Source organism: Vidua chalybeata, chromosome 24, assembly GCF_026979565.1.
Source record: "Vidua chalybeata isolate OUT-0048 chromosome 24, bVidCha1 merged haplotype, whole genome shotgun sequence".
NCBI lineage: Eukaryota > Metazoa > Chordata > Aves > Passeriformes > Viduidae > Vidua > Vidua chalybeata.
The window spans coordinates 6,975,081-7,117,936 of record NC_071553.1 but is presented as its reverse complement, the minus strand read 5'-3'; the positions used below and the strand labels follow the sequence as shown (position 1 = coordinate 7,117,936).

General features: G+C 46.7%; 3 protein-coding genes and 1 long non-coding RNA gene across 7 annotated transcripts in view; 1 reads left to right on the top strand and 3 right to left on the bottom strand.

Moving 5' to 3' along the window:
* Positions 1-41,186, bottom strand: part of MAGI3 (membrane associated guanylate kinase, WW and PDZ domain containing 3) — a 59,394-nt gene extending 18,208 nt beyond the window's left edge. For both annotated transcript variants that reach the window (XM_053963953.1, XM_053963954.1), the window contains exons 1-11: positions 40,863-41,186; positions 12,883-12,999; positions 11,332-11,451; positions 9,678-9,887; positions 8,217-8,391; positions 7,338-7,417; positions 5,915-5,972; positions 4,775-4,869; positions 3,982-4,170; positions 2,019-2,618; positions 535-566 (exon numbers count right to left, since the gene is read on the bottom strand). In XM_053963953.1, the coding sequence (XP_053819928.1) occupies positions 535-566; positions 2,019-2,618; positions 3,982-4,170; positions 4,775-4,869; positions 5,915-5,972; positions 7,338-7,417; positions 8,217-8,391; positions 9,678-9,887; positions 11,332-11,451; positions 12,883-12,999; positions 40,863-41,184 (1,998 nt within the window). In that variant the 5' untranslated portion in view covers positions 41,185-41,186. The remainder of the gene's footprint in view (positions 1-534; positions 567-2,018; positions 2,619-3,981; positions 4,171-4,774; positions 4,870-5,914; positions 5,973-7,337; positions 7,418-8,216; positions 8,392-9,677; positions 9,888-11,331; positions 11,452-12,882; positions 13,000-40,862) is intronic.
* LOC128799489 (uncharacterized) lies at positions 26,305-30,435 on the bottom strand. Its single transcript, XR_008434738.1, has 3 exons — positions 30,305-30,435; positions 29,975-30,062; positions 26,305-26,484 (listed from the first exon to the last, which is right to left on the bottom strand). It is a non-coding gene; the product is annotated as an uncharacterized LOC128799489 (long non-coding RNA).
* A 27,960-nt stretch (positions 41,187-69,146) lies between the features above and the next one.
* Positions 69,147-93,718, bottom strand: LRIG2 (leucine rich repeats and immunoglobulin like domains 2). Of its 2 annotated transcripts, XM_053963766.1 has the most exons (18): positions 93,597-93,718; positions 88,461-88,532; positions 87,898-87,972; positions 87,266-87,400; positions 86,590-86,733; positions 86,316-86,459; positions 85,404-85,547; positions 85,027-85,170; positions 82,353-82,433; positions 81,423-81,494; positions 81,215-81,283; positions 79,564-79,727; positions 77,973-78,293; positions 76,626-76,907; positions 74,915-75,364; positions 74,276-74,425; positions 73,112-73,393; positions 69,147-72,204 (listed from the first exon to the last, which is right to left on the bottom strand). In XM_053963766.1, exons 3-18 carry the CDS (start codon positions 87,966-87,968, stop codon positions 71,978-71,980), a joined length of 2,880 nt encoding a protein of 959 aa, XP_053819741.1. In that variant the 5' UTR covers positions 87,969-87,972; positions 88,461-88,532; positions 93,597-93,718; the 3' UTR covers positions 69,147-71,977. The 2 variants fall into 2 exon arrangements, 1 of the variants encoding a protein (XP_053819741.1); XR_008434718.1 differs by lacking the exons at positions 69,147-72,204; positions 93,597-93,718 and adding an exon at positions 74,058-74,154 and having other exon boundaries at positions 73,323-73,393.
* A 17,761-nt stretch (positions 93,719-111,479) lies between these two features.
* Positions 111,480-127,217, top strand: SLC16A1 (solute carrier family 16 member 1). 2 transcript variants are annotated; one of them, XM_053964106.1, is made up of 5 exons: positions 111,480-111,568; positions 120,171-120,428; positions 123,843-123,986; positions 124,451-125,311; positions 125,711-127,217. In XM_053964106.1, the coding sequence occupies exons 2-5, from the start codon at positions 120,212-120,214 to the stop codon at positions 125,974-125,976; spliced, it is 1,488 nt and encodes a 495-aa protein (XP_053820081.1). In that variant the 5' UTR covers positions 111,480-111,568; positions 120,171-120,211; the 3' UTR covers positions 125,977-127,217. The 2 variants fall into 2 exon arrangements, with proteins under 2 accessions (XP_053820081.1, XP_053820082.1); XM_053964107.1 differs by lacking the exon at positions 111,480-111,568 and adding an exon at positions 111,775-111,795.
* The last annotated feature ends 15,639 nt before the right edge of the window (positions 127,218-142,856 follow it).

Genomic DNA, 142,856 nt, shown 5'->3' with positions numbered 1-142,856 from the left:
GTACAAGAAGCATTTTTAAAGAAGTATCTGTGTTCGACCAGCCTAATTTATAACAGAAACCTTCATAATAAACATAAGCATTAATATCAGCATTATTAAATCAGAGGTTGTTCTATTAAGACCAAGGATTCTTTACTGAGCTAATATATATTAAAGATGCCCTGACAGACCAAACTTCCAAGAGCAATGAGTATCGAGCTAGGAATGTACAGCTCCATAGAGACTTGCTGAAAATATGGATCCAAAGATAAACATTTCCAGAAGGGAGCACTAACCAGTCTATTAATTCTATGCAAGGATTGAGAAGAATCAAAGGATCATAAACTTCCTTTAGGAATGAAAAAAATAGATACTGTATTTTGTTTCCCTTTTAATGGGTACTCTAACAGCAGGTACTTAGACAAAGAATTTATGCCTACCAATCAGGTGTGGTTTTGCTAAACCATCTTGCAGGTTATCACAGGGACTAAAAACCAGAGGAAATGAGATTACAAAGCATGCCAGAAACAAGTTAAATACATCATCAATACTCACTCCTTTGGCAGCTTTAGTAGGAGAGGGTGGACCTGAAGAAAATATAAAATAACTTTAATAGAAGGTTACAAAAAGTTTCAACAACATTTCAGCAATATAATCTGTGGCAAGCACATTTCTCTCTCAGGATTTTTTATTGAGGTGCACAGAGAGAAATGAAAGAGAAAACAATTTCTATTTCTGCTCCTTGTTTTTCTCTTGTGGAATGTGTTTGGAGAATTGTTTACCCAGAGTGAGCGCTTGGTTGGACCATGGTGGATTGTTTGGGCCTGATGGCCAATCGGATCCACCTGTGTCTGGGCTCTGGAGAACAGGGTCACGAGTTGTGGGTTAGTGAGATATGATAGTTAGAGAAAGTAGCATCTAGTATTTAGTATCCTCTTTTATATAGCATATTAATGTATTATAACATAATTATAATAAAGAAATCATTCAGCCTCCTGAAATGGAGTTAGACATCATCATTCTTCCCATTGGGTTCGCCGACATCTACAACAATAATCAGCTGCTCCTGGGGTGAAAATAATAGCAGCTGATTCACTGTGCTTTTAAATGGCAAAGTGATCAAAACCATCACTTTAGAGAAGTCTCAATTAGAACTGAAAGCTGTACAACAATGAAAAATATCTATTTCTCTTTCTGCTAGAAGCTGGTAAACCAAGTCACCCCTCAGTTCACGGGATAAGGAGACTTATGAATTTGTCTGAAGGAATTTCACTTGCCACAAAGAAATCTAATTATCTCCTTAGCTGACTAAGGAATAGTAGTATTTATACAGAAAAAAATCCGGAGATTTTTGCAAATGCCAGTAGCTGAAGTCAGGGTTACAATAAAGCCTGAAGGGACACTGAGCAGCCACGAGCTGCCTCATAATCCATTCAGATTCAGCTTCCTTTGAAAGACACACACTATCTACTACAGTTTTTGGGGAGAAGATGCTTTCTGGTCTGTGACTGACAATCAAGGAAGAGGTATGAATATGCAAAGGAAAAATCTGAATTTTTTCTGCTATTCCCAGTGATCAGCCCCACTTCTTTGCTAATGCTTCTTCCCATCTCCTGCAATCCCCTGTTCATTACAGACACAGTTACTGGAATATTTGGAATATATTTGGAGAACCTCACAAAACTCAGTCCATCACATGCTTTGCATTATACTGGAGACCAGGCGTTTGCTTTAGCACTCCCCAGAGACTTGGAAGAGACAGTGCATAAATATATCACCATATAATTGCTGAGAAAAAAAAAAAAAAAAACGCAAAGAAAAACCTAACTAAAACTTTGAACAAAACCCCAGCAACATGCTCTCACCCTAAATCAAACTTGTAACATATAAGGGGGTATTAATCAAACTTAGAACATAATGGCTCAGAGATATAATTAACTGCTGCTTAGCTGTCAAGAATGGAAACGATTTAGATATCACACTAAAATTGGACTTTTAAAAGCTTATAACCAATATGACAACTGCAATTTTGTCTGTACCTCCTCTTAAGATAAGCAGGGGCACCTCTGCTCCTACTGGAAACTGCTTGAGCACCTCCACCACCTGCAAGTGGGTCAAGCTCTGCACATTCTGATGGCAAATCTCCTTGATGACATCCCCCTTCTGTAGGCCTTGGCACCACTGGCTGTCCAAAATCATCTTCACCTTCTGGCCTGTGGGACTGTCTGCAATGGCAAACCCAAAGCCTTTAGGCCCTTTGACCAGAGGGATGGTGACCAGCTCTGGCTGAGAGCCTCCTGAGGAGGCAAAGGAGACCCTCTGCTCGGCTGAATCCACGGAAGGGCCGTTCAGGCGACCGTTGACCAACACTTTCCCATTCTGGTCCAACCCAACTGTTGCTGCTACTAAATCTTGGCTGGACATGGAAGCATCTCCCTTGGCCACCGGCAGACCATTAATGACAGGTGTGGCTGTCACGATATCCACCACGGGGTCTTCATTGTCATCAGGAAGAGGGTATCCACGACACAAAGTCATGTTCACATACTGATTAATGGGAATGAGCTGAAACATCTGGACAACATCTGCATGGGTATGGCCAAGGACACAGCTTCCATTTATGTCCACGATGACGTCGCCTGTTACAAAAGAAATTTTGACGGTGTCAAAAACAGAAGTGAAACCTCCAATAAAAGCCTACCTTGAGGAAATCACAGTGCTGTCTTCAAATTAATAACTAGCATTGGGGATATTATCTCATGGCTAATATTGCCAAAAAGCATAAAGGATTTCCTCTTTGCATTTATTCTATTTCATCTCAGGACACAGTGCACTAAATATATAAAATTTAATCTGCAGCAGATTTAAAAAAATGATACTGTACAGCCACAGGAGATGAAGCAGAGCATGCACACTACAGCAAGCAGATATCTTCTACTTTAATTCATATTGCATAGTATCCTAAACCCAATGCAGAATAAATCTGATTTTTTGGCCCCATGTTTATTTTAGGACTGGCTGACCTTAAGCTATGACTGCACACACACATGCTCCATACTCTTACACTGCTGCCACACGTGGCTAAGAAACTTTCATTTTCAAAATGAAGTTACGTGGGCTTCAGATCCCAAAACCTTGTTTCATGTTTTCATAATTTTGATGTGAAACTTTGCATGTGTGGTACTATATGCCCTGCAAACTGTCCAATCCCTTTAATGTCAGGCATCAGTAAAACAGGATTGCTCTTATTCCATGAACTACAGTCGGAATAGCTGCACATCTTTTCATTCCAACAGCTCTGCAGGATTGTTTTCATTTTTGCAGAGGTGGAAAATGAACCACATACAAACAAGTTCAAACAATACATCAGCAACAAAAGAGGAAATGTTTCCATTTCATAAGTAAATAGTATTTATCATTCAAAGTATGAATTCTTTTATTCATTTGAAGAGTAAGAGTTTATGTTACATGTAAAGAAGCATTTTGCCCTTTCTAATATGCAAACCAGAGGTTACGGTAAGGTTACAGGTAACTTAATGACACATATAATAACCACGAAAGAAAGCGCAAGTCCTCATGGATTGCTGATCCCTCATCTCTCCTCACTTGTCCAGCTCACACAACTTTGCCTCCTCACTCCTGCTGTGGGCTTCTTGCAGTTCTAATAATTGGTGTCATGGTTTTTGGCAACAACAAGGCAAAACAGATCAGGATTCAAACACACTATTTTTTACTTCACTTACAGAGAGGGAAACCATTCTATGAATAAACATGAAGACAAGTGTCTTTGCTAAAGCAGAAGTTCTGAAACCTTCAGAAGTGCCCTTAAAGTAAATTTTTATCTAGAATGCTGCTTCTTTTCCTTTTCAGCCCCTGCTCCACACAGTTATGAAAATATTTAATTTAGTGAGGATGTGGATGGAGTCGTCCAACCTCCTGTGGCTCAAGCTGTGTTCTCCAAAGTACCCCAGGAAATGGAAGTTTACAGAAATAATACTTGACCTGGAGCAATTCTGCCATCTTGTGCAGCGGGTCCATCTTTTAACACATTCTTCACCTGGAGAAACTCGTCAGGCCTGTCCCCTCCGATGATTGTGAAACCAAATCCCATGGTACTTTTTTTCAGGGATGTCCTTATAAGCGCTCCAGTAAGCTGGGATGGATCTCGAGTGAAGATAGACCTCCCTGGTCCTTTGGAATTATGGAATACAGAGACAGGAGGGCAGGAAACCAGGGTTAATTCCGGTAAGTTTTTTGTTTATTTTTAAGGTGTCACAAAGGTTAATGATTTGTTTATTGTTGGTCAGCTTCTGAAGCACTTTTAAAAGATAAACAAGCAGACAGGAAAGTGCTGCACTCATTTTCCAGCTGAATTCAGTGAATGGAAAAGAGTTTTTCTGAACAGATTGCAACAGAGCTGTATGCGAACCTCCCACCTTGAATTCCAAATTTTTATCCTTGAATATCAAGCTTAAAGTAGATCAAAAGCATAAAAACTCCAGGTGTGGCTTTACCTGCACTTCCAGATGGCTCTTCTAACCCTCCCTACGTTCCAAAGCGGTTTATGACAACCAGCTTCAGAACAACCAAAATTATTTAAAAGCAGTCTTAGTGCTTCAATTCAATTTTAACATTAAAAAATCCTTCAAAAAACCCAAAATATCTTGGAAGGTAACACTGTAATGGCAAGCAAAAAGACAAGGCTGATGCCTTGATGAATTCCAGAATTGGGTTTTTATAAAGCATACTTGCAAATAACGATATATATGACAAAGAACACAATATTCAGTGATACCTGATTTGGAAGGGCCAGCATCAGTCTGTCCTAACTGTTTTTTCCTTTTGGCTTCCAATACTGGATTTTCAAACTGAGTTTTCTGGTTAATATGACTGCAGGCATACAAAAGGTGGGTCAGGATTTCAACAGAAAACATTCTGACTACTTCCCAAAAATGACAATCCCAAAAAAATACATCTACAAACACTATTTTTTATTATGTCAGATGAATGCTCTGTAGAAATTAACAAAAAACTCTCATAACCAATACTGAAAGTATGCTCATTCTTTCAGCACCTTACTTACTTTGAGGCAAATAAAATTTTACTCCCTTTAATCACCAGGTTGAGTTGTAATAGTTCAGATCTGAGCAAACCTGCTTTTTCTCTTGACCCATCTACCTATACTGTTTCCAAACTCAGGCACCACCTTTTCCCTAGTAGATGATAGAGAAGTACAGCATAGGAAGAGAAAACCAACAAATTTGAGCATAATTCAAATACCTTGGCTTTGCAAAGTGAAAAACGTTTGCTTGCTCTCTCAAGCTACATTTTCAATTCAACCATTTTTCTTCTCCATGGTTAAGGAGAGATTTAATTTCCTCTGGCCTGAAGGAGATTCAAAAGAGCTCCTGCAGCAGTTTAGTGGTTATTGACTTGGCTCTTTGAAGACAGCAATGATCTACAAGTTATTTTTATTCTTTTAAAGTTATCAGATGCCACTCTTAAGTCAAGTGACTCTGTTTTTGTTAAGCTAAGAAAAATGACATCAGCTCATTTCCATCTATAAATTACTTTGGTTGCAACTTGCTTTCCTTCCCCAAATGAAAAACAGTCCTTAAGTCTTTACGGTCACACTGTGGATTTTCCCACATGCCAGTGCTACCAGAAGTTTGTGCCATAAGTTTGTGACCCTAGAACTGTTTTTCTTGGATATATTTAATAGTTTCACAGAATCACAGAATGGTTGGGACTGGAAGGAACCTTAAAGCCCATCCAGTTCCACCCCCTGCCATGAGCATGGATACTAGACCAGGTTGCTCCAAGCCTTATCCAACCTGGCCTTTCACTGCATTACAATCTCTACTTACTGGGGATCAAGGACTTCAGAATTTCATGCTCAATTTTTATGTCTGCCAAATCAATAATCAGCACTTACTCAACGTAGTATGTCCCATATTGAGGGTCTTCTATTTTCTCCCATCCATAAGGAAGTTCTGCAATCAGAAAGACCAAATTCTCCATTACAGGGGAAAACGATCCACAAATATCAGAGTTTTCATTAAAGAACACCTAGGCTCATGAAAAATATGAGGAAAATACAGGTCCCATTTTCTTCCCTGATGAAAGGTACAAGCCTGTTCCAGGGAATCTGAAGCCCTGCAACTCTTCTTTCTTGCACTAAATGGTGAGCCTTGTATTCAATGAAATCACACCACTTTAAAAATATGATAAAGACCTGTTTATACTGAAAATTACATGCAAAAGGCTCCTTTTTATGGCAAATTCAGCATCTGGTAGAGAGGGTGCCAGCAGCTCATGACTGACTGAAAGTAATAAGCAGTTACCACAGAGGTCAGCTTATCAAGTTCATTGTTCTAGTTATCTTGACCATGGAAATTTAAATATTAGAATAATGAATATAGTCAGCCAGACACTTTAAGGATAAATTTGTCCAGCAATCTTGTTTGAATCTGCCCTAAGTTTGACAATAACAGGATTTTCCCTAGCATGTTACCAATTACTAATACCAGTATTGCTCCACAGGTTCTGACTAAAGACACAATGGGTCTATTAATTTAAGTATTGTTCATTTGGATATCCTGCATCTCTGTTTAAAGAGCTGCATGTATGTTTACTAAGCAGTGGCATGCCATTGCTCCAGCTGGCTTCATTATGGATACATGGCTGTTAGGCTGGGCAATTTTGGAGAATGACAGGTCATTCCGAGCCTGCTTCAGCTTTTGGAACATGTCAGGCATTTGCTGAAGACAGACCTATCTGATACTCTTTTCTAGCAGACTAAATTGCCCAACTGTGTAGGAAATGGTTGCAGAAATTGCCTGGAGGCTACTGACCTGGAAGTCTTGAAGAAATTTAGATCAGTCAGATTGTTCCCTTAGCTTCTGCATTCAAATACTGTATCATATGCAATAGTTATCATTAGCAATATGTATTTTGCTATACCTTCTTTGTTATCCCTATATTCTGTTACTTATGGACTTTCTTCTTCTGGCATATTCCACCTATATAACAGTTTCCAGTGAGATCATCACTCATGTGCAGCTTTCTCCTTAAGAATGACACTTACTGGAACGAAACATCTCATATTCTGCTCAGGAATGCAGATAAACCTAAGTTTGGCCTGATTCTACTACTCCAGGGAAAATACACCATGGACTTTCCCAGTATTATGTAAATTCCTACTGCCACCAAACGGGACACTCAGCACTACACTGCCAGCTCCAGAATCACATATACGAGAGAGAAGCTTCTACCACAGAAGTAATGGACTGTATCCAGCTGGGATAAACTCATACATTTATCAGTGACAGGTAACAAATGCATTCTGAACATCTCACCTCCATCTTCACAATCTTCAGGAGCTTTGGCCTTCTTACAGAGCCGGGGATCAAGCCATGTGGTTGTCTTGGTGTTGTGACTGTGGAGCAGAATGCATGCCAGTAAGAGAACTCCCTCACACTGAAGAAACTTTCCTTTTTTATTTATTTTTATTTACTATTGTAGGAAACTGTAGACTTCAGATAATACAACCTTTATTTGTGCCTCAGTCACATCATAAAATACTAAAAAGAAAAGGCACCAACACACTGGAGATTCTCCAGGGCACACAGGAAGTGTTAGAGGCACAAATCCTCCCCCCAGCCCCTAAAAGCTCATATAGGAACAGCAGCTGTTTCTACCTGATAGGAAAAAAAAATATTTTTAGTCTCCTCATATGCTAAACTGCCAGGAAGGTTTCTGTTTCATTTTGGCCTTAGAACTCATAAATGAGGCAGGTTTGCATGTGCACACATGAGCTACTTTCTTAACCTGGGCTTTCATCTGGGCTATTTGTATTTTGAAACATCCATTCCCAGCCAAGGAACACAAGCAGAGAAGAAAAAGCTAAACAAGGTCTCAAATTTCAAAGAAATTTGACATAGAGAAGGTTTCCATGTCACATTTCACTTAGCAATACCCAGCCAGCTTTGTATTTGTGAGATACAAAATTTAGAACTAACAAACTGACTTTGCAGGTGGAACCATAAGGTCTTCCTGCACAATGGCAATTATAGCGAGCGTGCAACATTGAGGACTATGAGTAAGGAATGTAACAGTAGGAAAATAGTAAATTTCATAAAGAAACAGAAGCAGTAAGAGAAGAAGAGAGGTGAAAGAGCAAGCTTTCCAGACTGCAACCACCAGCAGTTCTCTCCTCCAAGGAGCAAGTTACTCACTCGATGAAGTAGATCATGCCAGTGTCCGTGTAGGCCATTTCCCAGTTCTTGGGTAGTGGTTCCAGGGTCTCATCCCTCAACAAATAATTTCTGAAGTCCATGTTGCTGCTTGTCTGGTTGTAGCTGGGAACAGGTTTCATCCAGTCAGGAGAATCTGAATGTTTTTCTTTGTTTTCTGCAGTTGTTCAGGGAAAGTGTTTGTCAGATGCTTTATGTTGTTTCTCACAAAGAACCACCCTCTTAATCTGGCTACAAGTGGATGTCAAATATGGCCCTGTATGTGATGTGCATTTTTTCACTTTTTTTTTCAGCTGTGAACTTTGAAAAGCTGACATGAAAAGACTGAACTCTGCTCTTCCCCTGCCAAACAGAATTAACCTTGTATTATGTGTCTGAGCCTACTCTGAAAAATCAACATTGGCAGAAATCCAAGTTGACTATGCTCTGTTGCCATTTCTAAAGAGAGAACAGTGTTTGTAATGCCATAAAATAATCCCAAAAAATCCTACTAATATTCCTCAAAGAATCAGAAGGAAATGTAGAGAAGACCCAAACTGCTAGTAAAGTAAACAACACCTTCCTACAAGCCACAACTAGAAAAAAGATCCCAAAAATTTCTGCAGGAAACTTTAAATAGAAGCCTCTACCCTTCAGAACCGAGGTTATGCTTGATGTACCCTCCGTGACATGATGATGTCCGTGACCTTCACCCAACCACCAGCCTGACCATTGGCCCTTCTGTGGTGTTGCTAGCACTGAAGATGACAAGATTAAGTCAGGTCTGGTCAGTATAGCTCTGTCCTAAACAGTCACACACAGGATCAGCTGCAAATGCAATGTGACAGTTCCTCTCCACCATCAATTCTCCCCCCTCCAGATGAGTAACCATGACAGCAAAAGGAAAAGGCCATCTTGCCAATCCCAGAAAGGTCCTGCTGGACACCACTCCAGCCTCAACATGCTTGGCTTTATTTCTCTCCACAAGCTCCCCGTTGGGTGGTTTCAGGTTGTGTGGTAGCTCCCCTATGCAAAATCATCTGAAAAATTTACAGTACGAGCCAACATTTCCCCTCTCACCAATAACTTCCTTAAAATCTCCTGTGTACAAATTCAGTAATTGCCTCAAAATTCAACAGTAACATTTGCAGGGTATGAATTCTACTCTGTGAAGGATTCTGTTATTTCAAGAATGGACAAATTTTTCCTTCCCGCTCATGTAACTGGCCCATATCCAGCATCACATGTTCTTGACCAAGCAGTGCATTTTATGATGCAACTGCACATCTGGCTGGGACAACAGCTGGTTCTTTTTAAAAGGTCATCTCAAAATCAAGTAGAAGCACCAACCTGAACAGAAAGTGCCTTCATACTTTACCAAAACTAAGGAACCACGAATGTTATTTGTATAGTCCTTATCCATTCATACAATACTCTAGGGAATTTCTCCCCTTGTCAACCAACCTATCCCTCCACTGCCATTAACTGCTTCCTTTTCCTCCTCTTCCTCCTCTTCAGGGAGAGAACTTTCCATCCTTTGCATTTTGCTGACGGATGTGGTTCTTTTCCTCTGTGATTCAGTATCAAAATCATTGTCAAAAAGAACTTGATCCACTGGATCAGGCTGAAAGGGGCTGGGCTCTGCTGGAGGCTTTGGAGTACCATAAAAATTACCTGAAAATGAGACAGAAATCAAGATCACTGAAGTACTGGTACTGCTGAAGGCACTAGCAGTGGCTGTTACCAGTTTAGTGCCCACGCAAATGTATTTTGGTGAAATTTTAAAGCCTCAAAGAAGACATCAGCACTACCAAAACCCAACCAACAGTCAAAGCCTGCTTATTCATACACTGACTTCTTGCTAATGTAGCACTAGTTGTCAGAAAACAAGAGGTTACCTGTAAACTTTTATCCTGCTAGAAGTTTTCTAAAGAAAAATATTGATTTGGAGCAACAGAAATACTGAAGTCAAAAAACAAATTAATTTTATGCAGAAACGAGTTATTTATTTCCATAAAACCAGTTAACAACTAATTGATTTTTAACACTTTCAATTTTCTACTGACAATACACTTGCAAAATAAAGATGTTGATATGGCTTCATATCAACATCTTCATATCAATATGCTGTTATTTTCACTTCAGAAAAAGGAACAGATTTTTTCTTCAATATTTTAATCTAAAGCACCAAGGAATCATCTGCTGTTTTCTGGAAAAGAATTTCAGCCACTGACCTCTCTCCTGACTGCTCATATGATTTTTATTAGGGAATTGAGTACAAAGCAAGGAAGCTTCCCAGAATTCCTGCTGGGGTAACTTTTGGGGCATGGATATGACTTTGACCATGTAAATACATATAGAAAGAAGACCTTTCTACCAATATCAAACAAGAGCAAGGCTCAGAGAGGCAACAGCCAGATAAAGTGAAGTGCAGCTCAGGAAGAAAACAAACAAACAAACAAACAACCCTACTAGTTTAACCTAAATTTGGTTAGATTTCCAGAGATGGGACAATATTAACAGATAGTGTAGGATACGGAAAACAGGAGGCACAGAGTCTTTCACAGGATTGTTTACTTTTGACATCTTCTTTTCTTTTTTCACCATCTTCATTACAATATTTTTCCTCACCACATTTACCAAACCAAACTTTCCTACAGATTTGGACAATCTGGTCTAGTGCTGTTCAACTTTTCATTGAAAAATGCTTTTGTTTCCCTGCTGGGTCAGAATTTCTCTTGCCTTCTGTCCTTTTGAGGCACACCTGAGAGGAGAACATGGCTCTGTTCTCTGAGGTGTACACAAAATTGACTAAATTCTCTTAAATTTGTACCGGGCACAGACAAACCTTTTCAGAATGCTTCCCAAAAATGCAATGGTGAAAATAATTTGGTAGGATTAAGAGCGGTTGAAAGGACAATCTGTGGACTATCAGAAAGCTTTAAAACAAGATCGCTCCTCCTCTTCACAAAAATAGACTAACTATTGTCTCTCTACTACTGTTATGACCATCAAGTGAGGCAGGAAAACCGGTACCACAAGGAGCAACACTTGGACTAAGATCCTGGACACAAGTACTGGGTCCTTATTCCCATTCTATTAAACATCACTGACATACCATCATATGTTCCACTTTCTAGTAAGGCTCCACTTTCTTCCAATGCTTTAAACTGCTCAACAGGAATGAAATTATAGTCTACCCCAGGGACCTCCCCATCTCTGGGAGCCCTTGTAGTGCCTGCAAAGACAAAGAAAATATTCTTGTAAGACACTTAAGTGCTGCTTGTTAACAAATGCTGCCTACAGTACAGTTCAGTAAAAACAATATCTTTTCAAATCTTTATACAATCATGATGTCACTCCGGTGAAACAACTGGTGAGCAAGTGAACAATAATGCATAAAAACTGAGCCAGTAAATTACATAGGAACAACAGTTCTGATACTGGGGGAGGAGGAGAGAAGCAGCTGGGTGAGGTGGCAATTAAGAGAGAATTCTTTCTTATGGTCAGTGAACCAAAAGCAACTTTTGTGGCAGCTGATGACACCTGGGCCATGCAATCGCAGTCTGGGATTCTTGGAACAGCTGCAATATTTTATTTTAACTCAGCTGTGAGGGTGCTGCATCTTTCCCTATTTCCACCAGCACCAATTCTCTAATTTGCAATGAGGTCATCATGACTAAGCACATTTGATTTTTGGGCCACCAAATCCATAACTCGGCACAGAATTTATTTTTTAACCTATAATTCAGAGTGTAATTCAGCCACACTCCAACCCCTGGCTGTAGGTTAGCTTTGTCAGTAAATTGCTGTGTTAATGCAGAGGTTCTCAAAGTGTTTTGTCTATGAAAACAGGCCTCCTATAGTTACAACACTTAATTAAAGCTCTCCTGAAAGGACTTCACTGATTCATTACTATTCATAACTGCCTACAACCTAATAGTATTTCAAAAGCATGTATCATTTTTTCAGGCAGCAGCATGAACAAGAGCTGGTAAATAAAAGCTAGTAATAGTGAAATGGAGTTTAAGAAAGCCACAAACTCTCAGGTGTGCTCAGAGAGAAGAGAGCAGAATTCCTGTAGATACAAAAACGTTACTTGACAAAGTAAGTTTTTAGTGCAATGAATATTTAAATAGTCAACGATCAGCCTTTTTAATCAGTCTTCTCAGGATGAGCAAACAGTCTGCCTGTACATTCTGCCACTGCCACCTCTTCTGCACCCAACCCCTCCTCCCACCCTCCTTCCAGCTGCCCTGCTCTGCCGAATGCACTTGACACTCAAGGTCTCAGTTTGCTCTTTGTGAAGAAAAAAACCCCAGCACAGTGACAAAATTCAGGATGTTTTGGCACTGCTTGATCATGCTGAGAAAGATTTATTTCTTGTGGTGGCTGGGGTCATTCTAACAACTACTGACAAACTTGTGAAGAGCAACACACAGATATTACTGAAACAATCTGAACTTTGAATTCTCAAGTTTTTGCTGGTCTTCAGTCCATACTGGCTGCACCAATTCATGGCAACTTCAGATGTGAAACCACTGTAGCAAAGCCGGAAGTCTCTCCTACAAGGTAAAACTCTAAACCAGATTATGAGAGAAGGCATTTCAAGCTCACAAACTACGTGGGAGTTAGCAGGAACAGATGAGGCTGATCTTTACATACTTACAAGGGATGGTTCTCAAGTAGAGATTGTCTCTGATCACTTGCTGGAGTTTGTGGTCTATTGAGCCCTTCTGGAACTGAAGGCTCAGGTAGTGGCGCAAGTCCTTGTTGATCACTTTTCCTTAGAAAGAAAAAAAAATAAATTAGAATAATTTGTAAAGCAGGATCTCACAACAAGAATTGTGTTTCACTGCTATAGAAGTTTCAGAAAAAGCATACAGTTGGAAGAGTTGGGTTGTTTTAAATACAACAACCTTGATGGAAAATACAATTTTGTGCTGTCAAATGACAGAATCCCAGAATGGTTTGTGTCAGAAAGGAACCCTAAAGCTCATCTTGTTTCACCCCTTGCCATGGGCAGGGACACCTTCCACTATCCCAGGTTGCTCCAAGCTTTATCCAGCCTGGCCTTGAATGTTGCCAGAGATGGGGCAGCCACAGCTTCTCTGGGCATCCTGTGCCAGGGCCTCACCACTGTCACAGGGAAGAATTTCTTCTGGCACAGTGGTTTGAAGCAGAGCTGACTAACAACCATCTCCCAAACAAGACAGTGACAATATTCTGGAACTGTTTGAAAATCAATATAAAGTATTAAAATACAAGACCTATTACCAAAATTCAAAGTCTCTACAGACAAGAAACTATTTCACTGTATTTTGAAGTAGTTTCCATTCAATTTACACCTACTCACTAGTCACCTGAGTTCAATATTTTGTCACATGGGAACTTGCATTCTTCAAATTATAAAAAGAAAATACTTCCTTCTTAAAAAAATTGCGTAATAGAAGGGAGTTGGGTTTTTTTACAATTACTCCTTTGCAATACTTCTGTCAGGTATCATTAGTGAATCTGTCACATCACTGGAGAACCACAGCCCCTTCAGCAGACAAATAACTGAGTTCTTGTATTACTGCCTCATCCTTCAGACAGGAGGGTACAAAGCAATCTTTTGTACTCTGTCAGCTTCCCAGAAAACACAGTAAATAGGGTTCAGTGACCTTGGTAAATTTAAGTTACATACTGCAGCAGAACACTCAGGGCTTTAGGGAAAAAGCTCAGCCTCTGTCTCCAAACCTAGAACAGGAGATGGGCAGCAGCAGATGGATGCTGGTGTAGCACAACAGCAGAGAAAAAGGCTGAACAGACAACTGCTCCTGTTAAATTACATCACCAACAGGTTATGAAATGCATAAACCTGCCCCAGAAGTGTTTCTGACAGGAGCCTTTGAAGCCTGTGAGCTCAAAGTTGCTGAGGAGATCACCTCAAACAGATCACAGACCCCACAGCAGTCCTCATACAAGGCCCATTCATCTACATCTTCAACCAATTACTGTACTTACATATATGTCAAGTTTGGAAAAAATCCCAAACCATCAAAACCCTCCCACCACTAACCAAGTTTTCCCAACCATGTGTCACTTCTGCAAAGCTGGCTGCATGTTTTGGTTGTGGCAAGTTTATACTTTCCCTTACCTTTCAGCCAAGGTGAGGGCATTCCACACCTTGTTCTCAACTTTCAAACGTGACCTCAGCAACCACCACTCACCAACAGCAAACTGAATTTCAATCTGCACCCTCTTCCCTCCAAAAAAAAACATGCCAAGATGAGCACTTTGAAGTGGAACCAAGATTACCTATCAGTCCTTCAGAGAGGCCAGTGATGTCTACAGATTAAGCAAAACACACACAAAATCACCTTAAACCCTCAGGCAAGGAGAGAAGAAGCCCAGCACACCCTCTGAACAAGCAGCACGTCCTGTGCCGAACACAAGTCCTGAGCTCCAAACGAAGTAAACTTCTCACCTCCTTTAACATTTATTTAAAAATTACTTCCAAACACACACAAAGCATTTTGCAGTATTAGGACAACACCTGAGCATTGTCCTCGTGGCTGTCCAGCAGTTACACAAGCAACAGCAATTCCCAGTAATGCAGTTCTCCATCCAACCCATTCCCAGGAATGCACAGCAACTCTGCAGCCCCCACCTCAATTCCCTATTTTACCAGCATGAACTGTTCCTCATAAAACTTTGGATTTGCTTCCTGCAGCATAACGAGCACAAGATGTCATGGAATATGGAAACAAATGGGGTAATCTCCAGCAAGAAAAATATTTTCCATTTGTTACTACAAATTACTTCATTCTTTGTAGACAAGATAGTTCCTCAACATTAAAGAAATGTTTTGCTGCTAAAATGGTGCATCCATCTCCTTGTCAAAGCCAGATATGCACTTCAGCAATCCCAGAATATTTCACTTAGGCAGATCAATACACATATCTCATTGAGGCAGATGGATCTGTTCATCAGCTACTTTCAGAGTACTGCACATTGGAAAAACCAGGCAATATGTGAGAATTTATTCTGGATGTAGAATTACAGACTTTATTTACTCATTGATCTTTCCCTCTTCGTGTTTAAAATTCTAAAAGCTTAAAAACCTTTTTCAATAAATATCAACTCAGTTTAAAGACAAAATAAAGACAAAACTGCTACTAAGGATATGCCAATATTGAGGGGTTAGTCTTAATATTAAAAGCTTAGAGACTACAGTATACTGTGAAACCAAGATGACTGAATTGAAGATTGACAGGATTGCCTAGGGAAAACAGAGAAAAATCAAACAAAATAGTGGGCAGAGGAAAAATTGCAGAAATTCGCATAGAGAATGGTGTGCATTAGAAAGCAGAAAAATAAAGTAATAGTAAGGCTGCTTTAGACAACCTCTGGCAAAAATCAGATTATTTTCCCACCAGGAGCTGAACATGCTTCTTTTACATTGTTTCACACAGGCTTTTAGGAAAACCTCATGTATTAGCCTCTCCAAGAGGACCTGCTAAATGTTGGGTTGGTGTATGCTGTGCTGCTGAGCCGCTTCTAAAGGATGACACTGGCAACACAGGGACCAGTCAAGAGGAATAATATTCTTTATAGCACTCGGGTTCTGCCAGATGAACAGGCACAAGCCTCTTGTTTTCAGTTTTAATTTAAATTAATCACAACGAACTGTTTAGATGTTTAGGTCAGGATATGCACACTGGAGTTGGGAGAGGAGAATTAAGTGACTGCAGGAAAAAAAAAAAAAAAAAAAGCTCAAGTGCCACTGCAGTGAAACACAGCATTGTGAATTAGGGACACAAATTAAGGGGAGAAAGGGGATTGGGGGTAGGGTTGGTTTCTGGGTCCCAGTGCATGTAGCCAGGGCATGTCCAGCCTCTCATCTACCAAGAAACAGCCCCCACAATTTGAGGACTGGGCAGGGAGGAGCTCTCCCAGCCCAGCCCACAGTGATCTGCTGCCATCCCCTGCTGATCCCCTTAATTCCACCCCCCAAGTCTCCTCACTCCCCTCCCCAGCGGAGTTTGAACAGCACAGGGTGAAAATTGCAGATTACATACTGCAATGCAATTTTGTTTTCTCACTTAGAACACAGCAGAGGAGAAATGTAACCATTGTATCATCACATACATTCAGAATTCCACACATGTGAACAGAATCCCAGAGTATCCAATGGCTCTGCTCAGCTATATGTGTTACATAAGCTGTGGCTGCCATAGGCCACCGACTATGAAAATTCCAGTGAAACACACATTATGAGCTATAAAACAGCTCCATGACTTCACTCACAGTCTAACTAAAACAGGAATTTTCAGGGCTCATCAAGTGGAAAACAGTTACTGTTCAATTAAACTGGGCTGTCAATACACCCACTGAGATTAAGTGATTTTTGATGTTGACTAAGCAAAAGCCGTTTAAAGAAACGTTCAGCTCCACAAATCAGGGATGCAGGGTTAGGAAACCCAAGCTAGAATTAGTGTGTAACACATTAGCTTTATTACATTCCCCAGCAACTATTAACATACAATGATTTCACATAAGTTCCAGATCTGAACACGTGCATTCACTGAGGACAATGAAGGATTTCCAAGCATGCGAGAGAATCACTGCATTCATGAAATGTGGAGAGGCTGGAAAGACCCAGTGGTGATGCAGCCGTCAGTACCTGCCAACCTTCACCTGAAAGTACTTCACTGTGACCTGGCAAATACACACCACCTATGCTCTCAGCACAAGGAGAAAATGGGAGGTTCAAATTATTACAACTAATACAGAAAAGAGACTAGATCATTTTGAGAATGTCCAACCCAGTCAGCAGGTGCTTCCTCATTTTGTGGGTTAGAAGCATAGGTGGATTCCTGTGCAGAAGCCTGCTTTTGCTTCAGGGAAGGGGGCCCACAGCCCTGGGATTTCTGAGGAGAAAGGCTGAGACTAGCAGCAATGCTTGGCAGCTTGTGTCCCAGGTCACCAAGGGCTCCATGGCATGCTCACACTCAACACCTCCCTGTCGTCCTTCCAGGTAACGATGGTAGGAATCCAAGTTGGGCCTCAGCCTGTGGAAGAGAGGAGCTCCCTAAGAAAATCCAGGCCACTTCAGGAGGTGAGGTGACAACCATGCCTGGACCAGTGACCCATGTGGGAAAAGCAATCCTGGCCCCATTATAGACTCAGGGTAACTTCTGCTCATTCCCTGAAAAACTGCAGCTTCTTCAAAATGCAGGCAAGCTCCCTGTCAGGTGAAGCATTGCATTTCAAGGCTCTTCACAGCCACAATAATCCATTAAACCAAACTCATTTACTACCTGAAAGCTGAGAAATAATAGACAGGGTTATGCCGAAAGGCTTGTTTAGCCATAGTTTGCTATATGCCATCCAATAAATTCTTGGCAATATAGTCTGACTTACAGAAATTATGGTAGAGATAAGCATTACAGTATTAATAAATCATTTACCAGACTGCTCAAAATACTGACAGGGTGTTTACAGTACTAGTGAAAGAAATGAAAACCTGTTTATCCAGATTCACAAAATAAGGTTACCACAAACTCCATTACAGAATGTACATCCCAGATGACTTTGGGGATTTTCTTACTTTTGTCAGTAACACAAAATCGACTCCAGAACACCAATAACTACAAATTTTGACTTTTTAAGCCTCCAGATTTAGATCACTCATTACTAAAAACTAAGAGGTGTTCAACACCAGCCTTCACAGGATAATGCCTTCAGATCCCTGGTCAAGGTGGTGACCGATTCAGAGAGACAAAGCTTCTCATTCCACATTTTTGAATATCCCAGCATTCTGTGCTGTTTCCTTGAAATCCTTCAGGGTTGGAAAGATTCTCTCAATAAACCTGGCCACTGTAAGTAAACCAGTGGAAAACTAAGTATGACTGTGTTTGCTCATGAAATTCCATCATTAAAGCATTTCAAGTTCTAAGATAACTACAATATCCCTTGAAAGGCACGTCACCAAAACATACTTGAGAAACACAAAAAGGAGTGGCAAATCATGCACTGTTGATTCCAAAATATACTTGGAGCTGAGAGGGACAATATGTGAAATGTAAACAGTGGAAGCTTGGATGCAATCCGCCTGAATTGTTGTTCTGTCTTGTATAGAAATGGAAAAGTCAACTGTACCAGAAAGCTCTAGTGTGAGTATCTATGGGTGGGCTCCTGATCTGCCATGAAAAAAAAAAAAAAAAAAAACAAAAAAACAAAAAAAAAAACAAAAAAAAAACAAAACAAAACAAAACAAAAATCTAGCTAGAGCTGTCTGTGCCGTTTGGGCGGTGTATGAAAATAACACTTGGTACTCAGTCAACACTTGCCATTGTTCACAGATGTACCAGAACCACTGAAGCTCCAAAGTGAAGAATAAAGCTGGAGTGAAGGACAAGGGCAAATGGCTTCCCACTGCCAGAGGCAAGGAATTCCGCCCCGTGAGGGTGCTGAGGCCTTAGCACGGGTTCTCCAGAGAAGCTCTGGCTGCCCTGTCCCTGAAAGTGTTCAAGGCCAAGTTAGACTGGGCATGGAGCAACCTGGTCTAGTGGAAGGTGTCCCTGCCTATGTAATCAGACAATCCTTAAGGTCCCTTTCAACCTGAACCATTCTGGGATTCTGTGATCCAGCGCTGCGAAAACAAGAGGTTCTTAACCTTTTGCCACCTACCCTGAGCTCATTTCCCTGCCTGCTCCAGCATATCCATGGACAGGGTGGGGGGACACTCTCCTGCACCCAGAGGGCAGCCCTGGTCTAAGCACAACCAGCAACAAACAGGTTTTTTTTAAAACCACCTAAACATACAAGCACTCAGCTCACATGCCAGAACACATTCTGAGCAGGGAGAGCATCAGCAGAGCTCTGGGCAGATGCCTGCCCCTTCCCTTCCATCTGCTCCTGGGACATGGCCATGCCTTCACAGGGCATCCCCAGCCAGCACATGGCAGGGCAGGGTCATGCACCACTTCAGAACTAAGGAAAAAGTAGGAAATTGAGATCAGCTGCATTGAGAATTGCTACCCGTATGTAGGGCAGCAATACTTCTCAGTTACATGGCTCTAACACAGGTCTCTACTTTTCTTCTCTGCATGATTTCCCCAGAAACACAGCATTTTAGGTTGGTTTTATGCCCTGCAGTGGCAGTAAAAAAAAATGCGTAGCCTAATGAATTGCCTACAACCTTAAGGATTTTTAAAATGAAATTTTTTTTGAGTAAAGTAGTTCCAACTTTCAGAATCCAGCTTCACACACACCAGTATCAGATATGGTTACAGTAATACATTGTGTGCACACAAAAATCCATTAACCATGGGAATACAGTCAGGAGAATTGCCAGTGACCAGGGTTTACCCTGATAATGCAAAATATTTTAATACTCTGTTATTAAACAGGAGAACAGCAAGGTTCAAAGGTCTATACAGCTCTTTCTGATAGAAGATCAGACACTGAAGGAGATATATGCAGAACTCAAATAATTTAAAATAATGAAAGGGTTTCAAATAAAATGGAAACATAACCATTTCCTTCAACTCAACACTGGGGAATAAAAACGCAAAAGAACTTTACACAAGAGAAGTTTGACCTTTTTTATTACATATGGAGACTTTCTTCCCTTTAAAGTGATATCTTCTTGAGAAGTGAAAAAAACACTGAACAGATTAACAATGTTTTGCCTATTTATAAAGATTTGCTGTATTTTCAGAAATGAGGTAAACTGGCCCATGATTTCCATTTCAAATCAGATGCATTGACAGTGATGGTAAAGAACAAGAATCCAGACAAACTGCACCCTGTGAGTCTCTGCCACTGTCAGGTTTGAGACAGAGAAAAGGATTTACAGGGATGCATGGAAAAATCACTGAGCCCAGCCTGGGAGCTTGAAACACCTCACAAAAACCAAAGGTGATTCACAAGATCTAATTATGACTCTCAAAATGACAAAGGGACGTAAAGCACAAGAGCATATATCTCCTTAGGCTGGGTGGGGGAGGGGAAGCCACGCGGCCTTGTCCAGGAAGGCCGAGGGCCCAAAGGTCTGGAACCAAGCCAGCTCCTGGAGGAAGGGTGGAGAGAAGCGGAGATGCCTTTGTTTCCCCCCCACCCCCCCCACCCCCGCCCCCGCCTCCAGAGGGAAAGTGACAGAGAGCCTGACGGCACCTGGAAATTTGCCGGCAGAGGAGAAGGAGAAAGGGGGGGGGATGATGCCCAGCGTGGGAGACGGGATGCTGGACAGAGATTTCAGCCGTCCAGGGAGTCTGAACTTTTAACCCTTTCCGGGAAATGAGGGCTTTGTAAAATATTACTCCTCCTTGATTTGTAGTGGAAGAGAGACAGTCCGGGAACTGAGATGTTAGAAGAAGAAATATTTAGGTGGGAGGAGATGATGAAGTAGCTTTTGGCTGGACTTTTCTTGTTAGCCATGGACTGAACCAAAATCTCCTGCAATAGAGACTGCATTTTAGGGGGATGCAGTGGTGACCCAAGGAGACCTGCTTCAGCTTCTAACAGCACAGGAATGGCAAGAACAGAAGAAAGCTGAGGAGGGAATGGTGATGCCCTCTGTCTTCGGGAAGAAGATGATCTCTGTTCTTGGACCCTTGGCCCCAGGGGAAAATGGGGGGGACTGTAGTACCAGGATGAGAAGCTGAACTGTTGTATCTTTGGGTCCGTGGCAAAGCATCCTTAAAAGAAACCCTATGAGCAGTCTGTCCATGCACGGTGGTGAGAGCACTGTGCCATGGAAAGGAGAGTGTCACACTGGCAGATTTTCTCCGGGCGGTTGCCATGTGTGACAGGGAAACACAGGAGGTGGCAACTGTGTTTCCTGGGGGGCCTGTGGTGCAAGAGAGACTTCTCTCTCCCTTGATAGCTTGAGTATCGATTATCTGAAGGGTGGTAATTTGATCAGGAATCCCGGGTGATGTTTCATGGTGGGTGTTTTAGGAATTGGGAGGAGGAGGGGTGTTTTAAAAGGTCTTCATCCTGGATTTAGTTCATGTGTTTTTTGTAGTAGTAGTAGTTTAATAAAGTTTTTTTTTCCCTTTGTTATTAAGCTTGGGCCTGCTCTGCTCTGTCCCTGATAACATCTCAAAGCATTTATTTGGGAAGGTGTATTTTCATGGGGGCGCTGGCATTGCGCCAGTGTCAAACCATGACAACCTGTAATACAGAGAGACATTAAAAAAAAAAAAACAACATTTTTTTAACAATAGCACTTTATTAAAACTTTTTAATTATGCACTCAAGGCCTTGCTGAGTTTTAATCTCTGTGCAGTTCAATACACTGCAGAGGCTATTCTGGGTAAGTTGTATCTGTCGCTGCAACACTTGCACTGTGAAGTCGAATACAGACGCTTACAGCCATGAAATAAGAGTCCTCTGTAGCTGCCACAGGTTGCCAGACACGATTCCTGTGAGGGTTCAGCAGAGCCTCCCGTGTTCAGCCTCGGCTGCAAACTCAGCTGGATCCATTAGGATCCTGTTTCTTCAGCCTAGGCTGCACCCAATTTAATACATAAATCATTTAGTCTGCTCTTAATTGAAAAATGGAGCACCAAAACAAAGACAAGTAACCTGAACAACGGAGATGATTTTCCTACGGCTTGTTTTTTCCAATTTATAAATAATCTTCCATTCATTCCCTTAAATGTACAATGTGAGGTTTTAATTTATTCACACTAGAGAAAATGCTTTACCGAGACAGCAAAAAAATCCATTTGGTCTGGAAAGCACAATTAACATATCCAGCTGAACAAAATGTTACTTGAATTCCCAGATTGTTCTAATATTAATGCTTCCCTTTGGAAATCTCCAGCTTATGTGCAAATTCAAACTTACTGACATTTAATATTACTCCATGTCACACTGCAACAAGGGACCGCACAGAGGGCACCTGTGCAGGTTAACCTGTCATAGCGTTTGGCAGAAACTGCCAATCCTTCTGTCTGTCCAGAGAGCGCGTGTTTCAGATGTAACATATGTCCAACATACCGTACCTCATTGCTTAAGCAGCATGCAGCTCTACAGAATGACACACTTCAATCACATCCCCAAAGAAGAATGTCCTTGCATCTGCTCTCGGTTACACAAGCCATTTAATCTACTTGGGACTTGGCACTGCTTTCCCAACAGAAGGGTACGTGTTCACATTCCAAGACCTTTTTTGAGTGTTCAGATCAGAATAGAACTTATGCAAATCACAGACAGGTTTATTTTGAGCCTGCTTTCCGTAGGAAGCAAGATATGCAATTACACTCTGCATAATTTCTAGGCCCACTAACCTATTTCAGTATGGCGTTTGGCAGGGCAGGAGTCTGAAAAAGATACTCTATTGACAAAGATACTGCATGCCTGTTCTCCTTTGAGCAGACAAACCTGTGGGGTGACCATCCACTATGGAAAACAGAAAATGTTCTCAGCAGAGGTGTCCTCTAGCTGTGTCAGCGAGCAGCAGTGCGTCGACTGTCGCAGCTGGACCTATAAACTAATTTACACAACAGCAAACTGGGCTTTTAAATATCAGCCCCATCCTGAACATCGCTGCTTTGCACTGCCTGCAAGTATAGTACCTCTTAGATCATTCCCATATAGGAATGTCACCCAAGGGCATTTTAGTGGCTCCTCAATGCCACTTTCCCATGAGACCCCCCCCCAAGGTCCCACCACCAGAGAGGCCCCCTGAGCACAAGGGTAAAGGAGCAATTCCTGCTCCGACAAACACGAGTCATTATGCAACCTTTATAAAGGAATTAAGAGCTTCCTGAAACGGGCTTTCCAAGGAGCCTGGGAAATCCCAGCAGTGCTGCAGAGTGGGCTGCAGCATTCCCAAGGGACAGCTGATGCTTCAGGCTGCAGACTGCACTGCTGTGACTCACCACACTCTGAAGGACTCTCAGGAACCCGGAATCACCAAGATCTACGCGCCAGGTCAGCACTCCTCTGATCAAACCCATAGAAGTGCTGTGTCACAGCAGTATTGATTAGAGACATCTCACAGTTCAATTGGAAAACAACCCCCCCACAGTGCTCACTGCACAACATGGGCAGTCAGTGAAATCACTGGAACTCCAGATGTGCACCAGCCATGACTAATGTCAGTGCCTGACTCACACAGTTCACACGGCAATTCTACACCAAGGGATGCTTTACTCAGCCTGCTGCAACAGCCAAGTGCCAGGGGCACACCAGTGTGCAGTGCAGCATCCCACAGAGAGCAGAGACGTTGATCCACTATGATCTATCACACCCATGAATCCCTCTGGTGTCACTGCATGAACTCCAATTCTATTATAATCCAATTTTTCAGGGAAGCTTCTGTTTACAATCTTTATCACAGGCTGTTGTTGAAGTAAGAGAAGACCATTTCCCTACATGTTCAGTTAATCATCACATAATTAAAAATTAAGGGAATTTCTCTTTCTGCTTGCACAAGATACCCTATTATTTCATCACTATTCATTTAATTAGACTTATTTTTAGTTATGGAGCTCAGGATTTTCAATTAACTATGAAAGAGTGCTTTCTCCAAGGAGTACACATGTGAGGAGCTGAATGCCAGCAACAGAGGCACTGCTCAGCCTCTGAGATCCAGCTGCTTTCTAGTGAAGTACTGTGGTAATCACATATCCTCTGAACAGAGAGAGAGATAGCTCTCCCAGGATTTTCCTGGGAAGCTGTGAGAAGCTGTGAGAAAGCTCAGAGAAAAGAATGAGAAACAATTTTTATCTTAATTTGCTGCATCTGTTGTTTGGTACATGTGGAATGTGTTATGGAGATTGTTTATCGAAGAAGGATTTCTTAATTGGACTCTGATGATGGTGTTTTGATTTTATTTGACCAACTGGAGCCACACTGTGTCGGGACTGTCTGTAAGGGTCACGGGTTTTTATATGGTATAGTAGTAGTATAGTTTTTAGTATAGTGTAATATAGTATAGTACAATAAAGCGATTGATCAGCCTTCTGCAATCATGGAGTCAATGCTAATTATTACCCAACGGGAACCCCTGCTATGATAAAGTACAAGCATGCTGGACTTACCCAGGCAGTGTCGGCACATCCCATCACAGCCCCTCCCTGCAGGAACCCAGGTCACAGCAGCCAACCTGGCACAAATGCACCAGAGGCGCTGACTGATGAGCTCCAAAACATGTCTGGGAGTGGTGCAGGATCCTACTGACAGCCACAGCTCATTCACTACTCTGCCAGAGGTGCTCACCTCACTGTTTGGCACAGTCATTGGAATTCCTAACAAACCCAGCCAGCTGAAGCCAACAGACTCCTCCTCATTACTGATGCAGCATTTAAGTTGAAAATCCATGCACTTCCCCATCACCAGTTTGCAGAAAAACATGTCTAAAACCAGTTCTAAAATCAGCTAGACTGACCTTGGTGTGACTTACCACAATACAGTCACCTCTTCAGGAACACAGGTGGTTGAACTGATGCTGCCAGTGTTTAATGTTCAGAAATTTGTTCTTTTTTTTCCCTAAATTAATATTATTATTTCCGCATGCTGTGTTTACTGTTTTACATATGCCTCTGCCAAGGAACTGTTAACTAATCACCATGAGATTCATTTTGTTAGCACACAGCTGGGTACTTGGTCTTGCAATATCTGTTTCTCAGCATTTCTTTTTCTTACCTATCTGTAGTTAGCAACAGAAGTGTCTCAACAGAGGATGTCAGTATGTGGAAAAAGAAGCTGGTAACCAACAGCTATTAAAACATAAACCTTCATATTAATAACCAACTCACAGAATCATAGATTATCCTGAGCTGGAAAAGACCAACAAGGATCATGAAGTCCAGCTCCTGGCCATGCACACAACCACCCCAATATAACAGCAATATGATGATCTTCTTCCAAGAAATACTTCTGCAATCAAGTGTTCAGAACACCTGCATTCAAGAGATTGGCAGATTAAAAATGAGCAAATAGCCTATTCATTAAAGGGATAAATTTGATTTTCATAATTGGAATTTACTGAACATTAAAAGAAACCTTGCTCTTTCAGTAGTCAATTGTATAACGGATTCAGCTCTAGCTGGCATGTGTTAGTATTTCCTCACCTATGGAGAGGTCATTCCACATGGGGAACACCACAGCTGTATTTCCAATTATTTTTAACTTCAGAGCAAACCTCTTCCACTACACTATACAATAAACTAGAACTACTCAAAGCAAAGAAAAAGAGCATGGGCAACAAATCCTCAGTAACCTCATTTTCACTCTATGATTTTCAGCATAAGCCATGTACAAACATACTTCAAAAACCTAAACCATCTGATTTTAGAAAATCTGGCAGGGCCATGGCTATGGTCAGGGTACAAATAGTACAATCACTCGTGGCCAGCTTCAAAGATAACTACTAGCCCTTCTCCAAGTACAATAAATGACAAAATAAACATTTCAGCAGTGAACAAGAATCAAAGTCTAGAGAACAGGGCAGCAAACAATTGCTCCCCAGCAGATGTCTGCGAACAACTGTCTGGTTGATATGCCATTAAATTCAGTGATTAATTTGCACCAGTTATGTTGTTTCAATTAAGACTGTCCAGGGAACTGCTGAACAGCCCTGGAGGTGTTTAAAAAACACGTTGATTTAGCACTTGAGGACATGGTTTTGTGGTGCTGGTTGATGGCTGCACTTGGTGACCTTAAAGGTCTTTTCCACCCTTAACAATTCTGCAATTCTATAACTTAATGTTTGCACAACCATGTTTGGCACAAGGTGAATGTTGTAAGCAAAATAATAATGTTGTCTAGGTCATGAGACAGAAGGAGTCCTCAGTTACAATAACAGAAGTTTCAATGCATTCAGACTGCAGTGCATTCCACTAGGGAAACTCACCAACCAGTGTCTGTATGGAGCTGTCTCCAAAGGCTGGAGTAATTTATATTTCCTTAAAGAGCTCACAAAATTCAAGACCGACACAGAAATGGAATCCTTGTAAGAAAGCACTTCAAATAAAGAGACAGCTTCGAAGGCAAAGCCAAATCCAATTTCTGTTCACAGTTTGCAATCAACCAGAAGGCAGCTATGGCTGTGCACCCCAAAAGGAACACCCAAACTAACAGCACAGACTTTGTTCCTATATTTATTGCATCATTCCTTTCCTATCATCCTTATCTGACCATGTAGGTTCTGCAGTAATCTCTCTCAAATGCTCCACGATCACTAGAGCACAGAGCTTGTTACCCACAGTAGATGGTTCTTTTCAAAACACTCCTTTTTCTCCTCACTTCCAGGACACACATGAACCTGAAGGCAAGAGTTTTAAAAGGTTACATTTTTGTCTGAATACCAGTATATGTTATATATCAACTGACCAATGTAATAAAACATTCAGCTAGGTGATGAAAACCCATCCTGCACCTATAAGCGTAAGAATTACATTGGGCAAATCTGACAGCAGGCACCTGTCCTAACCACATTAATCACCTCACAAAACTGCGACTGGAACGTAGTCAAGATCCTTCCCAATTTTACTCTTCACATCGAGTCAGAATCAGTCAGCAATTACATAGCGAGCACTTGATTGTTACTAAATAAATCCATTTAAATTCCCAAATTCATTGTTCAGTCCCCATTGTCAGCTCTACGGCAACAGCAAAGAAAAGGAAACAGACATCTTGCTGTTCAAATAAATTATGGGATGAAACAGAGATTAGCTTGTCTTTACCTGCCAGTTTAAATTCTTATTAAGAGACTTAATGAGGCTTTCCCAGAGACACTGTCAGAGCAATCAGGTGAAGCCAAGGCTGTGCTGTGTGTGCAGCACATCCTCACCTGCCCAGCACAGGGCACCCGGGAGGTTTAGGGTGCCAGCTGGTTGTGACTGAAGAGGGCCAACTGCATCATTTGTTACTCTAAAAAATAACAGTGCAAGTCCCACATGCAGGTTAAGAATAGTCTTTGCACAGCAAAATTCCAAATATCCTCTGCTCCTCAACATAATTTGCCACAGCACTGAGGTCCAGCTAAGTTTGCAGGCATTGCTCAAATTTTCTTCTTTTGAACCAGATGTACATTGTTACATCAAAAAGCAGATTTTATTTTTATCTCCGCTTATTCATTAAATAAGAAAAGCCTTGCACTTTGCATTTAGAATTTGAGAAAAGCCTTGCATTCGGCATTTAAAACAGACTGCCAGGTAACAACGAATGCCGAATCTTTTCAGATCACTGCAGTCTGAAGTGAGCACACAGTTCTTGTGTTCCAATTTCAAATTCTTTAGATAACACCAAGTTCTGCCAAAGAACTGGGTGGTTTTTTTGAAAACACTGTTTCTGTCTTTGCCGTTTCCTTAATATCCAGCATCTCTGCAGCCCCACACCAGGAAGAGCAGCAGACCTCTTAAGAACATAGTTCAAATAGAAAAAAATCTTACGTATTTGCCAAAAGGCAATAAATAAGTATTTCAAACAAATTTTCTCCCACACAAAGGTAATTCAATAAAGCAGAAAGTGACTCGAGTCCTTTTTCTTTTTGCTGCATTTCACTCACTGTAAGAAACAGCTCACAGAAAGAACTTCCTCATGTAAAAGCTTTTTTACTATTCCTACAGCATGACACTTCACATTAGAGATCGGGTTTGATGTCTGAATGGAAGACTATCCTATTTTTAGTATACTTTTCACTGAGAGAACAATTGGTAGTTCTGAATACTTTGCAACTTCCCTGTGGACACGCTACCTGCACTTGTGTACAAATACAGGCAGATGAAAAGGTTAATGAATACCCCGAAGATCCCATCCTCCACTGCCCCCGACCGGCTGCCAATGTCTGATAAAAATAACTCCATTTTAAGCAGTGTCTAACACCACAGTTTAAATAGGGGCTCATCTACACAACAGTTTTCATGCTCCCTCATTTCAGGTTCCCTCCCTCTGCAAAGGCCAGAGAAAGTAAATAACCTCCTGCTTCGTACCAGATACACCTGTCTCACCTGTATTTTGTTACATAATTTGTGCTAAAATCTGACTGTTGCAAAATCTATTAAAGCTATGCATATCACAGCATGGTAACAGTTTTCCAGTATCCACAGAGTTCCAATTCTCAGTATTTCAGATAAGGAATTGCTGGAGCAACATGAATGCTTCCAAGGCTTCTTTACGAGGCAGGTGCCAGCTCCAGTGTCAGAGAGCTAACAGCTGGAAATGAAGAGCTGTGCAAATAACTTAAGTTTTAAAAAATGTGCTAAGAACATTGTTTCAGCAATAAAAATACCTCTGATTTACAAACAGTTGTAGCTTCAGGTTCAAACCACAACTTGAGTTTAAATAAACCCAGGGCAGACCCTGAACCCACCAGATCTGACCAACATCCACCAATGGGGAGACACCAAAGGCCAACCTGAGCTGTGGCCACAGGGCATCTCACCTGCTCTCTGGGCTGCTCTGGGAGGGAAGTTCAAGGTTATTTCCAACTCAAGACACCCAAACCTGCACGTCAGCTTACAGGTGATGTTATTTCTGCACTCCTGTTGGCACTACAGAGGGGCCCTGGGGCACAAAACAAGTTGTCACTACACTCTCAAACACCTTCTGCAAGCTATTTACTATGGCGGAAAGATAACATGAACTATTTAAATGAATAAGGCCATTCAGTCATCCAAATGAAGTCACAGTAACGCATTCCCGGTGTGGTACCTTACGGCTGAGCCAACATATGTAACTTTTCTGCTAAATTCCTCAATTCCATACCAACAAAGTGACAGGAGATTTAAGAGATTTATGCTATAAACCCAAACTTCATTTTGAATCTGGACACTTTAAAGGGGTTAAAAGACATCCTTGGGTATGGAGGACCCACATATTCTGAAACATTTTGCAGAACAGAAAAATATACCACACAGTACAGTGTAAATAACATTCATTTCACTGCATTTATTTGCTATTCTGATGAACATTACGAGTCCTGCCCTAATGAATTCCTTTAGGTACTTCTCCTAATGAGCATTAATTAAACTTTTCCAGCATCTCTACCTTCACCACAGAAAAGTAATTACTCACTGCTGCCCTACAGAGAGGGAAATAAAATCCACAGGATTAGTTTTTTTTCCAGTGAGTAACTAGGGCAGAGAGGAAAGCCTGCAACTTGACTCTAAGTTGCGTAGTCCATAATTCCACAACACGACCAATACTTCAGGCCCTGGATTGAGTAAAACTGCTTTCCTGCTGCCTGTAAATAAACCACTAAAGAGGGTTTAATAATAGTACCCAGGTGTGTCAGGGACATAACTATTTGCCTTTTTCAAAATGTATAAGAAGACACAGCACAAGCTATTACCTCAGCTGTTCTGCATGGTTTAAACCCCAGCTGCACACACCCATCCACAGTTCATACCTTATCTAGCAGGGAATACATTTAAAAAATACTTTAGTTGTATATATGGCATATTATTGCCATGTAAAACAAAAAGTACACGCATAAGTGGCATCTGAATATGTCAGATCTTAAGTCATAGAATCATAGAATCATCACAGCATAGTCTGGGTTAGAACAATTTTTTTTTTTTTTTTTTTTTTTTTTTAAACAGGGACCAACATTCATTATGAAAGAAAAGCACAGCAATTTTGCTGTCAAACTTATGTAATGAGTATTTTTTTTAATATGCCAAATACAACTCATTGAAGTTCACGTTCCAAACATCATCTTCCAAGGAAGCATTTTCAACTAGAAGGCAAGCCAAGTCACTACATCTCGCAATACATTCCTTAGCACTGGAATGCCACATTTGATTACTTACTGGTACTTTCCCTCGATGGCACCCACAGCACCAAGCAATTTTCACAAACAAGTCCTCCCTGCACCAAAGCATTTCCAATCTAATCTCACTGAAAAGAAGATTAGTGAAATTACTGGGAGATAATAGTTGCAGCAAACACAGGTAAAAATACTTCCCTGCTACTTTTGGTCAGATGATTTTTGAGGAATTCTTTAGAGCAATAAAGGATGAAACAAGCCATTAAACATAATTCCCAGGACTCTGCCTCTCTTTTACATAACAGGATTGTGAAATTCCTCCACTGCCCCCCACCCCAAGTACATGCATTAGGAGGAAATAATTTCTACAAACCTAAAACTTTAAGGCTTAGTTATTTCCTGATAGTTCTGTGGTTTTAGAGGAAATAAACTGGATGTTAATCCTCTTGCATTTAATGACTAGTACCAGCACACTCTGCTGCTTTTTGCTGCAACAAGGTCATGGCAAACCTGGTGTATAAACAAAGCAAAGTTGCATCTCCAGGCAATGACATCTCAAAGAGGGGGATGGCTTAAGTGGTTTGGGTGTTATTGTTGTCAATTTGGGAAAAAAATTGTGTCAAAATAATTTTTAAATCCATAGAATTAAAATCATAGAAACATTTCATAGATTTTTCATAGAAATCACTTAGAGGAGGGAAGTACTTAATCAGCATATCGACTTACACCAAGTTCAAATAATTTATCAATGGGTTTATGCTTTGGTTTTTAATAACGTCAGCAAAAGAAGAAGTAAGTTACATACATGCACCTCTATACTCAGCTGCAGGACAAAGCTAGTAGGCAAAACCAGCTGCACAAACACCAGAAACGTGCCAGACACAGCACATGGCCCTCACTTCTGCTTCAGTTACACTTTTGCTGTGATCTTCCAAAAACTCCTGCAGGGAAAAGGAAATCTTATATGAAAACAGGCACTTCTGCTTTGTGCTTCAATTAGTTTTTAAGAGAGTGATTTTCCTGCCCAGACTCACTAAGCTGTAATGCTGAACATCCCTCCCCAATAGATGTTGCGTGTCCAGAACCCACAGCGCACACCCAAAACATGCATGCTTTTTCCTAAAGTTTGACTAACTACAGCAACTACTGAAGAGACACGATACTTTTACAGGGATTACTAAACTAGACAGCAAACCACCCGGTCATCTAAAGATCACATCATAGAATCCCAAAAGTGTTTGGGTCAGAAGGGACCTTAAAGCTTATCCAGCTCCACCCCCTGCCATGGGCAGGGACACCTTCCACTAGACCATGCTCAAATATATACTTCATCTTCTTATCTTTAAGTTAACTTTGTGAAAAACATCACACAAAGAAAAGCACAAAGTTGCCTATCTGCTGCTTTGTCTATTTCTTTATAACTTTTACTAACAGTCTTAAGCACCACAGGAATTTAATTCTCAGTGACTTACAAGACTATGTTCCTTATACTTAAAACCAAATCAGGTAATTTTTTTTCTTTGAATGCCAAGAATTAAAACTCATTTAATTATTTGGATTCACCCAGTTGCCTGATTTCATGAACTAAGATAGAGATATTTGCAAATAATCTAAGACCTACTTAAATACCTTAAACCCCATATTTTAAATTTCTTTCTGACCAATGTTTTTGGTCATTCCACTGAAGCCGCAAGCACTGTCAGACACCCTGCAGCAGTGGGTCCCAGCTTGAGGCCACTGAAGACTGAGATGCCCCAAGTGACGCCCACGGTGTTAATGAAGCAGACCGATTTCAAGCAGGCTTAGGTTTGCCACACAAAACTTGGTGACACTGGAAAATTCAGACAAACAAGTTGAAAGTTACTGCTCCAGAGGAAAAAACACTTTCTAGCCTAACAGTACTTCCACTAACAACTTAATTTAATAAACTACCTCACTGTATCCAACAGTAATTAAGCAGTTGCCTCAGAGAGAATTTTTTCTCTCATCTGTTCTTTCATCAACATGAAAGAGAAATTTTTTCATGTTTCTTCCACCTAAACACAACACTGGTGTTTATGCCACTGTGCCCTGCTCCCACCTTGGCTGGAGGACGGCTGAGAGGGCCGTGATGGTTCCAGCTTCTCCCACCAGTGCCAGAGACAGTCCTGGATAGTCCCAGCCTTACCAAACCAACACAGTTTTGTACTACTACAACTGTGGCTGTAGTCAGATTTTGTTAGGCTCTCACATCAGAGCAAACTAGTCTGGATTTCATCTTCACTAGCTCCGATTGCACTGGATGTAAGAAGAGAAATACTAACTGACAATTCACACAATCACATTAACCTTGTTAATTGCCTCTACCATCTTTTCGAAAGAATACCTCATTACCATTTTGATGGAAAATGCATTTCCAGACTCCAAAATCCAGAATACTGCTGATATTTATACAGCACTCCCAATCCATATTCATCAGTCACTGGCTGCCAGGCTGATTGCATTTATTACCAAAGGTAATAATGAAACAGCACTTTAGTAGAACACAGTAAAAACCACCATTCAAGTGCACCATGATCTGACAGAACTACAATTCAAGCTTTACTTTTTTTTTTTTTTTTACAAGTAACTGAAGAGACACAACAATCCAGAACTCAAATTATTTCACTTTTTAACGGTATCTCAAGAAAATAACTTACAATGGATCAAGTTATATGAACTACACTATTCAGCAAGCGAAGAATGATATAGGATGGATAGTAAACACACTAGGGATTTTCAATTTGAAGAAGTTGCATTCAACTGAGAACAATCATCAATTCATAAAAAATTACAGGCTTGAGAATCATACATATTAAAAAGTAGCTTTAAGCAAGCTTTTTTAAACGTAGCCCTGAGAACATACTTTAAGAGCTTCCTCTCAGAGTTACAACTAACAACCTGGCTGTGCTTTGCAAACAGAAACACATTTCCACACAAAACCATTACTTTAACAGATTGCGTAAGCACAGTGATATAAGCCTGAACAAAACCTTGCTGTGATTGAGTTTCATATTGAAAGCTGCACCTGGACTAATGGCAGAACATGGCTGTGTGTAACTACTTGTATCTGCACCTTAAACGACTGGGGACAGCTTTACACAGGTTTTACAACCCTCTTGTTACCATTAGCGCCTTTAGTGTCTCCTAGACAAACACTCTTCCTAAGACACTGCCCTTTCCACCTAAAGTACTTGCTCCTGCTTTTAAAGCTAATCAGACTGGAAGCCATGTTACCCAGCTTCTGCTGAAATAGCACCTGGGAGAAGATCCCATTTCCATTGTGACCCACAGAGGGCCTAAAAAAGATCAATTTAACACAAATTCAAACACCAATTAACGTCAGAGATGACAAATGGCTAGTAATTCTTATTTTTGTGATGATGTAGCAGATCAACACAAGTCTGCAATCTTCCTATTGCATTTTTCCTCTCACCTGTTCAGCAGAACTACATAAGGAATTGACTCATAAATACAAAGAGCTCCTATTTTTTTTAATTCAAATCTAATATTCTCAAGAATATGGTTGCTTTGAAGAAGAAAATTGTTCCCATTCAGGAAACAAGAAGCAATTTAACTAACAGCCCATGAACACAAGAAGATATTTCTTAAAAGGAAGCATTGTGAATTAAAAACAAGAACCAGAAGAATGAATTTAAAGATCTTCAAATACAGCAATAATGAAAACTAGAGTAATTTTTTTCACCTGTGAATTTGAATGTACAATCCTCGTCACATTTTAAGATTCTTTAAGTTTTGCAGCTGAAAAATAACTAAAAGCACATGCTTCAATAATAAAAGAGCATAGTGCAGAGCAAGTTATATGAGCATCACTTGCTTACTTTAGGAAGTTTTCAAGAAGACAGTTTAGTTTCAAAGTGACTTTGTTTTATCAAAGCAAAATGAAACTTCCTTGAAAAAATTAAGGATATTGTATCTTCTGAGATAAACCACGGCCATTTTCTACAACTGAGTAGCACTTCATTAAATCCAGACAAGAACTGAAGAGTCATACCTAGACAAAAGTCATTGAGATGAAATCTGCTGTTGAAATCATGACTTCTAATAAAGGTTCATCTTTAGTTCATTCTTGACTTCATTCACAGATTAAAAAAAAAAAAAACCTCCTGCCATTGCAGAGCAGCAGCAAAATTACTCTTGAGGGATTTTATGCAAGATCTCTGCTGGCATGAACACCTAAGGTTGGTGGGGGCTAGTAAAAACCCAACATAAACATATGTGGAAGAATTTCAATTGAAACTGTCTACCCACACAAGGAAAGTTCTTTCCAGGAATATCTGGAATACAAGTGCTTGACTGTACAGTCCCAGTGAAAATCTGATTCCCCTAAAACAGGGGACTGGAAGAGGTGGGTTTAGAGAACACAGACAGCACCCTGTGCCCCACCACCAGTTCCAGATAAATAAACTATCCTACAGGGTCTCTCCTAAGAGACATCAAGGATTGAAACAGAGAAGAAAACTGTTCTCCTGAAGGGAACAAAAAAGCATAAATTAGTCGCAAAAGCCACATGAGGCCTCCTTATCATCTGAAATGACCACACCAAGAAAGAGCAGAATCATTAGAGGGCATCGCTGGTGCAATCATTACCACAGCACTCATCGCAGTAAAATTTAAACAAGGAAGTATGTGAAAGGGAAAGGCAATAAGGTCTTGGTCAAGAGTACATTTATATAAAGAGGAATATTAGAAGCAAGATTATAAATTACATGAACGTCCAAATACCCAGTGGTATTAGAGCTTAACAGTCCTCTGCATCCATACATTTAAGGTGCAAGCTTTTTGTGCAGGGCAGCGCCAAAACTGATAGAGGACAGTTTTAGAGAGACAGCCTCCAGCAGAAAGCACTTCCCCTTCAGTTTTCTTTTTCAAGACAGCATCATTTGATGAAACTGGGATACCTCCATTCATTACAGCAGACCTATATGCTTTGGGCTTCTCGTAGCATGATCAAATGGTTCAACCTTTCCTCTGCAGTCCAGAACGGGTCGGTTCCTCTCAAGCAGGGAGGGCAGTTTCCCACAGCAGCACTCAGTAGCCTCTACTCAACACCCACCAAGGGCTGTGGGACCTGAGCTGAATGCACAGCTCCTCAGGCTTCCTGAGTAACACATTCCTCTCTTCCATCGTAGAGCTAGACCACTGCCAGCTTCCACAGAAACACAGAATTAGGGTAATGCCTTTCCTCTGAGAGACAAAATTATCCTAGTCTATGTACTCTGATCTCTGTTTCAACATGGCACCTTTAGAATTCATCCAATTTTGTGAAAACCGTCAGGGAGTGTGGCTCGCCCTCCTCTCTGCCTTAATTGCTACACATGCAAATGTTTACCCCCACATGGAGGCTTTGTGCCTACCTCAAGCACAAGAGGAAATGTAAATGAACCTCAGATACTTGGCTTCAAATATTGTGTCTCAAGGGCTGAATCCTGCTCTAAGTCGCTGGATTTATCACCAATTTCATTCATTCTGCTTCAGCAAAAGGACCCCCCACCATGCACAAACCAAGTCATAACATTCCCATTAATTCCTGCTAGTAATAGAGGCATTAGGGATCCAGGCATTAGGGATTCATCATAGTCATGTGAAAAAATGGATCCAGCACTAAGTTGTCTTCTTGTAAGCGTCAGGAAAGCTCTTTGGGAAGGTAAGGCCTGAGACTTAAAAAAAAAAATCAGTTTGGTATGAGTACATCCACCTCTCAATCCTCTCATCCTCTGCACTAATGTTCTGTAATTCAAATAAAGCAATAGATCTGAGGCACTTAGAGGTGTCACATCACAAAACTGCAGACAACGGTTGAGTGCACGCAGAGCAGCAACACACATCTGCTTTGGACTGGGGTGTACTGAACCTATTGGAAACTGCATTAAGGACTGGAAAAAGATCACATCAGTTCTGTCAGTATGAGCTGGGATGTCCTCCACGTGTTCTACTGGGGGGGGGAAAAAAAAAAAAAATTCAAAGCACAAACTGACACTCACCAGAGGCCAGGCAATCCTGACTGGAGACACAAAATAAATAAACCAGCTGGAGGAAGAGCTCCAGCCACAATTGAACAGAGACCCTGAAACAAATCTATAGGAAATCACAGTTTAACAGCTTCAGAAGCACTGAAAAAAAAGTCCGAAGAACACTTTTCATCCTTTTACATCTCGCTGCATTTTTTGATTAAAGATCAGTTTCGACACAATGGAGCCAACGTGCATTCACTCCAAAACCAAGGGACCAAACTATGTGCTCTGGAAATATTTCTCAAGTGGAAGAGCCGTAAGACTCTGTCCATTTCCTCCCACATCCTCTTAGCGTCCATGAAACGATAGTAATTGACACAGAGTAGCCGAATTCATCAAAGCTCCTTAATCTGGAAGGAGAACACATTCCTTCCTACATAGTATCTGGTAATTCAGCCTGCAGAAAGAGGAACTTGTAGATACCAGTAGTTTTTCTTACTTTAAGTCTCCAGTCTAGTTTTGGTGTATGTTGGTTACCATGCTGCTGTGAAGAAAGAAGGCACTCGGGGTTGTACTGATGAGTATTTTAGCAATCCCATTTGCACATACAAACATCTTTCTGCCCAATTCTGAATCATCACAGAATCACCATCCTAAAATGGTTTTAGGTTTTAAGGGACCTTAAAGACCATTCAGCTTCAATCCTGCCACCATGGCCAGCGATACCACCCCTGGATCAGGTTGCTCAGGGTCCTTGAATATGCATGCAACCATAGATTTTATGCAATCACAGAATCACAGGCTGGTTTGGGTTGGAAGGGACCTTAAAGACCATCAAAGTTCTATGCCTAAACCACATTTCTCCAAGCTCTGTCCAACCTGGCCTTAAACACTTCCAGGGATGGGACAGCCACAGTGTCTCTGGACAACTTGTTTCAATGCCTCACCAGCTTCACAGTAAAGAATTTTTTCCTGATATCTGATCTAAACCTATTCTCTTACAGTTTGAATCCATTCCCTTTTGTCTTATCACGACTTGTGCTTCCAAAAACATCCATCTTTCTTGTAGGTTCCTTTCAGGTACTGGAAGGAAAGTAGTTTATCCTACAGAGGATGAACTTAGCACTCAAATACCATGGATATGACAAGAACATTCTATTTCTCTAATGGAAATAGAAGATCCTGCAGCAGCACTAGCCAGTTACAAGGCTAATGCCCTAATCCAAATAACGCCAGACAGGGAAGGTCCTTGAGCACACAACAGCCGTTGTTTGAATGCATGTAAGCAGGCAATTAGCTGAAAACCAGCACTACCCAAGCATGGCTAAAATACAAACGGACTCATTAGGATGAGCTGGCCCCTGGCAGCTTGTGTGCACATCCATACAGATATCCCACTGGACAAGCTGCCCTAGCTCTCTGTATGGCTGCCTTGCTCATCTAAACAAGATGATGATGATGAACTACACATAAACAGAGGTACGGTTATCATCTCAAAGTTCATCTAGAACTTAAGTTTTATTTAGACAGCTTAGATCCCAGCATCAGTCCCAAGTGCCACTGGCAGAATACGCAACACTGGCCTTCCACAGACTATGCTGAGTCAATCCCTATCGATAATGGACCTGTGGATTTTCTGGCTAGTCTGCACACACCTGAGACCATCCTCACGTGGAACACGATATTCAGCCCTGGCACAGTGGTCTTGTTCTTCTTCCTCAGCTAATCAGGTAGGACATTAGGAAGAACTTCACAGAACAGGTGATTGGGCACTGGAATGGGCTGCCCAAGGAGGTGGTGGAGTCACTGTCCCTGGAGGTGTATAAAGAAAGACTGGAAGTGGCACTTGGTGCCATGGCATTGGTTGACAAGATGCTGTTAGGTCATAGGTTGGACTTGACGATCTCAAAGGTCTTTTCCAACCTAGTTGATTTTGTAATTCTGTAATAAAGACAGGACAAGAATGGGAAGGACAAATTTCTTAATCAACAAAATGGTCCATCGTTTGTGATGTGCAGTTAACAGATGGCATTCAAATTAACATTCATATCCTTCAAGCGTCTTATTAAACAAGCCTAAACAGCATTTTGAAGTTTCCATTTTAAATTTTCTATGAGCTTGCAAGAAGTATCACAGATTTTACTGCTGTCAACTAAAGTTGTTACTGCCTTTAATCAGGGAGTGACTATATTATGACTTGAACTAAAGCAGTTCAGATCCTGCTGCTCAAGGTCACTAGACCACCTGCACAGACTTCACCTGGAAGATGGAGCACCAAACGCATCCTTTAAAATGCACAGACAGACTGTGAGCATCAAGACCTTAAAAACACCCTACAATTCAGATTCAAGGAGACAAATCCCTCACTGTCAGCCCCTGACACTGGATTCCCTCAGACTTCTGTCCCAGTAGCATCCAAGCCTGAAGAGCCATGGGGCACAGAAAAGGTCTGCTGGCAGAACACTCCATGCCTTTCAAATGATGGTTTCAATTTTGACTGTGGAAAATCATGAAACACAGGACCTTGAAATGCAGTAACACAATTACAGGTCTTTGAGAATTCAGACATATTATGTGCCTACCAGGGACTACCAGCTCCCTTCACCTCAACCACCCACATGGTCCCACGTACCTTCCCAGATGCCTTCCAAAACTTGGCAGGTTTGGATAGCTCTGGATCAAAAGGAAAGCCAAATTCAAAGTCACAGGTCTTCACAGAGAATGCCTTGTCAACAACTTTCCTAATTACATATACCCTGACTGGAAAACTGCCACTGAGCAGCTGTGGCAGCCTTGCAAAAAACAACCAAAAACCAGCATGCTTTAAAATACTGTATTCAAGGACACTAAATCTAACAGAGAAAATGACTACAAAAATCATCTGATGTGGTACATCTGTTCCAGTATGGGAAAAATTGCTGGTTCTGAAGATTCGGTTTGATCTGTTCCAAAAGTTACATAAAATCAGCACAAAAATGCTACTTCTCTTTGTACAATTCACCAGCACTGGGTTTACAAGCTCTGGATGACTATGCTAAACAGCACAGGTCCTTACAAGACTCCAGCAGCAGTTTTCTTCTGTTGAGAAAAACATTCCTCTGTTTTAACCAGTTACTAAGCCACAGGAGAATTCCGCTCTTGTATTTTGGCAGCTATACTGCCACACCATGCTCACTCAGCAAGAGCCTCATCCAAGTCAGTGATACCTTACTGAAAGCCTACTTGAAAATCCACCTCACCAAAATACTCGGATTTGATTAAACCAGCCAGTGAAAGCAGCCCACTCTCCTCATTAAGTGGTATTGCCAATATTCTCCTTCTCTTCTAAAACTCAAATTTTAATCAACTTGCTGGAATCACCAACCAGCCTCCGTTGATCTTCTGGACCCTTTTCTTATCAGTACTCTATATTCCCCACTCCTATCCCTTCCACACCACCGAGAATTTAAGGAACAGATAACACACTACTGTTGATACCTGGAAGTCCTCATGAACATCATCTAGCTCTTGCCATTTTCTACTGCTAATTGCAACAGTTTCTTCTAAATATTTTCTGCCGGTTTTGACAGTTTGACATTGCTGTTATAGAAATTCCCAGCACAAGAATATTCCTATTTCCCTCCATAGGAAATACAAGAAATCCCTATGAACTATAGTTTCATCTTCCAAAAGCTTTCTCTTTTAAAAAGAGATTATCTTCTGTCTTAAACAATTTGTCCCTCTTTTTAAAATCCTCTTAGTCCACATCTAACTTGCAGCTGTTTGCTCTTTTCCATTTTCTCCCTTCAGAAAGGACTTCCAATTTTGTAAATTAAGATAAAACCTTTTTCAAAACCTACCAGGCTTCTGTAGGTGCTTTTAAGATGTGCGTCTGTTTCTTTTTTTTTGATTGTTGCTTTAATTTAGCAAGTTATATGAATCAGGACGAACAGCACAGTCTCTATATGGAAGACGACTTTCCATTAGTGGTCAAACAGGGTAAACCCGACTTAAAATACATATTACATGAAGTCAAATAGCCCCCAGCAGTTACCAAAGAAGAACAAGACAAGTGTTCAGCAAAGAAGCACTATGAGAAATATTATAGACCCTAATCATAGAAATACTGATATCCATTGGGATTCAGAGAAAGATAGTTTTTCCCAAGACACCTTCTTATAAGGCAGCGGGTTCACATCTGGGTTGCCTGACCAAGAAAGCAATAGGTACCTCTAGAGCCGCATGAATTAACTCATGCAGCTACAAGTGCCACTATTCAGCATTAATTTGACATTTAACAGGCACGTTGATAAATATGATTTTACCACAAGCATTAGTTAATTGAAATGTACTCAAAAATAATACAAATCTGTGGAAAAAAGAATAGCCGGAGTTTGTGCTCAGGGTATTTATCTCTGCCAAGTGGGAAACCAAGAGGATGAAGCGATGGCACTCCGGCGCTCCATCCCGGCCATTCCCCACCCACCCTCGACCTCTGCAAGCAGCGGATTATATAAACACCACGGAAAGCACCTCCTGCGCCTCCGAGAGGAGGACGCAGGCACCAGACCCTCCGGGGGCCACCGAGTCACCCGGAGCCCCGCGAGGGTCACACCCGCACAAACACCGCATCGCGGCGGCGCGAAGCCGGGCATTCCGGGCGGGGAGAGGCCACCGGGACGGGACTGGGGAGAGAGCACCGTCCCGGGGCCGCCCCGACACTGCGAGACCGCCTCCCGCCTTGCATCACCCCCCTCGGCAGTGGCGCCTTCCCGAACCCGCGGAAACTTTCCCAGCGGGGCACCCGCGCCCCGGATTCCGCCCGGTTGCCTCCGGGCGCCGCTTCCCGCCGCGGCCCTCCCGCCGCCCCGCAGGGCGCCGGCGCGTCCGGGCCTACGCGCGGCCGGCTGGGCGGCGGCGGGAGGGCCTCGGTCCAGCTCGGCGGCGGAGGGCGCTCACCTGGGCGCACGGTCTTGAGGCGCACGGGTTCTCTGAAGTGCCGCACCACGGCTAGCGTGTCGCGGTGCGTGAGGCCGCTCACCGGGGTACCGTTCACCTCCAGCAGCACGTCCCCCGGCGCCGGCGCCTTGCCCGAGAGCAGCGCGGGGCCCGGCGAGCCCTCGCCGCCCGCGGGCAGCCGGCCCGCCAGATACGGGAACTCGCCGCGCTCGGCGCCGCCGCGCAGCAGATCGGGGTCGGGGCCCGCTGGGCCGCCCCAGGACACCACGCACTCCTGCACCTTGCTCAGCCAGTGCCGCTTCTTCCGCAGCGTCTTGGACATGCCGCAACACGGGGCGACGCTACCCACCCCGCGCTGCCGCCGCTCCCGCCCCGGCCGCGGCTGCCGCCCGACTGCCGCCCCAGCCCCGCCTCGCAGGCCCACCCCTCCAGGCTCCGCTCTTCCCGTCTCCGCCGCGCCCTGCCTGCCTCACTGGCCGCGCCCCTCCCGGCCTGACACGCCCCCGCCGCCCCTGGACACGGCCCTGGCGCGGCGCCGCCGGTCACAGGCCGTGCGGGTGCTGGGCCAGGCTGAGCCGAGCCATGTAGGGGGCTTAGACCCGGCCCCGCCGGGACCCCCTAGGAGCTATGGCACGTTCCGGATGTGGCCCCCTCGCCCGGAAAGAGCCCCTCAGGCAATGCCCGCCTAGGCCGGGGTATCCCCTCAGCCAGGAGTTCCCCAGCCAGCGCCGGTTGCAGCGGGGCTTGCGTCGTGCAGGATCTCTCCTCAGCCAGAAGCTCCTCAGTCAGTGCCCATCCCAGGCAGGGTCTCCTGTCACCCAGCATCTGTGTCAGGATCTCTCCTCAGACAGGAGCTTCCCTCAGCCAGGGCCTTACTCAGCTAAGAGCCCCCAGTCAGCTCCCACCTAAGGAAGAGTTTACCTTCAGCCAGGGTCACCCCTTAGCCAGGAGACCCCCTTGGCAGCTGGGTTTGAGATAGGTGTGAGAGCTGAGGTGGGGTGTCCATAATCCGCTCTCATGTTTGCACTTAGTGCCTGCACAACCTGACAGGGGGAGACACCACTCCTCTGTATTCCCAGCATTCCCATGGCTACTGCCACTGGAACCAGTTGGTTCAAAGTAGCTTGACAACCTCAGGCCAAAGCAGAGCTCAGAACAATTTAAATATAAACATACAGATACTTTTTCAACTGTAAAACACAAATCCAGTGGGTTTTCTCTTCCCATGAGCCTGTTTATTTAGCTGTGAGTCAAGGATCTCAGCATAGCAATTAACTCATGCCAGGTGCAGATTACACGCCAGGTATGCGACATGTACATCCCAGAATTTGGGAGCACAGCGCAGTTGCCGAACAAAGGAAACACTAAAAAGTATGAACCACGGGAAAGTTCATTCAAAATCAGTGTCACTGCTATAAAAGCTGGAATTTAATTATTTGAAAGCTTTCTGGTTCAAATTGCAAATTTCACTGCCCAGTCCTCAAATTTTTTTTTTCTCTTAATCAGAGGCTGAATTTTCACTGCAAATCTCTTGTGATGTCTACAATGTTTTAGGAGTGTCTTGAAGGCTCCAGCTGTGCCCAGTGAGCTGAATTCCATAAGGAGCAGCAGGGCTGCAAAAAAACCCCTGAGTCCTGAGAAAGTATAACCTTGCCATTGTTTGCAAATAAAGAGGTATGACTGAAGTACTGCTTTCCTTTCTGTAGGAGGAAGTGAAGAAGCTGATGCCTGCAGAGCCTAAAGAATATTTGCTGAGTTGTAAAACAATGGATTTTTGTTCCCATTGCTGTGTCCCTGTGTTCACCTCAGCCTAGACAACATAGTGTGTTAGAAGTATCAGATTTCAATACTGAATTTTGCAACGATAAATAGCAGCAAGTGAAACCACTAAGAAACCTGCTCATAACAAAAACCAGTAACTTCTGCAACCAGAAATTTTCCAGTTCTTAGAGACTTGTTTACCATTAAGGCCTATTAGTCTATGGCTTTTACAAAAAAAAAAAAAAAAAAAAGGCAAGAATGTTTGAATGTTTCCAAAGTCAGAAGAACACCAATCTTATAAATAAAACTATGCTTGCTGGGGTAAAACAATGTAATCCACACTTGTTTTGGGGGCATTAACCAAATGCTACAAGCACAGGTTCAGCTCATCGTGTTCGCTGCTGTTTGAGCACATTGGGCCGCCTGCCAACAGGCACGGAAAAAATCACCAGAGATAAATTTTATTTCACGCTTGCAGAATGGAAGCAAGAAGGGCGAAAGCTTTGTGGTGCTTGTGAACTGGACATTAAAAGGGACACTGTCAAATTGTTTAAAACCAGTCTTCAATTTTTCACATGGGAATTGTGACATCAGGCATGAGCTGTAATTTATGAGCTGCTGTCGGTAGCTTTTGCCAGATGTTCCAGAGAATACAGAGTCCTGTGTAGACAGTGTGAACATCTCAAGGAATAGATGAGTGTCCTATTGGCTCAAGGGTTGGAAGTTTGCCCCTCCCCCTAAGCAGAAGGTTTGTCCTACCCTCACCTTAAGAAATTGCAGCTCAGTCTTTTCACTGGCCAAGACTTCAAACCTTGGATTGAAATGTACACTGCATTTGCACACCTGAAATGGGGGGCAGCTCCAAAAATGCTGAGATATGCCAGTTAATAAAAATAGTAAAAAAGCCAATGAAACTGCTGTTCTGCAATGAAAGTACTGTTGTCTTTAAGAGTATGCTTCCATATAAACTTAAAAGCCAAAACAAGCTGGCTAATTGTTGCAAATTTTATGATGCCAGTAAGTTGGGCAGGTTCATTGTACATTACATGAACGATAATTCTCTTCTGGAGCTGCACGTCTACCTGCCAGTCTCACTGTGTTCTGAGAGAGAGAAAACAGTGTTGCCAAATGTATTTTCTCTGCACTACTTGTTGATCCCCCATCTCCTCTTCAGCACCTGGCATGTGGATGCTTTGGTGCCACAGACTGATCCAGATGTGTGGCACTGCTCTCAGATAATGACCACAGCCTGTCGGGATCTGTGATATTTAGATGATCTCGAGATTGTAAAGTCTCTGTCTTTCAGCCCCACTGCCAAAGAAGGAGTCGTAATTCGTCTGTGCTGGTTTTCAAGGTTGTTTATTTCTTCTTATCTAAAATATTTTTTCTCTGACCTGCAGCAGGTCTGTCTTGCAGGACAACGTGTGGGGCTCTGCCCCTTAGTGGGATGTTACAAACATTATATACTAGAAACTACGTGTGCTATATTTACAATAACATGGCGATGTGTATCACCCATGTTGAACAGTGTGTCCCCAGCCTAAACCAATAGAAAATGCCAACACCACAGTGAAACATGGAGGGCATGAAGAAAAAGGACAAGGCACGCCCAGTTTCCCCCATCTTGCCTCCTTTGAACCCCTTACCTAGAATCCTAAAATTCTACTTTTGCACCCGTGCCACACTAATTACTACTTATATCAAACACTCAGAGCTTGTAATTCATCCTGTAAGATTGAAAACTCTTTTCCATGGACAGAGATCAGAGACAGTGTCTCTCAGGGCTCTGTACAAGGGCGCTCCTGACCCCCTGCCAGGGTCCCAGACCTTCCAGGGCAGCCACAGATTGCCCTGGATTCCCACAACAGCCTGTAGGGCTTCTTGGAGCCCCGGCATCCCCACTGTCACCTCTGCTGGGCTGAACACTGCTGGAGGATGGGGCAACCCCCCTAGGGCACACAGTGGTTTTGGGATAGCCCACCCCACAAAGTACATCTCACCCCATGGGACCTGCTCTACTGCTCTCCATGAACAAACTTTGAAACATGTACAGGCTGCCTGGGAACTGGCTGACGGTTTCAGTCCGTTTGTCCTGCTTTCATTCCTTGTTCCATATTACTCATCACAGATCCCAGACACATGAAGTGTCTGCACAGCCTTGGACAAGATCAGAAAGGAACGTGCCCTGCACCCCCACCAGTGGTGACCTGCTGAGGGCTGAGAAATCATTAATGTTTGGAGCTCTCAGTGAGCTAAAAGGGGCCATCAAAGAAACATCAGAGCTCCAGCATCCCTGGTTCATTACCCATCACACTGTGGTAGCTGTCAGTCCACTCTGCTGTTGGCATCAGCGCACATAGAATGCCACAAGAAGAGGATGCTAAGATCTGCCACATCAGAATGAAGGACATAAACTGTTTCAAGGCAGCACAGCTTTTGGTAGGAAAGGAAGTAAAGCTTGTTTATCACACTGCCAAAGTTCAAAGGCAATCAAAACAGCAAAAACATGTCAAACTGCTGTTTAATTAGAGCATGAAGACACACTTTCTCAGAGTGGTTAGAAAAGGAATTGTGGTGTTGTGTTTGGACTCCTCTGAAGCCCTTTTCCTCATGCCCAGTGCTTGCCATGCAAATCTTGGTGTGACGTGTAGGTCAGCAATGCTGTGCCACAGAGGCAAAATACTCACACAACATGCACAAACACAAAATAAGAACATCTTCATCCTCAGCAAGGATGACATGAAAGCCAGTTGCACTGATACAGACCTGGCATTTGTTCATGCAGAAGGGTGTTATTTCCTATTTTCCTGGTGACTGGGCACACAGGAGCGCTGTCTGTCTCATAACACCACTACCCGACCACAATGTTGTTACAGCTTTTGGGAGAACCAACAAGTGATGGTTAACTCCACTGCATTAACTGAAAACAAAACCAGTTGTCAGGAAGCAGCAGTGGGCATAGTGGTCTTCCCTAACAGAGCCCTCATCTCAAACACAGGGTAACAAATTATTCAGGAACTCCCATGCCTCTGAGGAAGCACAAACAAATCACAGTTGAGTAAGAGCGGTTCAAAGCCAGGCACTTGCTGTTCTGTTCTGTTGACAGACATATCCAGGACTGTCTATTTAAAAATTGTGTGACCCTAAGAGACAAGCTTTGAAACATGTCATAAATTAACTTGTACAGGAGCAGAAGCTGCCATGGAACCAGACCTTACCAGGGAATTTTGTAAAGCTTAGACAATAAACCCAAGCCTCAAGAGAAGTCTTTGTCACCCTGGGCAGACTAATCCCTGGTGTCTGTGCTCCTCACCTCGGAAAGGAGAATGTATCAGCCCAGCAGGTTGTAGATGGGGATCAATGCATGCTTCACCGATGCAAAGCTGCACCATAAATCTGCCTGTATTTCATAAACACATCAGCACAGCAGGTAAATGAGAGGCAGTACCAGCAGGAATAGCAGGAATACCTTCTTTGCTCCTCTTTCACAAATAAATAACCATTCTTGAGCAATGCAGAACTACTGATCATTGCATATGATAGAATCAGAGAGTCATAGAATATGATCATCAAGTCCAACTCCTGACCCTGCACAGGACAACCCCAAAATCCTACCATGTGCCTGAGAATGTTGTCCAAACACTCCTTGAGCTCTGGCAGCCTTGGGGCATGACAACTGCCCTGCCCTGAGGAACCTTTTCAGTGCCCATCCACCCTCTGGGGAGAAGAACTGTTTCCCAATATCCAAATTAAACCTCCTCTGACACAGTTCCATGTTGTGCCTTCAGTACTACTATCACTGGTCACCAGAGAGCAGAGATCAGTGTTGAATGTTTCCTCAGTAATCCTGTAAACAGCAAGAGTGCTGGACTGGGAATTTTAGATGTTTCAACCAAGATTTTACAGTAAATCAGACAGTAAATACAGATCCTCTGTATGCCTCAATTTTCCAGCTGCCTATTCAACATCATTTTGCACCTGAAACGTCACAAATCCTTTTAAACTAACACTCATGAAATGAAAGACACCTCAGTTGAAGGAAGCTCTGTAACCCTGCAACAGAGAATATGGGAAAAACTGACAGAAAATGGTTGGTTTGTTTGCTTAACACAAACAACTGCCAACAGGTTAAAAGTTTGGGCAAGGGATGAGTCTGCCCCTGACCTGTGTTGTACCGCTTTGTACAATGACAGCAGTGTTCAGTTATCCTCAAGCTGGCCAAAAAAAAAAAAAAAAAAAAAAAAAAAAAAAAAGGAGGGGGGGAGGAGAACAACAAATAAGGCACTTCTGAAACAAGGGGAATAATTTCTGAGAGCAGGTGTCATGCAGGGATCTACAGGACATACAGTCATATACTCTCAAGCACTTTTCATCTTCTTTGCTGTTTCCTCTGTGCCTCACCCACAGGAATCAAAACTTCCAGAGTAAATTTAAAAAGTAACTACAGAGATTGCTCCACGTATGCCTGCTCCAACTGTGGTTGGATGCTGCGGTAGAGTTAACAAGATGAACTAAAAGCACTTGTCAATGTGAATAAAGATGCAACCTACACAAATACCCCTCTGCTACTTGCTCTGGGATGCAGATGATATGATCAAGCACTGCTGATGCCAATGAATGCAAAGAGGGGATAAAGGCCCAGTCAAACACTGGGAGAAGGAGGAGAAGGGAGAGTCACGCAGTCACGTTGTACAGAATTACAGCATGGGTTTGAAGTCTACATTTTGGATTTAGAACCTAAATGTGGTAATGGAGTGTTTAAGTCTAGATCTAGAACTTAATGCTTTGAAGAATAAGCAAGGCTGGAGAAATGCAGTAAAGTGCATGACTGAAAGAGGCAAGCAGGACTGAGTTATTTGGGAAGTGAGGACCAAATCTGACAGGACCAGGAGACCGCTGGCAGGGAGCTGCAGTGGCAGAGCCACTGCTACTGAATTACAGAATCAAAGATCACAGAATGGGTTAGGTTGAAAGGGACCACAGTGGGTCATCTGGTCCTACCTCTCTGCTTCCGGGGTCATACCAGATCACATGGCACTGGATTGTGTACAGACCATTCATCATCTCCAGTGAGAGAGACTCCACACCCTCTCTGGACAATCTGTTCCAGTGCTGCACCACTCACATATAAAGAACTTCTTCTTCATATTCAGGTGGAACTTCCTGTGCATCAGTTTCTGCCCATTGCCTCTTGTCCTCTTGTTGGGCACCACCAAGCAGAGCCTGGTCCATCTTCTTGGCAGCCCTCCTTTAAACATTTATAGACATGGATGAGCTCCCCTCTTTGTTGCCCCTTCTTGAGGATGAACAGGCCCGGCTCTCTCAGCCTTTCCTCATAAGAGAGATGCTCCAGTCTCTTGATCAGCTTTGTAGCTCTAAATGTAATGACTGGGAATGGTCTGTGCTGGGATAAAACCCTGGCTAAGGTGTCACAGGCCAGCTCTCCTCTGCATGTAGAACTGACTGGCAAAGTACGCTATTCCTCCATTTATTAGGAATGGCAGAAGCTGTTGGTTTGGTGATGTTCTACAGTTTTTACCATGCATTCAGCCATTTCTCCCCACTTGGGTGTGTTTCTGATCATCACCCACTAAAATCCTTTGTTTGACCTTCCCTTTGCTGTCAGCCTCCTTCACCAGCAGTGAGTTAGCATCTGTAAGCAGTTCATCTCTGTCAGTGGTTTTACATCTTTAATAGGATATGAAATATCTGCAGCAGCCTTGTCAAGTTTTATAACGCTGTTCACAGGGATTTGGGATAGCTGGCATGTTCCAAAAGCCTGTCCCAGTCTGTCTCATAAAAGTAATCCCCAGATCCTCTCTGATTCCTGCTCCTTTTCAGCAGATACTTTGTCTCTCTTCACTGAATATCAGCTGCTTGAGCAGCCTGGGGAAACAAGGAGGACCAGTCAAAGCTTACAGAGCAGCACTACCAGCCCTCTGTGTCTGTGCACAAACTTTTCAGGAGAATGCAACAGGAAACTTAATTTTCTTGAGATTTGATGCCCACTCCTGTCAGCCATCGCCTCCCAGCCTGAGTCATGCACATGAGGTCTGGGCTTGTCTTTCATAGACACCTTGAAATATCTGAGTAGACTGGAACCAGTGACAGAGGATTGAGGTGTTGTCCTGCCCTCTCCGGTTCCACTAGCCCTACTGACAGAGGAGAGTGGGTCTGAGCTGCAACAGCACACTAACAATTCTCTTGACTTCTAGAAGAGAGGATGAAGGAGGAACAGTGGAGTGTTAGGAAGTGAAAAACAATTCTCCTTCCCCGCCCCTACACTTGGACAGAACACTAGGGTTACCTGTGTGTGTGTCAACCTTCTCCTGGGATTGCTCCCTGTTCTTTGAGGTGTGATTTCAGACTGACACAGCCAACCTTTCTTTGACTGCTGTTGACAGCACTGACTTCATCACTTTGTCAGTCTTCCAACTGCTTGAACCTTCCAGAAAGCCTCATTTGAGCAGATCAGCCTTGCCTAGCATAAGGACAACTGCCTTCGTTATTCTGAGCAACAGCTCATGCAGATCTGGTTACATTACTTGTACAAATCCATATGATGAATACATTCCTTGTCTTTCCATGATTATTGTTTAAGCAGCAGCATGTGAGGGTTTACACAGAGTTATTTAGAAAAGACTGTCCCCATTCTTCTTTTTGAATGTTAATAATGTAGCTAGAGTCTCAGTAGATCTGTCATAAAAAATATTATCAAAGGAACCAAGATAAGTGCAGAATTATTTGCTGTTTGGAAAATCCAGACACATCACAGAAAGCAATAATAACACAAAATAACTTTGATAAAAGTTTTACTGAGAGCATTTTTTACAGCCCCAGCTGAAATTACAGCTCATATTGAATAAGCTGCTTACAAAGGCTTTAAATTAATTTACATTTTCGTACAGGAAGTAGAATAACACACTTTGACAGAAAAAAAGTTCACCTCAAGGCAGAGGTTACCCAGCTGTGGCTACAATAGAGGCAGAACTTTGGAAAAAATATATACCTGGGGTTCAGAGTTCCCTTGGCTTGGGCCTGTACATGGCAACTCACCCAGAGCTCCCCATGCTTGAGATGTAAAAGTCTCCTTATTTTCTGTGACTTCCACAACACTCTTGCTGAGAGGTGCCACGGCTGAGCATCCACTGAAAAATAAATTGTCTTCCCACTGCACTGTGTCCAGTTCTAGATTGGGTTCCTCCCTTTCAGCATGGTTTTCAGCATATTGCAGAGGTAGTCTCAGAACCAGAGCTTATGTACCAATGTCACTGTTCCTCTGAGAACACAGGTAACACACCTTTCTCTATGTTATTTTTTTGTTATTTTTTCCTCCTGTATCAGCCAGAGAAAAATCCTCCCACTACATTATACATCCATAATTCTGGATCTCTTGTCCTATTATAATTCAGTTATTCAATTATTGCTCTAAATACAGGGAAAGAATTTTTCTAGATTCTTTTTTCTCCAGGCAGTGTTTGTACAGCAACACATGTCACTGCAGCCAAAACCTGATTATTATTCCTGGGTTTTGTTAATAAGTTATTTGCAAAGAACCGTTTGGGAGTAAATGGGATCTAATAGAAGCTTCATAGGTTTACCATTATACCCCACTGTTATCATTTAGAGGCAGCTTCTTTTGTAGTCATTAATGAATAATGACAATATGACAATCTTCAAAGCTCACCATTCCAGCACCAGCCTTTCCTCTGACTTATAACGAAGATGTTAATTTCTCTCTCACAAAGCACGGACTTTTCTTTCTTTGCTGATGCATCTGTTTTACAGATATCACTTCTCAACTCCCGCTGCTGGGCTCAACCTCACTGAAGGATGAGGGGAGGGAGTACACAGTACTTCATCTTTCACTGTCAGCCCTCAAAACCAGTTTCAAAAAAAGGAAAATAGAGCGTGTCCTGTTGTTAAATGGCTCCTGTGGGTTGGGACGCTATCTGTTATTGACATAAGGGTCAGGAATCATAAAATCATGTAATCATTTAGGTCAGAAAAAACTTTATGACCGTCAAGTCCAACCATTAACCCAGGACTGCCAAGGCCACCACTAATCCTTGTCCTCAAGTGCCACATCTACATATCTTTTCAATTCCTCCAAGGATGGTTATTCCACCACTTCTCTGAGCAGCCTGTTCCAATGATGGACAACCCTTTTGATGAAGAAATTTTCCCAAGTAAACCTTGGGAAAAATGTTCTCAGGTAAACCTCCTCTGGTGCAACTTGAAGCCATTTCCTCTCATCCTGCTGCTTTACTTGGAAGAAGAGAGAATCATTTAAGTTGGAAAAGACTTTTGAGATCCTTGAGTCCAATGTCAGGATCTTTCACTGGTCTCCAGAGTATGGTGTGATGCTTTTCATTTTTAGGTGAATGAAATAAGATCCCTGAGGCAAAGCTGTGCTCCCTGCATGTTAGACATACTGGAATGCTTCCATACAGCAGCCTTTTGATATGTCTGACACCCAGACTCACACTGGGCCTGCTTAAGTGTCATCCTCAAGAATGTCCTCATCCCTTTAAACATTCATGTGTTCTTGCTTCTGCTCATGTGTTTTTATTACTAACAGGTTTCCCAGCTGATAACACAGCAGTGAATACATTATTCAGTCTGGATTGCTGACTTTACTGCTGGCTGTCTCCATTACAGCAACATCCTCCAACGCTTATGAGTAGGGATCCCAAGATTCATCTGAGTGTCCTGGCAGAACGTGGCTGATGCTGCAGGACTTAATTGGGAAAGTCAGTGGGATGGGACCAGAGCCAGGGATCTCTGTCCAGACTCCACTCACAACACCGGAGCACACCAGCCCAGCTCCTCCAGTCCCTTGTGAGCCCCAGGAGATGCAGGGGAGGCAGGAGAAGCTTCTTGGGGCTGAAGTGCCTCTTGTGCTTCTTCTATTACATTACAGAGCTGCTACCACTGTGCCACATTCCTTTCCCTCTTCTCCCACATGAACCATGAACTGAGCAATTCCCTCTGAATTGCACAGGGGGGCTTTCACCTTAATTTGTGGTTTTCAGTTCTTTCTGCTCTCAAAACTCAGTGTGTTTAATTCCTTTATTACTTCCCAGTTCTTAGCATTATTTATTTGAGTCAGGGCAGTCCCCACCAAGCCTGTGTGATGGTGGGTTCCCGATTCCACATGATATGCTGGGCAGGCACAGACTCCCTGTCCTCCCTAACACTAACTAAACCAGGAAACAATTAGGTTAAGTATAATGAAGTAGTTCTTCCCTGGGAGGGTGCTGAGGCCCTGGCACAGGTGGCCCAGAGAAGCTGTGGCTCCCCCATCCCTGGAAGTGTCCAAGGCCAGGTTGTACATGGCTTAGAACAACCTGGGATAGTGATAGAGTTTCCTACCCATGGCAGGGGGTTTGGAACGAGCTTTTAGGTCCCTTCCAACTCAAACCATTCCAGGAGTCTGTGATCACCCACCAGTGGGTCTGGGGAGGCCCTCCCCAGGTGGGTTTGTGTCCATGCATAGCTGTAGGTTGGGGAAAAGACACAGGAGCACGGCCATACCTGCATGCACTGTCATCTATGTGGAAGAGGAATCCATGTCAGTGAGTGGGGTGATACAAGAGGAAGCTGAATTGCAGGCAGCCTTCATGTCCACCTGCTTACAAAGACCAAGCAAGACAAAAATTAAACAGGCCATTAAGCAGCACTCCAGTGGATTAGCATTTGTCTGTCTCGCTTACGCTGCAGGATTTCAAAATTCCTTTGAAGTTTGCATATTAGAAAATCACTTTCCAAGCCACATAACTTTGAGGAACAGTTGACTAATCCTTTAGGATTTAATGAGGTTAGCTAACATGCACAGTTTTGTAGGGAGCTATTGTTTGTATTTTGGCAGCAAACATGAAAAACAGTAATGTTCTGTAAAGACCCATAATGAAAGCATGGCATCATTTTGGTAACTTTTGTAGAAGCTTCCATTTTCTTAATAGAGCACATGTTGGGCTTCTGATCTTGTTCAATTATAACAATTAATAGTTAACAGAACTGTTTGCTTTTAACTCTCACTGAATAAGATTACACTTTTCTGTTCTCCAGGTTAATTTATGGTTTTGTAGTTTCTTCTCTGACTCTTCAGGAACCCCTTCCATGGACTGGCAGAACAGTGCTTTCCAACAGCTGGGGCTGGTGGTAAGAGGGGCGCCCAGCACTGGTCTGGCACATTCCACTGTTTGCCCAGCAGAGTCCAGCTCTGTCCCTGGCAGGGTCTGGCACTGAGCCCTCCCCTGTCTAAGTTCCTGGAATAACTATAGAATAGAATCATAGAATTATTACATTTGGAAAAGACCTCCAAGATAATAAAGTCCAGCCTTCTCCATTTGAGAGATTGGTTGTGGGCTACCTGTGCCTCAAGGTGCCTCAAGACTGAACAATGAACTTAATTTGATATTTACAGAACACCATGCATGCAACAAGCTGACACATAAATTCTTTAGGATGCACTTACAGCGATCAGAATGAAGGCTACTCAACTATTTTAGGAAGAACGCATAATTAACTGCAGGTTCATGTTGAATGCTGCCTGGTGCCATGAAGCAGGTTCCAAGGATTGGCTTGCATGGGTAAACACAGCAGCAGGGCTTTTCCCAGAGCACAGCCTCTGGCTGAGATGCAGACTGATGGAAAACAGCAGTGGCTGGATTGGTGGGAGACAAGCCTGAGCAAGACAAGAGGAGCAGAGCATCTTGCCCATCACCTAGCAGCCCAGCTGACAGAGCTGGAACCTCTAGGGAGGTAAGCTCAGTGCATGAAAACTCATTGGGTATTATCACTGCTGCGCTGTTGCTGCCTCATGATTAAACATCATGAATATGAATGTGTTCTTATAGCTTCTTTGGGAAGATCTGCCTGCTATGGCTTATAGATCATAGTGGTGCTGGAAGAAAATAAAACTATGTCAAACTGTTTGCCTGTTGCTTATTTGTAACTCTCTCCTTCAGTTCATGGGAGCCTGGACACTATTCTGGAGAAGTAGTTACCTCAGCATCTCTTCCACTTCTGAATTATTTCATGGGAAGATTTGTCCTAGTAATGAGTGGAAAATTCAGTGTGCAATTAATATTTGTCACCCTCGGGCCTTCACGATCCTTGTCAAAATATACATTACACCAGTAAAAATTCCATACAGAGCAGCAGGCAGAGAGGTGGCTGTTCAGGGGCTGTGCATGGAGAGAAGGAAGAGAAAAAAAGACAGGAAATCTCTCAGGATTTACGACATACATAAAGCAGGAGAGCATGGTGTGCGTGAGTGGCACAACAGGACTTGGGAGCTGTGGCACAGAATCCTGTGTGGTGAGGAGAAACCTGGCCTGGGGAAGGAGCCCCTGCCCATGGTAGGGGTGAGGGAATGAGCTTTAAGGGCCCTTGCAGTCCAAACCATGTCATGATTCTATGGAGTTAATTTTGTTAATTGCTGTCCCTCATTCCCAGGGCCATGGGGTGCATGAGTTCCATGTCCCTGGTCCTTTCCAAATGGAATTTAACAGACCCCCGTCTGCCAAATAATAAATAAGAAAATTTACATGCAACACTCTGTTGGTTAAGCAGAGCTGTAAACAAAGCCTAAATAGCAGCTGATTTAGGGAACAAGGTCGGGAAGACAATGCTGCCATAGCTGCAGCACATGGGTGGGATGAACCACCCAACGCCCTATAGTCAGGTCCCCAAAAACCAAACCTACTTAAAGACTTAAAGCCACCATTAAGAGCTTTCGCCTGTGGCAGTGAAGGGAAGGCTCTGAAAGATTACAGAAAATGTCTTATTACAGCAAATAATGTGTCTCTGGTTTTCACTATCACCACTCCGTGGGGAAAGCCCGATGTGGTGAAGCTGGTGGCACAGCAAGGGCAGGACCATCACTGGCAGCTGCGTCGTTCCCAGGGAGGGCAGAGCCAGACATGCTCACAGACTTCCCAGGCCAGCCTGGGAACTGGCATGCACCAAGCCGGGACAGGAGCCTGTGCACCGACTTGCCGACAGCCGGAATGGGGCTGGCAGAGAGAGGAGAACCGCAGGGCTCGTGGCACCTCCACACAGTGGATCCGTGGGCTGCTCTGAGCTCTTTACACACTACTAACTCATGTATTTCCCTGCTGCATAATTCATACCTTTTTAGCAGAAGATAAAAACTTCATAACTGTTAATGTGCAACTGTTTATTAACATGAGTCTGCCAGACAGCCCTTGGATTTGGAAGGAGCTCTTGAGAAAGAGCCAAAGTCTGTCCTCTGTAAGCAGATTTTTTGAAAGCTCAGAGGCTGGTGGGTACCAGTCTCCAAACAATTCTCCAGTGGCTGCTGAGCTGCTGCTTCGTCCTGGTTCCCCTGAAGAACTTGGAGCATCACAGAAGCAGAAATAAATAAATAGATAATTTCCTTTACACAGGGCGAGGTGCTGGTTGTGCTGTATTGTTCATGTCTCTCTCCTGCACAGAGCAGTCAACCAAGCACAGAAAGGCGATAAGAGCATTTGTTCCCACAAGGAACACAGAGAGGATGAAAAACAAGGTTTCTATTGTGTTCTGTGCAAGGTTGTTTATAACGCCTGTGACTATTTTTAAGCCTGAGAAATGAAGGGCTGCCAGCTGCAGCCTGCTCTTGAGGGAAGGTGCATTGTGTTCTGGAGCACTGTCAGGTGAACCAGAGCAGACACTTGTTACCTGGCAGCCAGCACGGGGACATTGGTTACACCATCCTCCCCATCCCTGACCTTGGCAGGAGCTTGGCTGCAGGCACTGTCCTGGCAGGTGGCACCACACACCTGCTACTGGGGTGACACCAACATCCACAGGGACAACATAATTTCAAAAAATCTTCCCAATGATATTGCTGGGGGGAAAAGGCAGTCTCTAGGTCTAGAGGAGGATCAAGGTCTGCTGTTGCTGCTGCCTGTTCTGTAAGACCATGTCTGGTGGTATGGAGATGTGGGCAGGATGAAGGCATGGGCAGGATAGAGGCGCAGATGGAACGGAGGCACGAGCAGGGAGGAGTATCCTGCACCTGCTGGAGCAGGGCAAGGATAGCTGCCTGTGAGGCTGCCCCAGGGGCCAGGGATGGAGAGCAAAGCAGAGAACATAGGACATACTCCAGCTCCTTTGGCAAGGTGAGCAGCCAGCTTCTTCCAACCTCTCGCCCCACTGCTGGCACACAAGAACTCTTGGATGCTGACAGCAGCTATTTTCAACAGCCTTTGACACTGTGAAGTGAGAAATCATTTCCAGAGTCAGAATCTCTCTCGAGTGTTTTGGAGAGATCTGAGGCCGCCCAAACTCATGCTGTAGAATATCATGGGCACTGGAACAGGCTCCATGGGGAATGGGTCGGAGCCTGAAGCCTGACAGAACTCATTGAGCATTTGGACAATGCTCTCAAACAGATGGTGGGATTTTGGGGTTGTCCTGTGCAGGGCCAGGAGTTGAATTTGATGATTCTTGTGGATCCCTTCCAGTTCAGTATTGTATGATTCCAGGATTGCTGCAGTGCCTCAACCAAGCTGTAGCTCTGTAAAGAGCCTCCCCATGGCAATCCAAGCCACCACCAACACAGCTCTGCCTGACTTCCCTGAGGAACTACTCTGTCATTTCCTGGAGGTTTGGTGTGTGTTCATCAAACTAAAAGGGATTAAAAAGAAATGAGTATCATAAATACCCTAAGCAAGTCAGATCTATATAGGATACTGTCAGTAAAGATAATATTATTTAAATAATAAGTTCAGAACTTTCACCTGTAAATTAAAATATCTTATTGAAATATATGCTGATTACAAGGCTTTGTTCTAATTATCTTAATTATGGGCTTTCAATGTCAAGAATCTATAGAAATGAAAACACTCATAAATGGCAGCATGCAACAGCAATAGCTGCATCTGCTGGCACTTGGACTGGGCTGTCAGGTTGAGGAATGAACTGATTCCTGGGGAGGGCATGGTGGGTGGTGGGTGTGCAGGGAGGCTGTAGGGCTGCAAATGGTGTCTGCACACACCTGTCACATGAAGTGATGGTGGCAGCTTGGACAAACTGCATTCATCATCCCCATTTGTACAGCTCCCACCCTGGAAGCAGCCACAGTGGCTCTGGGCAACCTGTGCCAGGGCCTTAGCACCCTCACAGCCAAGAATTCCTTCCCAATATCCCATCTATCCCTGCCCTCTAGCAGTGGGAAGCCATTCCCCCTTGTTCTATCCCTCTGGGTCCTTGTCCAAAGTCCCTCCCCAGCTCTTTTGGAAGCCCTTTAGGCACTGAAAAGGGCTCTAAAGTCTCCCTGGAGCCTTGGAGCTGCTCCCTTGGAGCCCTTTTTTTTTCTCCAGGCTGAACACCCTCAGCTGTCCCAGCCTGGATCCAGAGCTGAGGGGTTCCAGCCCTTGGAGCATCTCAGTGGCCTCCTCTGGTCTTGCTCCAGCAGCTCCACATCTTTCTGGTGTTGGTTCCCAGAGCTGGAAGCAGCTCTGCAGATGGGATCTCACCTGAGCAGGGCAGAATTCCCCCTCCCCTGCTGCCCACACTGTGCGATCAGCCCAGGGCTCAGGGGGGTTTCTGGGTCCCAGCACATGTGGCTAGTGCATGTCCAGGGCCCCCAGGTCCTTTTTTCCATGGCTACTCCATGATATTTTGCAGTGACACTCATTGGGATGGTGTGTCATTGGAGTGTCCTACCTGATCCTCAGTACACCGTGTGCTCAGCTGTCCCATTGCCTTTAAAAATGCCTCTGGAGAGGCTCTCTTCTATGCTGCCAGCCTTGCAACCCATTTTGGAGAAAAGCAGTGAGCTGAAGCGTAGACAGGCAGGCAGATTCAAGTTGTTTTTCTTTTCTAGCTGGACATACGGATACAGGAAATCTTTAGAGACCTTGAAAAGGAAAAGTACCTCCCTTTGCATTGCTAAACCAATGGCGTGGCTAAGAATAGTCTCTGAAGGGAGAGGGAAGATGAATGACATGAGGCATTCAGCACCTTTTCTTACTGCGCAATAGTCTTGAAATTTAAAAAGTAAAATATCAAGGCATGTGCAAGTGAAGGGGAATGGCTAGTCACGCCGAGGACATTTGGAGGAGTGTGTTATTATATAAAGCAAACTGCGGAAAGGTTAGCAAATACCACTGCTTCCCTGGGGAGCCCTTCTCTTGCCAGAGTCATTAGTGCACTGGCAGGATAACAGATCCTCTCTGCTAATTCTCTAGGTCATAAGCAAATTAAGACAGAAAAGCTGATCTGCTATCAATCTACATTAGGCACAGGAGTCCAGCTCACCTGTCCAGCAGCTGCTGGTTTACAGAAAGTTTAAGCCTGGAATATTAAAGTCTTGTCATTAAACTGAGCCCATTTTCCTCTCAGCTCAGGCAGGCTGGGCATGGAGCTCTGGGACGGGGCTGCACAGTTCTGGCACCCCTTGGGTGACAGCATGGCACAGGCAGAGCAATTTCACAGAGGGTGCCCCAGGACCTCCACCAGTGCTGCTTCATCCCTTCAGGGAAATCCATGGCCATGGTGTTGCAGCTATGGTCCATGTCCAGGGGCTCTGGGGTTGCAGCCTCACAGGAAAGGCTTGGATTCAGCCAGTTCGTGCTCACCTCAGAGTCTTGATGTCAGCTTGCAGTAGTGCAGCTTGTGATTTGGAAAGGGACAGACCAGGGAAATGTTGCTCATGGGATGTGGGAAACTCCTTCCCTAGGCAGGAAGGGGGTGAATGAGGGTAGGAGGAGGCAGAGTTTTTGCTAGAAGCAGCCCAAGTATCTCCCAGCATGGGCCAAAAGACCTTTTGATATCCTCGATATAAACTGCTTGGTGAGATTAAAACAACCCTCTCCCAGGGAGGATTCAGCCCAGGTCTGGAGCTGCTCCCTCCGTGGACACACCACTCTGTGGACGAGTACCCTGGGCATGGCAGGTGCTGGGAGAGTGGTCTTTTCTGCCAGGGCCATTCCATGGGTGCTGAGAGGTTTAGGCTGGATATTTAGGTAAAGATTTTTCCCCAGAGGGTGGTTGAGCACTGGAGCAGGCTCCCCAGTGAATGGTCACAGGCCCAAGGCTGCCAGTGGTCAAGAAGCATTTGGACAACGCTCTCAGGCACAGGGTGGATTTTGGGGTTCTCCTCTGCAGGGCCAGGAGCTGATCCATGCAGGTCCCTTCCAGCTCAGGATATTCTGTGTTTCCATGATTTCAAACAGAAATGGTGCCAGCAAAACCTCCAGAGTCACATTTGCAGTGAACAAAAACACCCACCTGCACACAACACAGCATTTCAAATCCTGCCTTTAATCTCAGGTTCCAGTAACAACCTTCTCGCCATCCAATTACTTGTCTTACAATTGACATGGAAATATTAAATTCCTAAGAACTAAAGCGCTTTGAAAGTATAACCTACTTTTAAAGCAGACAAGATTTATAGTGGAAGCATTTAGTTTCTAGTCCTTGACATTATCAAAGTCACTGATGCTTCATCAGCAACTCCATAAATGAGGCCTCCAAACACAATGTCTGGTTGCCATTTGCTGGGCACTGTTTGCTGACTGTGCGGCAGGTGATAGCCCTGTCACCATTCCCTGTGACTCTGAAACCACGTGTGACCATGGTGTACCCTTGGCATCCTTCTGCTGTCACACAACTGCCTGGTGCAATCAGGTCTGTCCTGCACCCCTCTGGCCATTGCTGAGTAGCAGAGGCAGCTGCTGGCACTGTGGGTTCACTGCTGCCAACCACAGCATCCAGAAAACAGCTCAAATGGAAACTGGGTAATCTGCACTGAAGCAAGCACCAGGCTTCTGGCAGCAGCAGCAGCAGTGGCAATGGTGCCCCTGGTCCCCACCTCTGCCTGGCCCCAGCCCTCACCATAAATTGCTGCACTAACCTACATGGAGAGGCATTAACTTTCACTCCTGAAGCAAGGTGCAATGAGTTGGGCATATAAGGACACCAAGTGATGCCAATTACCCTCTAAAATATGAATAGAATTAAGCCAGAGAAGCAGAAAATTACCTTTGTGGGAGATCTGTTGAAGAGTTTAACTGAACAAGGATGGTAGCTGCATTGGTGATGAAGAATTTGTCTTTTAACATCAGTTCACAAGCACCTTGACTATCACCCTGGAAATCATCCAGAGTTTTAATTAGCCATTAACTCTTCCCTACACATTCAGCAGTGTTCAAGGAGGCCATTGTACTTATTTCACACCCCTCCCTCCCGCAGGCTTAGCAGGCTGCCTCAAGGCACTTTGTTGATCAGTAATTGCTTCCAATAGCACATAATTAATCACTGACCAACTCTGCTCCTTGCAGCCTGCCCAAAGATCATATAATCACAGGGCAGTTTGCGTTGGAAGCACCTTCAAGCTCATCCCATTCCACCCCTTGACACGAGAAGGGACACCTTCCCCTAGACCAGGTTGCTCCAAGCCCTGTCCAACTTGGCCTTGAGCACTTCCAGGGATGGGGCAACTACAGCTGCTCTGAGCAGCCTGTGCCACTCACTGCCTGTTCCAGGGATGGCCAGCAGCCTTCCTGGGAAGTCAAGGCTCCTGGAGCTTTGACACCAAACCAAGCTCCAGCCCCACTCCTGGGGTGTTTGCAATAGTGCTACTCTGTGCCAGTGCTCCTGCTTTGCAGAAGGTCCCAGGTCCCCACCAGATGTGATGGTGACAGGACTCACAAAACGAACTGGGATCTGCCCCAGGTTTACTCCCCTGCAGCCCTGAGGAAACCAGTTCATCAGGACGCGCTCCAGCTGCTACGCAGTCCAAGTGCTTTCTGACTCCAAATCCTTCCCTTGCACAGATCTGTTCTCTGGCTGCTGCACCCAAAGAAACCTGAAACATCTGTGAAGGATGTTTTGTGGGAGGATGTTTTGGGGCTCTGTATGGCTAGCACGTGCACAGGGATGTGCCACAAGCAGCCAGTGACAGCCCTCAGCACAAGTGATTTTCAAGACTGATCAGCCATGGTGATTTGAAGTTCTCCCCCTTCAGATCACAGCACTGAGCTCAGGGCTGCACCCAGGACAGATACCTCCCCCCCCCCCCCCCCCGCCCCCAGCACAGCCCACTCAGGACTGGGCTTCCCCATGAAAAGCTCTCGGAGGTAACAGGGAGTTTTATCCAGTGCAAAGCCACATGTATCCAAGACCTCAGAGAGTTTCTGCCCAATCTGTTCCAGGCAGGTAGGAAGCACAGAGTACTGTGCAGCTCCTGGGACTTTTAATAGTAATTAACAATCTGTTCTACTTAAGTACTGGTGGTAAGAGGCTAGGAAAAGCTGTCTGTCAGAATCTGGAGCAAGAAGACCACCAGAATGGCTCTGATGTGGCTGCAAATGCTCCTGAAATCAAAAAGATCCATGTCTCCCAAGGGCTGTTGCCTCAAGAGCCTCCTGCTTTCCCTATTGCTCTCTGAAGTTCATATATATAAAACCTTTTTGTTCCCATCAATGCTACTCCTGGATTTATGCTTATGTGAAAAGCTCATGGAATGTGCTGTGGGAACTGAAGACTTTTAAAAGCAATTTGAGAAGCAGTGCAGGGAATGTGCTCCCAAGAACTGCTGCCACTGCTCTCCCTGCTGTGCAGGACTTGCTGTATCTGCAGCACCAGCTGCTTGTTCCAGTCTGGTTCCAGCTCTCTTAATTTACGAGATGGATTATTTACCAGCCTGACATGCAACTCATTTAAAAATCAGATTTATCAGCAAAATAGTAGTGCTTGCTATGGTGGCTTCCACCAAGAGTATTTTGCTGGGCTTGTGTTGACTCGGCAATTTTCTGCCCAATTCATCACCAAAGGGCGCTAGCACAGCACCCTCAGCCCCTTCCCAGCCTGGGCGCTCTGCTCACAGCACCACTGGGATATGGACCGCCTTGGACTTTGGACTTCCACCAGCAAGCCAAGCAGGAGGAAGCCCACACCAAGGGAATGACCTTCATGGAAGCACAATGAACTCAGTGCTGCAAAGAGCCTGGATCCACAACTGGATCCTGTTTGGGCATCTGGATGCTGTGCTCAAGGGACCATCAGTCTGTCCTGCCCCACAGCACCCACAAAGCAGGGTTAACACAGCTTGTGGCATGTAACAGTGGTGGCAGCAGGTCCTGGTGGAGGCTGCCAAGATGCAACACGGGCACCAGTGGTGTCATCCCTGTGCCCACTGTTGACAGATCCCTGTGTGGCTGCCTGGGAGAGAGGCCAAAGGAACAGCTGTGCATTGGCCACACTCCTATGCAGCACAGGAGGGTTTAAACATGTATGGGAAGATCCAGGCAGTTCTTTTAAAGCTGCATCCTGGAATGCACCACCTGCCTGTGCCTCATGGATCTCCGAGCTGCCACTTCCCACACCTAGGAGCAGGGTCTGCCCTGCTCCTCTTGTTCTGCAGCAGTCCAGCAGTATCTGGTCTGTTTGCAGGGATAGGAACAGCTCACACCAGCTGAACCATGCTGCAGGAACTGTTCTGGTCCCAAGGACCTATTAGCACATCATGGGAAGTGTCAAAGGTGGGACTGTTCGTGAAGTGTAACTAGAGCCCTCAGCAGCTCAAGATCCACCTTGGAAAGGGGATACTAGTGCTCAGAGCAGTGTCCTTCCCCTGTGTGCTGCCTTCCCAGCCAGCACCCTCTACCCTTTTCCTCCAGCTCCTGGGACCAGGTACCCCACTGGGCCATTAGCCAGTGCCAGTCTCAAGTGGGAACAAACCAAGGCCCTCCAAGAGCAGCAGCAGAGCCATGGGCACAGGAGTCAGAGCCAGGTCCAGGGCCAGCCATGGCTGCCTCACCCATGGCCAAGGGTCCCATGGCCACCTTGTCGCACCTACGCCTTCTCTCTGCATCACGTGTGTGGACACTCACTGCTCCGAGCACTGCAGCTCCTCCTATGCAGCCAGGAGCAGGAACACACTGTAAGCACACATAAAGATTTATTCTTCAGAGAGAGAGTTTTTGCCATGACCCAGATTTCTTTCTCCCTGATGCCCCACCAGGACCCAAGGGGATTGAACGAAATGGAAGCTTGGGCATGGACATGCACAGCTCACCTCTGTGCACAGCAGCCCCCAGCCCAAATCAGCCAGGATGGCACATTTTCCCTGCCTACTGTCCTGTCCTCACAGGGCTTGTCTTTGAGCCATGCCTCCAGGTGCCACACTACTCACCTGCAATGGGGACAAGCACAAAGTGGGAAAGTGGATGCCTTGCTCCCTGTGAGGTGCAGGAGGAGAAGCTGGGATACTCCAAGCAGGATCAGCCTCTTTCCTGCAGTAGGCTTCTCCAGGACAGGTGCCAGCCTCAGACCCACCTTGCTGCAGCATTGCTTGGTTCTTTTCGTCATCTGCTCAGGCCAGGGGCAAGTTGACTTCCCTGGGAGCTCCCACAGGCAGTGGCAGGGCCGAGCATTGCTCCCCAGCTTCTGCTCCAGCTCACAGGCAGAGTTGTGTCCTCCAAAGGCAGTGCTGCCTTATCAATAATAAAAGGCAATTTCCCCAGACAGAGCCAGGAGATTACTCAGCCCTGCGTGCGCTTCATCTGCAGCTGACAGGATGGGAAGGACTTTAGGAAGATGCAATTTGACAGTAAAACAAAACAACAACAACATTAAGGGAAGAATAATGGCAAAGGCATCTGTCAAAAAACTTGTGTTCCTTAACCAGGAGCAAGAAATCAGAACAGTCAGACCCAAGCAGAAGCTGAAAGGGAGGGCAGGAGTGCAGCAAGGAGCCACGTTCCATTGCCCATGGGGCATCCCGTCCACCGTAGGATCTCAGCTTTGGGATGTGGTCACAGGGAGGATGAGAGGACCCTGGTGTCACCTCAGCCAGCTCAGCAACTTGCCAGCTCCATGGCCACAGAGCCCAGGGAAGGGAAAAGCACCACTGTGCATGATGCAAGTAACGTTCCACATTCATCAGGGCAGGACCTGGTGCCATGAGCCCACAGCAGACACAGGGCATAGGGGGAGCCAGGCATCAGGGTCACACGTGGCATGGCTGCTGCAGGCTCGCTGCAGAGGGAGATGGAGCCAGGCAAGGTGCTGCAGCTTCAGTCTCTACAAAAACAAGCCAGAGGATGTCTGATGGTATTAGAGAGATGAAAGGTATCCAGAGGAGCTGGGCTCCATGAGGTTGTGCCAGCTCAACAAACAGGGGTCTGCAGCCCAGGAGCCCACAGCAAGGATTCAGATGCCAAGAGGAGACTACCATCCCCATGGGGACAGCTCTGGTGACACTGGGGGAAGAGGGAACATGTTTTAGCAACAGCACTGGCAGCCCTTGGACCTCAGCACAGTCATGAGAGCTGAGCAGAGTGCAGCAGCCAGGACTGGTAGGCAATCTCCAGAGCCCCCTTTCCCCCCAAATCCAGGAGCAGGGGGACATGCCATTACTGATACTGCAGTACAGCAGGGCTCAAGCAACTGAGAGACCTGTCTGGATGAGGCTGGCCTGATCCTCCCTTAACAAGGGCACTGCAATTATGGGTGTTTATGTGCCCTCCACATGTAATTTGAGCCCCTGATCAGTAATTCATCAAAGTTCAAATCCCATCAATGGAGCTGGAGACCTGCCCAGCACAGCCAAAGCTCCCAGGTCCTGCCCAGAGAGTAGCCAAGCAGCACCTCTCCAGTCCGTGGGAATGCTGTTGTCAAGCATATGGGATGACCCAGACAGTATCTCATTAAGAGTCTGTTATGCCTCAATACTTAAAATTTAAAAAATGGGGGTGTGAAAGAGAGAACTCCCAGTGAGTGAGGATCTGATCTGATATACTTTTGAATATGGGCTGTGTGTCATGAACCACATGAATATATGAATACATGAATACAAGAACCAGAACCATGACTCTAAGTGTGGTTGAGAGGACTTGGGAGAGAGGCAGTGCTGCAGGAGTGTTTCAATGAGCTATTGGGCTCTGCTGAGTGAGGGCTTCCCACTAGAAATGCTTCCCACTAGAAATTCCCCAGAAATGCTTCCATCCCCTCATACAGACCTTCTCCTCTAGAGAGGGTGTCCCTGACTCTCACTAAGGACTTTGGCGATCCCCCAGTGTTGGAATGAGGGTCTGACTGACCCTCAGCATGGTGGATCCTGCAGGCAGACGCTTAGTGTGAGGGACTGGGGGGACCCCACATGAAGACTGTAGTCCCCAGCATGAAGGCACACAGGGACAACATATCCTGCTGTCTGTCTGAGGTTCCCCCCTCCACATGGAGTCAACAACTGTGCAAACCCCTGTCCCCTCTGGAGCCAGACCCCTGCAGAGCCTGACACTCATTTCTCCCAGGCTGGATGCTCCTGCTTCCTCCAGGCACTTGGCTTAGCATAAGTCACTGTGGGGTCATGACACCCATTATACAACCCACTCATGAACATTGCAGCTGCTTTGGGCAGCCTGACTGGCCTGGGCAGGTACTGCATTGGGAAGTAGCAGAGGGAAAACCGCTCCAGAATGTCACTGGCATGGCCCCAGCACCACCAAGGAGCTGCAGACCTCTGCAGCTGTGGGCAGTGGCAACACAGGACAGAAAAACACCAGATGCAAAAATGACATCCCACTTGGAAGGACATCGAGAGCCCCTCACTGTCAGAAGCAGTGTCCTGAGGTTTTACAGCCTGGACAGAGATACCAGAGCTCTGAAAGCAGAGGCTCAGCCAAAACTTCTCTGGATCTGGCCATGTCGGAGCATCTGAGGGAGAGAGGACGCCTCCTGTGTTATCCAGGCTCCTAGAGCTGCTGCCAGTCAATAAAAACCAGTGAAGTGTTTGATAATGTGTATACCTGGACAGACAGACTAACAGGACTTAACAAAACCTTTATTTTAAAAATATAATTTTTAATTTAAATGCGAATTGGGTGCTGCATTAGCTGTGGGTCACTTGCACTGACACACTGCTTAATTAGCAGGGATGAGGCTCAGGAAGCAACAGCACAAATAGTTGGCCCTTTCCTGGGCATTTATTTTAATTAAAATTTTTCAGGATGGGATCATTCCTGTTCTACAGAACAGCTCCTCGCCAAGTTCAGCCAGACCTTTCCCAAGCCACACATGCTGCCAGGGATACTCTCAGCAGGCTGTTAGCTATTAATGAAGCAGGGCACATTTATTTCTCCACCTCAAAATCCCCTTTGGCAAATCACACATCACAGCACTCTGCTCAAGAGATGCTCCTGCAGCATCCAGCATCAGGCAAATGGTGTCAGTGATAAATCTGTGCAAGGACAGAAGAAATGTTTCCAACTGCTGGGGCGAATTACATGGATAAGTCTTCAGAAGATACATTAAACCTAATGTGAAATCAAACCTTCCAAGTGGTGAGCAGAGCAGTTATCCTGTGTTACATGCAAGTTATGTGCAAGAGGATCTTGTTCAAAGAAGATCTGCCTTTGCCAAGAGAGATGAGCTGGAATGAGAGCCCTGATTCAAGAGGGAGGATGCTCTTATCTCTGGTCAGGGCTCCTGGCATGGAGCTTTAACCATTCCCTCAGCCCAGCTCTGCCTCATGTGAGAGAAATTCTGATGTGAAACATCACCAGGAGATGGAGAGGGCAGAGCAGGAGTGACCCTGCGGCTGTGCCTGTCAGTAACCACTCAGAGTTCAATCAGTGCCATGTCCCTCACAGAGCAGATAAATGGCAACTCACTGGGAGAAAATGAGATAAACAGTGGCCTTAATAGCGCTCTATTGCCCTCCAAATAGCAACCCCAGCCAGGACTGCCTCTGGGCACAGCAGGAAAAGGCCCTTGGATTAAAGGACATGCTCTGAGGTTGTCCCTTCTCTGCTGTGCTGTGTTTCAGCCCATTTCCATCCTGGTCAGCTCAGAGCAGATCCAGAACCAGCCGAGTCAGACACACAAAGAAGCACTGGGTGGAAGCCCAGGGCCTGGTGCATGCCAGTTCTCCAGAGGGCTGTTCCCTTCCTCCCTCGGTGTCCATAACCTGGAGGGGACAAGCTCACCCATCCTCCTAAAGGGGGTTGGAAATCTCATCTCCAATGCACCACGAGAGCTAACCACCCCTTTTCTCACCTGGGGAAGCCCAGGTGAACATTCCTGGCATGTTCACATGCCCATCACTGCCTGCAACAGCAGACATCCCTCTGTGATCTCTGCCATCATCTGCTCAATGTTGTTGGGACTTAGTGCTCCAGCCGCCGATGTCTGGCTGGAGGCAGCTGATGCTCTCCAGGGTGGTGATCCCCACTCTTGGTGCTCCCAGTGAGCCACTTCAGGGCCAAAGCCATAAAAATTAGGATTTGGAGTTTATTTGTTCCCTGTACTCCTGTCTGCCTATGAATATGTGGGTTCATTCTGAAACAGGACCCTGTGTATCTTCCAGCTTCCTATGTGTAGGGAACAGCAATCTGGAGTTCATGGGCTCCCAATGCAGGTGACAGCCATGGCTGCCTTCGGATTGGAGTCCAAAGCCCCCAAGGCTGGGGATCCCATGGACCCAAGGACTGTCTTCTCCTTCCAACTCAGCTCTTTGCTTATTCCCTTGCTAAGCCCAGACCTGAGGGACTTGGGGCTCAATTTAGCAGAAGGTGAAGACATCAACCCACAAATGAGGGGGTAACTTTTCCAAGTGGATGTCTGGAGGTACCCCAGGGACACATGGGGTTGCTCCCAGAGGGGGCTTCACACAGCCCCCTGCCCCTGCTCACCTCCCATGTCACACACCCCTGCCCACCACACTGTGCTCATCAGCTCCTTCACTCCACGGTGCCCAGGCTCATGCTCATGGCACCAACCATCACACCTGAGCCTGGAGACACATTCAAAGGGGCCACAAACTTCTGCGGGAGGGAAGGAGGGGAGGAGAACCTGGCAGGCAAAAGGGAAGGTGCTTTAATGAAGCATCCAGTATTAAACCACTGAAGGATTAAAGAGAGGAAGGACTAGGATCCTCCACAAAAACCCAGTCATTAGTGAAGCCCAAGGGTAAATGCAATTGTTTTCTGTTTTTTTCCTGTCTTTGATGACCCAGTTTTTCACTCTCATCAGCATCAGGCTTGTGTTAATTTTTAAATATGCTTGGATAACTGAGAACATTAACTATTCATGATCTTATCTGCAATAGCTGTCGGCTCTGACACTGTGCTAGGGAGAGTTGATCTTGCCTGGGAAGGCAGTAGCTGGTTTTTCCTGAGCATCGTGTTGAAATGATCACAGGGGTGGGGTTCCACAACACTCCTGGATAAATCAGGCCTTGTGGGGCTGGTTAGGATCATTGAGGCCATTCTCCTGCAATTGAGGTGGCTTGAAAGTACTTAAGAGGACACTAAAAGCTGGGATCTGGGGAATGCTGTGGACACTCAGAATGCTTCAGCTCCAGGGAAACCCCAATATGGTTTATAAATATAAGGGGGTCCTCCTGAGAGGGCAGGTGACTCTGCTGTCCCCTGCCCAGCCAGGTAGTGTCCTAGTCCAGGCAGAGGCTGAAGGAATCCCTGATTATCAAGAATGTTAGCTGATAAATCACAGAATCGCTGAATGTTTTAGGTTGGAAGGGACCTAAAATCATCTCATTCCACCCCTGCCCATGAGCAGGGACACCTTCCAGTAGACCAGGCTGCTCCAAGCCCTGCCCAACCCGGCCTTGGACATTTCAAGGGATAGGGCAGCCACAGCTGCTCTGGAAAATCTGTGCCAAGGCCTCAGCACCTGTAGAAGGAAGAATTTCTTCCTAATATCTAATCTAAGCCTTCCCTCATTAGCTTGAGGCCTTTCCCCCTTGTCCTGACACTGCATGCCCTTGTGCAAAGTCCTTCTCCAGAATAAGCATGGAGGTCAGTGTGTCTAGGGTGGGGGGAACAAGGCACATGCAGCTCTTGGGAGCCCTTTCCCTGGGTGTAAACATCTCTGTCAGCAAGAGTAGGGGATGAAGCAGCTGCAGAAGCTCAAGTTAACCTGGGAAAAGGTAAATGGTGCTGAGATCTGGGAACAGGTACAAGAGTGAAGAACACAGGACAGAGCACAGGAAGACAAAGGTGATTAATTATCAGAGCATGAACCTGCAGAAGAATGCAGGGAGAGAGAGAGGGAGTTATTCAAAGGAATAAAAAGCTCATGCTGGTTTTCAGGAGGGATTGGGCTAGCAGCACTTCCTGCAGCTGGCATGTAGGAGATGCTTGTGCTGACAGTTCATTCCTGGAAAGAAAAATCTCCTTTTCAGAGGATCCAAAGTGCAGAAGGGCAGCATTGGAAAAGCAGGAGAAAAGTGTGAGGAGCACAGTGAACTGCAAGGCTCCTGGCCCAGAGTTAACACGACCATGGAAGAACCACCCCTCCCCCATTTTCCAAAAAGGGGTACAGGTACTTCCTGCAGGAAAAGTGAAATGAGAATCACAGAATCAGAGAATGGTTGAGATGGAAACACCCTCTGGAGGTCATCACCTTGTCCAAATCTCAGAGTCCCAGGACCATGTCCAGTTGGCAAAGTTTGCTCTATTTTTTCCCCCCATGAAAATTAAATACCATAGGACAAAATATAATTATTCAATTTGCAAACTAACAGAGTTACACTGAATACTCAATGTATACAGCATTTTATTGTTTGAACATATGTTACAATGGACAAACATATATTACATATGCTATACAAAATATACATTCTGCTGTGAAAAAAATATAAATAGACAATAGGAAATAGCAAGAGGGAACAGAAGCAGCTTTGCTCTTGCTGCTTCTGATCCCCCTCAGTTTCTGTACTGGTAGTGCTTTGGCATTGATTGAGGCAATTGCTTGTTTTTACTGAAAAAAGAAAGGCCACTCTGTCCCTCTGCAAAGGGGAAACAAGACACACATGATTTTCTCCTCCAAGTCTACCAAAGAAGTTTTTCCACAGTGCAGCAAAGTGTCACCTACTTACAAGCATCAGCTATTTACAACCAGCTTATGGACTTTAAATGCTCACGGAAGGATGTAAATGTCTTAATTCAGGATTCAGCTTTTATAGGCCACTCTCTCACAGAAATCAGAGCAGCTTTAGCTGCACTCTCTGACAGCCAGCATAGTCCTGGCGCAGACAGCAGTGATTTTAAAGCCCTGGCCCAGGCCAAGCAGGTCTCACCTACCTAAAGGGAATTCCCTTGCTCCAGGGCCTTGTACCCCAAGTACTTTCAGGGTCTGGACAATGCCAGCTGCACTGTGACAGATCTGTGTGAGCTCAGCTCCTACGAAGCAAGAGAGGAATGAAAGAAATAGGAACAAGCATTTGCCAAGTGGCAACGAGAGAGCAGCAGCAGCAGGGATGTGGTTTTCCCACTGCTGGGAATCACAGATGCCAGCAGCACCTTGAACCAGTAGCCTGAGCGACAACTGGCTGAGAGCAGCCCAAAATAAGGCTTTGCTGCTGCTGTAGTTTCATGGCATGACCTTTTTCATCTGGATTTAAACTGACAGTGCTGGGTCCCTGCAGCAGGGACCACTTTGGATTCAGAATAAGCACTGTGCCTTAAATGCCATCTGGGAAGGAAAAGTCTGGAGGAAATAAAACCAGAAAGAAACAAACTTATGATTTTTTTTTTTTTTTTTTTTTAAGCTTTCACCTGTCAGAATCCCAAAATTTACACATCTGTGTTTCTCTCTATTTACCCATAGGTCAAGGACAATTGCATCCCCTTCCCACTAAAGCTGCTGTCTACCAAAGCAGCCATGCTGGCTTTGAGAGCATGGGAAGAGGACTTAAAAATATTTACTCATTTGCAATGATTTGACTATTATTCCTATCCAAAGAGTCATGGGGAAAGCATCATTAGTCCCAGTGTTTCCCCACTCATTTACTCAAATACTTCACCACAGTCTCTAAATTCAGCTGTAATTCTGCACAACTAGACCTGACAATTGAGTCGCAAACCCTTCTCTCCAGGAATGGATCAATGGGAATTCTCACACACCTACAACTGAGCTGGGCCAAAAAGGGGTTTCTGTCTTTATAAAAGTATCACACAGATGGTTTCATTTGGGTACAAATCCTACAGCTGCAAAGCAGGCAGCAGTGCCCAGGAAGGAAGCACCTCACTCTAAAGGCCTGACCACAGAGCACAGTGTACCCGCTGAAAACCCATCCCTGAGGAGTCTTTTAACACCTTCTACAAAAAGGGGCATTTTCCCCCAAACAGAACAACTTTCCAGGAAGCCTTTATAATGTCATTGTTCTTCCTCATTTTCTCAGGCACATCTCACTGAAACTATGGAGTCTGAGCTTCCTCTGTGTCAGCAAGATTTTTCAGTAGTGAGGGGTTCCCTGCATTGTATCATTTCTCACCTGTCAAATATTTAAACATTTTGATCACACTTAAGATTTAAGGGAACTATTAGTTCAACAATGTAGCCTGATATTTTACAACAGAAAAGGAACAGTGTTTTAAACTCCATATGCCTTTGGCTATGCAGAAGAAGTAAGTATTTATCACGTGCTCTCTCAATTTACCTCATGCTTTTCATCACCACATTATTTTTAAAAGTTCACTTAACTGTCAGCTAGGAAACATATGGAGACCCTTTCAGCAGATAAAATACAAAGGGGTTTTTTATAGATAAAAGCTTAGATAAACCTTGAAATTCTGCTACTATCATGAAATGGATCAGCTTGCAGCCAGGTCAGCCAGGCACACAGTTGTAGGCAACAATGAAATTCATCAATATCACAGTTCTACCACATATCTATATGTAAATGCACTTTTCAAAACAAAGACAGCTCTATTCCCTCACAAACAAGCTTTCAGTCCCCCCAAGCTCCCCATATGGCTTGATATGCAGCTGTCAAGACTAACAGTATGACACATACTTTGGCATAATAAAAATAATTTACATTACAGTCAACACATTTATATGCTTAGTGTATACAAAATATTTATAAATGCGAGTTTATTTACAACTAGAGTCCATTATTCATAGAAGAAAACAAGCTCCAAATTTAGACTGCCAACAGACACCTGCCAACAGTCTAAGGAAGGAAAAGCTGGCCAAGAGTTTTATGCTTACAGTTCTGGGGGAATTCTGTGAGGAGGCCCTGATGGTTTGTTTCCAGGCAGACAAAGCACTGTGAAATAGCTACACGTGTTCTTGAGAGCTTTCCAAAACATGCACCACCACAAAGACTGCGTCCAGCATCACACAATCCATGTTTAAATGCTATTTTTGTAGATGGCACTAATTTTCCATGTGTTCTCTGGTGCACATTGCCATTTTCCAATGGAAAAAATGCAGAAAAAAGGGCATGTGCCATCTCCTTCAAGAGAGTCTGACTCTTTAGTACTTGCAGACACATACACAAGCATCTTTGGCCTTGGGGTTAGTACTGAGGTAGTAAATACAGTCAGTCAACGTGGATTTGCTTTCAAGGCTTTGTAAGTGCTTTATGTGGTTTCACTGTGGTCATGAATGTTCCGTGTCCTGTTAAAATCAAAGTTCTCCTCCTGTAGCCTATGGCAGGGTCTGGGTGATGCCCGGTCCCGGTCATGGTTGGCTATACCGTCGCTCCGGAGTGGCTGCGGGGCCTCGCGGGCCAACGGATGGTGCAGGAATTGCGGGTGAGAGCAAGACAGGTCTTTGCTGCCTCCCCACAGAGGAACCTGGAAGGGCTCTGAGGGAGAAAAATCAGAAGATGAACAGAAGCAAGTTCATAGAATCAAGGAATATCCTAAGTTGGAAGGAAGCCTCAAGGATCATTGAGTCCAACTCCTGGCCTGGCACAGACACCCCAACAAATCCCACCCTGTGCCTGAGAGTGTTATCCAAACGCTCTTTGGGCTCTGGCAGCCTTGAGGCCATGACCATTCCCTGAGCAGCCTATTCAGTGCCCAACCACCCACTGGAGGAATGACCTTTTCCTTACACCCAACCCAAGCCATCCCTGACACAGCTCCAGCTGTTCCCTCAGGTGCTGTCACTGCTCACAAAGAGCAGAGATCAATCACACTCAGATTTTAAAAAGATCTGAGCTCTGTGACTTGGCAATTACAATCCTTCTGGACTGATTTTCTCTGGTTTTGAGAGTATATTTTACTAGATGCGCTCCTTTTCCAGCAATCTCTTATAGTAACCACAAACACACCGAGCTTCAGTGTGAATTTTTAAAAAGGTGATCTGGAAGAAAGTCAACAGAAAAATAACCAATTTAGTGAGTTCTTTGAACTTAAGGCCAGCTCAAACAGAAAGGCTATTTGAATTTCTTATGTGAAGTTCCAATTTTTGGTTAATATATGTCCTTGAAGTATAAGCAAAGGCTCACATTCCACAAACTTAAACCTTCACATTCCACAAACTTAAACCTTAAATTAAGAAATTCTATCTTTTTAACATCACCCTCTTCAATCTCAGGTACTGGATGCAAGCTGTTGCTTGCTGATGCAACATTTGGAGAACAAGTGGTTAATAAGTGTGAGTTATTCCACAAACTACTGGCACTTGTGTCAATAGTGAAGGGCAGCATAACAAAAGCCGAAGTTATCAGGAAATACAAAGCAACAAAAGGAAAAGTGGACACGCACCAATAATCTGCTGGGAAGAGATTTTCTTATCACTTTTTTTGTCACGGTTGGTAAGGAAGACAGGCACATCTCTGTCTGCTAAGAGATTACCCAGAGCACTGGTTTCATTCTGGGCGCGTGCTGTGTATGTTTCCTTGGGCATCTGCACCATGAGATTCGGAAGTGTTTGATCCAGGGAGTCCTCCTCGGTGACGAAGGCATAGGGACAGTACTCTCGAGTCCGGGAGTAGATGTTGGCATTGTCATAGCAATCTGAGCAGATCACTAATGGTGCTGCACTACCTGATGAACACAATAGAAAAATAAAATACTCTCAAAATGAGGATGCCAGATTTCCATAGGCTTTATGTCCTGGTATGATCATTTATTACAGCAGCACAGATTGAAGGGTCTTTTTACAGTTAAGGGAGTAACAGAGTACTCAGCTTGAGAGGTCACATGAGAAACCCCCCGGGTTCCCCCATGCAAATTCTCCACAGCAGTCCCCTTCTGAAGCTGACCAGGGGAACCGTAGACATGTTCCCCTAGTGCATGGGCAAAAAAGTTCAATGCAGGTCCAGCCAGCTTGTGCACCAGGGTGAAACAGCCTAGGGATTCAACCAGGATACATGCCCACATCCTTCTTGGACCTGACTTGCCCCTGCATGCCCACCCACATCAGAGCTGATGATAAACCTGTCACTTAGATGAGCTGCTTCTCAACTCCTTCCCGATACAGACCCTAGTGCAGTGGGACTGGGCTGGAGGGATCATGGACAGATGTGAAAAACTTACACTGAGGATCAATTTTCAAGCCAGCCTATATAAGGAATGATGAGTCCTCAGCATTTTGATGGCAAAGAAAGCATCTCTGTAAGCTCAATGACATGAACATCCAGAAAATTGTCCAAACAAGGTAGGGAAATAGTGTAGACCCATTAGTTATGATTGTAACAAGCCAACCAACCTTAAAACAAACTAACCAGCCAACCTTATACCAAGGATAGGAGTCACAGCTAGTCATCTTCCAAGCAAAATCTATTTCCACCTCTTCTGCCTGGGCTCTTGAGATGCCAAAGGAAAGAAACAGGATAAAGATCTATCTTGACGCTTAAGCTGTGAGGATGAGACTGTGCATTGGCATCCTGATGAGGCACTGGCAACACACCTGAGGCCTTTGCTTACCATCTGTGCCTTTGTGCATGTAGCTGCCAGCTGGAGGCATCAGCTGCTGATGGCTCCCTGCCTCCAAGTTACTGTAGCCTTCCTGAGACTCAGACAGTGTTCCTTGGGAGGACAGGTAGCTGGGAATGTCAGCAGGTAGGTTCATCTCCTCTGCAAGGCAGAATTAACACTGGCAACATTAAACAGTGTGAACATTTCAAGGTATTACCCTTGAAAGCACTACCCAAGCACTATTCCCCACATTAACAAGAATATCCAGAATTTCAACTTGCATATAGGTATCTTTTTTCTACCCAGTAATTACAAATCCAGACAGCCAGTTCAAAGCTGACAGGGCCAGAAAGAAACTTTACACCTATTGTTCCAGGCCCTGAAAACATTTCTAAGTTTATTCAAACATCTACTTCCAAACTTTAGTGTTTTCCCTCAATGTAGGGCAAACCTACTGTATAAGGAACAGAATTAGTACACTTCTGGTATTTAAAAGAACTTCTAAAATGGAGGAATTTGAGCAAAACCCTGAAGGGATTTTAGAAGGAAATCTTCAGTTTTTTAATCTTATCAATTTGTAACAAATCCAGAAATTTCAAGTGTTTTGGATTAAAAATAGGACCAGAAACTGTTGATTTTACACTTAACCTGTGTTAGTGATGCTGTAGTCTTCATTCTTTCTCCTCATGTGGTAGATGACGATAACCCACACCAAGGACGTTCCCACCACACAACACACAACGACGATAATCACGATCCCTACTGTTGTCCAGCCATCCTCTTCATGGACAATGGCATTCTGGGAAGAATCACAGTTGGGGGAAGCCAGGACATTTAGGTAAATATGGCCACGCTCAGTGCCTAGTGTGTTGGACATGATGCACGTGTACTTCCCTGCATCTTCCAGTCCTGCATCCACTATGATGAGGAGCTGATTTGCTGCAGCAAAGAAATGCCGCTCGGTGACTGTCAAGGGACCATCGTCCTTGGTCCAGTTGAGGCGAGGGGCAGGACTGCCACCAGCTATGCACTGCAGGACAGCAGTTTCACCTCGGGTCACTGTCCTGTCCTCCAGGGGCCTCATGAAGGAAGGGGTTTCTGGGACAAAAAGTGAAATTGTAAGATAACTTCAAAGAATCGTGGAATCCTATAATTGTTTGGGTTGGAAGGGACCTCAAAGATCATCCTGTCCCATCCCCTGCCATAGACAGGGACACCTTCCACTAGACCAAGTTGCTCCAAGCCCCATCCAAGCATCTCGGGCACTTCCAGGGATGGGGCAGCCACAGTTGCTTTAGGAAACCTGTGCCAGTCCAATTCTAAATTTGGCCATAATATTTAGAGTCAGTGTCTTCAAAAAATGCTGCACTCCAGAAGGAATTGACCTTCCATTATTACTCAGCATAGTTCACAGGATGGGTCAGCTTAGAAGGGACCATAGTGGGTCATCTGGTCCTACCTCCCTGCTCAAGCAGGGTTATTCCAGAGTACACAGGACAGGATTGCATCCAGACGGTTCTGGAACATCTCCAATACAGGAGACTCCACTCTGGGCAGCCTGTTCCTGCACAGTAAAGAAGTTCTTCCTCACATTCATGCAGAACTTGCTGTGCATCAGTTTCTGCCCATGGCTTCTTGTCCCATTGCTGAGCACCACTAAGCACAGCCAGATCTATCCTCTGACCCCTCCCTACAGACATGGACACACATTGATGAGAGGTCCTCTCAGCCATCTTTCCTCAAGGTTGAACAAGTCCAGTTCCCTAAGCCTTTCACATAATCATGAAATCATTTAGCTTGGAAAAGGCCTCTTAAGATTATCAAGTCCAACCATTCACCATCTCTTTGTAAGAGTGATGCTCCAGTCCCTTCATCATCTCCGTAGCCTCTGCTGGACTTGCTCCAGGGATTCTGCATCCCTCTTGTCCTGAGGAGCTCAGAACTGGACACAGCACTCCAGATGTCCCTCACTAGGGCTGAGCAGAGGGGCAGGATCACCTCCTTGACCTACTGGCAATGCTCTTTCTCACATATCCCAAGATCCCACTGGTCTTCTTCGTGGCAAGTTTGTTACCTGTGACAAAATTTGCTATAAGGTAACACAAATTACTTGCTTGATCTACACTGCTGGACTAAGATATGGCCCTCAGCTCACTGCAAAGATCACACTAACTCCAACTCCACCAGGTAGCTCTGCAACTCAGCTTCTAAAGCTTCACTGTGTAAACATCACACGAAGTGCTGCTCTTTGTCTTTTAACTTCATTCTCCACCATTTCAACTTGCTACTTATAGCTAAGCTACATTTCTACTGCAGCTGAGCAGGGATCCATCTGCCAGCACAGGCCAGTCACACTTACCCAGCACAGTCAGCGTAGCATTGGCTGAGAGTCCCCCAGCAATGTTCTGGGCCATGCAGCTGTAGATCCCCATGTCTTCCATCTTGACATTTGCAATGAAGAACACATCGTCCTCAGGCATGACGTGCATCCTCCTCTCTCTTGCAGCAGGGAAGTCCGTGCCACCATCTTTCTGCCAGGAGATCTGTGGCGGGGGGTGGCCCTCGGCAGCACACTCCAACCGGGCCATTGCCCCGGTGCGGATAGTGAGATCCATGGGAGTTTTCAGGAAAGAAGGGAGCTCTGGATCAAAGAGGATTCAGCATTTTCATTATCAGGTAAAATGCAGCAAAAGCTCCACAGCAGAGAGGAAATTTGAAAACATATCTGAAACACTCCATAAGAGAGAGAAACAGATTCTTCTGAAGAACTGCACAAATTTTCAGTGGTTATTTCTAAGAGCCTTTCTCCCAAAACTTAAATACATTATCTACAATGTTCATAGAGTCACAGAATGCTTTGGGTTGGAAGACACCCTTAAGACAATACATGCCCAAGGGCAAGGACACCTTCCACCCTCCCCTGCTCCAAGCCCTGTCCAGCCTGGCCTTGAACACTTAAGAGGGATGGGGCAGCCACACTTCTCTGGGCAACCTGTGCCACAGCCTTGCCAACCTCACAGGGACAAATTTCTTCCTAATATCCAATGCAAACATACTCTATTTCAGTTTAAAGCCATTAAGTTCCTGATGTGAAGAAGATGATTTCTCATGGGAAGAATCCAGGGAAAAGTCTTTGCCCCTATTTTTCTTCTCTGCTAACAGGGAAGGTAAGCTTCCATCTCATCACCTCTAGGTACTGTGGGGATCAGTAGTCTGCTGACTGATGTGAACATTGTCTTCTTACCTCCCCTTCCCTCAAAATAAACAGAATCATGATAGCTAAAAAAAAAAAAAAAAAACAAAAAACCCTTGCTTTTGACTTTTCAGAGTTTTTACTACTTATTTTCTGATGAGTCTTCCCCAGTTTTACAAACATGTGAGAAAGGTGTTGAGTTCTGAGGAGACAGTAGAGGGAGCTTTTAGTTTGAAGAATTCCACCTCCAATTAACGAGATGAACAACTAATTGTGTTCTAATAAAGTACGGGAGATAAATGCCACTTTCAAAAAGTGAATAGAGGCTTTTCATCCACCAAAAAAAAAAAAAAATCACTTCTTTCCAGCTTTTTAAAATGATGTGTGATATGTCTAAATCCCATTGATATTTGCAAGAGTATTTTGGGCCAGCTTTAGTGAAAAATAGACTTGTAGCTACTTAATGGAATTTTAGGTTCAGAGTGTTTCTCCTTTTTTACCATTATCACTTACCATTGACAGTCAGCTTGGCTTTGTTGGAATAATTGGAGCCAAAGTGATTGGTGACAATGCACTGGTATTTCCCTTCATCAGTGAAATTCACATTCAAGAGGCGCAGGACAGTGGTGTATTCCAGCACCTCCCCACTTTGCTGCTGGTACCTGGCAAAATTCTCAACGTCAGCATCATAGAGGACCTCACTGTCTTTGCGCCAGGCTGTGGCCATGGGTGAATCACTGCTGCTCACAGCAGTGCACATCAGGGTCACGTTTGTGCCTCGCAAGGCCACCGTGCTCTCTGGGTGGACTCTGATCTGTGGTTTAGGGAAATTATCTGAAAAGAAAAGCGCCAAGATTAGCTACTTTCCTCTTGAACTTGAATTAATATTGCAAGAAAACTCACTCAAAAGACAATGCAAGCAAAACCAAAACTTTGGGAAAAGATGTCCTGCTTGAGGGGCACAAATTCAGCTGTTTTGAGCTGGAAATCAAGCTGTGAAGGAGGCAGAAGAATCAGCATTGAAAACAATCAGTGTGGAAGTGTGGTGCTGAGCAGCCCTGCCTTTTGTCCAACTTGTCTGAAACTTGCTTTATTTAGATCACACTCAAAAATCCCACTCAGCTGAAGAGCCAGGCCATTTTATGAAGGACTGAGACTTACTTTCAGATAGTTTAAATATCCTGAAGAGCCTTGAAGTTCTACAAGCACAAAGCATAACAAGCTGGAACTTCACTAACTCATCCCACTTGATGGAACTGATTTCCATATCCATAAATTCAGCAAAGACACTCTCACAGACACATGCAGAGCTCTGTCAGACCCCACTGTGGTGGTACTGGAGTGGAGAAGTGGGTGTGTGCACCTACACGATTATTATTGTAGCCTTTCCCACCAAAGCAATGAAAGAATTGCATATACACAAATAACTGTTATAAAAATTGCTCACCAGGAAAAGGAAACATCAGGCCTGCCACAGGCTTCACACAGACTCTGGGCAAAGAGTTTGAGGCCACCATAAACATCACAGTTATGGAGCACCAGGAAATGTGCCAGAGCCTTAGAACTACTGTTAGAACTACTCTAATTTTTGCCCAGAGCTGTGGCTGGAAGAGCTGGAAGAGCTCATGGCCAGGTTGGGCAGGGCTTGGAGCAACCTGTTCTCATGGAAGGTGTCCCTATCTATGACAGGGGTTGGAACTGGATGATCTTTAAGGTTCCTTCCAACCCAAACTATTTTATGATTCTGTGATATTCTGACATATGGGCAAGAAGCAGGAAGAAAGTGTCAAACAGACCTTACAAAGCTAAAGGTAGTCACATAAGCAGGGAGAATGAAAGCATAATCCATTCCTACTAGTAAGCTAAATAAAAAACAATGCCCAACAGCACTACTCCTTCGAGTTAACTTCAGTGCTCAAACACCACTAAACAGAGCAAAGAGATGCAGAATTAAACCCCAAACTCACAGCAGACTCAGGGATGTACATGGGCCCACATGGGCACCATGACCAGGACCAAGTACCTCCCCAGCACTACAGCTTGATTTCAGCAACAAGACTTGTGTTACTGTGCTTTTGTGTCAAAAGTCACTAAAAATACAAACCACAAACAAAGTCATCAGGGTCCACACTGAGAAGGCTTTGTCCTGCCAACCACTCAGGGTGAGCACAGCTGACACTGACAGCCTGCAGCAAATGGCTCTCGCTGAGCCACTGGGGCAGCCATTTCAACTGGCAATCACAAAGCAAACTGCTTGTGTTTAACACTCTGCAGAAACAGGGCAAAACAAAAGGGTGAGTGAAGTTTATTTCACATGCATACGTGTGATTTCACACAGCAAAGCAACGTAAAGCATACACATACTGACACATCAGATCTACAGTATTATTTTATACCTATAGGTATTTTTTATAAAATCTTGGGTATTTATGCTAGAATCAGTCCCTCTATGTCAGCATTAAAACCTAACATTTCATTTTAATCCTGGAGAATATAAACTCAGTTTCAGCTTCTAAAAAAACAATCCCAAAACCACTAGGCCTGTCTTTAAAATTATCTCATCCCTCTTTAAAGCAATTAAAAGAACATAACATTGCAGCGCAGCTCCATGTTTCAAACTAAGCACAACTGCCATTATGAAATGAGCAGAAGCCTCAATTCTCATTTTAATGCCAGCTGATAAATATTTAAGGCCAAAAGTTATTTGTTTCATACAAAACTCCATGTTTGTTTCAAACAAACTCCATGTTTTCTGCTCCACAGAAAACCTACCAACAGAAAACAATGATGGGTCTCTTCTTTCCTACCATCCGCTTTCAAAGTTTCTTAAGTATTATTACTCATTTGCTGGAGTGCCAGACGCCACCTCTGAACTGACTTCAAGACACTGGGGGGCTGAGTTTTGTTTGCCATACTCCAAGTATGAGTTTGACTGACTTGAGACAGTCCAGCATTTAGCAAGAAGTGATCTGTCCTAAGATGCAGCCAGTCATGGGAGAAAAGAGGCACCAAACAAGCCAGAATTCCATCCTGCTCTTTGTCTGTACATATCAATGACTCATCATTTTTAAATACATCAGAGAAGGCAACTTTAAAACCTGAAATTGTCTCCTCACAGCAGCAGATCTTGTTAAATCCATCTGGCCAAGGTTAACTAATGGAGTAACAATTTTAGACCAGATTACAAGAGTCAGAGACTTTACCTCACAGAAAGTAGTGCACTACAGTAGTATTAGTCTTGGGTGTGAAGGTCATTTCACATTATATTACTTCAGATGTCTGAAGACCATAAGAGACCTTATCAGCTTAAACATCTGCTGAGCACATACAAAATCTTGTCTAGCTGTGAATTTTAAAGCCCTTCCCTAGCCCCAAAAAACAGGAAGAAAAACACAGGATTTGCTAATCCCCCTGAGAGATTCCTGATGAATTATTTGTTTTGTTCACTGCCTACATGCAGTGCTGAGACTGCTGCAAAATCATAGGATAGGAAAAGCTTAATGGTTCAGTACTGCAAGAAAAAGTTAATTCCTCCTAATTGCAACTAAGGAAATGCAGTTGAAGATTTTATCAAACCTTAAATCTAAATATTCTGCTACCAACTTTTTGAGTTGATACTTTACCAGCATTGCTGCAAATATTTCATGATGAAAGCAGGCACATTTCAGACAACTTCAAACAACTCTACAATGGCTGAAGAATTCTTTCCAAGGTAGGGCTTGGAAAAAATCTCTAAATAATTGTTATGAACTTACAGCTCCTTCAGCTGAGCCTGGGCAAAGGGATTTTCTTGGATGGACATTATTGCATTGTTGCTTAAATCTCTGTAAGTTAAGCAAAGAGCACAATGAGGAGTCAGTGTCATTTCATATGCTGCCTTCAGTTAAATACTTGAAAATCTCACAGAGAACACAAGACTGAAGTTGACACATAATTAGGAGTTCTACAAATTAAAATACTTACAGATGTTCAAGTCCTTCAAGACCAGAGAATGCTTTTTTGGTAATTGACTTAATTTGGTTTCCTTGCAAGATTCTGAAAATAAAGGCCCAGAAACCAGTCTGAATGTCAATATGAGCTCACAAACAAGACCCAAAAGAAATACCCTATGATGCTTAACTACATTTTTTTTTCTAATTCTTAACTACTTTTTTTTTTCTAATTCTAGCTGAGATACAGGATTTAATACTATTCTTTTTAGCTTAAAGGCTCAACTAATTTTCCCGAGAACAGGGCTTCTTTCCTATTTTCAACTTAGAGATTTGGGTTAGAAATGTGTCAGAAGATAATTTAAGTCAGGAGGATGAAACAGCAATAAGTAGAACTTGGGAATGAAGCAATAACTTCTTAATACCAACCTGCTACCACCACACAACTTCCTGGACTGCACCCTCACACCAGGCTATTTCTTATAAACAAGGTTTGTAACTACACAGGATGGAGCTTCCTACAAAACACGTGGCACTGGATGAAAAGTGCACAGTCTAAGTATCAAGTAGTTTGTTAATGCAATAGTGTTTCAAATTTGCTCAAAAATACTTTGTATTTTGGGGTTGTTTTTTTGATAAGTATAAACTTTTACCCAAACCAAAGAAGCACAAAAAATGACACTCATCACACAGAGGGAGTAATTTATTCAATAATAAATGCAGTCAAACACTTATGCTTAATCTCATCAAATTGGTGCCGTAAGGAAATGCAGTGCTACATGGATCCGATGCTCTTGAACAAGGAACCCAGGACTACATCAAGTGGTAGTTACACGCAAGTGGAAACACTGTGAGAAGGGCTTTCTGCCTCATGTCATTGACTGACAATTACTTAATATTTTGCACTCTCTCTCTCTCTGCATGCCTGGGAAGTGCTGTTGTTCCCCTAATTTGTAATACATACAGTTTATCCAGCCTGCTGAGTCCCACAAAAGCTTCATTTGCATCTTCTATGGCCCAGGAGATCTCATTGTTCCGCAAGTCCCTGCAGGAGAAGACATTTCTCAGAAAGAAGACTTGGAACATCATCATGACCAGGGCTACTGGTGAGCTGGGGAAGACAGGCCAGGTATGCAGCTCTGGCACACCTGGAAGGTCTCTTTCACAAAACTAAACTTGTCAGGAGATTAATTTCTCACTTCAGAGGGGCAAAAGGGAAAACTTCATGATAAGCGCTGCAGTAAGCACCACAAACAAATTCTGCAGCACAACTTCTTGATGTGGCATTTAAGGAGAGCCCTGGTCTGACTAGCACTTTTCATGTGATGGACTATTTGCCAGGAGCTGGGAGAGGCTCCTGAAGCAAGTTGGTTCATGTAAGGGAATTAACCAATACACCAGCAGCATTAATCTTCACAAGTAACAGGCTTACACCAGCATTAGCATATTAAGGAATTACACCCAGGCTACAGTGTAGGCCTGCCAGGCACACCTTGGTGGCTTCTCAAAATGAAGTTGATATTCTGTTCACAAATCTTGTTATCATCTAATGGTATTTCTGACTGACATCAGCACAGCACTTCAGCCCCTCACAGAGAAGAGAGGTCTGAACAGCAAAAGCAATAGAGCAATACAGTTTGGAGAGGATTAAATGCTCTTCAGAAAGAAAATGAAATAAATTCACATGCATTTTTAGCCTGAATGGCATGGACTGAGCCAAAAGCATCTGTTTTGATACCACCATGCACAGAGAGGAGTGCATTTAAAGGAAATCACGCTAATAAAAAATAGTCCACCCTGTGTTTTACCTAGTATTCTATGCAACAGCTGGAAGAAGCTTCCAAACGAGTCAACTGACACAAAACTAGCTGCATACACAGGCAACTGTATATATCACTCATATAAACACCTCTTTCCCTGTGCTAATGAGGGGAAAATGAAGTATCTAGTTTCCCATTATTGAGACTGTAACTGTGTAGAACACCATCGCGGAAGAGACTGAGATCAACCTCCAGGATACCATCAGTGGTAACACACAATTTTCTTATTTTTTTTATTTTGAAATACAGAAGTCTTGTTAAAACCACACAGAGCAGTCACTTTCACAACTTGTATTTATACACTTCCAAGTTTAGGACAAAAAGAAAATAATTTCATATTTCACGCATCACAAGGTCTGAACAAATAAGGCCTTGAAACTTGCTCACATTACATCTTTTCCTCTTTGAAAATTATTCAAGCTACAGTACCCAATATGGAACTGAGCTAATAATGGCTATATGAATAATATGCCAAATTTATTTCCAAGATGCTAGTTCTTGTGATTTAAAGCATTTCTAGAATTATCTCAAAGTCTGCTTCAGAATGCTATATTGTGAGTGCTGGAGACTACAAATGCCAAACTGCTCACAGTATTATGAAGCAAATAATGTGACAATACATAAAACTTCAATGCTGCTCTTAGATACATCTGTAACCCTAACTTGCAGTTAATGTACAGTTCTACAGTTTATTCTCCTATACCACAGAGTGTCAGGAGCTGAACATACAGAAATATGTACACCAGCTGTAGCACCAAGCAACCAGCACACAACCAACAATGGAACTAAAACCACATGGTATCTCCTGGTTTTTGAGGTATTTTTACACTCCACTACTCAGACCACTCAGCAAAATGACTGAGCAGCCCAAAAGAAAAGCCCCTCATTGTGTGAGAGAGGAGTTGGCTCCTCATGCCTGGCTGGGCACTAATGCTTGGAGCCTTGTTAATTGCCACTGCTCTCCATTCTGCAGATTCCAGTCCCAAAGCAAAGGGCCGGGCCCTCACTGTTGACACCCCTGAGAGCCCAGGACAACCTGCTAATTAATCTGCTCTTATTCTTTTTCATGCTACTCCAAATCTAAGAAATTAAATTTAATTATTTCATTAAAAGGTTGTATTAAGGTTAACAGAGTATGACTTCTTACATGAATCTCTCTGGTGAGTTTGCTTATTTAAGCATTTATTTAATGAAGCGACAGAGGGGTTATAGATTTTTACTCCTTTCTCAAGCACTGTTGTTTAGGATAATTACAACTGTTCAGACCTACATGGGACAGGACTGGGTCTCTTCAGAAATATCCCAGATCTGCCAAAAATGGTCCTAGCAAGTGCAAAGCTGTGCCTTCAACAGCAAGAAGCAACTCTACACCCCGTTATGTTTGTGAGCTCAGCACATGAGCAAGACGGGCTAAACTTCACCTTCTACAACGCAAAAGGGTTCAGTCCTCGGTTTCTGAGGTTCCAAACCTAAGGAAACCCTCTAGAATAAAGAGCTCCAGGCTATTTGCTCCACAACTGTATTCACAAGGTACCCACACATCTCAGAAACGGCAGGACACACATCTGAGCACTCAAGGTCACCAAGTCATTGTTTCTTACTACCTCTACAATTGGTCAGCTTGTTTTAGCTGGGCTGGAATGCTATCATCTTGGCAAGCCAAAAGATTACCACCCCTACCACACCTGCAGTCAGGACAGCACCAACAATGATCTCAGGCTCCCACAGTGCAATATCCATTGTCTCTACTTCCAAAAGCACCACTTAAACTACAACTACATTAAACTGAAACTTCTGTTTGAAGTTTTCTGTACTTACAAGGTTTGAAGATTTGTCAGACCTCTAAAAACACCATCAGCAATGTGATTAATGTGATTGTCACCCAGGTTTAGCTTCTCCAATAAACCAAGTCCCGCAAAGGCAGATTCCTTGAGGCGAGTGAGCTGATTGTATGACAAGTCTCTGAAAACATTCAACACACACTTTAAAAGCAAGCAGGGGGATTAATTATTAAGATACTTTCTGTCTCAATTAACTATTGTGTTCTAATTTCTCTAACAGAATACTTATAATTAAAATACATCATTACCATGGGCCTAGCAAGGAAATGGAGTACTTCCTTTGCTAATTCATTCTTGCCAATCAATAACTGCAACATTTCAAAAATCCCCAATGAATAGCAGCCCAGGACTTACAGCTCAGCAAGTCTTTGGCAGAATTCCCACGCATCTGGGCTGATCCTGGTGATGGCATTCTGGCTAACATAGAGTTGTTGTAATGTCCGCAGCCCATACAGCCAGCCCTTGTTTACTTCTGTTAAGTTATTATGTTCCAGTTCTCTAATGAATTAGATGGAAAAAACATTTGCCAAATAGATAATCAACGTAACATCTACTTATAAAATTTCACCTTGTGGATCTCAAAATTATTTACTAACTTTAAGCCTTAGACAACAAAAAATGCATGATTCTTTCAATCCCATTGAATTAAAAAAAAATGAACTAAAGTATATGAAGAACTGAGTAACTAAACGCCAGCTTCAGGGATCGAGTGGCAGAAACAAAACTATATTCTCAAAAATAACTTATTTTTTAAAAAGAAGTCTTTTGCTAACATTGCATCATACATTCTTGTATACACACTGTTAAAGTCACAGAGGAAAGAACAACCCCATGTTATGGGGACTGCAAATGAAAACCAGCAAAAAGCAACTACAGAGGCAACCATTCTTGATCACCATGCAGGAAGAAGCTGGAAAGAGGACCAATACAATGGAATCACAAGACTGGTTTGTGTTGGAAGGGACATCAAAGATCTTCCAATTCCAACTCCCTGCCATGGGCAGGGACACCTTCCACTAGACCAGGTTGCTCTATTCAACCTATTCAGCCCTATTCTACCTGGCCTTGAACACTTCCAGGAATGGGGAAGTGTATCTTTCCACTCCTGAAGTAACCAGACATGACATGAAAATAATGGGAAAATTATACTCTTTTCCTATGATTTCATCACTATCTCAGCACAGCCTTGATGTAAGGGAACCAGGACACAACTCCCCAGAGCCATTTTCTTTTTGCGAAAGAAATTCCACAACCAGGCATACTCACAATTCCTGTATATTACCCAGGCCAAAGAATGCTCCATCCATTAGTCTGCTAATCCCATTGCGCTGCATCTTCAAGGACTTTAAGGATTCCAATCCTTGGAATGTAAGACTTTCCACTATTTTAATCCGGTTCCTTTTCAGTTCCCTTTCATAAAGATGACAGTAAAATATTAAGACACCTTGCAACAAGCACCACTGTGTGACAGTCAAGAACACGCTGAGATTAACAGCTCAGCTGTAAATGCTGTTTTGATGGTTTCAAGACTGTTACTTACAGAAACTGCACATGAGGCAATCTGAAGATCTTTGGTGGAATCATACTAATCCTATTTCTGTTCAGTTTTATCACCATTAGTGAGCTAGATAAGTTATCAAGGCAACCTGCTTCTAGAGTAGTTATTCTGTTGTTACTCAGATTCCTAAGGAAGGAAGGAAGAAGGAAAGAGGTCTTTCAGAACACAGAGAATTTGATGAACACAATGGCGCACGTACCTCAGAGCAACCACTGATTAATAGAACCCAAGACCTTTGTTGTGAAGTCACATGAAAAATTTAAATCACCAAACTAAATTCTTTTTCCCAAAGGAATTGGTGTGAGGAGCTGATTTTTACTGCATGTCCATGTTTCAGTTAGAAGTGGTTAACACAATGTCCACTCAATAAATGATCTACTCAAACAGGGCAGAAATTATTCCCTGTTCCTGATAGCTTATGTACCTGCATTCTGACAACAGCAATTGCTGTTTTCCATGTTATTTGGGAAAATACAATACAGATTGGTATGAAAGCTATTTTATTTCAAGGACATCTGTAGCTCCATTAAGCACTGCTACCAGTTCAAAGCTGTGTAAGGATGCCAACTTTAAGACACTAATTTAAGAGTAAATGAGGTCTCCAACATTATCATTGCAGAGCCAGGAATCCCAGAGACAGTAGATCACTCATACTTACAGGTACTTCAGTTGCATTCGTGGAAAGGAAGAGGCTTTAATTTCTGAGATAAGATTAGAACTAAGATCTAGATTTTCCAATGAAAGGTAGACCTGGAGCTGCTCAGCATTTATTTCAGGAATGGTATTGTGTACCCTGAAAAAGATCAGCAATAAATATGATTATCACAGCATTTCATCCTTCTGGATGCACGGCTGGAACAGCAACAGGATTCTGTATATCAACAGTACTAGTGAGCTTCATGAATGAGACATGCATAACATGCTTCCAAAAGTGTTAACTCCTAAAGCAATACCGCAAATCCAAGAGCTATTTGCCACCATGGCATATGAACAGATTCAAATTCTGAGGCCTATAGATGAGCTGGTCCTTGTGGGAAGTGTCATTCCTGACTGAATCCCACCCCTTCAAACTGCCTGCCTTGGTTGACTGCATTTTATTGGTAATTTAGGGTGACTTGTTTGTCTAAATAATTTGTATTTCTTTAAAGAGTGCTTACATATTCCCTGATGCTCTTTACATGAGCAGTATTTCAAGAAAAAAAATTATGTTTTCCTACAACGTCATAACAGAACTCTAACCTGGTTCTCCCATTTGTTAAACAAGAAAAAGGCAGATGAGCTATTACTTACAATGAGAGAACAGTTATATTGGAAGTTGTTTCTCCAAAATATGGAATTTCACTTAGCTCATTGTAATTCATTTTCCTTAAATAGAGGGGAAAAAAAAAAATTACTGACACGTCAAAGAGGAGAAAAATCCTTCTGTACACAGCAGAAACAATTCATATCAATGCATTTCAAATTTTTACTGTATTAACAATACTTAGTAGTTGACAAAAAATATCGCCCAAGAGCTTAAATACCAATAATTTGAACAATTTGAACAGCAAAACATGCTAGCTTTTTTCATTTTCATGGATACTATTACTTCTCTTTCATTTAAAATCAGCTATAGCCAAGACAAATATTCCTCATTTCTCTTTAAAAATACTGGTCTTCTGATCTTTCATGGGAAAGATTTCTGCTCACAACACAAGAGTTTTATACATAAAACGTGCTGCCAACATGGAGCATTATTAACTTACTCTGAATATTTCTGCAAGACAGACCAGGTATCTTGACAGGCAATAAAACATTCTAATTAGAATTAGGTAGGATATCTTAAGACTTTATCCTCATAAAAAACAACTTACACTTCTTGGAGAGTAGGGACAGATAAATCAATGCTCCAATTGGATGATAATAAATGATTATGACTTAAATCCCTAGAGAACAGAGTAAAAAGTTATTTAGTTCCTGGAATAATAATTAAAAAACCTAAACAAACCCAAAACAAGGATACTTTATGCAATCTCAAGTTCGAAACTGCATTTAAGTATTTTATACAGCTGCTCCTTCACTAAAGAAAAGAACTTGTTTTAGTGGTCACTCACAATTAAAAGTCTAAACAGTTTTATTTCTCTGTTTGAATAAAAAAACTTTTGTTAAAGCTTCTTGATAGGAAGATTGTACCTGACCAGAGAATTTTGGCTTTAATCCAGAGCTTTATAACTCTTTAATAACACTTGTCCACTGTAAGAAGGAAAAACTTTGCAGAGACATGAGAATAATTTCTTACAAAACGCCCGTTATTGAACTGCTTCCTGCAGCGCAATCCCCATTTTCTCAGCTTTCCAAAGATGCCGACTAGCCAAGGCAGGCTTATTTTAAAGGAACAATATACACAAAATTCCCAAACAATCTGGAGCGGAGAGAACCCTGAGGCTGGGCATCTTACAGACAGATGCTTTAGCACCAGTTGGTTTTACTTATAGGAATCAAATGCAGGAGTTGGACTCTTTCAATGGGCAAGAATCATTAAATCCAGCTTTAATGCTCACACTGGGTGTTGGTGCTATTCTGATTGCTGTAACTTTACACAGTATTTTACTTTTGCCTTGGACTTGGTGCATAAATGCAACAGATACATCCATTTCTGAGCACAGGCTGCCTCTAGTCATGACGTGAGTTAAAGATGGACCAAAAAAATCAGGTTTGTGATGGAAACATGGTCCCAGCCTTTCTGACACCAGAAAGGACAGGTAAATGTCAGCCCAAAAGGTGAAACCAACTCATCAATGTCACATTTTGCTGGTACAAGTCCAGCACAGAGGTGAATCTCCCAAAGCTCACGCCAAGATCCAGAGTCATTGTGTCTGAACAGACCTGACACTGCCACTACGCTTGCAGAATAAGACTGGTGCCCTCACCACAGTCGGAAATCTGTTGGCAAGTGCAGGAATAACTGGACACAGCTTATGTCTCTGAGCTATGAAGATGGTGAAGGGTCTAAAGGGGCCATACAAGAAGTGGCTGAGGTCACTCAGCTTGTTTAGCCTGGAGAAGAACAGACTGAGGTCAGGACTCACCAGGGTCTGCAGCTTCCTCCCAAAGGGCAGCTCTGATCTCTGCTCTCTCTGAGCAATGACAAGACCCAGGGGAACAGCTGGAGCTGTGTCAGAGGAGGGTTAGGTCGGCTATCAGGAAAAGGTTCTTCCCCCAGAGACTGGTCAGGCACTGAACAGGCTCCCCAGGGTAGTGGTCAGGGCCCCAAGGCTGCCAGAGTGCAAGGAGCATTTGGACAATGCTCTTGGGCAGAGGGTGGGATTTTGGGGTGTCCTACACAGGGCCAGGAGTTGGACTCAATGATTCTTTTGCGTTTCTTCTAGCTCAGAATGTTCTATGCCAGCTAGTTGTTCTAGCCTAGCAGCAAGGCATCATGCTTCCCTCCCCATTTCCAACTGAGAGAGAGCTATGACAAGCTGTTTTCAGCAAAGCTGTTCCCTTCCCTGTGAGCTTCTCTGGTAAGGTCCTGTATCACTGATCCTTTCATCATTGCTGTAGTAGCATTGTATGTATTTATTACAGTTAGTTTTAAGATTATCAGGCAGGCAGCAGCTATGCTGACGCAGGAGACAAAATCACACTTTGCAACCAAAACTGTATTTCTCTGTTAAAATTAATATTAAAATGTAAATGAGTATAATTCAAAATATTTCCATTGACAACCAGGTTTGGACAAGCCACAGCATCCACACACTCCTCTGTTCCTGCAATAGCTTTGGGCCTGTGCTTGACTCCAAATACACCGAGGGTCAAACCTGATCCTACAAAAATCATCAAGTCCAATTCCTGGCCCAGAACAGGTCAACCCCAAAATTCCACCACGTGGCTGAGAGCATTGTCCAAACACTCCTTGAGCTCTGACAGACTATTTTTGATCTGTAACAACACAATCTACTAAAAGACAACATGAACTGAGAATTGATAGACTACAGTATAGCTGTAGCCATTAACTTTCACTCAGGTTCAGTGTAAAGATTCGGCTGAATTATTAAAATACTGGGTGTCATGGCAAGTCAGACAGTTGTTAATGTATTCTTTTAATTACACCAAGATGCAAATTATACAAACAGAGCAGTGTGGGCTTGGAAACAATTAAAAAAAAAATCAAGAGAACCTGGAGAGAAGAACTGCAGCCAGTTGCAGAACTATTCTGCAGCTCTGCTTCCTCAGTACATGTGGTAATTCAACCAGCCCTAAACACTAGGAAAAACACAAAAACAACCAAGCATGAGCTGCTCCTCAGCAGGCTTCCCACCTCAGGGGGTTGAATATTCAAGACACTCTCTCCAGCTGCCCACATTCCCCTGAACCCCGCTCAGCCCCAGCCTCTGGGCATCCACAGGAGGCTGGCACAGACAGGTGGAGGGAGATATGATCCCAAATCCCAGCAGTAGACTTTCCTGAATTTTTCAAACATGCAGGCACCCAGCCAGTGCTGGCAGTCTAATCTTGGAGCAGTGTGTTTAACCAGAGCAGGAAGTACTAAGCCATGCTGTTTCCAAAGAACTGGTGCACAACAGATGGAGGAAGGAGACAATGGACATGGAAGATAACAACGTACCCCTCAAGGTGTGTAGATACTCCACTAATGAGCAAAACCAGGCCATGGGTTCTGAGCCAGACCAACCTGTGTGTAAGGCACAGCTAGCAGGCACTAACACAGATCTTGGAAGCAAGATTAATACACATAGAAAACTGAAACTTGATTTTTCTAAGGCTTTCAGGAAGACTGTGATAGAATATGTTAGCTGGGTAAGGAACCTTCAACAACCTTCTAGTCCACCTGCCTGACTACTTCAGGACTATCCAAAAGTTAAAATTATTCAGGACACTGAATTCCTCCAAATTCCTCCTAAACACTGACAGCCATGGGGCCTGGGTGATGAGGATGGGCTAATATCCAGCTATCCCTCCCAGAAGCCCTACTGTCTAATTACTGAGTTAGAAATTAAGATTTTAATTCAGAAAACACAGGGAAGTATTTTTCTATTATTACTCAGATTTGGACTACAACAAATAAGTCCGCTTTCAAGAAGTTGGGTAGGGTTGATATTTAAAGTGATTCTGACATTATTTATATCTACGTTCTGCTACTGATGCTTTTCTTTTTCAAACAGACCAACTGATTACAAAATACAGAATGAAACACATTGGCTGATTTTCTGTGTTTAGGGGTCATTTAATCACACAGCTAAGATTCCTGCTATTCTGGAGAACCAGATGCAATTCCCTTGTTCTAGAAAAGCCAAAACCAAAGAACCTATCTTTAAGCAGCCTTTGTAACTGGGAGGCCCAAGCTGTGCAGAATACAGAGCAAACATGCAAAATTTGTATTTTAGAGATTCATCTGGTATTGTATATAACATCATCCAAACAGTCATTTTGAGTTTAAGTGGTACTCATCTCTTAAGTAAATAGAACAGAACACATACCAAACCGATTATGGATGATGAAGAATGATCTTAATTCAGCCAAGCTGACAATACTGTGGCACTGTAGAGGTGTTGATGCAGAATGCGGGCAGCCAGTTGAGCTCACCCAAGAAATCTCTTGTGAACGGAACTTGCTGAATTAATTAACTGATACCTGAACTACTTCTATTCATTGTCTCTCTGGCTACCAGGACATATAAACACACCTACCACTATGGGACTAGAGGCAGCGACCACCAGCATTGTGCTTCTCTCTGTCCCTACACACAGGGTTGCCATTCCTTGCTCTAAAGAAACTAACGTTAAGAGGCAGACATAAAAAAAAACATTCCTAACTCCCTAACTTCGTAATGCTTTTCATCACCCACCAGGTTAACCACAAAATAGATATAACTTCAGAGGAAAAATGAAGTTAGTTGCCTGAGAACTTCCATCATGAAAACCAAGTTCTGCTCTGCTGGCTTTATTAAAAACAAAAAGGGAAAATAAAACCAACCTGCACACACACACACACACACTGGAAGCACCACCTGCAAGTAATTTGAGAATTAGGAAAAAGAATTTTTAGTCCTCAGTGCCACTTGAACTAATAGAGAAAAGCACATCAGGGACTTGATCATGTGAAAAAAATTAGGCTTTGATTAATTTAAAACAGCTGGTGTACATTATAGCTCATTTAGATTCAGAACTGCTAGAGTAGTCCTAGTGAAGAAAAAACCTCACCCATGCTTCATGTGCCAAAATCCTGAAAGCCACAACAGAGGATAGACAGAATGGATTGAGAGCAGTTCTGGGGAGGACTTAGGGATGTTGGTGGATGAGAAGCTCAACAGAAACGTGCATCTGCAGCCCAGAATACCGCCCCCCTGAGCCCTGGGCTGATCCCCCAGCATGAGCAGCAAAGGAGGGGACGATTCTGCCCCGCTCAAGTGAGACCCCACCTGCAGAGCTGCCTCCCCCCCGGGGCACCACTGCCGGGGCCGCTCTGCCCGCAGCGCTCCGGGCCTCGTGAGAACATCCCGCGGACAAAATCACGGAATCAATTAGGTTGGAAAAGACCTCCGAGATCATTGAGTCCAACCTATGACCAAACAAGACCTTGTCAATCACACCATAGCACTGAGTGCCACGTCCAGTCGTTCCTTGAACGCCGCCAGGGAATCCAGCACCTCCCTAGGCAGCCCCTTCCAATGTCTAATCACTCTTTCTGCGAAGAAATTCCTCCAGATGTCGAACCTGAACCTCCCCTGGCACAGCTTAAGACTATATCCGCTTGTCTTATCGCTTGTTATCTGGGAAGAGAGCCCGACCCCCACCTGGCGGCACCCTCCTGTCAGGGAGTTACAGAGAGATAAGGAGGACACCGAGCCCCGAGCCCTGCCAGCCGTTCAGCCCGGGCCTCGCACCGCTCCCGCCGCCGGGCCTCGGGCCCGCACCTCCCGCCCCCGCCAGGCCGAGGCCTGCGCACAGCCCATGCCCGTCCGGCCCCGCAGCCCCGCCGCGCTCACTCACAGTCCCGTGGTGCCGGCGGGCAGCGGCGGAATCCTCCGCGGGCCCGGCCCGCTGGGCAGGCGCTGCCGGCTGCAGTCCAGCAGGCCGCGGCGGCACGAGCAGGGCGCGGCGCAGGGCTCGGCGGCGCCCGCCCGCGCACACAGCGCTGCCGCCGCTAGCAGCAACAGCAGAGGCCGGCCCCGCGGCAGCGCCCCGCGGGCGGCCCGCACGGCCGGCCCCGCTCCCCGCATCCCCCGGCCCGGCCCGGCCCGGCCCGGCCGCGCCGCCCCGCCCGGAGCCACCGCAACGCGCAGGCGGCGGGGGGCGGGGCCACAAGCCCCGCCCCTGACGTATTCCGGCCGATTTCGCGACCCGCGCTGGGCGGGGCCAGGAGAGCGAGGCACCACCTCAAGCCCCACCCAGCGCGCGCGGCGGCGCGCGGCTCTCGGGGCGGAGCACGCAGGCGCGCGGGCGCCGCCTCAGCCCGGGTGGCCCAGCGGCCTGAGGGCAGGGTGCGGGCGGCGCCGCCGCCGCAAGGCGCTCCCCACCACCTTCCGTTAGAAGGTGTAAGGGGAAGGGCCAGAGAGTCCCGATAACAACCTCGGCTTGCAGACGCGGAGGGTGGGTGTTTTCAGGAGCTTCGTTTCAACCGTTTGCAACGTCAGCTTGTTCTGTCGATGGGTGTCGGTGTCTGCAGGGAGGGTCAGATGACCCACTGTTGTCCCTTCCGAGCGGACCCATTCTGTGTCCCCACGAACTAGGTGCTGCCGCGAGGGTGTCATCCTCTCCCCGGGCTGTGGGTGCAGTGCACCTTTGCTGAGGTGTCCCCTCACAGACACCTCACAGGTCTCCCCAAGGCTGTGCGGCTCCACTGGCACCACGGCCTGGGTCTGTGCTCCAATAGCCAGCATGAGGGCAAACAGACCTGCAGGGCTTCACCTGGATCACACCAGCATCGCCAGCGCTGGTCATCGCCAGCGCCCAGCCTGGCTGCCAACACCTGGGCACAGACCAAACCATTGGCTGCATGCCCAGTACTGGGCTCTCTGCAGCCCCTCCATGCCATTCACATCCTGACAGGGGTCTCAGGCTGCTCCCATACCCCACTGCCATGGCCATGGCCTCCAGGTTGGCCAAGGTCACAGGTTTGGAGTGTCCTGTTTGGGGCTAGGAGTTGGACACAATGATCCTTGTGAGTCCCTTCCAACTCGGGATATTCTTTATGATCTGTGAAAAAGGGCTGAGCAAGGACAGGCAAGATGCCAGGTGGGAATCTGCTGCCTGCATCAGGGTGGCCACTGGCAGTGCTGCCCCTGGCTGTCCAGGGCCACAGGCTCAGGAGAGCTCAATTAGGAGAATCCACTTAGACAAAGTCCAGGGCCCAGCACAGGTCTCTCCAACAATAGTTTCCAGTGCAATTTGAATTTATAAGATTATTGCCATGGCAGCAGAAATGTGCATATTAATAGAAGCCAGTCTTAATTGCTGAGCTGCTCCTAACATTTTGGAGCATAAAGGAGCCTGCTGTGATTCACCAAGCTACAGCTGCCACTGCTGGGGGCCCTGTCTTCTCAGGCAATTCCCTTAAAACTCTCTCTCCTGCTCCCTCTGCCAGTCCTAGTCCATCACGGCTCCAACATCTGTGCAGCTGCCCACAGTATCCATTTAGATTTGACACCCCTCTGAGGGTCCTCTGGGACGATGCCTCTGGAATCCATTTGCCCATGCAGGGCTAGTGCTATACACAGAACACCTCCTGTGTGCCCAGGTTTGCCCACAGGTGTTTCAAAGCCCAGTCCTGGTCACTGTGCTAAAGTGGGCATAAGCCCTTGCAGAGCAGGTAGCAGTGGCACACCCGAGGGTACAGCTGAAACAACCCTGCTGGAGGTAATTCCAGCCCAGCCATCAGTGTCAGTGTGGTTTAAAATGGAGGAGGCACTCGATCCCTTTCCTGTTCCTGGCTGGGACAAGACAGATGGAGTGGTCAGGGACTTGCCATGGAAGGACTTGAACGTCTCCCTGAGATGAGGAGTCTCCCCACTCCCCAGCACAGGTCGATCCTGGATCCCTAGGGTAGGTGCAGGAGGCTTTGCTGCAGCCCAGCCCGGCTCATCCCCCTCGGGCCGCTTTCCTGTCCCAGCATCTGGACTGCTTCCCTGAGCATTTCGAGGGGAAGCCTGGGGTCCTGCTACAGCAGCAGGAGGCCCCCCGCCCCTGCCAGGAGCATCGTTGGCCTGGGCATGCCTCCCGACTGGGTGGCAATGGAGACTCAGCGCATCCCACTGCTGTCTGCAGCTTCTACGGTGAGATGTTTTCCAGACTCCAGCCCAGCATGGTTCTCTCCTTCGCGGCGCTGAGCTGCAGCGTGGGAAGACTCAGACTGTGCTGGAGCTGAGCCTTCGCCACTGGATGGCACACGAGCCCCAGCAGAGGAGCCTGGGTGGCCTTGGGGTGCTGAGCCGAGCGCTGCCGGCTGTGGGCTGGGGGTGCCGGAGGGTGCCGAGAGGTGCGGGGGCTGCCAGAGGTGCTGGCAGGTGCTGGGCTCCCAGCCCATCACGTCTGCTAACTCCACACCGCCCTCGGGACTGTCGGTGGCTGTGTCAGAGCGGGACTCTGACCTTGGCTGAACAGTATCTGCCGCACCTCCGGCTGGGCGTCCAGCTGCTCCTCAGGAGCACACAGTTTTCTTCCTGACCAGCACTCCCTCCAGATAAGGCTGAGCTTACCTCCCTGCTCCTCGCAGGCTGGAAACTCAGGGAGGTTTTTAAACCTGCTGGCCTTGACGAGCACGGCCTGAAATGAGCTCTTTATTTAATATCGTTCTTTGTGCCAATGACACTGCTGGAGGGCAGAGGATGCCAGCCTGGCCAATAACTCACAATAAAAACTCTTCTCTCCCCCAAATCCGTGACCAGCCACTCTTCTACCTGCCCCTGTTGCCCTCTCAGCCCTGTTCTCATCAGCACAGACGTAGCTCTGCATCCCTTTCCTCACTGGGACATCTCCACCAGCATCCAGGCAGTGCAGGGTGGCCTTATGCTGTGGGATGCCCAGTGCTGCAGTGCTGGGATGGGGCAGTGCCAGACTCCTCAGGCTGTGGCCCTCCTGTGGGGTCACCCTGCCCCAGCTTCTCTCTGGTGCTGCCACCTCATCAGCTGTGCCGCAGGTCCCTGTGGCCCAGCTGTGCCCAGGAAAGTGAGAGGACAGCCAGAAGAACAGACAGGTTGTCTCTCTGCTGCCCTTGCCCCCATTGTTCTCCCACGGCCACTGAGTCAACAGGAACTGTAAGAGGAAACAGGGGTTAAGGAGATGCCAAGACCCCTGCTGCTCAGGGAAAGATAAGGAGGGAGGGAGAATTTATGGACTGTCCAAGGGTGGCAGATGCAGGAGGTTCCCCTGTGGTGCAGGAGAGGGACAGCACTGTGTCCCCAGACAGCTTTCCACGTACCATGCTGAGTGTGGGCAGTGACTGGGGATGCATGGGATGCTTGGGTGGTGGTTTAAGCCAAACATTTAAAAACATTGAAGTGATTTGCCTGTGAAGCTTTGGAGAGGGCTGGCACCATGGGGAGAACTCCATCATTCACAGACCCTCCTCATGGCACAGAGATGTCTGAGCTCTGTCTGGGGTTCTTGGAATGTTCCTGTCTCCTCCAGTCCATTCTCAGGGTGTCTGCACCATCCCAGAGCCCTGAGGGATGAGATGCAAATTGGCGATCCTGGCTGTGTCTGCCCATGGCCCCAGTATCCAGGCCACTGGATATCCTGGGAGGAAGGGATGAGTGCCAGGGGGCTGGTGGCACTGCTGCCTCCCTCAGACACCCCCAGAATGCAGCAGTCTGCTGTGCATCTGCTCCAGGAGCAGGACACTAACCTTCTTACATCCACTCTGCCAACAGACCAGGAGAGAACTTTGAACTTTGCCCTTGTAAGGGGTGACAAAGCCCAAAGAGCAGTAGCCATGGGCCTCCAGGGCTCACAGGTCTTGCTTGGAGCACACACGAGACACCCCCGTTGCCACAATCTCCTTCCTGGTTCCCAGTCTATGGGTTTGGTGGCCAATGGACCACCAATCTGCAGCTGCTGATGGGCAGCAGCCGAGGAGCTGCTGTGTCTGTGTCCTGGACCTCTCCAAGACACCTGCATGTCTTTGCAGACACCCGCTGTCTGTCTGGGAACCAGAGCTGAGCCTTGGCACTTCCAGCCATGTGTGCTGGAGCTGGGCACTGGTGCCTTGTCCAGTCCTGTAGGTTTGTAGTCATGCCTGCTCAGGGTCACATTCACAACGTTGTCAAAAGCCCCCAACACCCCCACAGCCTTCCAGGTGCCCCAAATCCACACCCTCCCGGTCATCAAGTGCTTCCCAGGAGCAGTAAGGAGATCTCCAGGCCTGTTTTTCCAGGGAAATCACTGCAACACAATAGCATCTTCAGCTGGAGTGTGGCTTGGTTCCACTGACATGTGGCCAACACCTACAGCCCTTCCTCTCCCTCCCAGCAGTTTGTTTTGTTTCCTTCAACAGTTATAGGTTAGCTGAAGTCAAGAGAGCTAATGACTGGGAGCATGGCCCCAGGAACTTCCCAGGCTCTTATGGACTAGGAACAGGGTGGGATGGAGATGGGGCATGCTTCAACCGCACACAGCTGATTTGGGAATCCCTGCATTTCAAGGGTGGTGCAGGTCCAGTTCAAAGATGATAGAACTGACTTGCGGTGAAAGGTGCAGGTCTTCATAGACAAGGTCTATGAAAAGAAAATTATGAACAGTTTAATATTTATCACATCAGAGAGACTAAACACTGTTTTATATTAAACAATAAAACAGAATGGTTATTTTGTAACCTTTAAGCTATATTCATGTTCTCACTGTCAGACCAGATCAAAGGATTTCCTGAGGAATTTATTTGAGGAAGGGTTTTGGGACATACACTAGTAGTGCTGCTATATTGGGGCACTCAGACTATGACACCAGTCACAACTCTTCCTTGTTGTCACTCAGCATTATTTCCAGTGCAGGAACCAACCCGCACATCCCCTTCTCTGGTGTGGAAAAGCATCGGATCAAGGCAAGGAGACTGTGACCGCTCCAGCATCTCTGGTAGGCCACTGGGTGTGCCCACTTCACGGAGAGGTGAAATGTAAAAGCCACCTCCTCATTCCTTGCTGCTGGTAGGTCTCACTCAGAGGACACAGGGCAGGCTCAGGAGCCACAGCCACACTGGTGCAGCAAATGAGCACCAGTGTGAGCACAAGGCCTTCGCCTGCCACTCATGTGCCCTGCAGCTGCAGCACCTCCCAGCTCTGCTGTGGCAGGAGCTCCTGGAGCCAGCATGGGATCCAAAGAGCACACCGACGTCAGAGCCAGGACAAAGTCTGGCAGGACACAGAGAGGTGTGAAAGGCAAAGCGCTGTCACATGTGCCTGATGCACATGACTGCCAGTGCAGAACGTCGCCCACGCTGTCTGCCCAGTGCTCCGCACTGGCAACACACATTGGGCCAAGATGGGCATGTCTCCCACCATGCATGTCTCCTGGAGCAAGCACAGGAGCAGGGAGAATCATCCATTCCTGTGACTACTGAGTACCTGGGACATGCCGGGTGGTGTCCCAAGACAATCCCAGTCCCCTGGCATGACCGCACCAGTCCCTGGTGGGGTGCAGTGGTTGAGTGCGTGTGAGGTGCCCGTACACCCCAGCCAGGGCATTGCCTTTCAGGGGGCTTTGTCCACACCATCACTAATAATATCAAGGTGTTCTGCCAAGTTTCTCCCAGCAAACCTATGAGTTCATTCAAAGTGACAAGGGACCTGATTTATTATACTAACGAGCCAGCGATAAATAAACATGACCTGAGAGAATCCCAATCCCACAATTCCATTCTTGTTCGGCTCCTTAAGGGAGATGAAAGGTTTCCTACAATTTCCCAGTGTTACCCAGAATCTCCCCTACTTGATCTGCCAAAGCTTTCTCCTGCTGTCGAGCCTGGCATTTGATTGAATTGACAGCAGCAGCTTATTAATTGTACTAATGAGGGGCTCAGCAATATGGAGCAGTGGAGAGAGTCCAGTGTGGCTAATAAAATGCTCAAAGCTGAGCAGAGCATAAGGTCACCGTGTTGCCAGGCTACTGGCTAAGCTGCCTGGAAAAAGAATACGTGAACCAGTAGGTGACTCTGGGAAAAATATTGCTCCAGAACTCACATAATTAATAGGACAGTGATGCTTTATTTTCTTAGGAAGAATATAGAGCAGGGAGGGTGCGAGTGCACAGGCGTCGCAGCTGAGTGGCTGGGGTGGCTGGGGGCTGCGGGAGCTATGCTGGGAGTGGGATAACAGGGTCTCCTCCTCTCCTGACCTTTTCCCAGCAGCCATTTACTCCTCCTTGCAGACATGCAGGAGCCCAGAGCCAGGCTTCAGGAGGGGCCTGAGGAAGGTGTCCACATTGTGACAGTTTGGTGTGGCCTGAAGGGAGATTTTGGATATCTGGTAACAATAAGGGAACTGCCCTGTGTTTGACCTGAGCTAGTTCCCCAAATACCACTGCAGGGAGAGATAAACAAGGCTAATTAAAACTAACTGTAAATTTGGCAAGGGGATGTTCTCGGGACCTCTGATCTCTTGAGACAGTAATTCCCACTGGGAGTTTACCACACAGCCCCCAAGGGTTTGTAGCAATAAACAGGAATATTTTTGCTCCACTAGGAAGGAAAAAGGAAAAGAAAAGGACAAATACTGATCTTAATCTCTTTATTTGCAACTAGTTTTGTAGCCCCCATTCAAGTTCTCCAAATTGCATCTCACCAGGGGAGCTTGTTCTCATACCAGACTGTTATCTAAGCAAAGCCCTGGAGCACGAGCATCCACCTAAAGCAAACATTGGGTAAAGGTCATTAATCTTTCAGGCTCGTGTGGGACTTGCACCTGTGGTGCTGGGGGCTCCCACGTGCCCCCTGTGCTGTCTATGAGGCTTCATGGGCTGCCAGCTCTGTGCTGGGAAATGTCAGCAGGGTCCCTACACACAGAGGGATCTCCAGGGGTCTGGAGTGTCCCCCCAGCACAGAGCTGCAGGCCACTGTGCCATGTACTAGGTGGGCACTGACATTTTCCCACTCTATCGGCAGGCACAGCCTTTCAATCTGCCATCAGGTGGGCCAGGAGTGCCTTTGGAAGAGACAGGTTGATGTGGCTGCAGTGGCCAGTGAGTGGTCACTGCTGAGCCACAGAAAAGACACTCAGACAACTTGGCAGAAAGGTCTCTTACAAAATCCATCAAGGTAATGTCAGGAGAATGAGACAACATGACAGAAATGGCTTTGCCTGGAGATGGGATCATGGAAGATTTATCCATCTAAAGGGAGAGGCCCACGGAGACCCTCTAACAGCTGTGGTGTCTCTGGCTGTGTGAAGCTGGATCCTGGTCCTGCTCCTGGCCATGGACTGGCTCCTGGGGAGGTGCTGGTTGCTGCCACACTGTCCTGGGATAAGCCAGCTGCTGTTCCCCGCAGTGGTGGGATGTTGGGGTAGGCAAGAGCACACATTCCTGAGGAGCTTGGTGGCATGTGGCCTGGTGGTAGGGCTCAGACATCACCTGCAAGGCGGTGGAGTGGGAGGAGAGGTGGAGGGGCAGGAAGGGAGAAAAGACAGCCTCTCTCCATGCTGTGCCTCAGCCCCGGGGCTGCCGAACAATGGCTGGAAAGGTGATGGGAAGACGGGAAGTGTGGGGGGAATGACAGGACACGCTCCAATTGCTTGTGCGCCGTCCCTGCCAGATCCCAGCAAGCTCCCTCCTGCTGGCACTTCCCTCGGGCCACAGTCTCATCCCTGATCCCATGGCTCCCTGTCCCACAGCTCCCTGCCCCATGGCTCTCTGCTCTCCCAAGGACCTGCCAGCCCTTCCCTCCCAAAGTCTTTGTTTTCCGATCTCTGGAAGCCAGAGGCTCAGGTTTCCAAGGTAGAAATGCAATTTCTTCCCCTGCAAATTGCCCCTGTTTTGTTTTGTTTCCTGTCTCTCCTCACACAGCCTTGGAAGCCAAGGCTGATGACACTGGGGAGGCTCACAGGTGCTGTGGTGGCTCTCCCTGGAACCCAGGGCCACCCCAGTAAGTATGAGCTCCCTGTGAACTCTGCCCAAACCTTCACATGAATGGGTGTGGGAGCCAGGTGCTTTTCCCAGCAAGCTGTCTGCACCCTGGGCTCAGCAAGTGCAAGCTGACCAAGCACAAAGCTGCAGCTCAGCGCATCCCGCCACGCCAGAGAATGGGTGGACAGCATAGCAGTAGAGAGCAGGGCCAGAGTTAGAGCTCCTGGGTTCTGGTATCCAGATGGGACACAGCCCCAGCTTCAGTATGGCCTCATCTCTGGCTCAGGTGGGATTCTGGTTTTCTTCAGACAGAAATGGGTAATATTAATCCCCTGCTCACCGCAGGGATCCACGCCTAGGGTCACAGCTTCTGAAACCTCACCGAGACCTGTGCAGCATTAAGGATGTACAGAAGCGCAGACTCTGTACCAAGCAGGATGATCCATGGAATCTGCCCTGTAAGTGTGAGTTTCATCTGAGTTCCCCCACGAGGGAAGTGAAACTAGAGATTTCCTGGTGTGAAGGCTCTGCCAGCACTGATGCAGCCCGCTGTCCTGCTGCCTGGGTTCTCTTGGGCAGGGCAGACCACTCTACAGTATCCTGCCCTCACTCCCACTCCCCCCACACTGAGGATACCGAAAGCCCCTCTGCCAAGTTCCTCGGCCTGGCTCCTCTGACCAGCTTGAAATTCACTTGGGAAAAAAATACTTAGACTAACAAATAACAACCCTGGCAGCTGGCCAGTGATTCAAAGGCTCCAAAAACGAAGCTGAAATTTGCAGCTGGCCACACTCCCTGCCTGACTTGGCAGCAGCGCTGGTGTCTGAACACCTGCCAGGGCCAGGAGTGACTGTGGTGCCTGCAGCGGAGCGCGCCGAGCCGGCCGCGGGGCATCGTGCGTGCCCTGGCACCGCTGCTGGGCCGCCAAGTGTGGCTGTACCTGTGCCCCGGGCTTTATTCTCACAGAAAGGGATCTTCTGGCTTCTGGGAGCAGCTATGCCAGGACAGGGAAGATGACCGGGAAAAACAATGTTTGCAAACAACACTGCTGCTGTGGAAGGCAGGGTGCACGCCGGAGCTCTCTGGGTTCAACACTGCAGTGTGCTCAGCACTCCCACATACTGTGAGCCCACGACCAGCCAGACTGGCCCTTTGCCCCACCCTGGGCAGGTTGGTATCACTGCCTGAGCCAGCAGAGCAGCAGTTCAGCCGGGATGGGGGCTGCTGGGGTGATGAGGGAGCCGGGGCTGGCAGGGCAAGGGGTCTGTGCAGTGCTGGGGAGCGAACAGGCGGCTGTGAAAATGCAGTAGAGCCTGGCAGAGGGTTGGGGCTCCTGCAGAGAAACACAAACTTTGGTAATCCTAAATGACAAGGAGGCAGAGGGGTGCAGGGGAGTGGAGGAGCCGAGCAGGAGGCTGTTGGAAGGGCAGGGCACTAGGCTGCAGCCCCTTGGCCTTCCCATGCCCAGGAAGGGGTGTCATGTGGAAAGGTAATTGGATCCTGGGATTTTCTGAATGATACTGTGGATTATTTCACAATGGTCATGTCACAGCGTAATTCATTATGGCATTACACAGCCATGTGCACATGCAGCCCTATTGGGCCCATGGCTGGTGACACATGAGGACCTGCCCGGCATGTACGTTTACTGAGGCTTGATCTGAGATCAGACAGCAGAGGAGGGGTCATTTAGTCAAGGGTGGCTGGTGACAGCTGGGACCTGGGATTTTCCAAGACACACAAGAGGCTGGGACAGGGTGCCATGGCTTTGTGGCAGAGAGCTGAGTCCCTGGGTGCACTGGCAGGTGGCAGCGTGGCCATTCCTGCCCTGGCGGTACCAGGGCTGAGGTTCTTGCCCACAGCATGGGCTCCTGGGGCAGAGGCAAGAGGTGGCCATGCAGCTTGGAATACAGCAGAGGTGCTGGGCTGGTTCTGGCAGAGCTCAGACACTTAGAGGGAAATTCTCCATCCTGGGAGACCTGAGCCCTGGGCATCCTAGGGGAGCATGGTCAGGGCATCCCACAAGGCAAAGGGGGCTGGGATGCTGCAGGAGACCTGGAAGTAGGGTCTGCAGCTGCTGCTAACCCTACGACAAATATCTGCTGTGAGCCCAGACCACGTGCCTCCCTTCCCGCTCCCTACACCACAGCTGGCTGCTTTTCCAAAGCATAACAGGCAAATCCCATCTCTGAGACAGTGAAAACACAGCTCACCCCCGCAAGGTGTGTAAGAATAGCAGATGAGCCAGGGCAAGCAAACAGCCTTGACCACAGTTTCCTGCCACAGACCCAACAAGATGGAGCTGAAGGAGCCCCTGTATCCCTGCACTGGGGCATTTGGAGACAAATGGGGACTCAGGGAGACTCACAGTGCTACTCAGAGAGGAGGGCGGCTGGTGCAGGGGTCTAAGACTTTGGCCCACCCGAGCTAGTGCCTGAATCCCCAAAGACAGAGGATGTAAGGAAACTCTGTCATCCTCCTCCTCCCTCATCCCTCCACCTCAGGACAGAGAAGTGAAAATCACAGGGCAGCATCGAGAGTTGCCACCACCCAAGCCATGACACTGGGCACTTTGTGATTAATCATATTTGGTGCTTGTGCCCTAATGAACTTCCACCTAGAAAGTAAGTATTTGTACCCGGCAGCAACAGGCTTAATCAAAAACAAGCTTTTTGAGCTTTTTTTTGTTTGCGCCCAACTGAAACGTGGAAATTGAAACACTGCAGATCAGCCAACTCTCCCGCAGCAGCTTTCCAGCAGGTTAACTTTGAACTGGGATGATAACAAATTATCTGCTAAACATACATGTGGAGGGAGCTCAGTGCCAGTCTGTCTGACTTATCTTCAGCTGTTCCTGCTCTAAAATCTAATTTTCTTTGACATTTTGTATCACTCAATTTTGTTCTTTAAGCCTGTAAACCAGGGAAAGGGTAGAAGTGCCTTTATCCGAAGAGGAAGCATGACCTCCTGTTTTAAAACAAGAGCTGGCTTTATTTATCCTATCCCCAAGCTGGCCTTGGGGAATAACAGAAATGTTTGTTGTCCCACAAAAGACTGGTTTATCAGCTATTATTAGAGCACTAATGGCAATTTAGAATGAGCTTATTAGGCACATTTAACCCTATTCTCTGATTATGGAAGATCAGGGATTTGTAACTGTGGTTGTTGCAACTATTTTCTGCTTAGAGGTTTTGGAGCCAGCATGGTGCACCCACCCTGTGCCTATGTAACTGTTGAGCCATGGGTGGTTGTGCCGCCACGATGGGTCAAAAGTCAGTTCATGGGGTACCTGCCCAGATGAAGAAGTTCTGGCTTGCACAAAAAACTAATTAAATTGCTTTATGTAACTCCTCCTGCCTATAGAGCTGTCATCAGAGTGTGCGCAAACCCAGCACAATACGTGGAGAAGGTGGAACTGAATTTGCTGGTGAGAGCTAGTTTTGATGGACACTTCACAGTGTCCAAACCTTATCTCCAGTAATTTTGACTTGGAAGGTAGGATTTGGGCTCTGTAAATATATTTTCTTCCCAAAAACAGCCTTCTTTCTGATCACCACCACGGACAACACTATTTCAGAGAGAAGAGTGGGACCTGATCTAATGTGTGGCTTCTCTGCCTGTTGTGGGAGGTGGAATGAAATGATTTGTAAGGTCCCTTCCAACCTGAATGTTTCTATGATTCTATGATTCTGTGATGACTTGCAGAAAGGGCAGAGCAAGTAGGGTGGGTGGGCAGAGTGGGGAGACCATCCTAGTGGGATGGGGTGGGAGGAGGGTGCCTGTGGCAGTGAAGCAGCAACTTCCCAAGTACAAGCCACCTGCATCCTGACCTGAGTTTTGTTGCTGGCAGGACATGAAATCCCATCTCCGTGGTAGCAAAAGGCAAAGTCCCCAAAACCTGTTCTGGGGCAAGGGCTGCCTCCAACTGTTAGTGTACTTTGGTGGTGTTGGACTTAGGCCTGTGTTTGTGCAGGGAGGGCACCTGACCCATTTCAGAAAGAACCATCTCCAAGCGAGCCAGCCACAGGCACTGCTCCTTGCTCCCTTTTGCCCAGGGTCAGAAATGATGCTGGGTAGGGTCCTGGGAGGGAACAGAGCCTGCAGGGTATCCTCCCTGCTCAGAACTGGGGTCCGTTCTCTGTCAGGAGCAAACCTGTGTCAGGGCACGCAGCAGCAGGGAGCTCCTCTCCGGGGATCTTTCCTCCAAACAAGCACGGTCAAACAAAGCCAGGGGGACAGAGGCTTTCCTGACATTGTCAGTCCAGGCTCTTTGGGAACAGAACAAGAGGGGTTTTGGAAACAAGCAGCACAAATATGTATTTACACATGCACACAGTAGGTTGTGTGCTCACAGTGTGGGATGTGAGCACACAGTGGCCGTCCTGCCACTGGGCCCTGCCAGCAAGGGAAAGATGGAAACAGTGACACGCTCAGCCACGAAGAAACTGCCAATATTGCCTCTCCTGTCTCCCCTGCTCACCTCCATGCAGCCTGATGGGCTGGGGGCTGGGCATTTAAAGAGACAGGCAGCTGTACTGGCTGAGGCGTTGTTGGCAGTGTGGTGCAGGTACCACCTTTCTCTCTCTTTTCATTGATGGCCTCTGGCGGGGGGGGCTATTCTGGGAGAACATTCAGGTATTGAGCCAGCCCAGAGAGGGAGAATGGGGCTGAAGGGTCCTCATGCTGCTGCCATCCATGGGGGCAAGAGAGTTCAGGGCAGCTGGGTAGGGATGCCAGGAGAGAGTCACACAGACTATTGTCCCCTCTGCCTCCCCTTGGCCCCAAAGTGGTGTCATGTTCACTGCACAGGCACAAGTGTTATTCCAGAGGTGGTCCTTCTCAGAAACCCAATCTGAACCACCAGGAGCTCACCTGAGGGCTCTGCACTCCCCTTACTGGTGCAGGAGAATGGGCGCATGTCCCTGCCTTCCTCACTGCAGCTTCTGCCTTTACTCCCTGACAGTCTTCCAGATACAGAGCAACCCAGGATACAGAGCAGCATGGGGATCTGCACTGGTGCTGGCCTGGCAGGGGGAGAGGGCTCAGTGCCTTCCCCAAGGATGGAGAGGTGCTCAGCCCTGAGGAGCTGTACACACGGCCCAGGGGTGACCTCATGGCCCTCTCCACAAGTGCCTTCCTTCCTAAGTGCTTGTCATCTTGGCCATCCCAGTGCACTGATGCACTGACAGTCAGGGCTCCCAGGTGGAGTGGCAGAAGCAGACTCCATGCTGTCCATCAGCTGGGTGCTCCAGCCAGGAAATCCCAGTCATCTGGTACTTGCCAGGATCCTAAAAATACCTAAGGAAAATAATCCTCCAGCCTCATCAAGGCCAAAGCAATTCTGAGCAGATTTCTGGACAAATACGGGGGTTTGTGGTTTTGTCTGTTCTCAGCACGTACTTGTCTCAGCACTTGCTGCCTCCCCAGGGACTTGTGGGGTCGGGACGTCCCAATGGCCATCCCATCCAATGGGATGCCAAGCCCCCACCTTTTCCTCCCCACCCCAAGAACAGGAATAGAGTAATTAAAACAGCATGTTCTGGGACAGTGGAGATCCCATGGGAGAGCTGGACAAGGCAAGAAGTACACCCACCGCCGTGGCCTGACCGAGTACCCTTGCCTCTTGCCTCAGGGGTCCCCAGCTCTGCCAGAAGGCTTTTGGATAAAGATGATCCCAGCATCTGGTGTATGTAGCAGAACAGGATCTTGTCCTGGCCAGACTGGTTTGGGTGACCCCAGCTTGAAGACAACAACAGTGTGGCTAGGATGCAGCTGAGTGTTCATTCAGCAGCCTCACCTCTGTGTCTCCTCTGTGGTGATGCTCCATTCCAGTGGGCTCTCACTCCCTGGGGTGATATTCACCCACCAAGCCCCTCATTCCAGAGGAAACACTAGCCCCTTCCCTTGCCTGCCTGGAGGCACTGGCAGAACTGGCTATAGACCCTAAAGGATGAATTACCTGCTTGAGTGAGGACTGGTGTTGCCAAGACATGCTAGTCAGGCAGCCAGCACTTGGGAAACAAGGACGGAGAATGTGGAAAGAACAAGTCACTGCACTGGGAGCATATGGGATAGCAATCAGGGAAGGACACAGCCCACATACTCCTTGAAGAGAGGGTAGAGACCTCACAAAGGTCCTCACAGAGTCCTCACAGAGTGTTGAATTAGTATTGGAAAAATGACATTGAACAGCCTCCCTTTCCTCTGGTTCAGGAATGGAGGGGCGGGGGGAACAGAGATACTATTTCTTGTGCCAGATAAGTTCCTTGGCGGAAGGTGACATGCTTGTGCAGGCTGCAGCATGAGGGGCCCATTGAACAGAACCAGGGAGCTCTTACACCAGAGCACAAGGAAGAGGCACAGTGCAAGGAACAAGGGAGGACTACAGCAATGGTGACATCTCAGCTTTTGCAATGTGGTTTCCATGTGGTCAAGATTCACTTATTTCTAGGCAAGTTCTCCAAGGAAAGGATGCTTCTCCTGGCAGCAAAGAGCAGGAGTGGCAGCTGCCAGGATGGAGGAGCCAGTACAGCCTTCTCTTTCTTAGGCAGGATGCAGCAAAGCCAGGTGAAAGCAAATGCACCAGGCAAAACTCCCTACAGGGCACAGTTACCCTCTTCCCATCTGGAACAGCAGGACCAGCTGACTTGTTGCCACTTGTCTCTGACTGCCACCACCCCATACCATCCTCCTCACTCCCCTTCCCCTGGAGCTCACAGGGAGGTGGCAGTCCCTTTTGGTCAGGGCTTCTGAGAAAGACTACAGGAGATTATCCTCTTTCTGCTGGCCTCACATCATCTCATGAGCCAAATCACTGTCTGCCTCACCACTCACTGGTCACATGGTGCCCCAATGCCAATTTTGATAAGGAATTATCTCCACTGCCACTAGGTAACAAGTATGGGGTTCTTCATGCTGGCAAATGCAGGTCTCTCTGACATGGCCACAAGTGTCAGGATCGAAGGGGGATCTCTGGGGAGACACAACCTTGTTAAGTGCTGGTCTGCATCGCTGGGGGACAAGTATGTGGACCTGACACAGGTGGCAACAGAGCAGCAGTGGGAGTCCAAACAGGTAAAAAGTGTTGATCTAAATGAGCATAAAAATGAACACAATCACAGAGATCTTCCATGTCGATAGTGGCCATTTTGAACATCTTAGCAGGCCCTTTCTTTCTAAAGCAGATTATTTTCTAAACAATGACAGAAGCTGTTACACCAATACACCCCTGAACAATGTCATACCTATATCATCCACGGAGGAGAACTTGCACATTCTGTAAGGATAGTGATCTGATGCCTTCTCTTCCACCTCCATTGTCATGGGGTAAACTCAGAGCCTGGAAACTCAGTTGAAGTGAAATGTCAATCCAAAAGCTCAAAAAACCCTTTTCCAAAGCCTAGTCAGGAAACTAGGATGGATATCTCAATAGAACAGACTTTCCGAAGAGATTTCCAAGAATTCCTGGATTTGGACTCATGCTACTTCTCTTATCAAGCAGGACATGCGTATTCATGACAGATGAGGACTAGACTTCTACATCTGCTACAGACATTAATTCCAAGAGAAATCAGAACTAATGATTATGTTTTGAGATTACTTGAGATCCTTAGTGTTTACCGTGGAACACAGAAAACCTGAATTTTTACTGCTCTGCCTGAAGCCGCTCTCACATTCTGGAAATGAAATGGTTTGGCTGTCCCGGATGTTGAACTTGATTAGTGTCCACCATAAATGCAATCAGAAACAGGACTGCGAGGCTGCTTAGTGTTGCTTTTCAAGGACAGCTTTGTTGCCCAATATCCTGAAACAATATCCTGTTTTCCTCACAAGAAAAAAATTCCTAATAGGATTATTATTAAATCCGTCTTTTAAAGGAGACAAAAATGCAGCAACACAGCAGGAAGGGCTCCTTCCCATTTTCAGTAAGATGGAGAAGAAGCAGGAGCAGCAGGAACAGGAACAGCAGAGATGTCCTGCAGCTTCTCACCTGCCCTTCTAGTCCATCACTGCTCTGGCAGCTCCCTGCTCACTTGAGCTCTGCTATCCCCGGCCTCTTGTTTTGCACGTTGCTCTAAAACCCCCACACTGGGGCATTGCACATCAGTACCAGATGAAGGACATGCTCTTTGGCTTCATTCATCCCAGCAGCACTGGGTCTTCTCAAAGGAGACTGACTGGAAGACCATGTCCCACCTGGGATTCACCACAGCACTTCCTGCTGCTCGTCCCCAGAGGAGCAGAGCACTTGAGCCTAGGTAGGATCTTAACAGCAGAACCAAGTGGCACTTTGAGTTTGATCCAAAATTGCCCCTTTGAATTGTTATTTATCTTGTTGTTTAAGCAAAACAGAGCACAGGCCTCTCCCTGCTCAGTCACACAGGAACAGATGGATCAAGAGATTCTCCCACCCACTCACTCTTTGGCTTACAGCGTCTCACCTCAGAAGTGGGTGAGAGTTGGTTGTAGTCCCTGGCCTTTTATTAAGTGCACCTGGTCCATTCAGTGCCTCGACACGCTCAGAGTACACCCGTGACCATGCTTGCTGTGATGGAGGAGCAGTGGTTCCTTTGATATGGAAGAGCTGGTACCTCCCCACAGCTGCTCTGTCTCCATCTGTGGAGCGTCACTGTTTATTCCCTTCTTTCCCTTCCTTAACTCACAGTTGAACTACACCACTCTTCTTTTGGCTGTGAAACAAATTAGAGCATTACACATGCGACCCAGAAGGCAAATAGCATCATTAGGCTTTGGGAGACAGCAGCCAGAGAAAAACATGCCCAGGTGACGTGCAGTCCCTTTGTGCAGGACGGCTGCCACAGGCTGGTTTGCATGCAGAGATGAGGAGCTCTGCTTGGGATGGGAACATGCTGCCAGCAAGGGCCTCTCCCACGCACATCCCCCACGCACCATTTGGCACGTAGAGCCTGGGACTGTTTTATCCTGCAGAACCAAACTGTGAGTGAAATGGTGAGGGCACCCAGCTCCTTCACATCTCTGGTACAAAGGCCCAGCTGAAATAACTGTGATCCACCACAAATGCCCCTCCTAGCAGTGTGTCCTTACCTTCATGGGAGCACAGATGCCAGTGAGGGCTAGCAACGCTAAGAAATGTTGTGGTGAACACAAAAGCACAATCATCAGGCAATGTATTTTGATTTTAATGGATTTTAAGGTGCTGATGTGTTTTAATACAGACACTGTGCAGCAATCTGCACCTGAAAGGGTCCAGGACCACCAGGGGCAGGGCCAGGTGTGCTAGGAATAGGGCCAGGACTCCCGGGAGTGGGGTCAGGGCCCCCCAGGAGCCGGGCCAGGATCCCCAAGAGCAGGGCCAGGAACCCCACGAGTGGGGTCAGGACTCCCGGGAGCGTGTTCAGGACCCCCGGGAGGGATGAGGGCCCGGCAGTGAGGGGCAAGGGGACCCTCTGTTCCTGCCCAGCGAGTGGAACTCCCGCGCCGAGTCACTCCGTGGGACAAGTTCAGGGAAGTCCCGCGCTGCCGCTGCGCCGGGCAGTGTCATCCGGGCCGGCCTCCCGGCACACTCGGCCCCAAAGCCCGTCCCGGCGGCACCGGGGGCCCATGGGGCCGGGGCGGTCCGTGCCGGGCGGTCCGTGCCGGGGCGGTCCGTGCCGGGCTGTCCATGCCGGGGCGGTCCGTGCCGGGGCGGTCCGTGCCGGGGCGGTCCGTGCCGGGGCGGTACGTGCCGGGGCGCACGGCCCGTCCCGCCGGCCGCGGGCTCGCAGGGGCGGGCAGGGGTCGGGGGGGCCCCGAGGCGCACGTGGCGCGCCGGGGGGGCGGAGCGCGGCCGGGCACGCCCCGCTCCCGCCCCCGCGCCCCGCCGCCCTTATAACGGCGGGGGCGGGGGTAGCCGCACTCGGCGGCGGCGGCGGCGGCACCGGCACCGTCCGCAGGTAGGGCGCGGGCGGCCCACGTGGCGCGGCGGGACGGGCGAGCTGGGGGGGGGGGCCTCGGGGTCGGGCCCCGGCTCTGGGAGCCCCACGCACTCTGGCGGCTCCGCGCTCCCCGGGGCCGCAGCTCCCGGCCCGGCTGTGAGGTCCTGGAGCCGGTGATGGTCCTGGACCGTTCTTGGGGCGGGGGCACCCCTCTGTGGCCGGCCGCGCAGCACATCCGTTCGGTGGTTAGTTGGTTCCACACCGCCGTTTCTGGCTGTGTTGGAAGCGCCGCTTCGGTCTCCCCCGCCCCCGAGCAGAGGGGGGAGCCATGTTTTGTTCCCGCTCTGGTATGGCCGCGTGGTGCGGATCCCTCAGTGCCCTGCCCCGACCGCCCTCGTCCCTCTCTCGCCGGCAGTCGCGCCCTGGGGTGGGGGTTTCCCAGGCCTCATTCTCCCGGCGAACGGTGAGGGTGGGTGGTGGTGGCCCCGGGTAGCCCCGTTGCCCTAGGTGGGGATTCCCTGTCCTGGGGAGCTCCTCGTTTCCCCTGCCCGGCCCCTCAGGCCGCTCCCCCCGCGTGTTTGTGGGGCCGCGCGGAGGAATCTCCGCACCGTTTGAGGGTGCTCGATAAACTCCGGGGCGCAGGGAAGAGGTGATCGCTGTTTGTGTTTGGCTCTTGATAAAGGCAGGGAGGGCCTGGAAGCTGCATGGGAGCCACGTCCTGGGAGTGGGTCTGCGGTATTGGGGTGAACGGGGCTACCCCCCCCCCCCCCCCCCCCCCCCGTCCCCATGGGGAGCACTCGTGCAGCCTTCAGCATCTGGGTGAGCACTACATCGCGATGCCGCTCATACCGGCCTTCAGGTGACTCCTCTTGGCAGGTGCTCAGAGCTGGACCTCGGGTATTCGAGGCTGCTCAGGTGGGTGAGTCACCCAAGTCCTTCAGCACCGTGATCCCCTGCTGGCTGCGCAGGATAGATGCGGAACCGTGCTCCGGCTGCAGGAAAGGTGCCTTTAGCGCTCGTTTCTGCCTTGCTCCGTGACGACGTGGTAGTAAGGTCTTGATGGCCCATACGTGTTTGGGGCGTGCATCTGGTGCGTGAATCAGTCAGTCAGCGAGGCGTTGCGATGACCAGCAGCAGGAAGCTGGGGCTGCTGGAACTCAGTGGTGGCCGGTGGTAGCTTACACTCGCTGGGCAGCAAGGGGCTGCCAGAACACTCCCAGAGCCGGCACCTACCAGCTCTGGTCCTGGGGTCTGCTCTGGTTGAAGCCTGGTGACATCTGGCAGGTGTTTGCTGGCCCCAGGGTGAGATGCTGGGTGAGCTTAGCGGGGTTGGGCTCCAGACATGCTGCTGGATTGTTTCACCCAGGGTGGGTGTTGCAGGTCGGGCAGGAGCCTGCAGCTGAAGGGTGCACAAATGCATCATGAAAGTGAACAGTGCTGGAGGGTTTGAAAGTTGACTCAGGCAAAGGGGATTAGTGTGAACAGGAGGATCATAAGGAAATTGTGAACTGTATCTTCGGCAGGAGAGGTGGGATTTGTGTCTGAAACAGTAAATGACCTGAGTGCTCACACCCTGCCCCTTAAATGTGGACCTTTTACACAACGGTCACTCATGTTCTCCAGCTTCAATTTTTTTTTTTCTGAGGAAAAAGGTGGGTTTTCTTCTTTCTTGCATCACAAGGAAGCAGGTATAATGATTCTGGTTTTGTGCCTTTCTGTGAGCCTTAAGTCTTTTTGTGGTGCACAGGCATCCCATTTTCATGCTAAGTGAGGTAATTTAGTGCTGTTGGATTCCCCTGAGTGTCTTTGCACTGAGGTTTCCTTGGCTGTGTCAGCAGTGCTCAGAAATGGGCCAGGGCAAGGAGCAGCTGGGCTGTGCTGGGTGTGAAGAAACTCCCAAGTTCCTGATAGAGCCTTTGTTGGGAAGGAACTTCCTTGGTCTTAGATGAACCGCTGGGGTGAAGGACCTCCTAATTACAAACAAGTTCTGCTGGTGTATGGCAAATCTCTCTGTGGGGGTGCCTGTGGCTGTCCTAGCTCCTTGGGAAGGTGTGAAACATTGTTCCCTTTCAGGAGGTGTTACCTGGAAAAGGTGTGAATGGTCGCGTGTGCTTTCTCTTGGCTCCTATTTGGCACAGTTGGCCTGATTTATCTGGCGGCTAAGGTGGAAAATACCCATTGATTTTCATGCTGTCATTTTATATCACCTTTATGAGGAGTTGAAAAGCTGCACGTAGGCTTGGGAGGTGCATCACATTAAGCCCTCTAGTGCAAATCTACTGTTGCACTTTAATGGCTTTTCCCGTTTCCTCCTCTGGAATCAGCCTATAACAGACTCTTAAGAAAGTGGGAGCCTCTCACTAGTGTTACCGGTATGACTCACTGTCCTTAGAGCCGCTGCAGAGTAGTTCTGTAGCTAAGGGAAATCCATGTGGGGCTGTAGTTAATTACTGAAACCACAATCACTGGAGTGCTACTGGGCCCTCGGTGTGACCTCCTCCTGCCTCTATGAAGTGCTGCCTTGGTCCTGGTTTGAGGGCTGGGTTCTCAGTGTGAGTGTCCCACTTCCTCCTGTGTACTCCTGGGTCCTTGGTGTGACCTCTTCTCCCACCTCTGCCCTTGTGCTTTTGAGTCCTTGGTGTGCATGTCCCACCTCCATCCTGGTGCTTACTCATCTGTGGTTTGAGGGCTTGAAGGTAGCAATAATGTGGCAGTGGCTGGGATCAAAATTCAGACTCCTGCTCTTAGGGAAGGGACAGCCAGTTCATTGTGATGGAAACTGCTGTGACTTTTTGTGATTTTTGCAGCCCCCTGCTTTGCCAAGACACCTGGAGCTGTCTCTGGCTGGCATTGCAGGTCTCTAATGAAGAAATGCTGATGCTATTCCATACTGCATTTTTCTCATTCTGAGGATTTCTGGGCAGGCACAGGGTGTCCTGGGAGCGTTCCTGAGCACCGCTAGTGTGGGGAGGATCAACTCTGTGTCCTGGCAGAGCACAGCTTGTACTCAGGGTGTGATTGGGAAACCCTGTGCAGGGGCTTGAGCATCTGCTGTCCCCTCCTGAGACAGGGGCTTGGCTGGCAGCTGGTGCCGTGAGAATCCCTTTCCCTAGGGATGGGAGGACAGTCAGAGGGGGGACTGTAGGTGCTGTGCTGGGGGCTGAAGCTGATGTGAGCCCAGACTACATGCAAGAGCTGCTTACTTCACATAATATTCTTGTAACTGGTCTGCAAACCCCTCTGGCTGCAGGGTTTTGGGTTAGAGGGCTCTAGAAGAGCCATGACTACAGCCAGGCTCTGTTGTAGAAATAAGCCAGGCTTTCTCCCTTGGGCTTGTTGGTAGCTTGCTGAAGCTTGTTTTCATGCTTTCTCACACCAGTAAGATGGTTGGTCCTTACTGAGCATTGCTGATGCTAACAACCAGGCACAGCAGCCCCAGATGGGAGCTTCTCTGGTGGACACAAATAGCTGCTCCTATTTCTGGTTGGTTGGCTTCCCTCAAAGCTGCCAACAAAGTATCCCAACATCTCACTTTGCAGGGCAGCTTGCAGCCTTTCTTGCCCTGTGCCATGCTGGGAGTGTTTTGGGGGCTGAGGGGCTGTGTCCACCTGAGGGACCAATTGTGAGTGTCCAGGGAAAGACCATGGTTGTGCTCGGTGGGGTGAGCAGGATGATCTGTGCCTCTGCGGGCTGAGGCTTGTGCTGCCAGTGGGGGAGCTGGAGGAGGGTAGCTGCCAATGCTGTGCCCCATGGCGTCTGTCTGTCTGCGTGCTGGTGTTGGCTCACCGGGCCGGCAGACCGGGGCATGTCTGGGAGTGTATTGGCCATTCCTGGTGGGAAGAGGCGCTGAGTGTGCTGGGCTGCTTCTGGCCAAAACCTTGAGCTTGCCTGTGCGGGCTGCTGGCCTTGAGTGAGCCCTGCCTGTGCTGCTGACCTTGGCTCACCCCAGCAGCAAAGGCTGGGGCTGAGCAGGGCCTCAATTGACTATTGTCCTGATGCAGAGCCCCTGGAAATGCTGGGGAGTCACGTAGGCCATGTGCTGCCAGGTTAAACCCTGGCTGTGGGTGCCTGCTGGAATTAGAGCTCTGTGCATAATGCTCTAAACCCGCTTAAAACTGGTGAAAGTGGTGTCTCAACTCCTGACAATCTTATTTCATCTCACTTCAGGCCGGAAAAAGGCCAAATTTGAAGCTATAGAGTGTTATGGGCTGCGAACAGCTGGTGATTGCCAGCCCCTTCATTTCCCCAGCAAGAGGTCTCAGTTTAGTTTCAGGGATCAGAAGGAGAGATGCTGGGAGCCTGCCAGCTCCCCATGTTGGGCAAATGTCCCATGGGTGTTTATGGCCTTATGGCCCTGTGCTGAGCACTGGAAGAGCTTCTTGTGGTGAGCTGGGCTTGGTGTGACTAATTCTTTGGGCTGGGCTGATGGGAATGAGCGCCTGGGGAACAGCATCCCCCTTTCTGCTGAGGGCTTGAGGGAAGAGCTCCCTCAGGGAGTGCAATCTCTGCTGCTAACAAGGGGCAGCTTTGTGCCCATCCTGCCTGGCCTAGGTGTTTCACTGATGGCACTCCCAGACCAAAGGCTGGGTCCAGCTTACAAGGGCACAAGGCACCCAAATGGCCGTTGGATAGCTGGGACATCCCTGGACATCTTTTTGCTGTGGAGATCCTTCTCTGGACAATGCTATGTCCATCTCAGAAGCTGGGGGAGCACAGGAGGAACAGAAAGCAGAGACAGCAGGGCTGGGATGAGCCACTGTAGATTTCACACCTGCTAAGATGCCAGATGAACCTCTACTGGCAGCAGCACAAACCTGTGTGGGCACTAGGCTGCTGGTGGGTTGTGGGAGAAAGACATGGGTCTCTTGGCTTGTCCTGCTCTAGGGAGCAAGAGTTGAGGCTCCCTGCCTGCCCTGCTCCAGTTCCCAGGCACTCTGAGAGCCCTGCTCCAGGGGAAAGGCTTTGTGAGCTCAAAGGGCAGCAGATGCCACTGTGTGTAGGGAAGCATTGAGCTGGAGGGATGTGTGAGTAGAGACAGAGGTGTGTTATACCTGGGCGCAGGGCCTCTGCTTGGATGGAGGGAATGTCCCTCTTCCTTTGACCCCAAAAAGGAGCAATGTGAACCACTTAAATAAAGGCTTTGCCCCAGAAATATTTTGGGGCATTTGCAGTGCCCTATAAATGTGAGCCTCTGTCTTTCTGTGCTGGAGTTCTGCCAATCTGGGCTTTTGAAAGTGCAGCAATTTACTGCATTATGTAACTAAAAGTCTTGAAATCCTACTGTTCCAGGCCCCTTTGGAAAAAGGATAACTGCTTGTGGGTGGGACCTAGGAGATGGCAGGGGTTTAGTGTCCTGAGGGACCTGTTTTGAGGTGATACCATCCTCATTGTCTCAATTCCTGCTCTCACTATTGCTGTGCAGGGGAGGGTGGCTGTAGGCTACCCATTCCTGCAGATTAGTCAGGACCTTTTATAGGTAGCAGTTGTGATACTCACAGTCATTACGTGGTTTCATCAGTCTTAATTACTGCAAATATGGTTATTTTATTTCCTAATAGGGCAAACCGTAGCTGGCTGCCTGGAAGCTGTGAATTTGATTTCTGATCACATCTTACATGTTGCATCTCTTCCAAAACAGAGCTGAAAATGTCATAACTATGTGTTCTGGTTGTTTTTGGATTTTTTATTTCCCTTTTTGCAAAGGGGAAGGAATCTTTCTAGTTGGGCTGGCTGCCTTACATGTGCTTTATTTTTTTTCCTCGCTTGTTTGATGCTACTTCTGTGTGGGGGCAAGGAGTAAATCATCAAGAAGCCTAATGCAGTTGAAATATGAGCTTTCTAAAACTGGTCTTTCTTAATAAGGATTTTCAGTGAGTCAGGGAAGAGTGTTGTGGCATGCAAAACTCCTTGTGTAAATCTCTGGCGTCAGACTTTGGGAATCTTTGGTCTCAAAACCTTGTTCAGCTCAAGGTTTTTCATTGTGCCTCAGCAATGCAAGAGAGGTCATGTCTAACCTGCCAGAAGCCTTTTATTTTACAGAGAGATGCCACCTCAGCAGCTGCAGGAGGAGAAATGCTGCTTGTAGGGGAAGAAAAAATAAATTAACCAAGCCACAGTCATTTTGGAGCAGTTGAGCTCCTTGGGAGCAGTGAAAGAATTAAACCAGTGTATATGTCTCAGGAACAAAAGGGAAAAATCCCCAACACCTCATCAAAACCTCCTCAGCCTTTGCCTTGGATGGCTTTTATTGCCTGTAGTTTTAATTAGTGCTCACAAGTAGATTATAGTCCTTGCTGGGCACTTTTATAGCCAACACCTGGTAGTTTGAGCTTTCAAAAATATTTTGGATAAATCAGTGTGGTTGGATGATGCATTAGGGTTCACTGAAGGCTGTGAAAGCTCAGTGTGACTCAAAGCAAGAGGTGGCAGAAGCTCCAGTGTGCAGCTTTTGTGGGGAGGGTGTGTTCAGCAATTCCCGGTGCTCATGGTAGGTGGGTGGGCTGCTCTGTTTTCTAAGAGACCAGACTGCATTGGGAGTCTCTGTGGAGCCTGGCTGTTCCCTCAGTGGCTGGTCCCATTTGGGTGCCCACAGGTGTGTGTTGGCCCAGGGTTCTGCCTGCAGCCAGACACCAGAGATATGGGCTCATCCTCTTGAGTCCCAGAGAGGAAATCGGAAGAAATAGGCTCTGGCTCCTGGGCATAGTTCAGCTGTGGACGTGCCAAGGGCAGCGTCCTGTCAATGATTCCTTTGTTGGAGTGGTGGGTGGCTTGGAGCTGCTCATGATGGTCATGTGCTGCACTGGCCAGGATTCAGGAAAATACCCTGCCAGTGAAAAATCATTGTCTGGATCACGCTAAACTAGTCGTAGCAGCTTACAGAATCCGACCTCCTGTGCTTTTCTTCCTCTCGCCCTGTGTGGGTCTGGGGCATCACCGCAGCCAGGTGTCAGGTGGCTCTGGCAAACCTGGTGCTGTATCAGATAACTGCTGCCAGTACCTCCAGTGCCAGGTAGGAAGGAGCAGGATCTCCCCATGACTCTGGATCACCAGCTGCGCTTCGACCAGGACACCGGGATCCTAGCCTTGGATGTGCACCAAGTGACACAGAGCGAGTGAAAAGGCAGGAGCCCGTAGTCCTGTAGTGTGTGCTGTAGGGATGTGCCAGGTAGACGCTGGCATGTCAGCAGCCATGGATGAGATGCTAATCACTGTGAGCTGGGGTGGATACAGGCTATAAATAGGAGGCTGCACCTCTCTGAGCCAGCACCACACTGCTTTGAAGTTGTCACTCTGCCTGGTATGACCTCAGGAGCTCTGGAAAAGACTCTCCTGCTCAAAGGTGGCTTTTTCCTCGAGTGCAAACCTGAGCAGCAGAGAGCTGCGGAGTGAGGGGTGGGCTCTGGTGAAGGGAGCCTAATACTGTCCCCTTGGCTGGTGGTGCTTAATATGGGTGAGCGAGGTGGGGCTATTTCTGGCTGTGAGGCTGGGGAGGGCTGCAGTCCATCAGAAAATGCCTTCTGAAATCACTGGGGGGTACACAGGAGTTCTGGGGCTGGTAATGATATCTGTTGCTTTGCATGTTATGACCCTTGTTTGTGAGCAGCTGCCCTTGCTACAGTTCCTTGCTGTGATGCCTTGTGCTGCTCTCAGCTGCCTGGACCAGCCTTCATTTGGAGTAATGGCAGCTCTGGAGTGTGATCTAGTTCTGCTGCTGTGTGGGCCCATGCATGAACAGCCTGACCTTGATGGCCTCTGGATTGCTCCCAATGAACCTCTGCAAGGGGATTCCACACTTCAGCAAACCTGAATGACATTTTCCTGATTATTTTGTTTTCTAGTCACTTCTAGTTTTGAACTTTTTAGGTGAATTGTTTTTATACTTGGGTGCTTTGTGAAACCTGCCGTAGCCCTTTTGATTGAGGAGGAGGGTTTGGATGCAGTTGGGTCTGGAGGTGCCCTGCCAGGGCCAAGCCTCAGGGGAACCAGGCTCTGCTGGGACTGCTCTGTGTGGATCCACCTCCCCCTTCTCTGGTGGCATATGGGAGCCTTCCTTGGTCACCGCTCAGGCTAAGTTTAGCCACAGCCCCTGACCTTTGGGGATGGTGGGTGTGCTGTGACACCCAACTGCCCTTTTTCAGCAGAAAGAGGAGTGTCCTGTTCAGCTCATGCATGGGGACTTACTTCCCCTCAGTGTGTCTGCATTTAATAACCTTGGTGTGCAGCTCCTGCTCTAGGTGGCCTGGGGCTTCCTGGGATTTTGCAGTGCTGGGGTTACACTCCTGGAAATGCTGTGGGAGCTCTGCCTGTGCAGATGAGTCCTGGCTGCTGTCACAGACACTGCTTGCCCTTTCCAGCTTAGGTCAGGGTGTCACGTCTTACACTTGTCACTTAAAAATGTGTGCTGACTGGGCTCTTAAAGGCCAGCTGCAATCCGAGTGTGTGCTTCGGAGTGGCCCACTGCTGGTGATCCTGGGGTGCTCTTACCTCGTGGATCAACTTTCCTCATGGTGGTGGGGGCACTGGTGCACTGTCAGCCTTGCTAACAGAGCTTGAGCTGTGCAGTTGTTTGCCAGGAGCAGAGATTCTGCTTTCAGCTGAGGCAATGCTTTGTCCTTTGCAGATCTTTGATCCCCAACGGAATCATCGCCGACTTGATTCAAGATGCCACCGGCCATTGGAGGCCCCGTAGGATACACTCCTCCTGAAGGAGGATGGGGATGGGCTGTGGTCATCGGAGCCTTCATTTCCATTGGTTTTTCCTATGCCTTCCCCAAATCTATCACTGTGTTCTTCAAAGAGATTGAGGTAATCTTCAATGCCTCCAGCAGCAAAGTCTCCTGGATCTCCTCCATCATGCTGGCTGTTATGTATGCAGGAGGTAAGTGGGGTGGAGGCAGTGGTACTTGTGCTCCTGCATCACAGCACAAGATGCTGCTCTCCTGCTGGGGCTGGTGATTCCCACCTGGCTGTAGTGACAACAACCAAAATTCTGCTAACACTTTGAATTCTCTCCTTATCTGAGAGCAAAACCTCCCTTAATGAGTTTTCTTAAAGGAGGTTGCTCAGAAAGTTCCATTTAATGCCCAGAATGCAAAAACCAGGTTAATCTGTCCTCCTCTGCAAAGCTATAAAATCTTTCCGGGGAATTATGACTTGTGTAATTCTGCCCTTGTCCTTATTACAGTGGGTTGTAGATGCTGAATGTACTCCCAACATCCCCCTGAAGGCCAGGGAGCTGCTGTGCTACATGTGGCAGCCCTGCTCTTAGGGGCACTTTCAGATAAGACATTGGGTTTTTTTGGTTTTTTTTTTTTTTTTCAGTTCAGGGAATAGTGGGTGTATGTAGGGATCTGTCCTCAGTTTCTCGTCAGCTCAGTTGTGCTTTGAGTGCACTGAAGCCTCGTGCCATGTGTTATTGCTTGCTGGTGCCAAGCAGTGCTTTAGGCAGCTTGTGCTGTTCGAGGATGGTAGTGTGCACTGGAAGTACAGAGACATGAGCAGAATAAGGGAAACCCATCTAAACTAAAATGGCTCCCCTCCCTCCCCTGTCCTTCAGAAGCTGCCTTTTGAAGGCTTTTAACTCTCAAGCTGAGTACTTTATGCATGTTTTTAATGGATGAGGAGCATGCAGAGTGCTCCTGGTCTCACCCTGGGGTCTTGTATGTGCCTGCAAACACAGTGTTGTGCTGGGCTGAAAGAAACACTGTGAGCCTGCTGTTGTGGCCACTTCAGAGGCAAATAGGAGCTTGTCCCTGCTGCCAGTCCCCAGCTGGCGAGTTGCCTGCAGCCTTGTTGGATTTGTGTATCCAAAGGAGCTGATGTCAGCTCCCGGCTGAGCACGAGGCTTTTCCTTTGCAGGGAACAGGCTCTGCTTTGTCCTCGCTCAGCTAGCGAAGCGACCAGCACATTTCCCTGCTCCAATGTTGTAACAAGCTTGTAAACTGTGTAACTGCCTTAATGAGAACCAATCTGGGACATTCCTCCTCTCTCAATAGTTCAGAGCTGGTTCTTCTGGGGGCACTGTCTGGAGCTGCCTGGCAGCAGGGGTAAGAACTCCCTTCTCCAGTAGAGGAGTAGTGGTTGGTTGGCCCCTTGTCCCCCTCCCTCCATGGTGATACTGTCTCTCCTGCTTCCACTAAACTGTTGCCATTAAATTCCAGCAGCTGCTGGTCTTGAGCTGCTTGTCCATATGCTGGTGGCAGGGACGCTGAAAGTACCCCAGATCTACCTGGGTGCATTTTTCCCCCAGAAGGTGGTAGGGTACTGAACAGGCTTCCCAGAGCAGTGGCCACAGCCCCAAGGCTGCCAGAGCTCAAGGAGCATTTTGGACAATGCTCTCAGGCAGAAGGTGGGATTGTTGGGTTTGTCCTGTGCAGAGCCAGGAGCTGGACTCGATTCTTGAGTCCAGCTTGATTCTTGATTCACTTCCATCTCAGGACTTTTTATTCATCCTCCAGCTGCTGAAGTACAGGAATCGCTGCTGCCCCATTCATTCCTGCCTGAAACCAGACCCTTTACAGAATCTGAATTGCACTGGAGCAGTCATAGTGTGCATCCCATTTTCCCTGTCTCCTAGGACACCTGCTTGCTTGGAGGCTGAAAAAGTAGTTCATCCTCTGGAGTAGTAGAATCTCACAGAGCTGAGGCAGCTTCTGTCCTGTGGGTCTAGGTGTGAGGAAGCAGCACGTTTCCCTACGGCTAACCTGTGCAGTCACCATTGGGATGCATGGATGTCATGGTGTCAAATGCTCCTTTGTCAGCCCCACGTTGGGGTTAGATTCCATTACTTACATGTCTTTGACAGCTTGAGCAATCAAGTTAGATCAGGTAATGTTTAGTCAAAAATGCTTCCAGTGAATCTAGAAAATAGGTATGGGTGTGAATTATTTTCCTTTAAAAAAAAAAAAAGAGGGGGGGGTGGGGAAAATTGCCCCTAGAGTAGCTGGCACTGTCCAGCTGGGTGGCTTCCTGCTGATTGCCTTTGGAGCCTGCTATTTCCAGGTGGACTTCCCGGAAGAAAGGCTGTGGCTGCCATTAGGCTCTTTAGGGGCATCATGTTTGCTGAGTTTAAGGTCCAGGTTTTGCAAAGTGCTGAGTGCTCTGTGGGACTTGTGATGTGGCAGCTTCCAGGTGCTGCTGCTGCTGCCTCTCACAGGACCAGAGCCATGGTCCATCCCTGGTGGCATTGTGTTGGAGCTCTGGTAGCAGAGAGCACAATGCTGTGGGGCTGGGAGCAGCCTCTGCAGCACCAAGGCTTCTGTAACCTGCTCCAGGCTTTGTTTAAACTGGGCAAAAAGGTCAAGTACCATCTGAGGACCCATGAATAACATGTTGACAACCTCTCTGTCTGTTAATGGCAAAGCAAGGTCTGTTAATATTCAATGGATGTTCATTCAGTGTATTTAAATATGTTTTAGTGTCTGTAGAGCATGCTTGGCAGTCTCTAATCACTGTTTGCTTTGGATTAAAGCTCCTGATACTGAAGCACTTAAAAGGGCAATTGGGCCCTGTCTGCATTAGAGGCAGCAGTGAAAACAGAAGCACCCCTTCTCCTGAGGCAGTGCTGCTTCTCCCCAAGCCCTGGGGAGCTTCATCTGCACCCAGAGAAGGTGTTTCCTCACAGCTTCATCTAGTCTTGATCAGAAACCTTTGGCAGGAGATGTGCAGTTGCTTTGTGGCTGAGACCCCAGCCCATGGTGGATGCATGGCCACAAGTAGGGCAGAGCCCACAGTACAGCATGAGGCAGGTGGCTTCAGCCTGTCCCAAAGCCCTGTCTCTGGGGGCAGCTGGTGGCTGGGCAGCTCCTATTTCAGCCCACAGAAGGCAACTTGCTCAGAGAAGTCAAAGCTTTCTGTGCTTCAGCAATTCTCTCTTATGGTTGGTTGAGATTAGATATTTAGGAAGAAGTTCTTCTGTGAGGGTGATGAGGCCCTGGCACAGAAAAGCCTAGAAAAGCTGTGTCTGCCCCATCCCTGGAAATGTTCAAGACTGTGTTGGATGGGGCTTGCAGCAACCTAATCTAGTAGAAAGTGTCCCTGCCCATGGCAGGGAGCTGGAACAAGATGATCTTTAAGATCCCTTCCAACCCAAACCATTTTGTGATTCTCTTATCTCCAGCTGCCTCTGAACCTCCTGTCCTTTCCCCTTACTCCAGTTCCCTCGCTGGGAGAAGCAACGCTGTGTGAAAGCTGGAATCCTCTGGCAGTAAAGTTGCAGTGTGCTTGCATGTGTGTGTTTGGTCTCTCATGCAAAAATAACTCCTCTCTGGGTGCATCTCCTTTATTTGCTCAGGTCCCATCAGCAGCATCCTGGTGAACAAGTATGGCAGCCGGCCCATCATGATCGCAGGCGGCTGCCTCTCCGGCTGTGGGCTGATTGCAGCCTCCTTCTGCAACACGGTGGAGGAGCTCTACTTCTGTGTTGGGGTCATAGGGGGTAAGTGATAGCTCTGCCCTAGTGGGGCAGTGAAAGGAGCAACTTCAACCCAGTAATTATTAGTTGATGTCTGAATTTGCGTAAATTCTGATTCTTGTCACTGCCTAGGTGCCTCTTTAGCTGGCAGCAGGGGCTGACTCCTGCTCAAGCCAGCTGGGAAGTGGGTGGATCAGCTGTTGGAATGGACTATCTGGGGTACTAGTGGAATCACCATACCTGGAAGTGTTCAAAAAGCATGTGGATGTCACACTTGGGGACATGGGTTAATGGGGACCTGTCAGTGCTGGGGCAATGGTTGGACTCCGTGATCTTAGAGGGCTCTTCCAACCTAAATGATTCCATTATTCTAAGTTGGAAATAAAGCTGTGAACTCCCCAGAACTGAAACCCCACTTGTCCTACCAGCCCTTCTGCCAATGCTGCTGGAGGCATCCAAGCCTTGAGCCCCTTATCTCTCTCCTACAGGCCTTGGACTTGCCTTCAACCTGAACCCTGCCTTAACCATGATTGGCAAGTACTTCTTTAAGAAGCGTCCACTGGCCAATGGGCTGGCAATGGCAGGCAGCCCTGTCTTCCTCTCTACCCTGGCACCAGTCAACCAGCTCTTCTTTGGCATATTTGGCTGGCGTGGCAGCTTCCTCATCCTGGGTGGCCTCCTGCTGAACTGCTGCGTGGCTGGATCCCTGATGCGGCCCATAGGTCCCAAGCCGGATCAGTTGAAGAAAGAGGCCAATAAGGAAGGGCAGCATGAGGCTGGGAAAGCAGGGAAGAAGGATGATGGTGACACCAGCACGGACCTCATTGATGGAAAGGCCAAGAAGAAGAGCTCATTCTTCCAGACAATCAACAAATTCTTGGACCTATCTCTGTTCACACACAGGGGCTTCCTGCTCTATCTGTCAGGCAATGTAATCATGTTCTTCGGGTTGTTTGCTCCCTTGGTCTTCCTCAGCAATTATGCAAAGAGCAAGAAGATTGCTAGTGACTCTGCAGCCTTCCTGCTCTCCATACTGGCCTTCGTGGACATGGTGGCCAGACCTTCCATGGGACTGGTGGCAAACACCAAGTGGGTCAGACCCCGCATCCAGTATTTCTTTGCCATCTCTATTATTTACAATGGGGTTTGCCACCTCTTGGTCCCCATGTCCACCAGCTATGCTGGCTTCTGCATTTATGCTGGCTTCTTTGGCTTTGCTTTTGGCTGGCTGAGCTCGATCCTGTTTGAGACCCTGATGGACCTGGTGGGAGCTCAGCGGTTCTCCAGCGCTGTTGGCCTGGTGACCATCGTGGAGTGCTGCCCTGTTCTTCTGGGACCCCCTATGCTAGGTAGGGTGTGCTGTGCCTGGAGAACTCACTTGAGGACATGGTTTTAATGGGGTGGTGCTGGGTTGGTGATTGAACTTCATGATCTTAATGGTCTTTCCCAGTCTTAATGATTCTATGATTCTTTGACTCTGGCTGTCCTGTCTGGACTTGCTGAGTGATGGTGGGTTCCCTTGAGCCATGGGGCAGTGGTCAGGAGACCACCCCAGCATCTGAGGAATGGCCAAGGAAGTGGGATCTGAACCCCTGGCACAGGGTAGGGGAATAGGGAATAAAGGAATGTGGGACAGGTCATTGTCTGAACGTGAGTGTGATGGGCTTGGGTTGCTCTTGGGAATATCTCCATGACTTTGAGGTGCTCTGGGGGCTTCCTGCTAAACTGTACCCTCCCTTGCCTTCTAGGGAAACTCAATGACATGTATGGTGACTACAAGTACACCTACTGGGCCTGCGGGGTTGTCCTGATCATCTCCGGGATCTACCTCTTCATCGGGATGGGCATCAACTATCGCCTGGTGGCCAAGGAGGAGAAAGCGAAGAAGGAAGGGAAGGATGAAGAGACCAACATTGATGAGGCTGGGAAGCAGAAAGAGGCAAAAAATGATGTGGCCCCCTCACCTCAGAAGAATGTGGAGGATGGTGTCAAAGAGGAGGAGAGCCGCATGTGAGGGACCGGTCTTAATCCCGGAGTGTGGGGGAAGCGCTGCTGCCCTGGTGCGGTGGCCAGGGCAGAGCTCTGCTGGCGCTGGGTGGCCGTAAGAAGTGTTTAAACCGGGTGTTCATTTTTAAACAGGCTCTGAATTGTCTTTCCATCTGTGTTAAACAAAGGTAACAGGACTACACATGCAGTATCCTCGTGTGTCCAGGGGCAGGGGGGCTTTTATAGTCTGGCTTTTTAACAGTAACATGAATGTACTAATATGTGCCTTACAATCTCCATATCTAGCTGAATCTGAACAAGCCTTAACTCTAAACTGTGCTTTATCTCTGTATTCTGCTTGGGGTTGGGGGGTGGGGGGAGATATGTGTGTGCTTTGGGGAGTTTTGTTGTTAAAAAGCCATAAAAAGCAGGATACTGGATTTGTTGAAGCACAATGGGCTTCAGGGCCGGCCCTGGATGAATACTGCTTCACACGCTTCTTACTGCAGGTCCTCTGCAGGGGAGATGCAGGCATGGGGCAAGGTGCTCCTTAACCCCCATGCCCAGTGCCTCCTGGCTCTTTAGGTGGTCTTTAGGTATGTTTTAAAAACACTTTAGCTACTGTAGTTCTTTAAAATCCCTGTTTTTGTAGCTGTTCTCTCACGGGATATTCAGATTGAAGAAAGATGCCTGAGGCTCTTGTTGGGCAACATCACCCACTCCAGGGCTGTGGCAGCCCTGCTTGCCCAAGCCTTCCTTGGGGTCCCCCCTGCCTCCCCACTCTGCCTCAATAGTGCCTCTTCTCAGCCCAGTGCTGGGTGATGTGAAATGGGCTCAGGTTGTGGTGCTGGCATTCACGCTGCTGTTGGCTGTGCTGCCCCATCCTGCCCGTGGGGTGGGCTTCCACCAGAGCATCCCATCCAGCTGAGTGTTTTGGGTGCCTAACCTTGGGCAGAGTGGTGAGGTGGGTGGAGATGGTACATCCCTGAGACTTCTTCTGCTTTTGCTCTTTTATCTGTTAGAGAAACCTCTTTTACTTGCTTCTGTTCAACTGAGATCTTAAGGCGGTGGATGCTGAACCTCTCAGATCTAGGACACGTATGGGGGAAGAAAGAATTTGTACGTATTTATTTTTTATTTTTTAGTGTTGGAAAATATCTCAACGTACGTGGAGCAGGTTAATGGCTCTCAAGTTCTAGTAAATGTTGATCAGAATTCATGTTAAGAGGCTTGAGTTTTTTCAAATAAACTTGTTTTTTTACAATTTAACCATCAAATATTGAACTTCTTTCTTAGAAGTGAGATTTCTGTGTACCAGATCACACAAATTTAGGGTCAATTTTGAGGATAGGGTGAGAGGGGCTGTGGCGGGGCCTGGCTCTCCACTTGCTGCACCAGCACCCTGTGGAAGCTGGACACATACTGGAGAGGGTGAGATGCCCCTTTTCAGCTGGAAGAGGAGGCTTTGGTTGGCAGTTAGGATGGCAACAGCATAGTGTCCTCATGCACTCTGATTTTAGAAACCTATAAAAACCCTTGAGAGCTCCCTTGATTGTGAGGGGGAGGGACATGCACTTAAAAGTCTGAGTGATGTGCAGATGCTCTTGCTGTCTGTTTCCTTCTGAACTGAGTGGAACTACATCTGTATGGGGCTGAAACTAAATGAGGGGTTAAATGAAGGTGGTCTTGAGGGAGTTGTTCTGGGGTCTATGAACCTGTGGCAGGTTAAAGCCCTGCGTTGCAACTGCTCTCCTTGCTCTCCCTTGTCTGCAAGGCCCCTTTTGCCTTTTTTGGGTCTAAATATGTCATAAAGCAGACTGGATTGTTGGTTTTTTTATTAAGATTGTAGATTATAAAGCCAGGGGAGTATTTTGCAAAAGTGGATGTTGTACAGTTACTGAGCTGTGATATTGTAAAGCCAGGTATTGTATTTTTATATCTGGGGTGCCTGGTGAACCACAGGGATGGGCTCACATCACAGTAACCAACCCCTGGGAAAACCTGCCCTCTTATCCAAGTTTTTATAGCTACAGACAAGGTCCCCTCTGTGTGTGGGATGGTCTCTGGTGGGGACTCAGGGCTGCAGGAGGGCCTGGGCTCTTCTGCCATACCAAGCATTGGTGATGCCTGTTGAGAAGAGCATCTGTCCTGTGTAATGCAGAGTGTGCTCAGCCCTTCTCTGCTGGTCCCTGCCTCTTGTGGTCACTGGGGGTCCTGTCTGGGCTGTGTCCACAGCTGACATGGGTGTTCCTGTAGCCAGAGACACTGGGAGAGGCTCACAGAGCTAGGGCAGGAAGCCAACTTTGCTTCTAAGGAAAACTGTTTAAATAATTTCCTGCTGCTTGGATGTGGCTGGGAACACTTCAGTAATAAATCCTGGTTGTTCTGTACTGGTGACCTCCATGCCCCATCTGGAGCTGGGTGTCAGCCCTGTCCTTGTTCCAGGATCTCCTGTGGGACCTGTTCCTCTGATCCAATGCTGCCATGGCAGGCATGGCACCCCTTCAGGGCACAGACTGCCCTGGGCCAGCCTCTCCCACCAGGCAGGGCCTGTCCCAGCGTCTCTCCTGGCTCAGCTCTCAGGAGCAGCAGAGCTATATTTAGTCACATTATTTCTGCAAGCAACGTTATCTGCAGTGCTGGGAAGTACGTGACCTGGGCTCCCAGAGCCTGTCTCAGTGTTATATACCTGTAAAACAGGAGCTAAAATCAGGCACAGGGCTCGAAAAAGCAGATGGGGAGCCCTGGCTTTACCCATGGTGATGGGTAAATGGGCAGTGGATGCTCAAACCAGCCCTTGTGTTCCAGGGATGCCCTGCAGGCTGAACCCATTGCACTGCCTAACTGGAGGCGATGGAGATCTGCTGGATGTGGTCCCTTTGCAAATGACCACAGTACATCCACGGGGGATGTGTGCTTCCTTGCTCCCCAGGCCAGGAGCTGTGAGTAGTTGGGAGTATTGCTGACAGATTCCTGCCATTCTTCCACAGGTTTCCTCTATGCATCTGGCCACGTTGCCCTCCTTCCTCCAGGGATAGCAAAATAAAATTCTCTTCATAGCGAGCAGAATTGAGGAAATACTTGGGAGCTAATTCCCCTGGAGTTTATTTTCCCAAACATCTGAAGTTGCCAGCCAGGAATGCTCAGCAGCAGCTGGGGGGATTTGGGAGGGCTCCTAGAGGAGCAGGGTGTGCTCCAGCTGCTGGCTGGGAACTGCTGCCAGCTGCTGACTGCTGGTGGCAGCCAGGCCTGTTGATAGTTAGGAACTGGGATGAGGCAGGCAGACCTCAGCTGTCCTCCCTCCTTTCCTTTCTTCCTCTGTTAGGGAATGTGGGGGCACTTCACCGGGGAGCCTTCTGAATACGGTGGTTATGGGCTGGGAGGCTGCCTCTGCTGTGGTGTTGGGCCGTCCTCCATCGCCTCCCTGGGGGATGCCCAAATGGCTGCCTTGAGCCCATTTTCCCCAGTCTGTGGGGCCGTGGTGCCTGTGGTACTGTAAGAGGCCAGGCAGCCCTACAGCCCTTCACCCACAGACATTCTCAGCCTCCCAAAACAGCCTAATCCGCCCCGCAACGCATGGCAATCCCCTTCCTGGGGAGAGGGGAGCCTGCCTGCAGAGCTCATTCATGTGACAAGCATGAAGAGGGGATCTGGGTCCCTGCCTGCTCCTACTCTGCCCAGGGACTTTATTCAGTTCTTTTGGGAGATTTGGGTTATGCTGAGTGTGCATCTCTGTCCAAGCACTCTGGACTGCTGCTCTGCAAACAAATGCTGCTGTTCCCAGCCGCTGCCAAGGTGCTGGTGGGGCCTGGCAGGGTGGGCAGCTGCTGGCAAAGGTTTATTGGTCCCATAGCCAGCACTGCGTCTGACTGTGGCTGTCTGCCCTGGCTGGGACAGGGGCAGAGAGAATTACAGAATCATAGAGTGGTTTGGGTTGGTAGAGCCCTTAAAACTCATTCCACTCCATGACATGGGCTGGGACACTTTCCACTAGGTTGCTACAAGCCCCATCAGCCTGGCCTTCAACGCTTCCAAGAAATGGCAGGGTGATCAGTGCCACCCATATTGCTGCTGCTAGCTGCCACCTTCCTGCTGTAGGTGGGTATATAGGCATGACCGTGCAGTGCCCATCCTGACTCCCACAAAGGCTTGGAGATGAGCGATGGCTGTGGAGACACTTCCTCCAGCATCACTCAAACCATCCTGCTTGCAGCTGAGGAGCAGGAGGAATCTGTAGGACGAGCTCCTGGCCCGCAGGGAAGTCTTTCTCTTCCTCCACCTTGGGCTGCCTGTGGGACAGGGGTCTGTCCAGGTTTGTGCCCTGGCACAGACTGAACACCCTTGTGCGACGAGCAGCCTGATTTAGCCCTGATGTTGGAGAGTCCTGTCTGTGGCCTGTCACGACATGGCACAGGGATAGATGTACAGGAGTGGGCAGATGGAGGGGGCCATGGCTCAGCCTTTGCTGCCTGGGCTGGGCTCTGAGGAAAAACAGCAGCCCCTTAAAAGGAGCAAAGCTGAATTGAAGGAGACAGCATCAATGCGGGATGGTCATAAATAATTTTCAGTGCACATTATATTCTATTAATGAGAGCCCTTTGCTGTGTTAGGGTGGGGGGTTGAGCAATGCCCCACTGTCATAGAGCAGGTCTGGGAGGGGGTGGTGAAGGATACCCCCCTGTCATGGAACTATTCCAGAGGGCGTGAGGGATGCCCCAATGCCACGTGGAGATGGGGCACAGCACATGCTCAGGGTGACTCTGTGGGGCACAAGCTGTGTTCACTGCAAACACTGCCAAGGACAAACTGCTGCACTTTGCTCAGGCTTTTCCTCTGGGCGGACCCAGGACCTTTGCTCTGCTTCAGGCAGAGATTTTGGCATCCCCGTGTTGCTCAGGTGCAGCCTGAGCATGTCTAGAAAATAATTTAGGAGCTCTCTTTCAAGTTTCTTCCTGCATAAAGGGAAGAAACAGTAAGATGGGGTGATTTAATAGCTGCCAAATAAAAGGCAAAGCAAGACATTAGCTGGAAATGTCTAGTTCTCACTCAGCCAAACACCAAGAAATCATTATGTTCAGTTATGGGATATTGCCCTGGAATATCAGCTTACTAACTGTAATTATTTCTGAATGGACATTATAATCTGCTGGACAGGGCAGTGACAGTCACCACAGCTGGCTGCCGGGCACTGTTTTTCCCAGGAGTTAAGGCTGCCTTGGTTTATAATCCAGCAGGATCAGATGTTCCTGCTCTGCCAGAACACCACCCTGGCAGTAATTGCTTTGGCTCCTTGTGATACACTGGGGTGTTGGCTGTGTACCCACAGCTTCCCAAAGGGTATGGTGAGATGTCCCCCATTCCCAAGGGTGGGACAGAGTAGGTAGAACAGGACAGTCCTGTCCCCTCTGCATACATGTGCCAGGGGCTGTGGAGCTGTTGGTTTTTGGGAGAACTGCAGCAGTTCTGGGCAAGCCTCCCATGCACCCCAACCACCATGCTGTTGGTGTTCCTGCCACTGCCATGGGCATATGGGGCTGGCATGGAGCCCATTGTGGCCATCGTCCCTCCTCACCACTCCACATGCTGCCCACACTGCTGTGTCCATGTAGGCTCTTAAGCTTCTAGTCACCAGAGCATCTCCTGCCTATTACCCAGACCTCGGGATCCTGATGAGGGCTAATCACAGAGGGGGTCTCTGACCTGCTTGGCCCAGCAAGGACTCTGGGCTGCTGGACAGAGAAGCAACTCCACGATGCTGGAGGTCAGAAGGGAAATAGGGACACGCAGTTCCCCAAAATAGCTTTTTGATGCCATGGCTACACTGATGCCAAAGAGAGCATCCATGCATCAGCGTGGGGGATCCCCACATGGGTGGGCAGAAAGGTCCCGCTTGCTGTGGGGGGGGTGCTCGGGGGGGACCGGGCGGGGCCGAGCGGACGGGTCAAGGTCAAAGGTCAAACCGCTCTGTTCTCCCTGCGGCCGTTCGCGGCGGGGCCGCCAGAGGGCGCCCTGCGGCCTGGATAGCTCCCGGGACGAGAATTCCCAGGATCATTCCCAGCCCTCCCCAGCATCCCATCCAACTGCCCTCCGACAGTGCCACGCTATTCCCCCTTGTCCTGCCACTCCAGGCTTTTGTTCAAAGTCCCTCTCCAGCTCCTTTAGGCACTGGAAGGGGCTCTCAGGTCTCCCTGGAGTCTTCTCTTCTCAGGCTAGAAAACAGGGCATGTTCTAAAAGTAAAGTAAAACACTTGCTGCTGACACATCGTGCTCGGTGCTGGTCCTCTGGCTAGTTTGTTGGTAGAGGTAATGGACTTTGTCTAGAGAAGAGGAGGCTCGGGGGGCACCTTATCACTCTCCACAGGAGGTTGTAGTGACGTGGGAGCTGGTCTCTTCTACTGTAAGAGTAGAGTAAGAGGTCCAGAGGAAATGGCCTTAAACTAAGACAGGGGAGATTCAGATTAGACACTAATTTTTTTTTTTTTTTTTCATGGATAAGAGTGGTTGGGCACTGAAACAGATTGCCCCAGGAAGGCATCATCTCTGGAACAGATGTCTGGATCTGGCACTAGGTGATGTGGTTTAGTGACTTGGGGGTTAGAGTGGCAGTGCTGGGTTAATGGTTGGGCTGGATGATCATAAAGTTCTCTTCCAACACTGATGATTCTATGATTCTACAATTCTATTCTACAACAGCTTTCTTTAGCCTTCAACTTAAAAAAAACTAAACTAACCAAAACAAGAAAAAGTGGGAAAAATAAGTACCAGCACTCTCAGAATGTCTCTGTGCAAGTAGAACAAGTAGGATGAATGCACAGCGGGATTGAATTAGGAAGTGCTGCTCTCCATGGCTTCAGAGAAACAAGAAAGAAGGAATGAAAGCAAAGTGTGGGAAGGGAATTAAACTTCATAAAGATGGAACTCTGAGCATCTCACTGAAATGACCTTCAGCTGTGAAGCCTAGAGGAAACCCACAGATTCAGCATTGCTGTCCCTCAACCTTTCCTGGGAAGCTGAAGGCAAGTGCCTGGCCCTGATATTGGTGAGAATTAAAATTTCCTCACAGCAGAAAATCCATCTGCTGCCTCACAAGGACCTGAGCACATAGCCACCATAATTTGACACACAGAGTCACTTAATTTACAGGATTTATGGCCTCCAGTGCTTCCTATGTTTAGTCTACTCTCTCCTGTTAATCCATAATCCACTATTATAACCCTTAGGAAATTATTTATAGATTTTTTTTCTTCAGTTTCCATCTTGGACATGGTACCTGTCAGCATCACAAATGGCTCCAGAGCCTCTGGGCTGGGAGGTTGGATACAGATGGGTGTAGGGGAAGGGCCAGAGGAGATAACAGGGCTACCTGCCTGGCAATGAAGTTGTCCTGTGCCCCCGTGTCCCTGCACAGCACCAAGCCACAGCTGCCCTGGTCCTGCCTACACCAGAATGGTGTGGCATGGTCTGGATTGGAGAACACTGGGCACCAGCTGGACACAAAGCACCAGTAGCCCAAATTCCAATGGCCACTGGGCTACTGGTCTGTATAAAGTCATTTTCCTGTCACTGCAGCCACTGTTGGCAGTCTGAGCACAGCTGTGCCATTGACTGCTCAGTGTGCTATTTCCAGAATTAATGCTCAATCGGCCAGGGGCAGGGATTATTACAGGGAAACTATGCAACTAAATAGGTTGTTAACAAGTTGATTTAAAATTCATAAATGAGGGGGGGAAAGATAACAGGGCAGAGAACTGCAGGCTCAAATTAATTGAAACGGTTTGATGAGGAATCAGTGAGGTGGGGAATGAGATAAGGGAGGAGGACTAAAGTGTACTTAGTGGATCCAGAAAGGGGGAAAGAGCAGACAGGGGCTGACCTCGTACCAGGGGCTGCAGAATGGCCTTTCTGCCCCTAACAGATTTGCTTAGGACCACAATAGCCTGGGTACTATGCCAGGGGACGTGGAAAGGCACAGTCATATCTGAGGAGGACCCAGTGGTGGGTGTGAGGATGAGAGGAGTGTGAGGAGGGACAGAGGAGGAGGATGGAGAAGAAAGAACAGTGACAGAGACAGCTCCAGGTTCTGGGTTGGTGCTGGAGAGGCACAGCTGCTGCAGGAAACCAAGAAGGAAAGGAAAGGTGGCTGCAGTGCTTCTGCCAACGACTTCTCTACCATCATCACATGTCTTCTCATGGTGGATTTGCATAGATGAGGCTTGGAAGACCAAGCTGAACACATCCAGTCACTCCTGTTGTGGCTCAAGACATAAGCAAAGCCAGGTAGACAAAGGTTCCAGCTTTTGTCCTATTATGTCTAGTCCTTACTGAAAAAGAATATATGCATTTTAAAATGGGTTGGGGTGGGAAAGAACATTAAACTCATCTTGTCCCACACCCTGCCATGGGCAGGGACACCTTCCACTAGAACAGATTGCTCCAAGCCTCATCCAACCTGGCCTTGGATACTTCCAGAAATGGGGCAGCCACAGCTTCTCTGGGCAAACTGGTGCCAGGGCCTCACCACCGTCACAGGGAAGAATTTCTTCCGTATATTTAATGTAAATCTGTCTTTATCTAGTTTAAAATTGTTCCCCCTTGTCTTATCTGCCTATGTAAAGTCTCTCTCTTATTTATAAGCCCCCTGCTTAAGGCATGGGAAAGGGCTCCAAATTCTCTCTGGAGCCCTTCCTTCTCCAGGTTGAATAGCCCCCACTCTCTCAGCCTGTTACACTACTTTCATGTTAAGCTTTGTCACATCTCTTGGGAGAGGCAGCTCCATGGTAGCACAGGATGTGCTGCAGGGACGATGCCTATGCACAGCCTGGCATGCTGACTTCCTGTCTCAAATAAAGACCTGCTCCAAACAATTTGCAAACAGGAGACATACATAAAACTCAATTACAAATATTCCAGCTTTGTTTTCACTCTTGGTGACTTGTCACTTTGGCAAACATTGGTGTTCAAAACCATTAATCATCTGGGCTTCATTTGTGCCATCCGGCTCCTCACCTCCTGAGCCAGCAGGTCTGAAATACTTTCACTGTGTATTTAACTTCCCAAATGATTTATCAAGCACAGCACACAATTAAACTGCCTTTCTGTATCCATTAGCCAGTGTATCGATCTTCTTCTTGCTGCCTTCTCTGTGAGCTGTGGGTCTCAGATTTGGTTAAACCATAAATATTATTGCACATCTCCCTAAAATCCTACTGATGAGCCTACACTGAGCATCAGTGGGTTTGCACCACTCTGCCTGTCTCCAGCTTTACAGGACATTCTATCAGCCCCTGGGGTCAAACATCAGCTGCTGGTCACAAAAGGCAAGAGTAGGTGCAGAAATACCAGATGTCTCAGCAAATCCAAAGCTTTTCACTGCAGGAAACCATGGAGAGGGAGGTAGAGGCTCCTGGTTGCTCCAGCTCTGGAGACAAGGGCCACACTGGGATGTGCCCACAAATGGGTTTGGGGATTGTGGCTGTCCAGTGCCAGCATGATGTGGTGGGATCTCAAAACATTCCCAAGCTTCAGAAATGCTGTAGAGCATGTGGCTGGTTTATCTCAGTGCAAGGTTAAATGCCACACAAGAGGTAATTAAGTGACTTGCCCCAGGCTACACAACACATCGAGGGAAGGCTGGAGATTAGAAACCAGGTGTCCTCAGTGTCCTCAGTTCCTCTGCTCTGCCCTTCCCACCAGATAGGTTCCTGCCTTCTCATTTGAAAAGTCGCAGCTTGTGTTTGCTCTTTCATGCTTTGCACTTTGAATGAACTTCTTCTTCCGGGGACCAGTGGCAGGAAGGCAGTTCATGCCACGGGCTGGCACAGGGATGTGTCAGTAGGGGATGGGAGCTGTGGGGACAGCTCGGGCTGGGGAGCCAGCACCTGGGAAGGGATGCCCAGTTTGTCAGGCACAAAACCCTGTGCTGTGGCTTCCGGGGCTTTGCAGGAAGGAGGAACCCAATGAGGGTTTGCAGGGGGTGTGGAGGAGGTGAAATGTGGAATGAATTTGAGGACCCAGAGTCAATCTGTTTTATTCAGCTAAAATTGCGAAGGCTAAAAACTAGGATTATTTTTGCACATATTACTTTGAAATGCAAATCCTAATGCTAGCTTAGATACCTGTTCAGTCTCACAGGGTTAAAGGACAACGGCCAGTTAAGAACTTGAAAAAAAATCCATTTCCACATAACACTTTGTACTATCAGGCAGCATTTAACCCCTGTTTCTTCTACCTGTCTGATTTCCATATATCCAAGAGTGAGAACTCTTTTGTACTTTGCAAATAGCATGGAGTTCCAAGCAGTGTCTGGTTCTTACTTCATCCTGTTGGGATTTACAGTGAATGCCAGATGCTGTGGTATCAGGGAATTACCAGGCTTTGCCTGTCCATCACAGGGAGTTCCTTTTTTCCTCTCTTCTCTCCATTATTAACTAAAGCTGCTGGGTTTTCTTTCATTGTTAATGTTACTTAAACCCAGATGGATTTACAGACTCCCAGTCCTGGTCCTGAGCACAGGCTCCTCTCCAGCACACACTCCAGAGGGGTGTTAATTAGACAAGGGGGGTGTTAATTAGACAAGGGTGCAGTGGCAATAACACATGGTGAATGTTCAGTCCTCCCACTCTCTGCGTGTGAAGCGGATCAATAAGCAATTCAGCCATTAGAAATAAAGCTACTCCCATTATCTGCTGATCAATAATTCATTAGTTTTGGACGTACCTGCCTTGGAGCACCTCTGGAAGGAGAGAAGCTTGGAGCAGGCAGACCAAGGGCAAGGCAGGGGATGCAGCAATGTTTTTCCCCTCCAAAACCCCTGTGAACCATTGATGACTGAGGAGAGTGGTATTTTCTACACCCCAGGTCTGTATCTATGATTAAAGTGCAATTGTAAACAGCTTTTTATTATTGCACATGCCCAACCTCCCCATCCCCCCTGCCCTCCCACTGCTGCTCCCCACTGCCCCAACTGGAAATGTTGACAGTAATAAATGACTGGCAAAACAATTATACACATTAAGCTGAGAAGTATGAAGCTGAGGTCAAAACTAATTTCTTTCTCTAATTATATGGAGGTTAAATTCATTTTGCCAATAAAAGCGACACAGAAGGTCATGGTGAGCAGGTGGTCACGCTGTCCCATCAGGAGCTGCCTCTGCAGCCATCCTCCCCTGTGCCCCAAAATCAGTTGGTGCATTTAACTAGAACATTGAACTGTAAGAAAGCCCAAACCTAGGCAAGAGCTTTTTGCTTCATTTATGGTTCTCTTTTTACTTTCAGACTACTTCCCAGCTTCTTGAGTCAGCGCTCAGCTGGCTGTCCTGCTCTTTGAACATGAGCCAGCCCTGAAACAAGGGTGTTCAGTCTGAAATCATGTTTATGAAACTGTAACAGGGTTCGTTACTCTGTTAATGCACCATATAAAAAAAGCTATGAAAATCAACTTCCAGGTATAACAACCTGCTCACTTCCAGCTGAATTGTCTTGGCTGCTTACAACTGACTTTATCCTCTGCAGAGGAGGGAAAAGAGCCTCATTCTGCAGAGCTGGGATGTTGTGCCCATCCTGCCTCATGCCCTGCTCCTACGTCCAGGCCCCACCTGCAGCTGGGGTGACCCTGGATAATCCCCTGGGATGGGCTGGGGAGTGGAGCACCCATCGCTGTGCTCCTTGAATGTGTGGCCTCTTGTGGACAATGCTGGTGATGGTGGCATCAGAGGTGACCTTGAGCTTCCAGAACCTGAGCAGTTTCAATTTTTCCTGGGTATTAACAGAGTCTCCTGGGGAAAAGCATGTCATTGGCTTTCCAAGCACTGGATTGCCTTTCACTGGATCCCATCTGCAGGAGTCAGCATTTCCCACAGCCTCACTGCCTTGGGGAGTGCCTTCAAGCAGAGGTAGGACATGGCAGTAGCTTTTGCTGGTCCCTGGTACCCGCCACCCACCAGCCATCAGCAGCGGGACTTTTTCACTTCCAGGAACAGCTGACTCTGGCAGGGGCGAAGGACCAGGTGGGAGCATCCAGCAGCACCCCTGAGCCGTGTGTGGCACTGGATGGGGTGAGTTGGGCACAAACACCAGGACTCTCCACTGGGTAACGTTTCTCCTAAGAGCTCCTGCTGGCAGGCTCTGGAGTATCTGATTGTGGCTGAATATCTCCTGTCCTATGCTGGGAAAGCGTTTCCATGCCTTAAAATTAGCTGTGATGAGTTTATACTTTCTTCAAATCAAAGACCTGAGACAATTATCACTGCAACAGCTGTTCCTGGAATCATGAAGTGCTCTGGAGAAGGAGGAGGAAGGGACAAAGAGAAGGGAGAAAGCATTCTCAACTTTTCCAGGCACCATGCTTGTGCCAAGCCCTCACACAGGGCATGGCCTCAGTCAGAAGAGTGGTCCCTGACCTGTGACAGTTCCTGAGGCCATCACTCCCACAGGGTTTATGATGCAGATGCCAAGGTGTGCAAACTCCTCACACCTATCCTGGAAAATGACAGCATAATGAGCCATTTCCATTTGCTGCCTCCTAATCTGGCTGGAAACATCACAGCACATGGCAGCAAAATGCTGTGTTTAAATCCATAATGACTCCTGGCACTATTCCTAATATAAATCAAGGGGGGGTGCAGTTATGGAGAGAAGGTTTTTATGACCCTATCTTCATATCATCTGTCAAAAAGACAATTTGGCCTCTGCAGTATTCATCTATTTTTATCTAGACATGTGCAGTTGTTACTTCTATGCTATCACCTTCCAAATGGTGAGATTTATTTTTTTCCTGTTAGCCTCAGGAATTGCTTCCAATCCCCTGGATGCTGTGGGTGGGTAACTAATGGATACACATTTATGGCCTGATGTAAAGTGTTTGAAAAGCCCTTTGAAACCCACTGAGTGGGTTGAAGATGGCACAGAGTGCCACAGAAGCGGCAAAGTGTTGGTTGCACTTCCGTTGCTGTGACTGTTTCCCATTCCTCATGGAAAGCTCTGACGACACCCTTAAGGGGAAGCAATCTCTACATGAGCCTCTGAAAAAGCTGTTCCAGCAAACCAACAGCTGGAAGTTGCTCTGTTCTTTCCCTCCCATTCTGTGAAAATGCCCTTTGGGCATCACATTAACTAAGTGGGAATTTGCCCATTTTTCCTGGAATAGAATCTAGTAACAGTCCTAGCAGGCACAGCTTCCCTGTGCCTGTGTGTTTGCAAAGGGACAGCAGGATGGACTCATATCCTTTAACTTCTGCAGCCTCTGCTGTTGGATAGCAACATAGATATGGAAAGCATGAGGGAATCACAGAAATAATGATTTTTTTTTTTTTTTTTTTTTTCAAAACGATATAATTCGGAAACAGCTTTTCTATTTCCACTTTATTGGGTATTTTTATTTGAGCAGCTGTTCTCTTGGTGTTGATCTTAAACCTGTTTCTTTCATTCCTAAAGAAAGAATTTTTTTATTTTTGTGGCTATAGAATTCAGCTTCAGAGGTCACTTACTGTTTCCAAGTTCAATGTACTCTGGAAGGAATCTATATTCTTCTCCTATGGTTCCTGGGCATGAAAGCAATCTCTAAATACTCAGAGGATGAAATGAGGTCAAACCTGCAATTCCACATGGCTACTGCTGAGGGAAGCCAGCACTCCAATGCACTGCTTTGTTTCTGTCAAAGCAGTTTAGAAAATAGCAATGGGAAATTATTTTGCAATAAATAGAAACTTACAAGCACAGATGGGCTGCAGCCTCGGGTTTTCCTTCAAGCTATTCTCCTAAAAAGAGATTGGGAATTGCGATTGGCTGCATTAAATTGGTAGGTGAAGGACAAGCTGTTTTACATACAAATTATTACAATCGTGTCATTTACAAATTCCTCTTATGCACTAAAGCCTTCACGAGTCCACCAGCATAGGGCTCAAGCCTCAAGATTTCCCTTTGCATGTGGGTTAAAATGGTGCTCAGAGGTGGGGAAACAGCGTCCAGCACCTCACAGCTCCTACGGAATGGACACTTCTCTCTGTGTCTCTCTGAGTATTGAAGCAGGAGCTGAAGAAGTGCTGCCAGCATTTGTTCAGAAGTGGTGGAGCTGAGACCCTTCCTGGTGAGCTGGGAGGAAATGCTCTCCAGTGCATCATCTGGGACTGGCTCAGGTCAGCAAGGCCAGACCCCTCTCCATTCCCCACGGGAGGATCATAGAGTCCTTATCAGTAAGGCTGGAAGAGATCTCCGAGATCATCAAATCCAGCCTTTGGCCAAATGCCACCATCCCCGCTTAGCCGGGATGTGTATGTACCCCCACATTGTGGATGGGGGTGTCCCGAGCCAGGGGTTCTGCAGAGACACCCAAATGCTGCATGGGGGCTGCACATTACCCTGGAACTGCTGTACCAAAGCATTTCCCTTTCTTCTCTGAGCTGTTTATCTGGAAGCCTCCATTGTATCTGAGGCTCAGTGAGGGTGTTAATTACACTGTGCTCTTTTCCAAGATGGGTATTACAATGCTTTCCCTGCTGCAGCTGGGGGATTTTATAAAATTGTTGATACCCCATTCTGGAGAAAATGAATGTTCCCCGAAATGTGTGTAAAAATTTCACACAATTCAGCATTTGCAGGGGTTGCAATTAGCTAAGCCAGTGCAGAACCTCCCAAAATAACCAGCTCCTTTCTTTTCTGGTGCTTGCTATAACAAACAGAGGTTTTTGAATGTTTTCTCACCATCAGATTGTAGTTAGATTCAATACATATAATAGAGGATATAAAACCAGTTTCTTTTTAAGCCTGTTCTTACAAAAAAAACTTCCCATCCTCCAGCGACCTGCATTTGAAGTAGCTTGAAATACTGACAGAATTTTGCTATATGAAATCCAGGAAAATGTCAACATTCATGGAACATACACCTGCTTAAGTGTCCCTTTATGTGCTCAGAAGCTCAAATCCCTTATAAAGTTAAACTGATACACAAACTAGGATTTATGTATGTATAGATATACATACACAATCTACCTTATCTCCTGCATTTTCTATTTCACGTGTCAGCAACTCTGTATAGAAAAAAATATTATATGTATAAAGAATCTTTGCTCTGGCTGTAAAACTGCAGGTGTCTCTGGGTGAGAAACATTATCTGTTTAACTGTGCAGAGCAGCACTACAAATCCATACAATATGAGGCAACATTATTACATTGCTATTTCCCATGGAGTTTGGACAGCATCCTGTCAGCCAGGCTTTCTGTGTGAAATGGCAGAATTTGGGCAGGGATTGATAAGGTTTCATTTCTTCCATAGTATTCCTGGAAGTGTTCAAGACCAAGTTGGAGGGGGCTTGGAGCAACCTGATCTAGTGGCAGGGGTTGGAATGAGATGAGTTTTAAGGACCCTTCCCACCCAAACCATTCCAGGATTCTATATATCCCTTCTCTTGCTGAAAGGGTTATAAAACCTTTAATTGCCTAAGCAACTGAGTTTTTTCCTTACCTGGAGGAAGACGTGGATTTCTGTGCCCTCAGACTGATATAGCCCAGCAGTGCTGTCTGCTGAAATCAAAATTTGCTTTCGGGAGCTGCCAATCCTTTTTCTTTTTTAATCTGTCAGCCCAGAGTTTTGACCAACAGTGAAAAATAAGCTGTTTAAAAGTAAGTTTAAGCAACTCTGTATGTGTAGCTCATTGAAGTAAAAAAAATTGCCAACTGCAGCTTCAAGATCTTCATAATTAATACATATAAATGATTGATTGACCTCAAAACTTTGTGACAGAAAATCTATTCACTTGTCAATCATCTCAAGAAGAGCTGCCATTTAAAAAGGACTAAGACAGATGGCACCAATGAATTGTGCCACAGTGAAATGAAACTACATCAATTTTTCAGTTTCATCTACAATGGAGTGTCACCATGTTCATTTACAGAACCTGTGTGCAGGACCACGCACCTTATGTAAAACAACTGACTGAGGCTGAGGGAAGGGTAAGAATTTGGTAATAAATTACAGCAGGAGATGGAAACAGAATGAGAAATGCTGTACCCAAGATATGGTTTGCCAAAGGCCAGGTCTAGAGCACCTGATGGAAAGGAGGAAGCTCAGCGGAGCTTCCAGAAGCTGGTGGCTCTGAAATTCCACGTGCTCTTCTGAGGAGCTGGATGAAGCTCTGCAGACCTTTGTAAAACTATGGGGAAATGTGATTTGTGAACTCAAGTTCCCCAGTACTACATATATAGGGATGTCTCATTGTGACGTGCAGCAGCAGAGACTGGTGAGGTGTGACCAAAAGTAATTTCGGCTTGACAACAAGCAGGGAGGCTGAGAACGCTGCTGTCACCCGCCAGTCTCCCACCTCTGCTGGAACACTTTGCATTGTAACCTGTGCTTCTGGACCAAGGGAAAGAGGAGAGCAGCACCGTCCTCTGGTCCCTCAGAGCTCTGGCTGTACACAGAGAAGGCTCGGTTCAAGCTAACTCCCAAGGACTGCCCATATTTGCCTTGAAGCCCAGCTTTTATAACCACATTTTTGTAAACTGATAAAGATGACAGCTTTATCAGCATCCTATTCCAGCTCCTGCCAGGCTGGTTTTATCACCCAGCCAACACTGCTCCCATTCATCCCTACCTGGATGCTGTAGCTGGTGTTTTGTGATTCATACTTTTGGTTTCCCTAAATTGGATTATTTCAATCTGAGGTCCTTTGGGCTGCTGCAGACTGTTCTGGCATAGTGCTGGGCTGCAGCTCAGTGTAACACAGAATTTTTGGCTGTGATCCCTGTTATGGGTAATCTTCATCCACTTCCTTGCAGAGTAGATTGAACTAAAGCTCTGTGGGGTGCTCTGCCCTCTTCACCCCACAGGAATCTCCCTCCTTCCTCTTATAATTCATGTGGTTTTGAGCCAGCCATGGGGTTGCAGAGCTGGGGCATGTCCAAGTCATGTTCTTA

Bases quoted from the DNA above. Each gene is read 5' to 3' on its own strand.
- LRIG2 (XM_053963766.1), bottom strand. From the start codon at position 87,968: ATGAATTACAATGAGCTAAGTGAAATTCCATATTTTGGAGAAACAACT. The intron at 81,495-82,352 runs GTATGTATTACA...CTTTATTTTCAG, and splicing joins CTCAGCAGGCTGGATAAACT to AATCTTGCAAGGAAACCAAA. The intron at 81,284-81,422 runs GTAAGTATTTTA...CTTAACTTACAG, and splicing joins CTTGAAGGACTTGAACATCT to AGATTTAAGCAACAATGCAA.
- SLC16A1 (XM_053964106.1), top strand. From the start codon at position 120,212: ATGCCACCGGCCATTGGAGGCCCCGTAGGATACACTCCTCCTGAAGGA. The intron at 123,987-124,450 runs GTAAGTGATAGC...TCTCTCCTACAG, and splicing joins CTGTGTTGGGGTCATAGGGG to GCCTTGGACTTGCCTTCAAC. The intron at 125,312-125,710 runs GTAGGGTGTGCT...CTTGCCTTCTAG, and splicing joins TCTGGGACCCCCTATGCTAG to GGAAACTCAATGACATGTAT.